Below are 144,179 nucleotides of genomic sequence, written 5' to 3'. Positions count from 1 at the left end.
GGATGTACTGTATGGTGACTAACATAATAAAAAATCATTTAGAAAAAAAGAAATCTGTCAAAGAAAAACACAACAGGAAGTATTTTTTATTATTATTATTATTTTTAAAGATTTTATTTATTTATTCGACAGAGNACAGAGATAGAGACAGCCAGCGAGAGAGGGAACACAAGCAGGGGGAGTGGGAGAGGAAGAAGCAGGCTCATAGCGGAGGAGCCTGATGTGGGGCTCGGATCCCATAACGCCGGGATCACGCCCTGAGCCGAAGGCAGACGCTTAACCGCTGTGCCACCCAGGCACCCCTATTATTATTATTATTATTATTCTCTTTACAGGTACTTTATTTTATCTAATCCTTGCTATAGTCCCAAGGAGTACTTATTATCACCCTCATTTGCAGATGAGGTGTTCAAAGTGGGTCCGTCACTTTCCCAAGTGATTGAAGCAGGATTAAGAACAAATCCTGTGCCTTTCCATCATGCCAACCCACCTCCCAAGGACCTGCAGGAGGGAGACACTGCTGAGTTGTTTTCCACTGTCAAGGAGCTGTTCTTCCGTATCCCCAGCCCTTCAGTGTGATTCATCTTTCAGATTTGCCCCCCTACCCCCACCCCCACCGCCAGTGCGATGCAGGACAGGAGAGCTTCACGGCCTTTTAAGGTGCCTGGTCAAGAAGACACTTCATACAGAATTAACACATTGTCACTGCAATTGCAATTTGTTTCTCTGTGAAAACCAATGAGTTGCTCACTTATTTGTGACTACTCCCTTCAGAAAGAGCCAACAACTATGGTGAAGTAGCAAGTTTACAATAAACAATCAAAGGTGAGCGCAGAGGCTTTTACAACAAGTCCAAACGTTTGGCAGGAGCCCAGAAGGCATTACTCTTTATCCATTAGGATTCTCTCCTACGCAGTTTTCCAGAGGAGGATGAAATTCCTTGGGTCATGTTATAAACATTCATCTTCTAAATCACGCCCCTAATAGAAAGAACAGAAGACGAAGCATGTGCTGTAAGTCATTTGCCCGCAGAATGTTCTCCACACACGGTAATATAACATGTGGGGTCAGCCCCTGCGTCAAAGACCAAATACACAAGTGTAAAGAGATGGGAGGAAAAAGACAGACTCCACATGGCCAGCCTGGGGGAGGGTGGGGCGTCTCTCTGGGGAGGGGAGGCTCAGAAAAGGCTTGCAGGGGTGGAGCAGAGGGAAACATGGAATCACTGGGCTTTGCAGCCATCTGGGACAGAGATGGGAATAAATGTGAGGGTGTGAGGGCAATGTGCATGGGAGCAGGGAGGAGGGCATGGTTGGGGGAAGTGGGGTGACTTCTTAGCCAATATACAATGAGGTATAGTCTAGAAGCAGTCCAGAGCTAAGGCACCTTGTCTTTTCCTCCAGCCTCCAATCCCTTCCAGACTCCCCAGATTTTCCTTTCTTACCATGCCCTCCTTTCACTCTGCACCCAAAGGGAAAAAGGTTTGCACCCTGTCAGAGCAGACAGCACAAAGGATAGTTTCTGCCCCAATCTCATCAATCCTTTCCTCTCTAGCTAAATAAATCCTTTAGATTTTTCAGTCCTGTCAAGGAGCCAAGTAATTATACATTTCCCTTGAGCGGTGCATTCCCCAGCACCCAGTACAGGAACCCTCCCTAGATGCCCTGTCCTGAGTAGCTGATAAACTGTCATTGCCTCATTTGTTAGTCTCCTAGACCCCTCTTCTGAGTTCACAGCCTCTCTCTTACCCCTGCCTAGTTCAAGCATCACAACCTAGGGAAGCAACCCTAATAGAGCACTGTGCAAAGAGTCTGAAGACTGGTTATGCTTCTAATTGCTGAAAGGCCAAGAGTAATTAGAAGAAGGAGGGGGATATCTACCATTGACTGAGCACCCAGAAGGTCAGGCCCTATGCTAAGCCCTTGGGGTAATTATCCTAGGAAAATGATTATCATTATTTTAAAATTTTCTAGTAACTGGAAGCTTTTGTACCTCATTAACTTGTCTTATTTTTCCCCTTGGTTATTAAATGTGAAAACCAAACAAAACTCCCCAAACTGAAAGGGTTTCCTGATTCTCAGAGTAAGGGGAGGAAGGGATTCTGTGTATGTCAAGGTTCTGTGGCCTTTTCTTCATTGGACTTCAAGTGGGAAAACAGGTGGTAGGAGTAGAAAAGGCAGGTGGGCAAATCTCTGAGACACTTAAGGGAAAGGAAAGAAGGAAATAGGGTGCTGCCCTGGGAGCGTTGTGTCCGTGCGATGGACAATGAATGACTGCTTACCTTAGCATTGCTCAAAATCAGAGGCCTGCTCTCAAGTCTTGACCCTGGTGCTCATTCCCTAGGTAATCTTGAGAAGTTACCATCTCTTGATGAGCTTCAGGTTCTAGTTTGTAAGATTAGTAATGGCCAGTTATCAAACTGAGAGGATAAAACTCTAGTTCTCGCGCATCTTCTCCCTGACAGACTCGCTGTTTGTGACCTTGGGTGAGTCATTGAACCTTCTCTGAATTCATTTTCTCATCTAAAATGGAAACACTACCCTCCAGATCAATGTGATAATGCCGGGCCAGTGCTGTTTAAGCTGGAGAACATATTTATGAGGCCAAAGGGTCGACAGGTGGTGATGCGGGTCCCTTTTAGCTAAGGCCTATTCAGAGGCAGTGACCTCATTTCCTGGACACTGGCCTTGCAAAGCCTCCAGCAGCCCTGCTGCTCCACGTGGCTGCTCTCCATTTCCCACAGCTATAGATGAGGTCGAAGACTCCTTGGGGGTGCTCACTCAACAGGCATTATTATCTTATTTCTCTGATAATCAGAGTCTGGCTGAAAAATCAAAGGATTTCTCTTTCAATCTGGCAGTCATTTTCTTCTTCACTTTAAAGTCACTAAGCAAGGTCAAGTTCAAGGAACTGAATTCCTTAGAAAAGTGTTCCCTGATTGTCTGGGGAAAATTCGTTCATAGTTAGAATGGGTGTGTCAAGATCCCTGTGGCTTTCTTTCTCATAGTTTTTGTAAATTAAACCAAAGGTGGATTGTGTTGACCCAGGCATTAACTATGACTGTTTTTTATGGGCTGTTTCAGGTGTCTTTTGTGAATTTCATGATCCTCTCTTCTGGGATGGGTGGGGTGGTGGTGGGCCTGTTTTTCAGTTATTGATTTAAATTAATCATAGCTCATCCTGTCCAAACACTGGACTGTGTACACAGGTGACAGGCTATTCATCTTTAGGCATTTAAATCCTGCCTACTCTTACATATTAGTAGAGATAGACTATCAAGCTGCAAAAATATAAGGATCTTCTCCCAAAGAGACCCCTCATACTGCTTCTTAAAGGTTATCAAAATAGAAAAGAAGCATTTGGCTTTGGAATCTATAGTCTGACTTTTTTAAGTGGCTAATATTGAGGCACAAACTGAATTCTATCTTTGAAATTAACAAACTTGTTGACCTCTTTGGAAAGCCCCAACCCTACTACTTTTTAACTGTGTATTCTTGAATAAATTACTTTACTTCTCCAAATTTCAGTTCAGTTTCTTCATCTAAAGGTGAGGGTAGGGGGGTGCTTGGGTGGCTCAGTCAGTTAAGTGCCCACCTCCTAGTTTTGACTCAGGTCATGATCTCAGGGTCACAGGATTGAGCCCCATGTTGGGCTCTGTGCTAAGTACCGAGTCTGCTTAAAGATTCTCTCTCTTTCTTCCATTGCCCCTTCTCTCACCCCCCATATCTGCTCTCTCTCTCTCTCAAATAAATAAATAAACCTTAAAAAAAAAAAAAAGACCAAGGTAGGGTACAAAACCCTGCTACATAATTTTTTAACAATATATTTACTTCAATTCTAATATGCAAGGTCTTTGGTTCCTTATGAGTTATGATATGAAGGAAAGGGGTACCTTTTTTTCTCCTTGTCATTAACGTAGTGCCTTGGCCATGGTAGATGTTTGACATATATTTATGAGACGGAATGGAACTGGGTTCATTGTAAGTGCTGCTTACTCAGAGCATCAGGTTGATTTTCCAATGGCAGCACTACTACACATCCTTATTTTACAGAGGAAGGAACTGGGAGGGAAGAGCTCAGTGGACCAGAGAGGTCAGCCAACAGACCTATAAGCACACAGTCTTGGGTGGTGGACCTGAGACCAGAATCCAGACCACCTAAATTTCCATCCAGTTGCCCTTCCACCACACAAAACAGCCCCTCACATCTTGTTTGCACTTATTTAGAGGAAAAATATAAAAAGAAGTGATGCAAATACATACAATTTTAACTCCACCTTAAATTATCAGAGTCCCAAATCAATGAAGCCTAAACAGTTTTAAAATTTTTAATTAATTGAGAGTAAGTGCTATCTTGAAATTCAAGAAAATTTTGTGTCCTCAAGACATTTCAGTATAGTAAGGTGATAGAGAGTGACAGGGAGTGGGTGCCATTTACATAGGATGGTCTACAAAGGCCTCCTGGATGGGTATGACATTTAAGTAGAGAGCTGAAGGAAGAGAGGGGGTATCTCTGCAAGAATCCGGGAAAGAGCATTGAGGCAGAGAGAACACTGAAGGTAAAGGCAAAGTTGGGGACATGTCAGGCCATCCTAGCTGCCATGGAGTGAGAGTAAGGAAGAGAAAGAGGAGATGGGGTCAGAGTCGTAACATCCTCTTACATACCAGGAGAAGAAGGACCTTGGTAAGGATTGAATATTTTACCTAGATGAGCTAAAAGTCATGTAGGGTTTCAAGCAAAGGAGGAAAATGGTCAGATTCATATTTTAGAAAAATCACTGATGGCTCTGTGGAGTGTAACCTGTATAGGAACAAGTGTACAGAAGGGACCACTTAGAAGTCAGGGGGTGAGGGTAATTCTGACTAAGGTAGTAGTACTGGAGGTGATAAGAAGTTATCAGATTTAGGATATATTTAGAAGGTAAAACCAATAGAATTTGCCACAAACTGGAAGTAGGTTGAGAGGTGGGAAAGAGTCAAAGATGACTTCAAGACTTTTGACAAAAGCAGCAAGTAGAAAGGAGCCACTGCTAAATGAAGTGGGGAGAACTGAGGGAGAAGGGGATTGGGAGTAGGAGTGGGAATAAAAAGTTGGTATTTGGAAATATAGTTTAACATTCATATTGGATATTTATGTGGAGATGTCAGGTGGGAAATGATGAAGTCTGGAGTTCAAGAGGAAGGTCAGGTTGAATTTATAAATTTGGAAATTATCAGTGGAGAGATGATATTTATAGCCATGGGACTATATAAGATAACCTTGGAGGAATCATACTTACAGAAGAGTTTCCAGGACAGAGTCCTGGACATTCCAGCAGCTAGAGATCAGGAATATGAAGAACCTTATAAAGCAAAGGACACTGATAAAGTGCATTCACTGAAATAGGAAGAAGAACCAAGAGAAGTGGTGAACCGGGAGCTAAGTGAAAAAATTGTTTCAAAAAGAAAAGAATGATCAACTATGTCAAATGATGAGGACTGAGATTTGACCATCAACTTGGCAGCATGAAAGTTGTCAGTGGATCTGGCAAGAGCTGTCTTGGTAGGGCTGTGAAGATGAAAGCCTGACTGAAAAGTTTTAAGGAAGAATGGGAGAAGAGGAAGTGGCAACTATACATACAGACAAGTCTTTGTAGAAGATTATTATTATTATTGTAAAAGAGCAGATAAAATGGAACTGAAAGTATGCACAAATCAAGGGAGATACTTGGCTATGTTGGAAACGGTCCCTGTACAGAAAATGTAGGAGAGAAAGGACAGTGGCTGGACCCATGTCCTTGAGTTGAAGAGGAGAAGGAATCCAGTGATCCAATGGAGGGTTTGGCTCCACACAGGTGCCCAGTTAATTCATTGTAACCAGAAAGTAGGCTGAGCACAGTTGTGTAGATGTAGTTGGCAGAAACAGTGAAAGTTCTCTTCTGCTAATTCCTGCTTTCTCAATGAGATGAGGAGAAAGGCCATTAGCTGCAAGAGAACAGGATAGATAAAGTATTGGAAGACAGAAGAGTGAGAAGAGTTGTGAAATGATAGCTAAGGAGAATGATGGCCCAGAGAAGTGAAGTAGAATTGCTGGACACCTTGCACGCTGCCTGGCTCAGAATCGGACTTAATAAATCTTTCCTGGATGAAAGATGACCCAAGAACCTAAGAAAAGAGCCAACTTGAGGATCCAAGCCCCAATATAGTGCACAACTCAGCCCATCAGATTTGAATCCATATTCAATCATGCATATTTGGCTATTTTCCTGAAGTTCCATTGAAGGAAACTATAAAAATCATGATTTAAGCATCTTTCCTGGCAATCCAAAAGAGGGCTCCAACCCTCGCCAAATGATAGAATTACAGACTCTCTCCTTGGAAAGCTCCTCTCCCGAATAGAGATTTTTATTGCTGCATTTCATCTCCCAGTATGGTACTGTTCTCTTTATTGGTACCTTTATATCCCTTACAGGTTTTTAAACATCAGTTTCCCAGCATCCATCATTTTTACAGACCCTCTTCCCATTTTCCACACACAAAAATGTTCTCTTACACTTTCCTTAGGAATGTCCCATGAATTTCATATGTTTACAAACTTTTACTGTCCCAGAAAGGCACTTCCCTCTACCCCCAGAGAAGTATCTAGTCAGAGAAATAAAATATGGGAACTAAAGGCTTAGCATTCTTTTTAACTCATTCATCTGCGTTAGCAAGGTCTCCTGAGCCTTCAGCTGCCTTCTAAATTAATGATTCACCTGCTTGTGGACAATTTCAGTAATTTTTTGGTAATAGTATCTGGTTTTCAGCCAGAGGTTGCCTCTGGAATCATATCTTTCAAAAGTTTTGAGACTCACAAACTTTGACCAGGGTAATTCTCAAGGGATTGATTCCTAGGTTCTGCTTTTCCTCTTTCTTTCTTTTTCTTAAAAAAAGAACATGTCTCAATGAAGTAAGAAAACTATCTTCAGAATTAACCAAAGTCTAGGACCTAATTTTTTGAAGCTCTATGAAGGTAGTAGCTAGAAGCTATATTGCTACAGATAAATAGATATATGTAAATAGATAAAGAATTTTTATTTCATTTTGGAAACATAACAGGAATATCCCAAAACTAATAAAACAGACACCATTGCTTCTTTTACACCTTACCTTCCTTCTGGAGCATATCCTGTAGTAGTTCTTTCAGCAATACTTACAAATAGTAAACTCTTCCAGTTTTTGTTGGAAAATGTCAAAATATTACCCTCCCTCTTTCATGACAATTTAGCTAGCTGTAGCATTCTATAAGATTTTTATTTCTGCTCAGTACATTGGTGTATTACTCCACTATCATCTGGTCTCTATTGTGGCTGGTAAGATGTCTCTTATAAGTCTAAATATTGCTTTTTTAAAAAAAATAAATTGTCTTTTACATTGAGTTTCTTTTTTTTATTTTTTTTATTTTTTTTTTATTTTTTTTTGAGTTTTGACATTTTTTTTTAAATTTTATTTTATTATATTGTGTTAATCACCATACAGTACATCCCCAGATTCCGATGTAAAGTTTGACTTCATTAGTTGCGTATAACACCCAGTGCACCATGCAATACGTGCCCTCCCTACTACCCATCACCAGTCTATCCCATTCCCCCACCCCCTCCCCTCTGAAGTCCTCAGTTTGCCTCTCACAGTCCATAGTCTCTCATGTTTCATTCCCCCCTCTGATTACCCCCCTTTTCTTTATCCCTTTCTTCCCCTACCGATCCTCCTAGTTCTTATGTTCCATAGATGAGAGAAATCATATGATAATTGTCTTTCTCTGCTTGACTTATTTCACTTAGCATTATCTCCTCCAGTGCCGTCCATGTTGCAGCAAATGTTGAGAATTCGTTCTTTCTGATAGCTGAGTAATATTCCATTGTATATATGGACCACAGCTTCTTAATCCAGTCATCTGTTGAAGGGCATCTCGGCTCCTTCCATGATTTGGCTATTGTGGACAATGCAGCTATGAACATTGGGGTGCATATGGCCCTTCTCTTTACTACGTCTGTATCTTTGGGGTAAACACCCAGTAGTGCAATGGCTGGGTCATAGGGTAGTTCAATTTTTAACTTTTTAAGGGACCTCCACACTGTTTTCCAGAGTGGCTGTACCAACTTGCATTCCCACCAACAATGTAGGAGGGATCCCCTTTCTCCACATCCTCTCCAACAATTGTTGTTTCTTGCCTTGTCTATCTTTGCCATTCTAACTGGCGTAAGGTGGTATCTCAGTGTGGTTTTGATTTGAATTTCCCTGATGGCTAATGATTTTGAACATTTTTTCATGTGTCTGTTAGCCATTTGTATGTCTTCATTGGAAAAGTGTCTGTTCATATCTTCTGCCCATTTTATGATTTGTTTATTTGTTTCTCGTGTATTGAGTTTGAGAAGTTCTTTGTAGATCTTGGATACCAGTCCTTTATCTGTGGTGTCCTTTGCAAATATATTCTCCCATTCCGTGGGCTGTCTCTTAGTTTTTTTGACTGTTTCCTTGGCTGTGCAGAAGCTCTTTATCCTGATAAAGTCCCATAAGTTCATTTTATCTTTTATTTCTCTTGCCTTTGGAGATGTGTCGTGAAAAAGGTTGCTCTGGCCGATGTCATAGAAGTTGTTGCCTATGTTCTCCTCTAGAATTTTGATGGATTCCTGTCTCACATTGAGGTCTTTCATCCATTTGGAGTTTATTTTTGTGTATGGTGTGAGAGAGTGGTCAAGTTTCATTCTTTTGCATGTAGCTGTCCAATTTTCCCAGCACCATTTATTGAAGAGACTGTCTTTTTTCCACCGGATGTTTTTTCCTGCTTTATCAAAGATTAGTTGCCCAAAGAGCCGAGGGTCCATTTCTGGGTTCTCTATTCTGTTCCATTGGTCGATGTGTCTGTTTTTGTGCCAGTACCATGCTGTCTTTGTGATCACAGCTTTGTAGTACAGCTCGAAATCCGGCATTGTGATGCCCCCAGCTTTGTTTTTCCTTTTCAACAGTTCCTTGGAGATTCGGGGCCTTTTCTGGTTCCATACAAATTTAAGGACTATTTGTTCCAGTTCTTTGAAAAATGTCCTCGGTATTTTGATCGGGATAGCATTGAAAGTGTAGATTGCTCTGGGTAGTATGGACATTTTAACTATGTTAATTCTTCCAATCCATGAGCATGGAATATTTTTCCATCTTTTTATGTCTTCCTCAATATCTTTCAAAAGTGATCTATAGTTTCTAGCATATAGGTCCTTTACGTCTCTGGTTAAGTTAATTCCAAGGTAACGCATGGTTTTTGGTGTTATTGTAAATGGGATGGATTCCCTAATTTCTCTTTCTTCAGTCTCGTTATTCGTGTATAGAAATGCAACTGATTTCTGGGCATTGATTTTGTATCCTGCCACCTTACTGAATTGTTCTATAACTTCTAATAGTTTGGGAGTGGATTCCTTTGGGTTTTCCATATAGAGTATCATGTCATCTGCAAAGAGAGACAGTTTGACTTCTTCTTTGCCGATTTGGATACCTTTGATCCCTTTTTGTCTTCTGATTGCTGTTGCAAGGACTTCTAGTACTATGTTGAATAATAGTGGCGAGAGTGGGCATCCTTGTCGTGTTCCTGATCTTAAGGGAAAGGCTTCCAGCTTTTCCCCATTGAGAATAATGCTTGCAGTAGGCTTTTCATAGATGGCTTTTATGAGATTGAGAAATGTACCCTCTATTCCTACACTCTGAAGGGTTTTAATCAGGAAAGGATGCTGTATTTTGTCAAATGCTTTTTCTGCATCAATTGAGAGGATCATATGGTTCTTGAGTCTTTTCTTGTTGATATGATGTATCACATTGATTGATTTGCGAGTGTTGAACCATGCTTGCATCCCAGGTATGAATCCCACTTGGTCATGATGGATAATCCTTTTAATGTACTGTTGGATTCTATTAGCAAGGATCTTGTTGAGGATTTTGGCATCCATATTCATTAGAGAAATCGGTCTGTAATTCTCCTTTTTGAGGGGGTCTTTGCCTGGTTTGGGGATCAAGGTAATATTAGCCTCATAGAATGAGTTTGGTAGCTTTCCTTCTGTTTCTATTTTTTGAAATAGCTTTAGGAGAATAGGTATTATTTCTTCTTTGAATGTTTGGTAGAATTCCCCAGGAAAACCGTCTGGGCCTGGAGTTTTATTATTTGGAAGGTTGTTTATCACTGACTCAATTTCTTCATAGTTAATTGGCCTATTTAAGAAATCTATTTCTTCCTGTTTCAGTCTTGGTAGTTTATAGGTTTCCAGGAAGGCCTCCATCTCTTCCAGATTGTTTAGTTTTTTGGCATATAGCTGTTGATAAAAGTTTCTAATAATCCTTGCAATTTCAATGGTGCTGGTCGTGACCTCTCCCTTTTCAGTCATAATTTTAATAATCTCAGTCCTTTCTCTTTGTTTTTGGACAAGTTTTGCCAGTGGTCTATCAATTTTATGGATTCTCTCAAAGAACCAGCTTCTAGTCCTGTTGATCTGCTCTACTGTGGTTCTGGTCTCTAATTCATTGATTTCTGCTCTAATCTTGGTCAACTCCTTCCTTGTCAGTGGGTTAGGCCTGTCCCTCTGTTGCTGTTCCAGTTTCTTGAGGTGAGAATATAGAAACTGCATTTTAGATTTTTCTATTCTTTTGAGTGAGGCTTGGATGGCTATGTATTTCCCCCTTAGGACTGCCTTTGCAGTATCCCATAGGTTTTGGACCGTTGTGTATTCATTCTCGTTGGTCTCCATAAATTGTTTAATTTGTTTTTTGATTTCCTGGTTTATCGAGTCATTCTTGAGCAGGATGGTTCTTAGCCTCCAAGTGTTTGAGTTTCTTCCAGGTTTTTCCTTGTGGTTGAGTTCCAATTTCAGAGCGTTGTGGTCTGAGAATATGCAGGGGATAATTTCAATCTTTTGGTATTGGCTGAGACCTGTTTTGTGTCCCAGAGCATGATCTATTCTTGAGAATGTTCCATGGGCATTTGAATAGAATGAGTATTCTTTGGTTCTGGGGTGTAGTGTTCTATATATATCTATGAGGTCCAACTCGTCGAGTATGGCATTCAAAGCCTTTGATTCTTTGCTTAGTTTTTGCCAGGGTGTTCTGTCTATTTCTGATAGTGGGGTGTTGAGGTCCCCTACTATTACTGTGTTCTTATCTATATGTCTCTTTATTTTGGTTAAGAGTTGGCTTGTGTATCTTGCTGCTCCCCTGTTGGGGGCATATATATTAATAATTGTCATATCCACTTGTTGAATACTTCCTTTAAGAATAATATAGTGCCCTTCTGTATCTCTCTCTATGGCCTCTAGTTTAAAATCCAGTCTATCTGATATGAGAATTGCTACTCCAGCTTTCTTTTGAGGTCCATTTGCGTGGAAGATGGTACTCCATCCCCTTACTCTAAGTCTGAATGCATCTTTGGGTTCAAAATGAGTCTCTTGTAGACAGCAAATGGATGGGTCATGTCTTTTTATCCAATCTGCAACCCTGTGGCGTTTTATGGGAGAGTTTAAGCCATTTAGATTGATAGAGATTATTGACAGATATGATTTTAATGATGCCATTTCTCTTTAAAGTCTTTGTATCGGTTGTGACTTGCTGCTCTGTATCACTCTTGGGGCCTTTTTACCTTTATAGAGCCCCCCTTAATATCTCCTGTAGGGCTGGTTTCGTGGTTACGAAATTGGTTAATGATTGGCGATTTTGGAACGTCTTTATTTCTCCATCAATTCTGAATGACAGCTTTGCTGGATAAAGGATCCTTGGCTGCATGTTTTTCTCTGAAAGAGCTTTAAAAATGCCCCCCCAAGCCTTTCTCTCATTCCAGGTCTCTGTAGACAGGTCTGACGTAATCCTGATACCTTTGCCTTGGTACGTGAGAAATTTCTTTGCCCTGGCCGCTTTCAATACTGTATCCTTGGATCTAATATTTGCGAATTGCACTATGACATGCCGTGGCGTAGGTTTGTCCTGGTTGAGCTTGGATGGGGTCCTCTCTGCCTCTTGGACACGAATGCTTGTTTCCCTTGCTAGATTAGGGAAGTTTTCAGCTACAATTTGTTCAAATATCTCTTCTAGACCTCTGTTTTTCTCCACCCCTTCAGGGATGCCGATGATTCTGACATTGGATCGTTTCATAGAGTCAGTAATCTCCCGTAATCTACATTCGTGGGCGTGGATTTTTTTAAGACCAGCTTCTATTTTCGTTTTTTCTTCTACTAACCCATCCTCCAATTCGCTAACGCGTTCCTCTGCCTCGGTGACCCTGGCCGTCAGAGCCTCTAGTTTTGACTGCATTTGGCTCATAGAATTTTTAATTTCTGTCAGATTCGCTCTCATTTCTGCCCTTAGGGATTCTATATTCTCAGCAACGCTTTCTCTGATGCTTTTTTCAAGTTTACTCATCATCTTGACCATTGTTGCTCTGAATTCCATTTCTGATAATTGGGATACATCCATATGTATTAATTCTGTGGCCGAGGCCAATTCTGTGGCAGAGGCCACAGACTCATTATCTTTTCTTTGCTGGGGGGGACTTCTCCTTCTCGTCATTCTGATGAAGAGAGATTGCAGGGTTGTCCAGAGCCCAAGTGTTGACTGGGACCCAGGCCGTGCGCCCTTGTTTTATAGAGATCTTAGGGATGTGGGCTTCTTCCTTAAAGAGTTTATTTATTTATTTGAGAGAGAGAGAGACAGTCAGCAAGAAAGGGAACCCAAGCAGAGGAGTGGGAGAGGAAGAAGCAGGTTCCCGGTGGAGAAGCCCGATGAAGGACTCCTTACGGAGCGTTGTGATCACACCCTAATCCGAAGACAGGTGCTTGGTGACTGCGCCACTCAGGCGCTCCGGGTTGTGGGCTTCTTGATTTTTCAGCCTGCCTTCTGGGGGAGGGGCCTGCCTGCAGGTACTCAGAAAACCCTGTTTGGGTAGAGTCTCTGTGTCCCTTGCGAGGGGGGATGGGGATGGGCACCCTGTGAGCCGGTATTTCCGGGCTTTTGTTCTCTGGCGGCTTTCCCTGGCGGTTTGCTATGCCTCTTCTGAGAGAGCAGCAGCGGCTGAAATTCAGCCTCTGTCTCAGAACAGAGGGATCGCGGATCGTTCTCCACTGATGTTCTGGCCACTTTAACTCTGTTTCTGTTGGTGCTGCTCAACCCTGCAGCATCCCGGGCTGTGCGCCCCACACCCGGCGTCCCAGCCCTCACTTCCAGGGCCGGCACGTCTCTGTCCTTTGTGTTTCCAACCCCGCCCGCCGCCAGCCGCCCCGCGCGGGCTCCCGGAGCTCCCCGTCTCAGTCTGGTGTCTCACGGGTGCTGTCCGCGAGTCCGCCTGCTCCCCCGTGCAGGTGGCCCGCCAACCGCCAGCCTTCCCGCGTGCGCTCCCGGAGCTCCCTTCTCAGCCTGCTGTCTCAAGCGTGCGGGTCCGCGGTCTGTCCACTCCCCCTTGCAGGTGGCTACCGCTTCCCGGCGCCCTGACACGGCGGCTCCCTCCCCCTTCTGTTTAGCTTCCGATATCTGTGCGCGGTTTCACGGCTCCCCGCTTCGTACCTCGATACTCAGCGCTGGAGATGTTCATTTGTAGAGATCCAGATGTATCTTCCTGCGTCTCAGGCTGATTCCGTGGATATTCCTGCTGGTCTGGTACCTATCCAGCTCAACTCAGGGGACCGGCTGAAAAAGGTGTCCCCTACTCCTCCGCCATCTTAACCTCCCTGCCCTACATTGAGTTTCTTTAAGAGCTTCTCCTTCTTATTGATGTTCCACATTTCCATCCCGAGGTATCTAGATGTGAATCTGACGTTATTTATCCTCTTTGGGATTCTCTGTACTTCTTATGCCATGTCATCAATTATGGAAATTCCCACTCATTATGGTATTTTTCATATTAACTAAAATGTCCTTTTCCTCTTCTTAAACTCCTACTAGGTACAGATTAGACATCTTATTTTCTCCCCCATGTTTTTCATGTCTATTTCATAGTTTGGATTTCTTTATTTTTCTATGTTAATTCTCCTAAAATAGATCTTTTCATTTGTTGATTCTCTCTCCCTCCATATCTAATCTGCTGTTCCATTTGTTCACTGGGTTTTTAATATTAATGATTTTCTTACTTTTGGAAATTCCATTTTCATTGCTTTGTTCTTTTCTCATGCTCCTTTGTTCTAAATTCATATGTCAAACTGCCCTCTCAACATCTCCAAAAGGTTGTCTAATAGACATTCCAAACATACCTTGTCCAAAATTGACCTCTTGATCTTTCCTACCAGTCATGATCTATCCTTAGTTTTCCCCATCTCAGTTAGTGGGAACTCTGTCCTTGTGATTGTTCAGGCAAGACCTGGGAGTCACTCTTGACTTCCTCCCTTCTCTGGATCTGAAGGTAAAGCTCTGGAATCAGGCCATTTGTTCCATTCAAATGTATAAATTTGTATGAGTTCATAAAAAAGGGAGTATATATTCTGTTAGGGAAAAGTAAGAAAAGCAATAAGTATAATACAAAACTGAACATGCTGAATGAGAAATGCAGAATGCTATAAGCACTGAAAGGAGGGAATGATCATACCTAGAGACAGAGAAGCTTTGGGGTATATAGAAGGACAGAGGCTTTTGAGATGCTCTTGAAGGATAGCAATGATTTGAGTGCTTAGGGAGAGTGGGGGGAATTTTAGGTGAAGGAAGCAGCTCAGCAAGACACCCAACTTCTTGGTTAGACCCCTTCCCCTTAAGTAGGATTCTTTTTGCCTACCTTGGCAATATATCCTCTGGGAGCCTTTGATAATCCCTTGACTTATGCTCACTCTATCCCAGCCCCAACATAGTTCAAATCAAAGTTGCTGTATCTTGCCAACATTAATTTCCAAAATGCCTCTCACAGGTTATAGGCTTCCCTTTCTCAATTCATGTTACCGCTATCCCAGTCCACCCTTCTTTGTCCATGTTGTGTCTTGTTGGTCTCTTTGCTTTTGGGCTCCTTCCTCCTCTGTCCATTCTATTCACTGTAGCCAGACTTGTTTTAATAGCATATTGACTCCCTCAGCCAACACATAAGAGCCTATTTTGCACCAAGCATTGCTCTCAAAGAGTGAGACTATAACTAAGCAAAGGGGCATACCTGGAGACACACAAAAACTACAGATACTTCTACAAACTGTATAGGGTACAATGGCACAAGGGAAGAAAATGCAAATTCTACCAGCTGGTTGGGGAACAATCATAGAAATCACTCAAAATCCATGGCTACTCATCACCTGTAGAAGGAAGATCTTCCACATCCCAGCTACCTTTTCTGCCTTGTTACCCCGACTCCCCTTCACATATGCTACATTCTAGCTGCACTGCTCTGTTTGTACTTGTGTCTTGAGCCTTCTCTTCTCCATGCCTTTATGCTGGTCCTTCTGCCTGGAATGCTGTTGCCCCACCAGACAAGTTTAAATCCTACTCAACATGTAAAACACTTAGCACAGTGTCCTGCACATAAACACTAAATAGTGTCAGTAGTCTTCATCATTATCATCATCGTCATTACCCTAGAAAGATTAGCTAAATTCTCACAACTCTTGATTTTTTAAGTTACTGTCATCTTGTGTTACAGATGTACAATCTTCTCTGCCTCATTGTCCTTCCCCTTGGCAATAGGAAATCACCTAGCTATACACTGTCATCACTACATAGTCATAAAGAGTGAGCAGGAAATGGATAGAAATAAAATATTTGGAAAGGACTCTTTTAACTAATTGAATGAAGTGGCCATAGATTAATGGCCCAATTAATTAGTGGCCCAATCTGATAAAAATAGGATGGGGTGGGCCTCCGCACTTCCTGGTAACATACAACCAGTTTGCCTTAATGTATGACCCCAGTGAGTCAACCTCAGCTCACACCCTGACCCAAGATATCTTTACTCGGATAACATAACTTACCCTCATCAGTTGACTGGCTTAGTCAGAGGAAACCACTCAGCCTCTAAGAAGAATTTGTAAAGAATCTGAGCCCATCAGTTAGATGTATCGGATAATGGGGAACCGGGTGTCCTGGATGGGGTAATATTTAATGACAAGGATGAGAAGAAAAATCCAATGGATGCCTGAATGGAAAGAGGATGGTGCTGTCACTTCTGTCAGCGGCAGCTCCTCTACCTTGTCACTGTCTCCTTGCCCCATCACTGACACCACTCTGCCCCATGCCTTCTCTCAGAATCAAAACCTCATCCTTGGTTCTCCTGTCTTACCAGTGTGGGAGTTTGAGATCTGTGCCTTGAACACTATCAGTTCAACGTAGCTTCAAGTTCTGAAAGCGACATTCCTTCTGCAGTCTTGCACAGATGTCTACCCTCTCCCTGCAATCCCACACTTCAAAAGCATGCTTGTTCGAGTAGAAAACACACACTGGAGCTATCTGTCATAAGTGGAAGTAGGATGGGGCTAGAGTTTTTATTCCACTTCCTTGTGGTCAGCACAAGGCTCCTGGGTAAAGCACCTAGTATTCGTATCAGCAGTTCAACTATCTTAACTATCTTAACTTCAGCTCCTTCAGCTCCTTCAACTTCACCCCTTTTGGTTTCTTCTACCTAGATTTTGTGCAAGGACTTAAAAAAATATGAACCCACCTCCACTCCTTATCTCAAAACACACATACTTGTATTCTTTTTCTTGGTTTGGGAATTTTTTTTCAAAGCATACTCCAACTCTAAAATATGGTACAGAGGGGAGGTAGCATCATGTAGAGAAAAGAATATGGGCTTTGGAGCCACATAAGCCTGGCTTTGAATGCTGGCTTTTCCATATAGATTGGGCCCCCTGTCCCCAACACAACCCGGTGCAAGGCTGGACAGATAGCTCACAGCTAAGAGCAGATGGGTCTACCTCCTGTTGTAGGGTTTCTAAGAGGAAGCAACCAACAAAACCTTTATGATAACTTTCCACTCATCTTCATTAAGAAGGCAAGAGAAAAGAAGAGAGTTCACTTTGGGGGGCTGCTTCTTCCCTTTCTATGCAATCAAGGGCTTATAACATGTCCCCTCTCATCTTCCCTCATCCTCCCACTGAACTGGCAGATGTACCTGGTGATGTCAGGGGGTTGGGAGAAGGTAGAATAGAAAGAGAATAACTTGGAAAGAGGGTTGGTTGGGGAGGCAAGGAAGGGGTGGAGAGAGACAGCCTGATTTTCTACCACTTCGTTCAGAAACGAAGATAGTAACTTCCCTAGGATGGGTCAGTCAGATGGTATAGAAAGTAGCTGGGACTTAGGCCATCCTGATATGGCACCTTCTAAGTCCACAAATCAAGGATAAAAGACCAGAGTGGCAAAAGGCTGAGGAGTGGACACACACTGTGCAGTGAGAAAAGGTAGTTCAGACTCATCCTTCCTCTACCACCATCAGCCGAAGATCCAATCCAGGAAACCAGAGGAAAACCCAACTCTGGAACCAGTAGGCAGCACATCTTCCATGGGTCAACCAGCAGAGGGCCGAGCGGAGTCATACTGGCTGCTGCCGGAAAACCACAAAGGTAACTCATTCCCCCAGGCTCCGCCCCCAGGCATCAGTATCAGTGCTGGTAAGTGAGGCCAGGAATAACAGAGGTTGGAGGGAGCCAACACAACTTTAATACCCAGATCAGACTGCAAATGGCTGAGTCAAATGCCTGCATTTGGATGCACTTAAATATCTCTACAACTGTTTTACATTTTTCCACAGCTACTGTGTGCAAGGTGGGCCCTGGTCAAAAACAAGTGGACATTAGTTATTGGGAAAAGTCAAAGTGGTCAATGCGTGTATTTTCTGACGTGGGACTCTTCAACCAAGGCTGTTACACTCTTCAAAGTTTCTTAACTCTGGCTGAGTTTCTTAACCTCTGAAATGATTTGCTGCTTGTGAAGGTGGGGACCCACCCCATCTCATAGGGCTTGGGGCTCAGAAAGCTCACGCACAGAGCCTTGCAGTGTCGTTCCCAAAAACTGATAAGTAGGGGAATTGGCCTGGCCAGGGAAGTGGCAAGTTATCTATTCCGTCCTTTTCATTAATTCAATTGCCAAAGAAAGAGAACACGCCCTTGTTTCTTCTCATTCCACAGATCTCAGCTTAAATGTTCGTTTTCAGGAAGGTCCGTCTTAGCCACCCCATCCAGAGTAGGTGGTGCCCTGTGTTATTCTTCAGTACATTTCCTGTTATTCCTTTACAGTCCTAATCAGGATGTGAAGTTATTTAATTAACTTATTTGTTGAATTGTTCCTTATCTGTGCCCTGGCCCCCACAATACTCCCTGAGGTCAGAGCCCACTCTGCTTTCTCTCTCTTATGTGTCTAGTGTCCTTGAACTTATGCTTCTTAAATTTGTTAAATCTTGTTTCTCAAGGTTCTGCGCCATGAATTTGAAAGCTCTTTTCCCTTATTTAAAGTTCCCGAAGTCAATTATCTTCTTAGTTTGGTCTTCTCACTGCTGTTTGCTTGCTTTGGCACAGGGAAAATGAAATGCACTTTTTTTTTTTTTTTTAGCTTACAGAACCCATTAATATAAAGCACAGAAATGGTGAGTTTCAGTACCTGAAACTCTGTGAATAATTACTGGGTGGAGCTATCTTCACAAGGCAATTTTCTACTTTCCTCAGGAAATAAAACCCCAAAAATGTGTTTCTATGGCAGCCTGTTTCCTGACTGAGACAAAAGCAGAAGCAACCTAGGCATTAACATCAACCACACCCCTGCATCATGAGTCCTCCCTGAGAGGAGCCTCATTGTGTTTGGAGAGACACCAACTGTTGGGCTAGTAACATGTTTGACATCCACACATGTGGGGGAAACGTGCACATACACAAGCTGTAACTTAGCAGCAGCTGCAACTGTGTATTGAAGAAAAAAAAGAAAAACAAAAAAAAATTGCATTTAAACATAGTGGAGGGTGGTCACATCAACAGCATTGGGAAAGAGCTGTACACTAATTTGGGAACATTTCTTCACTTTCCTACAGACCTTGGCCGAGCAAAATGAATGGGTTCCACTGGGATGCTCCCTGGTCCCAATCCTGCCATCTTAAGGCACATTCAGTGATCAGCTCGTGGTCCAGTCTCTGTCACTAGTCAAGTTCCACATGAACAAGTGTGGTTTTCCAGAACTAAATACTTTTCACAGACAGAGAGCCATTGCTACCTCTCCTGACAGTCAGAGTGAGGCAGCGGCACCCACCACCATTGCAGGGACCATAGAAAGGGCTCGGAAGCCCCCTACTCACTCCATATTGGGCACTCAAAGGGCGCTATCTGGTGCCAGAAAGTTACTCGGAAGTATTGATGACAGAAGGTCATTCATTAAATGCCATTTCTTAGGGCATTGGTCCCTCTTTCAGAAGCATCCACCAGACACCAGACGAGGAAACCAGGCAGCCTTTTGGGTCCTCTGCAAGAGCCAGGGGAAAGACTATCAAACTCCCTTTCTCTACTACCATGCCCTGTAATGATTCGGAACCCCTCCAGTGAATGCAAATCATTCTTCAGCTGTGGATCGGTTTAGGATCCACATCTTACAGGCAGCCAAAAAAGATTGGTATTTTATTATTTGTAAGAATTCACAGGGTGCTCACTCTGTGTGAGGAACTGTGGTAAACACCATACCTGCATTTACACATTGAATTTCCACAGCAATCCATAAGGTAGATACGAAATGGTAAGTAATGTTTTCATTCCCATCTCGGATAGAAAAACCTAAAGTTTAGCAAGCTTAAGGAAATTGCCCAAATTCTAAGTATGAGGCAACGCCAGGATTCGAGGCCAAGTCAGCTTGACACCCAAGCCAACACTTTTAGCCACGACGCTATACCATCAGTGGATGGAATCTTTCTGATATGCCGCAACCCAACTAACATTTCAGCCAAGAGGAGATTAACTGGGGAGGCTGACTTAAGGAGACCAAAGTAGAAATTGCTTCCGAAGAGTAGACCTTTGCTACTCACAGTGGCCTAGGACCAAGAGCGTCACATCCTGATGCAGAACTCAGGCCCACCCAGGACCTGCTGACTCAGAGTTGGCATGTTGACAAGATCCTGGGAGAGTCACAAGCATATCAAAGGGTAAGAAGCAGCCATTGATATCAGAGAAACTCTAAATAAACTTTGTAGGAAAAAAGTCTGTGACTGTAACAGACAGGGAAAAATGTGAGAGTGTGGAGGATAGGATGGGCCTTATTCATTTTTTAATCACCGATGGCTATAGAAAAGGAAGCATCTGATCTATTTATTGAATAAACGAGTGGATAAAACAAGGGATTAAGGCACTTCGTTGTAGACACATCACATGACATTCAATGGGAGTTCTAGGTTTGAGTTCTGGCCCAATCTCCTCCAATATTGGGAAGGTCACCATTGCTCTATACCTCAGGTTCTCCAATTAGATGACAAAAGCAAAATTAAACAATAGATCGGTGCAGGCCTAGGAAGACCTGGCCATGTTGGCACAACGTGGGATAATCCGAAGGCCGTTCTGGCTCCAGGGCCTGTGTGGCCTGTTGAGGTCATCATGGGCCCCCACTGCAACATGACTTCCCCCTCTGGCCACTCCTGCTTCCTTCCCCTCCCTTCAACAGGTGTTGGTTCCAAAAACAAACTCCCACATAAACACTGGCATGTTCAATTTCCTCGCAGAGTCTGCTTCACTGGGAGCCCGAGCCACGACACCCATTAAAGGGAAGCCAGTCATCATCCAAGCATCCAAGGCGGTTTTGCATGAATTTATGGAGCACCTGCTGGGCTGGGGAAGTTCAGAAGCTAATACTCCCCCGCATCTATGATATAGCTCGGAACTGTGTACCACAACTTGATTATGCTGTAGCACTGTACTGAGCTTATACGTTCTCCCGTATTATGATGGTGTTAGTACTTAGGAGCCTGCTGGGGTGGTGTTTTTTTATTTTTGCTATTTGGGATTTTTTGATTTTTCAGTTGGTGAAACCGAGGCACGAGACAGTGGTGACTTGTTAAAGATTGGAAGAGGTGGAGCCAGAACTTGAGTCCAGACCTCCTAATTATCCTGTGTCAAGTGACATAGTAGAGTCGGTCGGCAGTGGTAAGTGGGGTGACTGTGGCTTCCTTAGCCTTCCATGAGGAGAAGATGTCCAAACGCTTACTGTCAATCGTTTAGAAAAAGATTCACCCTGGGTCATCCAATTCTATCATAAGTCTCTGTTCTCCGGGCAAAGGGTCATTGGAACAATTTGGTGGGGGTAAACCTTGGTCATGAGATTGGTTGCCTGGGGGCAATGCACCAAGAGTAAAGGGTAGCAAGCATCAATGACCCTGAACCTCAAAGCCTTGAGCCTCAAGGGCCCTTGAAGGAAGGCCCCATGCCCTTCAGCTTTGTGTTTCCCCACATCTAGCCAGGGCAGAACATGGAGTGTGTGCCAGATAAATGTCTGCTCAGTGGCCAGGTAGATCAGTAGGGGATCAGCAGTGACTACTACCGGCCTTCCAGCCTACGAAATGATGATTCAAAAGAGGCAAAAGAATCGCATTTTGCTGTAGACTTAAAACTCTCCAAGCACAGACCCTGAGAGGCCCAGGGCTCCTGACCCCAAGAGGCCCATGACATTCCTGTCCTGTCACCTACCCCTTCCCGCACCTCTTCTGACTGAGGCAGCCTGTGTGTGTGGTTCGGGACTGGATTGCAGAGCACCATATCCTGCTTACATCAGCATGCAANCCGTGGGTTCCCCCCCCCCCCCCCGCCCAGGACTTCAGTTGGCTTGCTGTAGATTACAGAGCTCTTGCTGCCCAGGAGGTGGGAGCAGCCAGGGGCTGCCTTCCAGGATCTCAGCCAGCTTTCCTTGGCAGGAGCCATGCCTATTGTTGGAGCCACTGGGCAGCTCAGGGGCAGGAGCCAGGGAGGGAGCTCCCAAGGCTCACGTTCGACACCACGCATAAGGTCACGGGGCCTGTAGAGTCAACCCCCGACTTGGACCCCAACACCGCATTTTCACCTGAACCTTCATTATACAAATGAGGTACCTTCTAGTCAATCTTGTGGGCCAACGGACTGTAAAAGGAAGGGAAAGAAATACTGGCTTAAGCTAGTGCAGCAGAGCAGAGGGCCAGGAATGGTGTTTCAGCTCTGGCCTGCGTCATCCAAATCATGCCACTCTGGGGCCATCTCCGGGACACATGGCAGGGTAGGATGGCAGGCAGCCTATCTGAGGGTGGGAGGAACAGAGGAAAACAGTCACCTGGGACTAGGCAGGGCAGGTGGCAGAGCCAGGGGAGCAAACGTGTTTCTTCCTTCAGAGCTTGAAACACGAAAACAAACCTGTTACACAAAAAACCTCCATGTTTTCTAGACTCTGTTGTCAGGTGCTTCCAGCCAACAGAGCAAGGTTGGAAGGTGGGTCAGGTGCTGCCGCTGGAAGGCCAGGATGGCCAGTCAGCAAAGCCTTCCTTCACCTGAGCCGGTGCTGCCCGCACGGTCCCGCTTAGCCCTCTTCCTCTTGCTCCTCCCTCTCTGTTGGCCTACCCAGCCCTGAGACCACTGCTTTGCATGGACACTCTGGAGAGAATTTATAGACAAGTCTTTACTCTCCCTGGAGCAGGGAGAGGTCCTGATAAGTTCAGTGACTTGGCCAAACGCGGTGGTCAGGGAGTGCAGTCTGCCAGGAGACCCCAGTAGCCACCTCAGCCATCAGGAGGGTTTCAGACGAAGCAAAGGCTGCTCTGCCATCTTGGGCCCGGAGGGTCTAGGAAAGTTCAAACTCATTTCCTGAAATAAGAATGACATTTAGGAAGGCAGTCTGGAAATGGAAAATAAGTGGCAAGAGCCTCCTCCCCACTTGTTCACGGGGCGTCTGCCAAAGCCTGGTGACCTACAGAGAGCAGGGCAAGAACACAGCCCACAGGAAGACTGCTCTGCTCATCTCTCCACGTAGCCCTCCTCTTCTGCTCCTGTGCTCTAAGCCCCAGCCCAGCCAGGCTCAGAGAAGGTCACAGAACATATTTGACCATGATCCTGGCAGTGGGAGTGATGGCTGGTCCGGGCAGCACCTGGGAGGCCAGCTGCATGCAGGCAGGAGGGGGGGCGGGGTGAGCACCTTGGCAGCTGCCTGGAGGCCAGCTTCCCCCAGCCATACTGTCTTCTAGGATTGCTGCACGTTCCTCCTATCGGGTCTGCTGGATCCCATTCCCACCTCCTCCAACCCCATCTCCACGCCAGCCAGAAGGAGCACTTCCACGTGCAAACCCGACATTGCTACTCAGTTGAAACCTATGATGGTTTCCCAGAGTCCTCTGACGCAGCCCGAACTCCAACCTGACTTTGAAATCCTCATGCTCAATCCCCTAGCTCTCTCGGGTGTTCCTTCCCACTGCTGTACCTCACGCCTCAGGCTCCAGGCTCACCCAGCTCACTCCAGCTGCATTACACGGGGCAGAGGGCTGGTGGGTGGATTTGCGGCAGTTCAATCAAGGGACAAAGTATGTGCTGGAAAACAGCCTGACAGGTTATCCAGTGCGGTGGACTGGGGCCAGGGAAGGTTTCCCAAAATTCTTCCAGGAGGTTGTGCTTCTTACCTCAGGGAAACAGTTAACCGTTTCTCAGGGACCCAAGGAGACCGAGAAGAGAAACTGTGCCCCACACAAACACGCTCGCAGAGCTTGGGGGCCAAGGCAGGGACACATAGCAAGACAGGAAGATGGCAGAAGAGATGAGACATTTGCCTGGGGGCCTGTGATCCAACAAATGGCGTCTCTTCCCGTCTGGCTTCAGGACAGATGGCGCGTTGGCCTGCTTCCTGCTCCCCACTCCTCCTAACCTACTGGTCACCATGAAACAAACCAAGACACCAGCACCTGTTTGGCTGTGAGGCGCCATGTGAAAGTATGTATGTTGCCTGTTTTAAGACCAAACAGCCAATAATTGATTCACAAATCGAAATTCCACTTTAAATTCTACCACAAATGATAATCATTGGCCAGTATTGCCTGAGCCTGGATCCCTGACACCAGATGAAAGTCAAACCCATCTTAATTTGCTTATTGGCACTGATGCCTTAAAAGAGACTCATCTTCTATCATAGGCTATGAGATAGAATAAGAATTCATGAAGCTATGCATGTTCTTTCCCGATGCTTTTAATAAAGATAAATACCCTCATTGTCAGAAGTTAAACAAAATGAGTTTTAGGGAATACAAGTCTGCCCTGCCGTTGGGGAGGGGGTGATCAGAGTTCTGGGCAGAGAGAGAACCTACAGCCCTTCCTTTCCAGGCTGTGGGGCAGGATCAGCTCAGCCCCTCCTTGGGCCATGCCTACATTCCCGGGTTTCCAGGCCAGTGGGGCTTCCTAATTTGGAAATCGCCACAGAGCAAACCCTGACAGGACTCCGGCGTCCTGCTGTGAACTCCCTGAGAGGCAGTGGCCCTGGTTACATAACACGCACCTCAGTTAACCCCTGCAGAATGTTCGCAAGCTGAGTGGGAGATGAGGCTCCGGGCCCCCATTCACTGACACTGTGACATCTACACATTGCTGCACAGACAGTCCCTCCTGGCCTGCCCTCTGCCTGCGCTTTCCACCTTCCCCACGCTCTTACGCAGAGGTCGTGTCTGGAATCTCACTTCTGGCCAGCTGTGGAAGGCAGGGATTTCATTGCCTTTGCATTTACCCTGGTACCCAACACATGGCTGGGCTCATCAAAGGTAGATAAGCAGCCACTGGGTGAAGACAGAGTGAGCAAAGGAGAGACAGCGAGGTGAAGAGCTGAAGAAAGGAACTTTGTAACTCATCCTGTGTTCATTTGGAACCTTTCTGGTGGCTCATGCAGCCCAGTCCAGCAGATAAGGGTCCATGGAGAGGTGACGAGTAACGCTCCCAGCTCCTGCCTGGAGGTCTGACCTCATCCATCAGACGTCTCCACTAGAAATAGCGGGCGAATGGTGGGGTTGCAGACATGATCCAAAATTTATTTTTGCATTTACTTATAAATATTGTTTTAACATTAATATGAATTTTAAATAAGAATATAAATCATTCCTGATCCCCCAAACACAACAGGTTTTACTCTTGCCTAGTCCTTCTGATTGGCTTTAAGTGTTTTATTTTGGGATTGGACTGAGGGCAGCAAATTCCTATCTAAATCAACCGAAATTCTTGTGGCCAGGATGGGCTCATACATTATAATTTTCTACCCCTTCCAGCTGGAGAGCTCCTGGGGGGTGGGGACATAACTTTCACTTTGGTATCTCAGAATTTCACCCAGTGCCCTATACTTGCTTAGTAGGTGCTCACTAAACATTCGTTAAATGAATGGGCACATTGCCTCAACACCAGAACCTTACCAGAAGTGTACGTTTAAATCAGGAGGGGAACAACTTACTATTATTTTAATCTTGAATAAATTCAGTATTCTCTGAAAATAGAAAGCAAGGCCAGAGTAGAGCATCCAGAATGTCACCCAGAGATACCAAGGTCAAGTTAGAAGGGAACACAGTGTATTAAGTCTTATGGGAGGAAGGACAGAAATAGGAAAATGAGGGGCGCCTGGGTGGCACAGCGGTTAAGCGTCTGCCTTCGGCTCAGGGCGTGATCCCAGCGTTATGGGTTCGAGCCCCATCAGGCTCCTCTGCTATGAGCCTGCTGCTTCTTCTCCCACTCCCCCTGCTTGTGTTCCCTCTCTCGCTAGCTGTCTCTATCTCTGTCANAAAAAAAAAAAAAATTTAAAAAAAAAAAAAAAAAAAAAAGAAATAGGAAAATGAAACTGACAACCTGAACACTCGAAAGCAGGACAGGGAGAGGGGGGTTAATGGGCTGTGGCAGTTGGTTGACAACTGGGTCAGTGAACTGATGGTGTCTGCCAGGGGCATCACAGCGTTGGCTCCCTACATCCATTGTGGGGATAAGTGTGGAGGCTTCTAGGAAGCTCACCAGGCTGAGTAGTATGTGCTGCCCCCACATCTCAAGCTGTTTACGTAGAACTTCTGCTTTTGAGGGTATAGTCATAGTAAGTGGTGGGGAAATTACTCTCTAGGTATGAGCAGCAATGACCATGGGATCATAGCATTATTACTTACAGATTACACAGAAGAAAATCTTTCATCAAAGGTAATGGAATGTCTGTCCCTTTACACAAATTGGATAAGACTATGCCTCTTTCTCATTATCACTTATGTCGTCTATTTTCCGGGATGTCCTTACATTTATACACCCAGTGTGGTCTGTTTAATTCTCACTTGAAATCTAAATGCCTTGGCTGAAGCTTTGGAAAATTCTAAGAAGGGCGCTATTGACCACCAGATTAGGCACAGAATAACCATTTCTTTCGTGACAGGATTATGGTCTTCTTTTCTGGCAGACAGACCCTTGTCCATAATGCAGGGAGCACTTGCATGGCTCTGGAGAGATTCCTGGAGAAGGCGCCTGGGCTTTGAGCTGTCTGTCCCGTGGCTTGAGCTAGCCTGCAGAGCAGTGCTGTCTATCCTCCAGCTGGACAAACTGAGCTCAGGCTTACCTCCCAGTCCTCAGCTTCGCTAGTAATCCTTGACCAAGCCTGGATTTGGGAGTTCTGGGATTCTGTTAAGTCTTGTTAAAAATAAATAAATACATGTTATCATGATATAAAAACTTCTTTACAGGGTCAGGTAATCTATCTGTGAAGACGTATAGAGTAAGAGTCAATCCCACATGATGGATAAAGTGGATGCGAATTTCCAGATTGTAAATGAGTTAGGTAATGACACTCAAGAAGTCATAAATATCTCTGGATTCGTAACAAAGTGCGCATTTTAGAAATGCTTCCCACAAATCAACCTTGCTTGAATCGCATCCATCTCCTAGAACTCTCCTCTCCCATCAGCCTAATCCTATGGAATCCTTCTTCCTGCTATCTCTCACGCCCTTTGCTTTCTTGGCCCTCTGCCACGATTCTAGCTCAAGTCCTCATCACAACACCCCTGGAGTACTGCAGTGGCCTCTTCATTGCTCTACCTGTCCCCAGCTTGTCCCTGCCTCCGATCCATTCTCCACGCTGCCACCGGGCTCAGGGCTTGATTTCTCCTCACACAACCACTTTCGACATGCGGTCGCTCAGAGATTTCTGTTTCCTATGCCTTCTGAGTGAAGGCCAGATCCATAGTTTGGTAGTCAAGGTCCTACAGGTTCCAGCTGATAGTGTCTGAAGCTCTCTCCTTATTGCTGAAAGCACCAGCCAGGGGGAGGTGCTCATGGTCTCTTCCCAGCAAGCCATATGGGCCTCATGGCTGCTGGAGGATTCCTTAAACACCTTGGGTTGATTTCTTGCCTCTCTTATCTTGGCTTTCCCAAATCTTTCCCCAAACCCCCAACCAAACCTCTCTCCTTCAGGCTTGCTTCCCATTTTCCTGAGACAACTGAACCCATGAGGCAGGACCTTGCTCTATGTCTCTCTCCTCGACTTTCATTCATCCCCCTTTCCTCTTGTACCCACGCCTGTTTCTGAGGAAGGAGCACTTGTCTGTCCCTGCCTGTGCTCTTGACCCTGTTTCCTCCTATCTCCTCTGCACTTGGCTCCTGGCATCGTCCTTTCTATTTTTCCGCTTTAAAGCTCCCTTCTTCCTTGGCTTCCTTCTCTCTGCTTGTAGGTCAGCACAGGTGCTTCCTTATAAAACAGCAACAACCACAAAAAGTCCTTTGACCCCTTTCATCCCTTCAAGAGAGTTTTCTAACTTTCTCTTTACCTTCAGAGTTATTGAAATATCAAGGTTAACCCATGATCTCTTTTTCATGACTTCCCGATTGTCCATTCCCGTGGCGTTTATCCATCTTTCTCCTCTGACTGTCCCAGCAGCATTGGGCTCCACTGACAATCTCCCCTACCCACACCCTTTTCTAGATTCCCTTCCCCTGATTTCTCTGAAGCTGCCCAGACTTTGCTCTCCTCCTCTCTCTCTGACAAGTTTCTCTTGCTCCTCCTGTATAAACATGTGGGTGCTTCCCTGGTCTCTGCCCTCGGTTCCCATCATGCTCTCCCTATCCTCTGCCCTTGGGTCCCCCCAGCCTCATTGCTGTCTGCAGATGGTCTCCAAATCAGTCTCTTGGGTCCAAACCTCTGGAACATAAGCTTGTCCCAATTATTCAACCACCTCTGGAAATCTGAATATCTTCGGCTGCCGTAAACTATGTCCCAAACTACTCTTATTTCTTCCTATAATCCCTCAATTAGCTCCTACCATTAACTTTACACTTTTCTCAACATTCTACCTCAACGCTCCAATAAGGTCTCTGACTTTCCCCTCCCCACACCCAGTCAGTCACCAAGCCAAGGAAATCATATAACCCTTTCATGTCTCCATTGACCTCATCTTTGAAGAAGCCCTTATATCTAAAAATATATACATTTTGAAACATTTCTTACACAGGAGCATATATGATGATATATTGTGTGCTGAGGCATCAGGAAGACCACAGTGAAATCACAAGAGAACCACTGGGTATTTTGAATGTTTAAGAGACACCACATAATCCATTACTTTGAAGTTATTTGAACCTAACTACTTAAAAAAAAACTATTAAGTATTTGGTTTTGCCTTAGGACACTGAAAAATTCACTAAGACACTAAGAACACTCTGAGCTGAGAGAATTTGCGAGAACTCTAGTACATAGGGTTTCAGAGAAGAATGTATTGACCACCCACGCACCTGTCAAGCTGCCCAAGGCGTAGAGCATTTAACTACCATTTGAATGAGGCAGGGAGAGGAATCAAGATGGCAACACTGGAGGTGGCTGAGCAACCTCCTCCCCCAGATACACGAATGTACACGTACATTCGGAGCAATTCTCTCTGAGAGAAATCCAGAAACTTGCTGAATGACTCCCACACACCACGTGACAGAAAAGGCCCACATCAAAATGAGTAGGAGAGATGGGGACACACTCACCATAAACCCCAACCCTGGCACATTGCCATACAAGCAGGGGGATCTTCAACTCTTAGCTTCTCCCCGAGGGAGTGAAGGATTTGGATCCCACATCTAGTGCCACAACTTTCAAGGTTCCCACCAGCAAGATGGACCCTCAGACACCAATGAAAAGCCAATGGTGCTTGCATTCATGACATACACAGGATTCTAGAAAACAAAGAAGCAGTTCTTCACGGGCTCGCTGAGGTGGTCGGCTCAGAGCCCAGCACAGAGGGAGCAGGCAAAAAAGCCCATCTCCCAGTCTTTCCCTGCAAGGGGATTGGTTGCTGCTTTACGACTGGCGATCTGAGGGTCCAGTTTCTAATCTGTGCACATCTCTCATATCTCATCTCTCGGGGCTAGCTGCAACCCGCCCCGGAACCCAGGGAAGCCAGTGGGCACTTCCTCCACCTTCTCCCAACTGTAGCCACCAGATCGCCAACATCTGTCTGGGAAGAGCTTGTGCACATGCCTGGTGCCCCTGCTTCTGTGGCTGCCAATCAGGGCTACTGTACTGAATAATTATAATTTGCTAAGGGAGTTGAACTGAGGGTTCTCGCCAAAAAAGGAAAAACAAAAAGGGAATATGTGAGATGCCTGATGTGCTAACTTCTCTGGCGGTGGGAATCCTCTTGCAATGTGTGTGTATAGCAAATATCAGAGTGTATTTTTTTTAAAGATTACAGGTCTGTTTATTAATTATACCTCAATAAATTGGAAAAATAAAATAAAATAAATAATAATAAAAATAAATGCGGTTTAAGCCTCCTGAAACCTCAACTCTTACTACGTCCTCCTCCCTTTTTTCATCCTTCGCAAAAGTAGCTACTGGCCTGAATTTTTGCATTTGTAATTACGTGGCTTTTCTTTGTAGTTTTTATTGCAGATGATTGTATTCTTAAAACACATATGCATATATGCATGTTGTTTAGATTTTCAGGTCAACTTTTAGCACATTTTCTACCAAAACCTAACTGATCTCCTGCCTGATTTTCCCAACTCTTCATTTATCCTATTGCCATTCTACATACTTCTTCTTTTTTTTTTTTTAAGATTTATTTATTTATTTGAGAGAGAGGGAGAGAAAGAGAGTGTGTGCGCAAGGGGCAAAGGGAGAGTGAGAGAGAGAATCCTCAAACAAACCCCCCCCCCGTGGTGGGGCTCAATCCCAGGCCCCTGAGATTATGACCTGAGCTGAAATCAAGAGCTGGACGCTTAACCGACTGAGTTACCCAGGCGCCCCGATTCTATGTACTTCTTTTCTTTAGTCTCTGATCAGGTCACATCAGTGCTCCACAACCTTCTAGGACTCCCGCATTCAACACTGAATTAATTCCCTTCTCAACCTTGATATACTGAGCTTTGCCAAGTCAAGTAATTTCTCTGAGCCTCAGTTTCTTAATCTGTAAAACGGGAATGAAAATACTCACCTTGCAGCGTTGTTCCAAAGACCCAATGAGACAATTGTGTAAAGTGCAGCCCTGGGGCCTGACACATGGCCTGTAGGAGTGCAATACACTGGAACTAATCTTTTTATTTTTATTACACCTCCCTGAGCTATTCTTTTTTTTTTTAATGATTATTATTACTGCTCTCTGAATTTTTCCCCAAGCCATTGTACAGAGCCCTGCACATAGTGAATACTGAGGAAATGGTTGCTGAATGTGAAATAAACCAGTCTCAAGCAACTCACATCCAAGCTGATAATGCCCGGGTGGGGACTCCTCTATTTATTGGTCAACCTCCAATGGGAGGTTGGTATTGCCTATTCCGAAAGGAAGGAGAACAGTGACAGTTGCTCTTGCTAAGCAACATAAATAAGATGTTATGAATCTTTAAAACATTTTCAGTAGCAGCGTGTGGGTATGAGGCAGGGCTGGGCTGCTCCCCGAGCTGGCTTTTGTCAAGCGTTAGCTGGCTGCCGTCAGAGCAGAGCTGCCCTCTCGGGAAGACCTCAGGATTAGCCTCTGCCCCAGCCGAAGGGAGGGAACCCATTCCTCTGATGTGCACAATTGCCTCGGGGCCTGGAATCCATTCTTTGCCCAGTTGCCAAAGGACTATTTTAGATCCTGTCGAGTTGGCAGGAGTCCCTGGTACGCCCATGTCTCTGTGTTTCGTGAACTGCTCTCACTTGCCTCTAGAGAACTGCTGTCACTTGCCTCTTCCCCTCGGGATTTTCAAAGAGGATGGAAGAAATTAATGGCTACATATGATGGAGGCCCTCTAGTTATGATTTTATTTATGCATAATTTTGACAGGTTGTCTCCTTATTGAGAAATGGCATGTTTTCTATCCTTTGAGGAAAAATTGTTCTCATTAATCTGAGAAGTGGTACTATTCATGTTGCTGGAGTAGAGGACATGTAAGCAATCTTAGCAAAAACACACCCCAGGAGGCCTGTGGTCCCTACAGAACCACTTGTCTTTAATTTGGTTTGTTTCCCCAGTAAGTCCTCAGCCCGGCCTCTCCATTAACACTGTCTCATCTTCAGACTTGCAAGGGAAAGTCACTGTTTGTTCTCGAAGGAGGGCCATGTTTTAAAAACTATGCACATACTGGAAAACAGAAAAACTTGCATACATGTGCAATTTTTTGAACTTAACTGTCTACAAATATATTTCTATACATTCTAGAAACAAAAAATTGTGTTCTGTGAGAAAAAAAAAGAATAGTGTTCTGTGATGAGAAATGTATATTAACTACTCAAAAAATGATTGAAGTTTATCTGTCTTCTATCTTGGGTAGCACAGAATAACTTACCAAATGTCAATGGTTATGCTAACATTTACTTTAGCAAAGGGGTAATTACAAAGGTTGAAAGCCTATTGAACCCATCAGATTGTCCACACATCAGCCGGTTTTCATCCAAACCAGTTTATAATCTAAACCAGGGAAGTCTTTACTTTAGATGTAACCAAGGTCATGACCTTTTGTTTTTTGTTCTTAGGAAGGTTCTGTGGCCTGAGTGACCCCAACCAAGTTTCACTTGTCTCTGAACTTTGAATGCAGTTCTGCTGCTAATGTCAGCAGGGCGAAGGTAAGAGCGGACCAATGGTTCTAGTCGCAATTTCCACTGATAGAAAATGTCTTTATGGAGGCAGACAGGGCCTCTTGTGGGTTAGAGCCCAGAGGAGTTGTCAATTACATTTGTATTTGTACAACTACATTCACAGGGTCCTGAAGGGATCGTCTCCATTTTTGTATATTTTGTTTGAAAAAACAAGTAACTCACAAAATAACCCTTTCCTCAGAGATCTTGGTTGCAATTTGTGATTTGACATTGAAAATATAGATACATCGGATGGTTGGAAACTTCTTGCTGACTTCCGTGAAAAAGCAACCACCTATCTCTCAGATGCACTCCAGCATACACGAGCATACAAAGAGTTGCCCGTCCGGCGGTATCTTTTTCCCACTGGCGCTCAGCTCTGAGGTGCTTTGTCTTAATTTCAGATAGAACCTCACTAGGGAGTAGTCTCTACCACTGAGGCTTTGCCCTGGCCACGCTTGGAATTATTAAGTAAATAATCGCCTATAGCAACTGGACAACTTCCTCTCTAAAGAAAATGCAGTTTTAAAACAACTCTTTTATGCACCTAAAAATCCTGTGAAAAATAATAACTCATACTCACCCATTATGTAATCTTCAGCCTCCTTGAAGCCTACCTAGAACACCTACGTAGGTTTGCTATACAATCAATGAAGTTTGAACCCTCATGCTTTCGGCCAAATCTTACTTTCCAGAAAGGGCAGGTGGCCGTTCCAACCTTCTCCTTTTCATCATTGCTTCGTTCATCCATCCACCTGACATTTATCAAGAGACTCCTGTTTGCTGGACACGACACTGGGCTTTATCAACCTCAAAATGAAGAAGACACTCAATGGAGAAAGTGACTTTGTAAGCAAGTCATTGCCACAGAATCACATCAGGTGCTCGTAGGGACTGACCACCTTGCTTGAAGGATCAAAGAAGTTTCCACAAGGAGGTAATATTTGACCCCTATCCTACAACAGTTTGCCAGGCAAAAGAGAAGAAGGCTTAGGAAGGCTTGAAAATGGTCTAGGTAAGGACTGGTGGAAACTTGAAAGAAGGCAGAAGTGATAGAGTGGCAAAGGTGGGGTGAGAGATAATTCAGAAAAAGAAGAGAAAGGACACACGTAGAGTGCTGGGTGGCCAGGGTTACCAGATTCCTTGTTGCAAGCCACGGAACGTATGTATTCAATCTGGTTTAAGAGGAAGGAAATGAATTCGCTAAATGATAGGAGAGAGCTTGTGGAGTCTTTGGAAGGGCCAGAGAATCAGATTTGCAAGTTTTGCAGTAAGAGAAGCATCTGAATTGCTTCTAACTGCTCTCACAGAGACCCTGCTCTACCGTGATCACTGGGCTTAAGGACTTAGGCATCTAGGCATTGGTTTCCTATTGCTGCCATAACAAATCGCCGTTACACGTGGTAGTCGAAGACAAAGCAGATTGAGTCTCTTACAGTTCTGGAAGTCAGAAGTCCAAAGTGGATCTCACTGGGCTTAAATCAAGGCACCCGTGTTCCTTGGCTTATGGCATCTTCCTCTATCTTCAAAGCCAGCAGAACCACACCGTCAAATCTGTCTTTCTCTCTGATTTCTGCTTCTATCACTGCGTCTCCTTCCCTCACTCAGCTTTTGTCATTCCAGGGCCTTCTCTGACTCTGACCCTCCTGCCTGCCCCTTATGAGGACTCTACAGAGTCCATCTGGTCCACCCAGACAATCCAGGATAACTCCCCACCTCGAGGTCCTGAGCTCAATCGCATCCACCACTCGAGTCCTATATTCGTATTCAGGCTCTGAAGATTTGGACGTGGACATCCTTGGAAGGCCATTATCCTCCCTATCATAGTAGTTCCTCTTTCCATTTCTGGGCTCTACCAAAGAACCTCATAAGCCCTGTCTGTGAAATGCTGAATGTCACCGCATCTATCCTTTCCAGAAGGCATCGTGCAGTCCTTCTTCCCATCTGTAGCTCGCAAATCATGGTCTCATGTGGTTGTATGTGATCAGAGGGGTCTGGATCATGTGCCCAAACCTTAGCTGGAGGGGAGGCTTACAAAGCAAGCTCTGACTTCCTCCTTAGGGATAACCAGGCTCCTAGGAGGGGGTGTTCCGAAGATGCTGGGTAGTCAAAATATGGCAGATGTCAACTCAGCCCAGTCAGACCTCGGGCTGTGGCATGGGTTTGGTTGCCAATATCACACAGAAGAGGAGCATTTGCAGACTGGAACCAGGACAGCAGGGTTGGTGAGAGGACCTGACACCATGACTCAGGAGTATTTGTAGACTTGGGGTCATACGGAGAGTCTTGAAAGGCATGTGTGACTGGAGTTTACTAATGGTGAAGAAAGGGCTTGCACAGGGAAGAGAGGTTGGACTTGTGTGTTTTCAAAAGGCAACGCCAGGACTTCGGGGTGATACAGCAACAGCATGTTCTGCCTCTCAGCCAGCACGCTCCAGAGACAGATGGGTCACCCCAACAGGCAGTGGGCTTGCTGCCACTTAAAGTTTTGAAGCAGAAGCAAGATGATGAGATATTGGGGCACAAAGAAGGGATTCAGATATCAGATGAGAATTGCACTAGATGACTTCTAAGTTATCCTCATTTTGTTCTTACCCAATAACCCAGTTATTGGGGGGTAACCAAGGGTCAAATCACAATTTTACATGGAAATAGTATTTTTAAGAAGAACATGCTTGATATTTAAACTCTTGCCCTTATATTTAATTTTCTGATCCCCGATTCCTTACTTTTTTTTTTTTTAACAGTAAGTAACATTTTAAAACAGTATAGCTTGTTCCCACTCTGCCTCCAAAGTCTGGTTTTTATCTCAGGCCTGCTGCCGTGTTAGAGGACTTGACGTGCCTTTTGTGTTCTGTAATGTCTTCATCTGAACAACAGGCCTGGAAAGGTCGATCCCCCAGCACTGATGCCAAACGTTGACTGGATAGAAGTTGATGAATGTACATAGGAACTAAGTGGTTCCAACCTGCTTTCTTTTTCTATGTATGCAATTCCCTGTCTGCATTCCACGTTTGGTAGAGAAGCTCTGGTCAGCTGCCCCAGTCTCTCACCTCCATGAAGAGATGGTGGTGGCAGGCATTGGGCTGAGAGCGAAGGCCATGCATCTTTCCAAATGGCTCACAGGCCTGCACATGGACACCCACCCACAAAACATGTTTTGGAAAGTTACTTTGCAAAACTGAATCTAAAGGAAGGAACTGCACACATTTCTAAGCTACAAGTCAAGATGTTTTTGCTTGGATTTAACTTAGCCTTCTTTTGTCCTAATCCAAACCCCACAGGGTTTAATATGTCACAGATTTCCTGAGTGACCCAGGCACCATTAGTAGAAGGCCCCCCTTTTTGTAAATGGTAAAAGCAACTTCTGTCCATCTGTAAAACACCATAATGGATAGGTTTGCAGATTACATGCTTCAGTTTCTGAATCTGTCATGGATCTAGTGTGCAGAGTGGTGTGTGTGTGTGCGTGTGTGTGCGTGTGTGTGTGATGGTGATGAGAATAGAGAATGGGGATATAGGAAGCAGCAAAAATTTTAAAAATATTCTCAGTGCTTTGTTGATCTTCTTCTACGAACCATCACCCCAAATCACAAAAATTATGTGGTATATTTATAGGCATTTTTTTCTTTTATTCTTCAAAAGCATTCCTTCTGGGTTGCTGGGTTTCAGTCCTGAGCAGGCAGCTATGCTGCACCAGAACAGAGGGAATCTTCATGAGCAGGTGTGGCAATCAAATAAAATTTACAACGAAAGACACTCTGGCAGATATTCACGATAGAGATAATACTTGTCTGCACAGTGATTAGCTGGAAATGCTAAGCAGCGATTCTCATAGATGACTGTAATTAGTAATCTTTTAACACAGCTAAGCCAGCTCGCACTGTCTCTTCTTAGCAGGTCTCTAGAATCTATAAATAGAATATAGGAAGCCTTCCTTCGACATTATAGGCAGCTTGATTCTCCCTCAGAGAGCCCCCTTCCTTTCCTCTTTCTCCCCTCCTCATTCCCTTTCTCTCTCCTTCCCCCACCCTTCCCTCTCCTGCAGACAGTCCAGCCCAGATACGACTTTCTCTCTTTCTCTTTAAAAGAGAAAAATTTTGCCTCTCACCCTCCCCCCACCACCAAACGCTGGAGTTCCATATGTCAGTGTCCTTGTCAGGGAAAAAGCTATTTTCCTCTTTCTGTGTAGGGAAAAGCCCAGTTGTTCCCTACTAGTGTTTCTTCCCTGTGTGTTGCCTTGACTTTAACAGAGAACACTTCATTTCTGGTCACCAAACGTGTGAAGATTTTTTCCCCAGACCAAACAATTTGCAACATCAGCTGGGTGTCCTACATCGTAACTCAGTTCTGATACTCTCTACCTAGAAATGTGGTTTCCAGCCACGTCAGGTGAGACTGACTTGCTTTTGCTTTAGGACCTAAGAGAGGAGGAACAGGCCAGAAGAGGGAGCCAGGAGCATCCACCACCGAAAGGAAGAAGGGTAGCAGCTAGACTGTTTAATCTTTATGATTGCCAACACTTTCAACATAGTATCTGACATTCAGTCGACACATATTAATGGAAGGCCACCTCTGTGCCGTCACCGTTCTGGACTCTGGAGATATGGAGAGGAAAGGACAAAGTCCCTGACCTAGCGAAGCCTCTATTAGCAGAGGAGATGGGCAATAGACAAACATAGAGCAGAAAACCAGCTATGCAAGAGATATTTGCAGTCTTTTCGGCCACCCTGAATCTGAAACTCCATCTTATATCTGGATGTTTTGTACCTTATGGAATCTTGGGAAGCAGAGCCCCTGGGCCACGACATAGAAAGAGAAATCTCCAGATAGTAGTTTGACCAGCCTCCCTTGTAGCATGAGCCAAGACCCATGTTCAAGGCCAGGCCAGTCAGACACTCCAGCCCATACTTGGGGTCAGGAGCCGGGGACTCAAGGACACAGGGTAGCTGGTGGTGCAGCGTCTGCAGGAGGATGGGGATTGCAGTGGGTACAGCAGAGCTAGTGTCTGGGACAGTGGCCCTGGTGAGCTTCCCTTTGGCAGCAGGGCCACAGAGTTCTCACCAACTGGTGTGATTTACGCATTGCTCTTGGCTATGAACCACTGAGCCTCCCTAACTGGTCCTTGAGCTTCTATTAACAAATCCCTCTTCTCCTTAGACTGGCTTTCACCTAAGGACAGGTAACTCCTAACACAGGGAGTCGTAAATGCAGTGACAAAAACAAAGGCAGATGAGGGACTGGAGAGTAATGGGAAGCTATTTTAAGAGCAAAGTCATGTGAAGAACTGGGGAAAGAGAACCCCAGAGAGAGAACAGCAGTGCAAACGTGAGGCAGTAACAAGGCTGTGAGTCTGAGGAATGCCAAGAAGATCAGCGTGGCTGGAGCAGAGATTCGAGCTGAAGTCAGAAAGCCATGCAGGGGCCAGAGCCGGTGAAGCTGGCTAGACCATTGCACGAAGTTTGGACGTTATTCCACGTGTAAGGGAAGCCCTTGATAGTTTGGAGCAGGGGGTGACATGTTCTGGTAGCTAAAAAGATCAGTCTGCCTGCCGTATAGAGAATTGCCTATAGCAGAGCAAGAGTGAAGCAGAAAGAGACTGTTGGGGTGGTCCAGGAGCAAGGTGGTGTGGCTCGGTCTCCATCAAGCCTAGGAGGTTTGAGGGTGGTGGGATGAGGTCAGATAAGGGAGGCATTTTGAAGGTGGAGCTGACAGGCATGTGGATTAGATGCAGACTCTGAAGGAAAGAGAGGAGTCAAGGATGACTGCAAGGTTTTGGGACCGAGCCACTTACTGAGGTGGGGAAGATTACGAGAAAGGCCAGCCGCAGCACCGGGAGGGTGGGAACAAGAGTTCAGCTTTAAGTTCGGTTATGTCATGTGTAATGCTGCGTGGTCTCTTTAATTTTGGATGAACTATAGGTTCTTTCACCAGTCCCCTGTCGTTCATCATTTGGGTTGTTTCCAGAATTTTCCCCATATCAAAATTCTGTTCTAGCAAAGCTTTTTATAATGAACAAGATTATATTTCTAGAAGTGAAATTTCTGGGTCAAAGGATGGCTTAAAGCTTTTGATACATATTGTCAAGTTGTCCTCTGGAAAACCACAGCTAGTTACATTCTACCAGCAACAGAGAAGTATGTCCGTTTTTTCACTTCTTATCAATGTTGACAATATTTTAGAAAAAGGTTATAATTTGACAAGGCATAAATCACATTTTACTACTGAAATTTGTACTTCTTTGATGGCTAATGGGTCCAAACACTTTTAATAGACTTATTGACTACTTTTTCTTTTGTGAATCATTTGCCCTTTGGAATTTTTAATTGGAATTCTACTTTTCTGTTCTGTATTTGTAAGAGCTATTTATATATTAGAGATAGGAAAATTTGATTTGTCATTTACTTGGAAATTGTTTTCCTGATTTGTCATTTGCTTTTAAATGTAGTTTATGTTTAATTTTCAAAATGTACATGTCACCCCCCCCCTTTAAGAAGTTGATTCTGAGGTATTTTATATTTAAAACAAATTATGCCATATATGGCACTTTTCATTATATTTTGAAGTTTTTTAGAACTAGTGCAAGGTATTAATATATGCATATTTATTTTCCAACTGACTCTTACCTGATATCTCTTTCATACTATTTTCTTTTAGATTCTCTTTGGTCTGCGGTATTGACAATCATGTCACCTACAAATAATAATTTTCATCCTCTTTTCTTCTACCCTCTCCCCTCATTTTATTTAATTGGCTAGAACCTCCTCATCAATGTCAAAATAGCTTCAAGATGGCCACTGCCTTCCATTCTTTCTGACCTTTAACATGAAGGCCCCTATTTTGTCACTATTGCACAGGGTGTCAACTACTGGGTCTACATTAATGCTCTATTACTCATTAAAAGTAGTCTTCTAAAAACAAGAGCGAATTCAGCTTTAGATCCAGTTGGTGTGAAACACCCGGTAGGCCTCCCAGTGGGATGTAGAGTCAGCAGTTAGCTATAAGACTCTGGAGGCCAGGGACAAAGCAAGAGCTGGAACTGAAGGGTTCCTCAGGACATGGAGGGAATTGATGGCCGTGTGTGCGCATCCCAGAGTGAGTGTGGCTGGAGAGGAGAGTCCTCGGGACAGGTCTGGGGGACCCACAGGGAAGAGAGGACAAAAAGGAAGTGGATCCAGCAAGGGATCTGCGAGGAAACAGGAAGAAAACCCAGACGGCCAGACGGCCGTATCCTGGAAGCCGAGAAAAGAAAAAGATTCACAAGGACTCTGGGGGACTCGGGGGGGATGCTCATAACCAGTAGGTAAAGGGACCAGGGACCGAGGCTCAGGGACCCTGGGCCACTCCGTTCCGGGACTCATTTCAGAGGCCCTGTCTCCAGAACGTGCTTCCGTCTGCACAGGGCAGGCGGCACTGTGACCACACACAATGCCCGCCCCCTTTCTCTCTGAAAAGAGCCCTTTGTAACTTCTTTCCGAAGGAAACACCTCCATCAGGGGAGGAACATTATTTGTTTCCTGTTAGAACAGAGTCTCACTTAGGATCAAGTTCCATGCCAGCCCCATGCCCACAGGGAGCAATGAAGGGAAGAGGAGGAAGGGGCCCTCTGGGGGGTGGGCAGTTTAGCAGGAAAGGTTCTGGAGAGCTCAGAGCATGGGGGGCTGGAGGCTGGCAAACCCAGCCTCTCTCAACCAGAAATTCTCCCCTTTCCTCCACCCGTCTGTCCTCTTGAGAAGCCTGAGAAGAGTCATAAAGTCTCCCGTCTGAGCGCTTAGTGGGTGGGTTCCTTTGACCCTTAGATGCCTGCCAGCACTTTCCAGGGAAGGTTAAAGCCGACCCCTCTTTCATTCATTCAGCAGCTCTTCACTGAGCACCTACTTTGTGCTGGGCCCTGTGCCAGGCATGTGGACACAGCACAAAAGACAGCCTTGCATCATTTCCCCCAGGAACTTCAGGTTAGTGGGAGGAAACAAACCACCACAGAAACAGCTCTCTAATCACCAATACAGCAAGGCTACAAGGGAATATTCCCCGGGGTGGGGAGTAAGATGGAGGGAGGGCGGGGAGTCCTGTCTGAGGAAGTGATGGAATCTGCAAAAAACGAGAAGAATCTGCTCCCTGTGCTTTTAGAGGCCAGCCAGACACTGGCGTGCCTTGGCCAGGATGCTTTATGTCCCCAAAGCCCAGATCCAAGAGTGGAGGGGTGCTTACTCCTGGCAGGAATTGAGAAGCTGGCACTCGCTGCCCAGAGTCCCTGGCGTGGAGCATGTGTCTTTCTAGGGAAAGCAGCCCGAGGCCCAGGAACCAGGGCCAGGAGACACCCGGGGCTGCTGATGCAGAAATGATAATGCCTACCGTCCTCCACAAATATTTCTGAACCTTTGGTTAAAAGAAGAACAGAGAGGGGCACCTGGGTGGCTCAGTCAGTTAAGCGTCTGACTTGATTTCTGCTCAGCATCCTGAGCTGGAGGCCCCCATCACGCTCTCTTGCACGCTCTCAAATAAATTATATAAATCTTAAAAAACAAACAAACAAAACCAGAGGGTACTATGGTAATTTTATTGTTAGTGTTTTGAGGAACCTCCATACTATTTTCCATAATGGCTGCACTAATTTACATCCCTCCCCGCTGTGCGCAGGGGGTCCCTTTTCTCCACATCCTTGACAACACTTGCTATCTTTTCTCTTTTTGATAATAGCTACCCTGACAGGTGTGAGGTGATATTTCCTTGTGGTTTTTATTTGCATTTCTCTGATGATTAAAGATGCCAATACCTGTTAGCAATTTGAATTTCTTCTTTTGAGAAGTGTCTATTTTTTTAATATGTCAGAGATATCTCAGTAAGCTATTTAAAAAAAGAAGAAGAGCAGAGGGACTGTCTACGCTGTTGGGAAAGTCAAGGGAGAAATCCCACATAGGCTTCTGTACGGTTATGATCTTCTCTGCAGCTGACGTACACCCCCGCTTAGCCCGTACCCCACAAACGTGCCTCCCACAGACTCACACACCGGCCCCCTCCACACATGGGCACACACACCCCTGCAGAGGGAAAGACGGTAAAAACGGGGAGGAAAGTAGAGGCTACCTCGATGAACTGATATCCTTTGGAGTCAAGGTTCTTTTATTTAATTTTCTGGAGAGCGGAATATTAACCTAACCATTCCATTTATGGTTGAAAATACCTTAGTCCCCAGTCTTCCATGAATCTAATACACCAAAGGTTACTAAATGGTTCATGGACCGGTGAGGAAATTGAACGCTCAAGTCTTTTATTCTGAATTCCAGTGTCACTGTGAGAAGATTGTGTCTGTAGGAGGTTGGGTTGAGTGCATGGAAAAGATCAATGAAGGCTTATTTGGATATTGGGCCTGATCATTCTCAAGGCAATTACTGGCTTCCAGCCAGGCAACTGCCCTGTGAATTAGGTAAGAAATATTTCAGTTTTTAAGATGAGGAAACTTATGTCCCAAGATGTTAACTTGCCCGAGGGTCATATAATTAAATTGTCTTGTTTCGCTTTTCATCTTGACCACCGTATTCCTCTGTACTGTCTTCAGTGCTCTGGAAGTCATATATATATATATATTTTTTTAACTGCATTCATAGTTGTCTTAATATTCATATCTTCCTAAAATTATGGTGCAGAAAACAAAATCTGACAAGTAACTCTAAGTTTATTGTTTGTCTGGATAATTAAATTTTACTATATTTTGTTTTAATCCTGTTAATGAAATTTTGCAAGTAGCCACAGAGATTTCCCCTGGAGTCCCAAATGAAACACACATGGGTCACATATACACCCAGCTCAGTTGCAGGGCAGGTCCAAATTCTTCATTTCAACCTTTCATTGGGATGAAAATTTTACTTTTTAAAAGTATGTCTTTCTTTCAGGTTTTTTTGGGTCTGTTTGTTGTTTGTTTTGTTTTAATGGCTAAGGAAGGGAGTGGGGGGTGGGATGTAGGGCCACATCTTGGTCTCGTTTGACAATCGTCAGCGCCATCTACTGTCAAGAAATAAAATCACAAACCATTGCAACATCTTGTCCACCAAAAGGAGGGATTCTGTAGTATGGAAAGACAATTTTGTACTCCTGGGGACTTAACTAATATAAATTCGAGTACACACATTTTTATTTTAGATCATGAATTCCTTAATCAACTTACAGAAAGAACCAGGTGAAATTAAAATATAATTATTTATGTAATGCTTAAGAGGACTAACTTTGGAAGAGGAAAAAATGGGCTCTTGGCCAAACCACTTAGTAGATATATGGCTACCTTTACCCTCAGATTTTCATCTATAAAATATGAATAATTATAAGGTCCTTTTGTGGATTAAATGACGTACGTAAAATTTACCCCAGAGCTAGCAGAAGAAGGTAGCTGTGTTCTATGACATTTACTGAGCACGTGCTAAGTATCAGATTGTGCTAGGAATTCTTCACGGCAATTCCGTGAAAGGGAGAGCTTCTGAGATAGCAGACACCATGTCCAGGATTATACAGCTAAGTGAGAGCCAGGTTTAAGCCCAATTTTTCATCTAGTTCCGAAGCTGTTCTCATTCCTGTCAACTCACAAAATATGGCTCTGAATTCCCTTCTGATTTATTTCTGGGGATGTTCACTTTGGGGGCCATCATGTATCAATATGGGCCCCATACTTTGGGGTCTGATGCATGTATCTCATTGCATACATGTGCTAAGTTTTCCTGACCATGCTATACATACGTATATATATTTTTTAAGATTTTATTTATTTATTTATTTGACAGAGATAGAGACAGCCAGTGAGAGAGGGAACACAAGCAGGGGGAGTGGGAGAGGAAGAAGCAGGCTCAGAGCAGAGGAGCCTGATGTGGGGTTCGATCCCATAATGCCGGGATCACGCCCTGAGCCAAAGGCAGACGCTTAACCTCTGTGCCACCCAGGCGCCCCTATACATACGTATATTTAAGAAAGTAATTTCAAAAGGCACCTGGGTGGCTCAGAGGGTTAAGCATCTGCCTTTGGCTCAGGTCATGATCCCAGGTCCTGGGGTTGAGCCCCACATCCGGCTCCCTGCTCAGCGGGGAGTCTGCTTCTCTCTCTCCCTCTGCCTCTCTCCCTGCTTGTGCTCTCTTGGCCACTCTCTCTCTCTCTCAAATGAATAAATGAAATCTTGAAAGAAAGATAGAAAGAAAGAAAGAAAGAGAAAGAAAGAAAGGAAAGGAAAGAAAGAGAGAAGTTAATTTCAGGGAGACTCTTAGAGAGTTTGACATGTAACCTTGACCGTAACCAAGGATGAAAAGGATGACAAGCGTTCAGGCCCACGTGTCCTTGTAGCATTTTACTCAGACCTCTCTGTTACTATTATCTCACTGTGTTATCAGAGTTTTTTTACAAAGCTTTTTTCTTCCTGGGATAGAATTCCTCAAGGGCAGAACTCACACTTGTTAAATGAATGAATGGACGGATGAAAAATGGTGACATATTATTTCTCCCAGGACAAAGAGATGATGGCTCCACAAGGTCTTTGAGGACAGAGCCCTTACGCTTTACCCCCTCCAGCAGCAGTGATCATTCATTTAGTTTATTGGCTTGAACTGAATTGTCCCTACTGACAAACCACAGTAAAGTGCCATCCTTCCCCCTTTTTGATCACGACGTCCAGAGAGAGTTTCTTTAAATTCAAATGTCTTCTGTGGGAAAACTGAGAGGATTTTACTGAGATTCAAACATACCAACAATTAGAAACTGATAAAATGCATATATGAATCACAAGATTGTGTTGCTAAAGTTGCTTTTACACCTCAGGGTGTCCTGCCACTCAGCGTTAAAAAAGAAGAAAGCTACCACCCAGAAAGGCTTTGAGCACTGAGGGAGATTACACGCACAGATCATCAGGGACAGTGCTTACTCATTTCATCCTTTCTCCTTCAAGGACATTTCCTGAGCTCCTACTATGTGCCTGATAGACAGTGTTTTGGGCACTGATGGTAGACAGTAAACAAAACAGATAAAATCCTCCCCTCAGGAAGCTGACACGTGAGTTGGGGAAAAGGGGGCAGGGGGTGGGGAGGATGGCAAGCAGGGATTCTGACAAATGAGCAAATGAATTGTGCTATGGAGCAAAGCAAAGGGGACAGGAAACCGGCATGCTGGGAAGGGCTGATTCAGCTAGAAGAGCCATCGAGGTCCTCTCGGAGCTGTGACACTTGAGCAAAGAGCTGCTGAAGTGAGAGAGTACACCACGACAATGTCTGGGGAAAAGCATTTCAGAGAGGACAGGGAAGATAAGAGGACAGGAAGATAAAGGCTCCCCTAGGGTGGAAAGATGCCTGGCTCAGTAAATGCCTCAAGGCGTTCTTCACACCTTTGATTCCACACCTGAGCCCTTTGGTTTTCCCGATGTGGCTCCCATGATCCCATTGATTTAAGCTATGTAAATATTGGCCATGTCTGTATAGAGACACCATCAACAAAGACCTGGCCCCTGCCATATGCCTCCAAGGCTACAAAGAAAAGTAGCCAAGGTGAAGTTCTCTGTGGCAAGACCGTTCCCACTTCATGACTACGTGATGTTGTAAAGGACGACTGGGTTTCCAGGCTAGACCACAGGACCCTACTTAACGTCTAAAGGGGATGGAATGTGGGACATTTGTAATAGAATACAGTGGAAAACAACTCTGTTAGCAGCATATAACAGAATGTCCTAAATTCCATTTCAGCTCTGACAGTCTGTAATTCTGTGATATATATAAGGAGCAAAGGGAAAATTCATTACCTGTACTAGGGGTTGAATGAGCCTTTGTGGGTTGACCTGGAGACCCACAAACACTTAGAACACTCTCTCTACAGAAAAATGAGTTCTGGGTTTCAAACGCTAGGCTCATAGACATTCCACACACAGACCATTCATGAATCAGAGCCTCCCCCCCAGCGTGGGTGAGAGCGTCCCTGGTGGCACTGGGCAGGAAGAATTCAAGAACAAAGCCCAGAACCACGGTAGCTGCAGCCTTATGGGGAAACACTCATGACAGAGAACCCAGATATAGAGTCCTCGGGGAGCTGCCAGCCACAGCATCACGTGGCTACTGGTGTCACCATGGAAGGCCAGCAAAATGGGCTCTGTAGGGTACACGGCAAAAACTCTGTGGCCAATGGATGGGGCTCTGGACAGAAGTCTAAAAATGTTAATGCGGTTTTCTCCCTACACTTTGGGGGTACGTGCATTTTTCCCTAGAACAGCCTGAAGTGTCATCTGTCTCTAGGATTAAGATGGTTACAGCAAAAACACCAAGTGGCAAAGAATCTGATATTTTGAATAATAGCTTTAGTTATTCAAAATAGGATTTTGTAGCAACACACTAAGCCTAAAACCCAGGCTTAATTCAGAGAGGGAGAAAGTTGTTTCACATTCTTTTATTTCCTTCTTTGACATATGAAAACCCATAAGGACCATAAAAGTCCACACAGGAAATAAAATAGAGGTGAGAGGAAAGTCTTTGTCTCTAGACCCAGGCGCTGGTAGGAAAGGGAAAGAAATTGATGGATCAGGTGAGACAAGCTTCTTCATACTCACTTGGTACCAAGATGCTTGCACCAGTGACGGTGAATCAGCTCCCTGCTTCATTCATTGAGAAATCTTCAAAAGCCTTAAAAATTTGGCTGAACTACGCCCTGTGCTTACTGATAACAGCAAAAATGGAATGACATCGAGGCCAGTATGTTCAGTCCAAATCATCCTCTTTATTATGTGTTACTATGGATGCTGATGCGTAACAGAAACAATTGTTTCTTGAGGAGGCACGATGGTGGTCGAGGGGGGAAGCCCAATGGACTCCGGAATGCTTGAATTGTGACGGGAGCTCGTAGCATTTCTGCAAGGTGAGAAACCATCTTAGTCCCAGCTCTCGTAGGTGTGAACGGGACAGCCCACTTGCTTCTTTGTTTGACGTCATCAATATTTTTAACAATCATAACACTTCCATGCACAGAAGGAAGGCAGCAAGTTCTTCAACGTTAGAGCGGATCAAAGGGCACACACGCAAGTTAGGAGCTTGGGATCACGGTTTCTACAAACGTGGTGACAATAATTGTAAGTGAGGCGGGTGGTGATGCTGATGCGGCCCACTGAAGAAAGGTTAACACGCCTTAAGTTTTCGGTAGAATGTTTTGAATTTTTCCACTGAAAAGATGTTCACACATAGGAAATCGATGGATATGGAATCCATTTCTGTCATCAAAGAGCCTTTAAATATTCCATAGTTATGAAGAAAGAAAATACTAGAATTTTTTTCATTTTTAATTAAATGTATTCATATTTAATATTTAAAGTATCAGTAAATGGTACATATAATTCATAAATAGATATACATACACTGGGGGTAGGGGCTCTAACAGTTTTTGCTAATTGGGATGCACACTCCATGACGTTTGGAGTCCACCGGATTACAAGATAAAAATATCCGGATATTTTAGCCTGATGCAATTAAAGATTTGATTTCTTTAGTTCCCACTTGTACTGATTCCTTGTGGTTATTTCCCACCACAGGTGTGTATCTGTATGGAAAGAGAATGCTGAAGATACAGACCGAATATCTCTAGACAAGTGACCTTGATTTCTTACGCTGAAGTACTAAAGTGCGTTCTGATTATGATTTAGTTCGCCACATAGCTTAACAACAGGAAAAATATGTAAAGAGTCCAGTCCATTGAAAACCCAGTTGCTGACATTTTGCTCTTTACTCCAGTCTCCTGAAGGGAGTCTCCAATGTGTGTTAATCTCTCAGAGCTGGAGGAATCTGAGCCCTTCCTTGTGGGGATCCTGGAATGAGGTGACCCGTCCATGAGTGATCCTGCAAGATCTGCCAGCCACCAAAGGCCTTCTTTTAAACCAGTGGTTTCCAAACTGTGCTCCCGGAGCCCTGTCCTTCCCCGATGTTCTCCATTCTACCCCACCCCCAACTCAACGGTTCTGCCTTCATCTAGTGTGTATTTTCAGCTTTGGCATAAGATTTGCTTCTAAGAAATGTTGGAAAACGACTGCCCTACCCACCTGCCACCATTTGTATCTGCTCTCAGTGCTGAGTTCCCTGGTCTCACCTAATTCCACCTGGAAATCTACAGACGTGTCTATTCTTCAGTGAGTGTGTCTTTACCAGGCTCCATGTATCTGTCCCCATTTCAGGCTGGGACTCCCTGCTCTGGGTGCTCCTGGCTGAACACTCCTCCCCTCTCCCGCCTTGGATCCTTAGGAATTCCTGGATTCCCTCAGACAACACCTCTGTCCACTCCCGCCTGCAGAGGCTCTCTGGTCGTTTGAAGCACCTATAGAATCTAGCCCACTCTACACAGTAGCTGCTTCGTCAGGTTGTGTTGATGTGAATTACTGATGAAGGAACAGGAGGAAGTGTTAGGAAACCCAGTCAAAGGTGCCAGTAATAAGACTTTAATTGACTAAAGGGTTGTCCCAGCTTAACATCTGTTTTCTGGTTGCTATGGAAACCAGGCACTCTGTAGTCCTCCATGTTTTGAAGCCCAGAAGATTGAGGACAATTGGCTAGAGAGAATGCAGCAAAGAGACCATTGCTGGAAAAGTGACCTAGCCTCGTTACTCAATTTGCTCATGGGTAAAGCCAAGGGGACAGACTAGATGACGTCTCAATCCCTGGGCTATTATTCAGCCTGTGTGTCCCCACGAGAGTATTCCAGGTCTTAATATGTTGAAACACTTTCCTACTGGTGGGTAGATTGCTGCTGGCACATTTCCCCAAAGGGCTCCCCTGCAACCTCCCTACCCTCCCTGTCCAGACCCTTCTGCACATTCTCATTCCTTCCAGATCTCCCAGGCAACAAAGGGCTAAAGCCTGACTCAGCAGGGGACTGCCAGACCCAAGCCAGCCCTGTACACTTGGTAAGTCCCTGCCACGCCCACCCTGGTCAGGCCCCCACCATATTCGGCAATCCAGCCTCCTTGAGTCCACAATGGAATATGGGGGTGACCCTCCTTGGAAGGTTTGGCTGGGTGGGAAGAGGAAGACTTGCTCAGGTCCGAAGCCCAGACTGTGTCTCCATCTCTGTATTGGTGCACTGCTCAGGCAAGGCCTGGGAAAGCAGGAAAAGGCACGATCCACAGGGACAGGCTTGGAGTCTGCAGCTGAGGAGAGGCGAACACATCCGAGCTGGACAATTCATGGTTCGGTGGGACATTCCTCTGTGAGGGCTGACTTTAAGCTGCTTGTGCAGCTGTATTTAGTTGACCCAGGCCATGGCCAATGCATTGCAAACTCAAGGCTACTGTTGGAGATAAAGGAAAGGTTTGTATCAAAATTCAAGCCGCAGGAAGGGATTTGAAGCTCAAGTCCACAGAAATGTACCTGAAGACTCAGAGAATTAACTGGGTTCACTTTTCCTTCCTTTTACGTCCTCTTCGGTACTTGTATTGATGGTTAAACCCTGGCATGATATCTCAGTGTCATACAATGCTTTGCAGTCTGCACAGGACTCTCACGGGCACAATTGTATTCGCTTCTCACAACCACCGCATGCTGGGCGGTAATGATTATTACTCATTTTACAAATGAGGAAACCAAGGAATCTCAGAGAGTTGCAATAACCTGCCTGCAGTCCTTTTGAAGTCAGGCCCTCAGACTTTAAATCCAATGTTTCCTATTATATTGTGTTGTTTCTTAAAGTCCTTTGAACAAAGACAGGGGCCTCTTTTGTTTGACTTAGCAGGAGGCAGCCCCGTGAAGCTTTGTGATGTCTGCTCATTCCCTTTTTTCCCCCCAAGATTTTTATTTATATATTTGACAGAGAGAGAGAGCACGCGCGAGCACAAGCAGGGGGAGCGGCAGACGCAGGGGGAAAAGCAAACTCCCTGCTGAGCAGGGAGCCTAATGTGGGACTCGATCCCAGGAGCCTAATGTGGGACTCGATCCCAGGACCCTGGGATCATGACCTGAGCCGAAGGCACACATTTAACCCACTAGGCCACCCAGGCATCCCTGTCTGTTCATTTCTGAGACAGCTAGATGAGGTAGATTTTGCAAGGAAATGTAAGACAGAGTCTCAGGCACTTGCTGCTTTATCAGTAAAATGGTACATGAAAGCATGAAACTCCTAATAAGTACAGGAACCCATCCTTCTTTTGTTGTAAGAACTTACTGATTTCTCTATGGATAAGTACAGTTCATTGCAATGTTGCCTTTTTAACAGCAAGTGGGATAAACACGAAACCTAGCAGTAGAAAATACACTTGTTGGATGTGTACCTATTAGCAAGGAGAAAGAATAGGATGACAGATTTAGTTCATGGGGAAAAGGTTTCCCAGGATTTGGAAAGAATGCAGAAGAAAGAACGGCGTAGTACTCTGATGGAAGCGTTGGGAGAGGCGACAAATTCAGGTGACACAAGTTTGGTAAGCCTGCTAAGGGAAGGAATTAGGAGGAGCCTTCAGATGTTCTCATCCTCGCCTGTCTGGGGTTTCTATGTGGATTGTCTTCTGTGGAGGAAGAGACCGAATAACTTTTCATGTAATTTCCTGGTTTTATGACCGCTTTGCCTGCCATATGTGTCAGGAGGGGAAGACATTTCTGTGCTTTCAGTGGCTGGTAGGTGAATTCCTCTTCACGGGAGGCTCATCCTTGTTGGGGAAATACTCAACTGGACCACTCAGAGCAGATTAGTCTGGGACAGGTTTGGGGAGACTGGCCAAGGCCATGATGTCACAGGGAAAGGGCAGGCGATGCAAGGAGATGGGATTGTCAGCTCCCCATGGACGGAGGGAGGTAGGGTTAGGAAGTGGGGTTGGAGGAAGAGGAGAAGGGAAGATATAGGAGATGTTAGGCTGTGGGGTGTGGCATCCGATGACCCCTTGGACTCCTCTCTGACACTATTAACTTTTAGAGATGACTGAGTAGAAGGTCTAGTTACAGAAGCCTCCAAGGATCTGAGTTTCCAGGTTGAGGGGGAGATAAAACAAAGCAACATTTGTGAATGTAGGAGCTCAGCCTAAATGCCCAAAGCACAGCTGGTCCTAGCTGACAACTGGGTTCCATAGTTCATCCCTTTAAAACATTTTTTTTTTAAATATCTGAACCAGTACACATTGTGTGCTTTGATAGTGTTCAAATTTGGGGTGAGCTGGTACCAGGTATCTTTTTGGTTCTCCTCAACTCAAGGCACCATGATTCTTTTATGCTCTAAATTGTAGTTTCTGAAACTCTGGTCTTTGAAGGCCCTCCAGGTGGTCTGTGGTTGCCCAAATGCAATGAGTAGGTTTTGTTCGAAGAGTATTTTCTGCTGGAGATTTGAACTCTCCATAAAAAGCATACAGAAATAGATATTTGATGATTATAACCACAAAGATGGTCACATGCTAAGCAGACACTTCAAATGGTGTGGTTGTGGTGGTAGTGGTGGGGTGTGTGTGTGTGTGTGTGTGTGTGTGTGTTCCACGGTTGTAAGCAGAGGTTTTGAGGTGGGTGGTCCAAGGGATTCTTTCACTGTGGTTCATAGTCTAAAATCTCACTTGGGATGAAGCGAAGCCAAACACTTATAAGGCACCAAGAAATCAAACCATTTTTTTCGAGAATCTTTAAAATTGGTATTTGAAACTGATACTTCAATTGAGAAAATATCTTGACCCTAAACCTTTGTAATTTCATTTCTGACCATAATGGAGGGATATCTTGGCCACATAACCCTCATATCCAATTTTATTTCTAGTAGTATAAGTAGCCACTCAGCTTTGAAGTTTAGTGCTGAGCCATATTTTAGGGGAAGGTTTGGGAAGAGATTGGCTAGGAAATCCATCCTCAGAAAAGGTCTTTTGAAAACCTTCATTAATCTTTATCACCATACCTATCTTCTTCTTTTTTTTTTAAAGATTTTATTTATTTATTTGACAGAGATAGAGACAGCCAGCGAGAGAGGGAACACAAGCAGGGGGAGTGGGAGAGGAAGAAGCAGGCTCACAGCAGAGGAGCCTGATGTTGGGGCTCGATCCCATAACGCCGAGATCACGCCCTGAGCTGAAGGCAGACGCTTAACCGCTGTGCCACCCAGGCGCCCCACCATACCTATCTTCTAACTTCGTTGAAAAAAAAAAGTAGTATTCTACCCATGGGTTCAAAACCATGGCAAGAATGTAGACCATTCAGATAGCAAGAACTCGTGGCAGTAGAGTTTTATTTTATCCCCAGATCATAAAAAACAGACATAGATACAAGGATGATGAAAGAAAAAATGCCAAAGACACCTTCAACAAACTGAGGTGAAAAGGAATTCCCAGGATTCCATACCTTCAGGATATGGCTGTGTGTGCCAAAACCTGAGATAGCAGCAAGACTTGAGAGAGGAGGGAAAGACTGGAAAGGTCTATGAGCCTGAGGATCTATAAATGACCAGCCTAACTCATCCCTGAAAGAAGAGAGCCATGTTAGGAGAAGAACCTAGGTGAGGAAATTGAAAATCATCCAGTAAACAAGGCTCCAGTCGGTAAGATGGCGGCTGGGCTGTGCTGCCGTGGTGGTCTGGATCACAACCCCTCAAATACGCCCGTGTTCTAGTCCCTGGAACCTGTGAATGTTTCCTTACATGGCACGAGGGACTTAGTAAAAGTAATTAAGTTAAGGATCTTGAGATGGGGAGGTTATCCCAAGCTATCCAGGTGGGCACAATATAACCACAAGGGTCCTTATAGGAGGAAAGCAGGAGGATCACAGTCAGAAAGGAGATATCATGACCAAAACAGAGGTTGGAGCGACATATTTTGAAGATGGGGGAAGGGACCACAAGCCAAGAATGCAGGTGCCTCTGGAGGCTGGTAAAGGTAAGGAAGTGAACTCTCCCTCAGAGTCAACAGAGGGAGTGGGGCACCGCCAATACCTTGATTTTAACCAAGTGGAACATATTTGGGATTTCTGACCTCAAGAATTGTAAGCTACTAAGTTTGCATTTTTAGCCACTGAATTTCTGGTGATCTGTTATAGCAGTAGTAAGAAATGAATACAGTGGAAACCACATCTCCCAGAATCCCCTTTCCTGTATGTCCTGGTTAGAGTTGGCCAAAAGACAAACTTGGACAAGATTCGGGAAGTGAAAGTAAGTGAAGTAAGAGCCATTTCTCTCTGACAGTCTTTGTGATATGGTGCCCTGGAGGGTCCATCCCGGTTGGCCTCTCTCTCCTGTGCTACATGTCTAGCTCTTCCAGACGACGGGCCCTGCTGAGCCATGGCAGCCCTGGGCCTCCCATCAGGTGCTTAGCTGTGAACCCACGAGGCCATAGCAACTCTGAGGCAAGAGCTTCCTAGAGATTCCCTCTACGAGTTCCCCTTCATGGCCCCACTTCAGCACTGGACAGGCTTTTTGGATTCCGTTGCATTCTCCTACCTGCCCTGTAAGACCAGAGCCTTTAGAGGGCTTGTTCAATAATGTTGGTGTTTCTCCAAGTGATTCTACCATTTACTCTGCAATGAGTGGATTTTTCTATTGCCCCACAACCTCAACAACACTCACTATGGACTGATTCATTTTGAACAATTCATAAGCTATGTGCTGATCTCTCCTTGCGGCTTTGCATTTCTCTAATAACTGATGAGGTTGGGCATCTTTCAGTATTTTCAGCGGCCTTCTGGATCTCCTTGTTTCTGGAGCGCATGTGACTTTTGCCCGTCTTTGTACCAGGTTGTCTCCCCTTTTCTTACTGATTCATGATTCTTTATATACTCTGCATATTAGCCCTTTATCAGTATTCTGTATTGCAAACATCTTCTCCCAGGATGTGGCTTGCCTTTTCACTATCTCTAAAGATTTATCAGTCTTTTTTTTTTTATGGTTAGTGCTTATTATGCATGCTAAAACCCAGCAATTCTTCTTCTGAATATGTGCCCTAGAAAAACTCTTGCACAATTCTCCAGGTACAGGAATACTCACAGAAATGTAGAGAGAGAAACCTAGAAGCTCTGTAAGTGGCCATGAGAGAGGAGATGGGGACACCTGGCTGGCTCAGTCCATAGAGCATGTGACTCTTGATCTGGGGGTTGTGAGTTTGAGCCCCATGCTATGGGTAGAGTTTACTTGAACAAAGACAAGAGAGAAAGAGGAGATGAATCCAGGTGGGCGTGTCCCTACACAGTAATGAACTACAAACCCATGTGTCCCTATGGATTTGTCTCAAAAGCCTACCGTTAACTGAAAAAAAATTCCTTTTATTAAAAATTCAAAATCAGGGGCGCCTGGGTGGCACAGCGGTTAAGCGTCTGCCTTCGGCTCAGGGCGTGATCCCAGCGTTATGGGATCGAGCCCCACATCAGGCTCCTCCGCTATGAGCCTGCTTCTTCCTCTCCCACTCCCCCTGCTTGTGTTCCCTCTCTCACTGGCTGTCTCTATCTCTGTCAAATAAATAAAAAAAATCTTAAAAAAAAAAATTCAAAATCAGCCCAAGTTAAATATATTATTTAGGGAATAAAAAAAAAAAATACCAGAAACCCAGAGGTGTTAAGCTCTAAAGAGAAGGAAGGGGGTGTTTCCTACAAACCTCAGGATCATGGTCCCTTCTGGAGGGAGGGAGGGGCTGGGAGGCGAGACCAGCACACAAGGCTTCTAAGGGGCTGGCGACATTCTACTTTTCAACCTAACAGGTGTTGGCACAGCTCTTCCCCTTATTCTTTTTTGAAATGAGCGTATGTTTTAGATAGTCATTTTTGCGTGATCTGTTTTCCCAATAAAACATTTTAACAGGTATTATTCTCCAAACAATCGTATTTGTCGTCCTGGGTTAAGGTCGCTGAAGATAATCGAAGATTCACAATACTTCAGTAGGCCAGCTGTGCAGTTGTCTCATCAGAGTCAGGCGGACCGTGGGTTAAAACTACGGTCGGCCAGCCGCCCCCCGCCCCGCCCCCGCCGCTTCTGAATCAGAATGTCCAAGGTGAAGCGGAGGGATCTGTGTCACTTTCCCAGGTTTCGGAGCGCCCAGTCCCCCACCATCCTCAGCCTCAGGAGCGTCTCTCTACTGCCCTCTCGTGGCCAGTCTTCCCGTCCAAACTGAGCAGAGTCAACCAGCTAAGAAGGTTTAAATGGTGCAGACTCTGTCTCCCCATCAGTGGTCTGTCCAGGCTTGGTGGCAGCTCTGAGGACTTGTACAACTGAACTAGATGCCAGCACCCACTAGCTTGTCTAGTATTTCTCTCTGAAGTCCTAAGTGCTCTAGGCTGGCTTACTTGCCTATAACTTAATCCATGCTCCTCCTGACAGACATGATCTCCTGGACCCAAAGACCCCTCCTACCTGCTCCAGACAGTCTTGCAGCTTGGTCCTCCTGCCCACGGGCATGCCGGGACTCTGTATGCTGCCTCCCCACCTGGAATCACCATCTGCACACACCTGCCCAAATTAGCGTCCTCCTTTTCCTCCTGAACAAACATCTGGTATAAGTAGATCCTCCCTAATCCCAGGCTCTCCTGCACAATTCCATCCTGCCCTTTGGCTTCTGCAAGGCCAGCGCTATTAATGGGGTAAGTCTCACAGGCCACAGAGAGGGGCGCCTGGGTGGCACAGCAGTTAAGTGTCTGCCTTCGGCTCAGGGCGTGATCCTGGCGTTGTGGGATCCAGTCCCACATCAGGCTCCTCTGCTGTGAGCCTGCTTCTTCCTCTCCCACTCCCCCTGCTTGTGTTCCCCCTCTCGCTGGCTGTCTCTGTCTCTGTCAAATAAATAAATAAAATCTTTAAAAAAAAAAAAGCCACAGAGAAATGCAGCCCTGAGGCAGAATGTTCTGTGTCCACTGCTTCTCCATCCCCATCTTCCATCATCCTTTTCCTCTTTCTCTTCCTCAATCAGTCAGAATTTCTGATTCCTGACACAAAGCTTAGAATGGGCAGGTTCATTCGGAAAAAATCCTAGAATTAATGTCACTCATAATCCCAGGGCAGCAGCTCCTTCTGCCCATGGGTCCTGTTTCTGTGCTTTAATAAACCACCATTTTGCACTAAAAAAATAAATAAATAAACAAATAAAAATTGGTGTCACTCAAAGGAACAGTCTGGATCAGACCCCGGGGGCATAATCCAAGTGTGTAGAGTCCCTGCTCACTTCGCCCATCTCTGTCCCCAGATGAGACCCCGTTAGAACCCTGAGGTTGCTGTCCATGGTCATTGACCCCTCTTGAGCAAGTAAGTTCTCACTTCGCCCCCATATATTGGCTCCCACAGGAGTCAATAACCTGCCTAATAGAAGGTGGTATAATGTAATAATTAAAAATGAATTTAGAATAGGAATTGGATTGGAATCTCTGCCTGCTTATATGCTTGGTAGTCTTGGGACATTGTTTTAACATCTTTATTTTTTTTCTAATAATATTTTTTTTATTATATTATGTTAGTCACCATACAGTACATCCCTAGTTTTTTATGTAAAGTTCGATGATTCATTAGTTGCGTATAACACCCAGTGCACCATGCAATACATGCCCTCCTTACTACCCATCACCGGTCTATCCCATTCCCCCACCCCCCTCCCCTCTGAGGCCCCCAGTTTGTTTCTCATAGTCCATAGTCTCTCATGTTTCATTCCCCCTTCTGATTACCCCCCCTTTCTTTATCCCTTTCTTCCCCTACCGATCATCCTAGTTCTTATGTTCCATAGATGAGAGAAATCATATGATAATTGTCTTTCTCTGCTTGACTTATTTCACTTAGCATTATCTCCTCCAGTGCCATCCATGTTGCAGCAAATGCTGAGAATTCGTTCTTTCTGATAGCTGAGTAATATTCCATTGTATATATGGACCACAACTTCTTAATCCAGTCATCTGTTGAAGGGCATCTCGGCTCCTTCCACGACTTAGCTATTGTGGACAATGCTGCTATGAACATTGGGGTGCATATGGCCCTTCTCTTCACTACATCTGTATCTTTGGGGTAGATACCCAGTAGTGCAATGGCTGGATCGTAGGGTAGCTCAATTTTTAACTTTTTAAGGGAACTCCACGCTGTTTTCCAGAGTGGCTGTACCAACTTGCATTCTTTAAATCTCAATTTCCTCCCCTGTATAATGAAGATAATAATATTTAACTCAATATTTGTTGTGATTATCGAATGAGAGCATGAAAAAATGTTTATCACATTTTATACTCATGGAAATACTAAAGAAATACACTTGTTATTATTTATTACGAAGTCCAGGCCTATTAGGACTCAAAGGGCTGTATCTTAGGGGCAGAGTCGTTTGGAGCCCTTGGAAGCCTCGTTGCCTAAAGGCTCCGCTTGGAACAGCCTGGAAAAGGGTCCAGTGTGACTCCATCCTGCTTATTTCCTCCGAACCCCAGCAGGGCCCTGACCCAGCAGCTGGATTCACACCCTCAGCCCAGAGATCACCCGCCCCTCCTGTCTGTCAGGTAGGCCCCAACCCTGCTCCATCAGGAGAGGCAGCCCCCTTTCTGTCTGCTCTCCTGCTGGCTTGCTCCCTCCCCTTCCCGCCTTCTTCTCACCAACACTTTCACCGGATACAGTTTTCCCCACATCCAGCTGTTGTCCCTCAGAGTCTGGGGACGTAGGCTCCTGGGTCCAGAGAACACTGTGCTTCCTAACCAGTGTCACATCGTTACACGCTTCTAACTGTTGACTCCCTCAAAGCAACTCTTCAGAGCACCCCTGGGGGACAAAACAAAACAAACAAAGAAGCAAAGCATTTGTGATGTGCTTGAGAACACTCAGCTGTGAAGCCCTCTGTGCCCAGGTCAGCACGGCCAGCCCACCTCTGCTCCCGCCCTCCACCTTGCCTTGCTTGCTCAGTGTTTTCTTCCTCCTGCCCTCACGGCCGGTCAAGTCTCTGGGGGAAGAGCATGGAGCACTCCTTGGCCTGCCCCTCCTTGAAGGTGGCAGCCCCATGCCTGCGAGATGGCCCATTGCTAGAGATGACAGAATTGACCAGAACGCACACCCGAAGCAGCCCCCGCCTGGCTCACTGGCGACGTTTCCTTAAGCCATCCCCCTGTTCTCTAGGACACAGAGCCTGTCGTGTTGTTGAGAACACCGTGAGCACACTTGCCTTGCTTCTAACCACAAAATAAGCTCTTTATTCATCATGAGACACGGAGGTCACCAGAACCCTCATGGCCACGGTGAGGTCTGAGTCACGGGTCCAGCTCCGCACTTACCGGCTATGTGACCTTGCTAAGTTATTTTCCCCTCTCTGGGCTCCCCATCCGTCAGATGAGGGGGGTGGGCTGGATGCTCTCAGAGAGCCTCTTCCAGCTCTCATGGGTAACCATCAGGCCCACCAAGGCACAAGGTAGTCACCCCTGCTCTTTCTGTAGCACCGCCCTGCGGAGAAGCTCCAGGCACTCGGACGGACGGGTCTGTCCTCTTTGGTCCTCCACACAACTTCAGGGCTAGGTCCTTGACTCATCGATGACGGAGATCCTTTAAGGGGACTTGCTTCAAGCCACAAAGTAAATCGATGTCAGAGGCAGAACAGCCACTCGGCTCTCCCTCCCACCTTTATTTATTCCATCAAGCCAGCCCAAGACTATAAATGACCCTTGCCCCTGCCACCCCCAGAAAAAGTCCTCCTAGCTCTACATCGTGCGAAACTTCTAACTTGAATTTTAACCTTCAGCATGCTGTGTCTTTAACATAGACGGTCACTGTTCAACCCTCTTCCTTTAACCTGCATGAAACAACACTTAGAAATTGTGAAACTATATCCATCAGCTTTTTCTTCTCATGCTTTGGTTTTTAAAACACAAGAACTTCAGTCGCAGTACACGGCCCCACGCCACTGAGGCCCCGGCGGCGCTGATTGGACGTGGGGTACTCGGGATTCGCGTCAGTAGCTGACTGCTTTATAGGCACAAGCTGGCTGGCACAAAACCCGCACTGACTCAGCGGAGTACAGAATCCCCGCAGACCAGTCGGGCTCCCAGGAGGAAAACCACTGAAAGCAAACATTTTTTTCCCCAAAGGCAACATTATCTTATCTCTGACTTTGTTCCCTTATCCAAGAAGAGAGGATCGAATTCTTCCTGCTTTCCCAGAGCAGTGCTCGTGCTGTTGGAAGCAAGGCTGGTTTCTTATTTTCCCTCTATGATAATCACAACTGGCACGCAACTGTGTTAGGGGAAAGTCGGGATTTGGAAAATCTCGTGGTCAGGAAGTCTCTCTTTAGATAACTCTGCTTTATTGGGTCACCATTATTTTTATGAATAGGCTGGTTTGTCTCAGAAAGTTCTGCTACCCCACCCAGGTAGGAGAGTGGGCAAGAGTTTCTAAAAGCCCTAGGGATAGAGTGGAGAGCTGGGGAGCAGAGTGCTGGGAGGGCCAGAGAGCAGAAAAAGCTTATGGTTGGGACCCAAAACAAACAAAATGCCAGACCTTGAAACCAAAGACCAGGGACACGAGCAGCTGAAGGCAGAGCCTGAACCCAAGGATGGGGTGGAGATAGGGCTTGGGGGGGTGGGGTGGGGCAGAAACAAGCTCCCTGGCACGAGAAGCGAATGGGAATGGAGCATGGTCACACTCGCGAGGTGCCAGGATGACACAGGAACCTCCCCAAGAGCTTAGCTCACCCTCAGGGAGAATGAGAGAAGGTGCATCAGAGTGGAAGATTCCCGGATTTAAAACCTAGAGGTAGCTGAATTACCTTGAATGGGTGATTTTGATCTCTGCCAGTGCATCGCTAGCCAGGATGAAAAGAGCCTCCACCAAGTTCAAGCACAGATTAAGAGAGCAAGTGACATTTCTGCATTTTTGAATCTTACCACTGAAAGTCTTATCTGCTCTATTAGCAATATTTTGTTTTACTAAAGAATGTCATAGTAGATTTGCATAAGGCTGCACTAACTCCCTAACTCCCACACTGTTTGTGAAGGTAAAAGCCAGCATCTTTGTTTCTTTTTTTAAGGTGCCATTAGACATGGAGCACCTCCTCAAATGTTTCATGTCCAACTTGAAATTTGTTTATATGTGTACAAAGGAAAAACAGTAAACGCTGGTTTTGTATGAATACAAATATGATTTATACAAAACAAAGCTCCTTCTTGACCTCCTATATTTTTAGACCTCTGTTAATTATGTTGCTGGCAACATAGTATGTTGGAACACATTCTCCTTTTTCATACAGACTTTGCTCCTTCAAGTGTGAAATCACAATAGCAGGAGAGCTAGCTCATGATCAGATGCCCTGTTCCCTAAAGTCAGTTAATTGGCTAGCATTACTCTTAGGGGATAGGAAATATCTGGGCCTGAGCTGTTCTAATACAATGCCAGGTTTAGAAATCTGACTCACTTGTATTGAAATATGTAAAGGGAGACACCAGATCTGTTCATGAAGCAATTTTGTTTGCTTACCCAGAAGTTTCTTTGCACAATACCCTTCCTATTCCGGCTGTTTGACAGAGTCCACCTCCTACAGCAGAGGTGCAAATGACAGTTACTTGTTTTTCTAAAACAGCTCCCTTTCGGCAATGGCATGGGTATGAGCAGTTATGGCCATGGAGACATAAGGAATATCCAGGGAAATTTTCCTTAATCATAAAAAGAAAGATGCAGGAGGATAGCCTCCTTCTTCTTTCCTGCCTTTAGAAGCAGTTGTGAGAGGGCATGATTCCTGGAGCTGTGGCAGCCATCTTGCAACCATGAGGATAGGATGAAAGTCAATCTGCTGTGGGTTGCAACCTGGAAATATAGAAAGTGTCTGGCTCCTAATGATACTGTTGAGATGCTGAATCAATCAGACCTCCAGACTTTTTGAGATGTGAGATAAGAAAAACCTTAAGTGTTTAAGACACGTCAAGTTGGCTATTACTTGCAGCCAAGTAATACGTTGAAAGTCATAGGAAAGAGAACTAATTTCCACCAGCTGTGAAAATAAAGTAAATATATTTTAGTCTGTGTTCTGATTTTCCTGCTGTGATTCTCTGGTTTTAGTGTTAGAGTCCTCTTCCCTTTCCCCTCCATCCCATTCTCCAGAGGTAAATGCTTCATTCTCTCTGAGGGTCCACAAGCCCAGCTCCCAGCTCAGTACCACCCCCTCAGTGCTTTGCCTCGCATTCTGGATTTGTTCCTGATAGAGGTTTCTCTGGCACTCTGTTTGCAGTGCTTTTAGACAGCTCTTGCATGGTACCATGACAGACCAAATAAGTGACTTCCTTATTATCTTGAATATGTGGCTATTGTAAACATACATGAGCACAGAGTGGAGAGCTTCTGTACTATTTTTTGTGACCCCGTCTCCACCTAGATTTTCATTCTTTGTTTTCTTCTTCCTTCTACAACTCTCAAAGTCCCTTTAATGATCTAATCGATGATCTCAAAAAGCGAGTCTAATAAGTGCCTTAAGCCATAGGGTACAGGATAAACAAAAAGTACCAAGAGGCATATTCCCTTTGAGTTGGAATCTTGAGAGCGGGAACAAGTGTGGGCCTTTCTTACCCTTTCTCATCTTTGTGCTCGCTCTCTCTTTCTCTCTCTCTCACTCACAGGAGAAATTGCTAGAAAAACCTCTAATGAAATACTCGATTTCCCAAATCTGAATTTCATTTGCTTTCTTTCAACATGGTCTTCGAGCTTCTTTTTGCATAAAACACCAAAAATTACTAAAGACCAGATTTAACAGTGGTTCCTCCAGTATAAGGCTGCCTGTCCTCATTTTTACTTTAGAAATTCAGCAGATCACCATCCCTCCTGCAACAAGCAATGGTTCTCAAAGTGTGGTCCGTGCGACATCAAGTCAGAGTAATATTTTGAAATGCAAATTCCTGGGCCCCATCTCAGAGCTAAGAATCTGAAGACTTGGTAGTCAGAGAACCCATAAAATAAGCAAGCAGTCCAGTTGATATATATGCACATAAAAATCTTCAGTTTACCATTTTCATTACAAATGCTACCTAGATTTAGTGGGCTTTGCAAAGCAGAAACCAGTGACAGTAAACCTTGTTGAAGTATATATATATTTAGAAAGAATTACAAACACTGGATAGTATAATTCTGATGAGAAAAGTAGTTTGATAAACAGAGTTAGCTTGAGGGAAAATTTAGGTCTCTGAGGTGAGGTCAAAAAAGTCCATTTAATTTTGGAAACTTGAGTTCTCTTTTCTCAGCTTCCCTCCAATTCCATATCCCATGACCAAATAGGCCTTTCTCTTCTGTAACCTACCTTACCTGGCATTAATCAATTAAAAAAAAATTTTTTTTAAACAATCACGTAGGCTGGTTACATATGTGCAAACTTGTCAAAACTTCAGGTTGAAAAGTAAAGAATTCAGATGCCAAGGCATTTTAATTTACCCGTGCATCTATTTATTCATTCAATACATATTAGTGAATGTCAAGTATCAAGGATAGAAAGTCAGTAAGATATGGCCCACGCTTTTAAGAAAAATTATCTAAACTTAGAAATGAGGAACTCACCTCACATTCTTTTGATATTTGGGCATTGCTTAACAAGCCTGCCCACGGAGTATTTAATTCTTTAGGAAAATGTATGTGTGTTTGACTGGGCTACTCACTGTTAATTAAGGGCTGAGGTTCCATGATGGGACCTGTTGACTTACAGATCTAACAGCATTCTACAAATAATTGTCTAGTGCCCAAAGTCAGCAGGACTGAAGTTGGAAAACCCTGTTCCAAAGAGCTTCAAAGGTAATAATTTGGGAAATCAGGAGACCTTTGTCCCCTTCATGAGAGCAGTTTTAGTGGTTTCTGCCCTGGGCTGATAAATGGTTGGGGAAGCAGGAAGCGAAGTCTGTGAATGGGAAGTTTTCTCTTAGTTTCTGGTCATGCCCGGTGTGAGATAAGGGAGAAACCCTCCCAGAGGGGAGGCAGGGTTAAGAAGCTTTTGTAGGGGGGCGCCTGGGTGGCGTCTGCCTTCGCATGATCCTGGCGTTCTGGGATCGAGCCCCACCTCAGGCTCCTCCGCTGGAAGCCTGCTTCTTCCTCTCCCACTCCCCCTGCTTGTGTTCCCTCTCTCGCTGGCTGTCTCTATCTCTGTCAAATAAATAAATAAAATCTTAAAAAAAAAAAAAAAGAAAGAAGTTTTTGTAGGAAGGATAATTGATGGTAGTAAAGTATTTAAAAATATTTGGATCAACTGAAATTTCCTTTTTTCCTTTAGCTATTTGATGCCTTTGAAGCCCTAAGCTAAGCCACAATGACAATAGAACATGTTGTTGAAAGATCTTTGCAGTTTTTACACCTTAAAAAGGGGAGAAAATAATACACCTTACTTTTGGTCGTGTCTTCAAAATCGCAAATACTTAGCAAAAGAAAAGAATAGAAGTGCCTTTATGGCGAAAGTTGGATTCTCACAATTAATTTTTTTTTTTTGGAATTATTGTCACTCTGTAAAGTTGTATTGCATTTTTCTATGTGAATATCTACATGATTAAAATTAGTTTAACAGTCCTTCATTTATTCATTACAGACACCCCTTGAGTTATATTTCTTATACCATGAGTGACTAGCCAGTCATACGTCTAGAAGAAAAGTTCCTTCTGTTTGAGAAATGCGAGGTTTCCATTACAGAGGGAGAGAGAATATTACTGTTGGAATTGTCTTTTTATTTTATTTTTTTAAGGAGCATAGAACAGTTGTTTTGCCTCAGTTGAGAAATCAAAGAGCCCTGTGGCTGAAGGGATAGTTCTTTCCTTGCTAGAATACTCAGCAGAGGCTGTGGTTGGAGGTAGGAAGATGTTTGTTTGTTTGTTTGTTTGTTTGTTTGTTTTAGTTGGTAGGCAGATGCCATAGCTAGAAGATGGGGTCTCTCTTTTCATTGGACAGCTATTAGCTGTTGCAACTGGCAGGGACAAGTCCACTTTTTTTTTCTCCCTTAGTGGAAACAGCTAAGGCCATAGCTACAGATGGGTGATATCCTAATATCAGCAGTTCTGAGTGAGAATTCGGCTGAAACCATATAGTTTGTTTTCATATAGATTATGAAGGATTTTATGGGGTTACTTAGAAAACAAACCACAGTTTATAGTGTGATTTTCGTAAGATCTGTCCCAAGTTCCAAACAAACTATAATTATTTTGGACCCTAATACCTATGGGTTAGTCACTTGCTTGAGGAGGCAAGCTTTCCTCTAAAATCATTACAGTGGTGAATTTCAATTTTCTTCTTTTTCTAGGTTCACTTTTCTGTGTGTCTTAATTGTAATGGTGAGAGTATAATCTTTATAAAATGGAAAAAGTTCTAACAATGGTTGGTGAATTAATGTGTCTCTATTGGGGCACAAGAGTGGATTCTTCCTATAGATTTATTTGCATACAAGAGGCTGTCTCTACTGAACAATTTTGTGAAAGAAATCTGTTCCTAAGGCAAAAATAACTTGTCTTTATATAGTCAGAGGACAGTGGGTCTGGGAAACTGCTAACCTACATTTTCCCCAGCTGAACCTTGTCCAAAATTGACTTACCACCCAAGATCAGAATGAAATCTTTTGTTCTGCTTATGTGTAAGTGTAACTATCCAGTTATTTTAACTACTTTGTACAAACACTATTTTGCCTAACTGATGAACATTTGACTTTGTTTTGAACCTGCCACAAGGAAACTGACCTTGGCTTGTGAAGCTGACACACAAATCGTCAAGAATGTCCCTGAACATTTTCTCTCAAGATGAAGAAAAAATGCAGAAGGGAGGGGCAAGATTCCTCTTTACTCTGAATCTCTTGGGTTCCATTTTTGAGTGAATCCAAGGCTGTGCTTGGAACAGGCTGACTACAGGAAACCAGTGTAAGAATGTGACTTAGAAAGCCCTTTGCAATTTCTGAGGAAATTTCATTCCTATCCTCAAGTGTCCTGGAACAACTGCTGATCATCATTGAGCAAGGTTGGTATCAATCGGACACAGTATATGCATTTCTGAAAATGACTGTTTCTTCATTGAACGAAAACTTAATTTTTCTAGCCAAACAGGAAGTTTCTAACAAGAATTCCATATTTCAGTGCGGTCATTGTATTTTTAATAAATGGTTTCAACATTGGATTGCTAAGTAGTATTACATAAATATTGTTACTAATTTTTCTTTCCTACGTGTTTTTCTAAAATTCCATTTAAATTTTATTCAGCGCAGGAATATTGGATCAACTATTTTATTGGATTTAAGTGATTAATAGTTTATTACACTAACTACTTAGTCTTGTGAAAACAGTTAAGAAACTTACTCATGCCTTCTTCACAGAAGTTCAGGTTGTACATTAGAACCTTCGGAGAGCAAAAATACAATGTATTGGAATGTAAATGGCAATATCTGACCATCACCAATTCCTGAGTCTTAAAGTAAAATCCAGGTCAAATTTCTAGAACAAAAAAAGAGTTTATCCTCTCAAGGAAATGGAGGCAAAACTCTTGATTGCCTTCTAACTAAACAGTTTCGTCGCCCTTAATGGTCTGCTTTCTGAGTAAGTTGATAGGTGATAAAAAGATTTGGAAATAATTACACAAGGAAATATAAGAATAGTTAACTATAGAGTAGATTGATAACTGTTACAGGGCTAAAACCAACTTGGTCATTCCATTGCTTTCTAGAAATAAAGCCTCTTAGAAAAAACCCAAGAAACAAAAAAGAAAGAAAGAAAGAAAGAAAGAAAGAAAGAAAGAAAGAAAGAAAGAAAGAAAAGAAAAGAAAAAAATAAAAAAAAAAACCCTGATAAACCCATAACATGCACTTTACTACAGGAACGACTACAAATTTCTTAATGCTTTTCTCTTGACTATCCATATTACCTTCAAAACTGTTTTTTCAAAATATTTGTTTAACGTTGGCTATGTGCACTGTGCCAGGCACTGGGGATACCTAGACAGATACACTCTTGCCTTGAAAAGGGTCCCAGTCTCAAGGACCCCACAGGCACTGACCAGGCCGTAATAATACAGTGCACAAGAGAGAGGTGTGTGCGAGGCAGCAGGGACGCGTTTGGGGTTTGTTTAAATCCTTATCCTTCCACAAGAGTTTTGATGGGGCCATGGATGGATACATCGTTTGGGGAGGAGAAAAATGTACAGAGTAGCTTCTCAAGGGAAGCCGATTAAACTGGAAGAATTGGTTTTTGACAAGCAGTGAACAGTAGTAGTGTATTCTAGGCACAGAGAGCAGCCTGAAAAGGACACAGAGACTGGAAAATCTGTGGCTGATGGAAAGATAATAAGGCAGTTTGGCTATAGCTGAAGTATGGCATGATGCCTGGTAAGGAAAAGCTGGAAAAGCAGGTGAGGAAAAACTGTGAAGGGCCAGATAATGGTAGCACTGTGCTAGTTGTGATGGAGGAAAGTGTCTTCATCAGCTCCAGCTGCTTTAGCAAATTACCACAGGCCGGGTGGCTTCAAGGACACTTATTTCTCACAGCCCCGGAGGCTAGAAATCCAAGGTCATGGTACCAGTGTGGTTGGGTTCTGGTAAGTGTCCTTTTCCAGGGCGCTGACAGCTGGCTTCTCACTGTACCCTCACGTGGCAGAGAAAGAGAGCTGTGGCCTCTTATTCTTCTTGTAAGGGCAGTAATCCTATTCACAGGGCTCCGACCTTGTAACCAAATTAGCTGCCAAAGGCCCCGCCTCCAAATCGAATCACTTAGGGGATTAGGGTTTGATAATATGAACTTTGAGGGAACATAGACCTTTGTCCATGGCAAACAGAAACTCTGAAACTCCTAATGGTTGTTTCCCACACCCCCCTTTAGTAGTTCCTTTGACGCTACACTCGGGTAAGGGTGGGGGAGTCATTTCTTCTTTTTTAGGTTATCCCTACAACTGTGCCCGGCAAGGATATTTCCTCTCTGTGCTGTTTAGTTTGAACTTTACCAAAGATCAATGGCTACCGCTATCTCAGTTTCTACCTCTCAGATAATTTTCCCTGAGCAATGAACGGAATCAAAGATACTGGCGGTAGGCCAGGGAGCAGGCACTACGTAGGCATACAGGAGTCCAGCTATTTCACCCTCCTTCCTAAACTTGAATAACAAGTCAGTGCCAGCTGCCGTCTTCCTCTTGGAGCAGAGAGTTGGTAAGGCCTTGTTCTCAGTTCACACTCCATATTTTTCTTGAGGACCTCTTCTGTGCTGTGCACTGAGGACACAGCAGTGGGCTGCTTTGGGAAAAGCTAAAATTGCAAGATGCTTTAAGCCTCTTTTAAGTATTACGGTAGAGACAGTATAGTTTCTTTTGTATCTAAATTCTATTTAAAAAAAAAAAAAACCCTATTATCACCCTGAATAACAGGTTTACGTAACACAGTATTCTGGTTAAACAAAGCAAATATTAGCATTATATTGTAATATCCTTGCAAACCATAAAATGAGAATGAAAGTGGTTTTTGGAACGGAGTGCTATTCTAGCTAGTTTCAACTCTTAGAAGTATTAGCTTGCTGTCTTCCAAAATATAACTTTGTTTTAATAAAATGACTGTGGCTATGGGTAGGCTTACTTAATTATTTAATGCAGCTTGCTTAAAACTCAGAAAACACCTTATAGCCTCAAGGATCCTATAGAATTCCCATCAGTAAATAGCATTGTATAGATTATAAAATAAGCCTTTTAATTTTTCACAGAGCAGGATTTTTTTTTATATAAATAGGAGTGATTCGTTTTTAATTCCATTCAGTACATTGGTGAGGAATTTAGTAATCAACACTAAGGTCTCTGCAAGCCTAAATTTAAAGCCCGAAGTGTTGCCAATACAGAAAAGGAGTGTGCTGTTTTTGTTTGGCAGAGTTTGTTTTCATCGTACAAACCGCAGAAAGTAAAGCGGGGTAAAATCTCTTATGTCAGGTATCTGAGAAGCCTGTGGTTTTCAGCTAAAGGCAACTCAGAATGCTGGAAAGGTTGAAGAGGTTGGGGTATGAAGAGGTTGGGGATTTTAGTTATTAAAATGGAACGTGAGTTAAAGTTAAGAAAACGTGGTTTCGGACACGGTTACTAATTAGTGCAAGACGTCTGCGCTACCCTGTAATGCGGATCAAACTGCAAGGTTGTGCCCTGGTGGTGGGGGGGGGGGGCAACAATGAAGGGTATGCTGGGGGAGGGGTGAGTTTGGGCGCGGGAAAGAGCCAGGGACAGGCGGGTTTGGGAGCTGCAGTGTTGGGACGAACGCGATGGGCCCGCCGCGAGTGGCCCGGAGCCAGGGCCGGGGGCCCCGGGGAGATGGGCTTGGAGGGGGAGGCGGCATCCCGGCAACAATGTGCGGTGGGGGCCGAGGCGCCGGCGGAGCGCATTCTCCTTCTGGAAAAGGTGCGCTGGGCGCCCGCCCGGGTAAGTCGAACCCCCCGCGGGAAGAGGCGGGAGCCATAGGGCGAGCGGCCGTGGGCTCCTCCCCCGGCGCCTCCGCTATCTGGGTCAGGACGCGGCGGGCCGCGGGGTCGGACGTGGGGACCCGCGGGCTTCGGGAGGCTGTCCGCCCGCCGCTCCGCTCCCGTCCGCCCGGCCGCAGGTCCCCGGTCCCCAGTCTCGAACGGCAGAGAGGCCCGCACGACGAACTCAGGTGCGTGCGGAGGTGGCCAGTGGGCGGCTCGGCGGGCGGAGGCCCGACGCGCCCGGGGTGCGGAGGGCTGAGGCGGCACTTCCGGCGGCCGCCGCGGCACTTCCGGGTTTCGCGGGGGTCCCCGCTCCCCGCTCCCCGCCGGGCATCCTTCAGCCGGCCGACGCGGCGCTGTCCTCCCGGTGGCGGAGCCGGCTGGCGGTGGCTTCCCCCCACCCCCGAAGCAGCCCTGTCGAGCCGGCGTCTGGAAGCGTCGGTCCTGGAGCTCGCCGGTGTTTCCACGCGGGCCGCCCGTCGTGGGTGCGTGGGGAGCTGGCGGGGTGCTGCCTCGGCCCGGCCGGTCCCCGAAAACCGGAGGAGTTGCCGCCGGAGACACGGTCGCCTCAGTGGCCTCCGCTCCCGGGTCTTATCTTTCAGCCTCCCTCAGACATTTTTGTCATGTTTTGCCCTGATTCTCTTCCTATTTTATACGAAAGGAAGGCCAAATTTTCAGTGCCACAAACATTTGCAAATAAGCCAAATATCAGAGAGCCCTGACTTTAAAAGAAATTATTAAGTAGGAAAAATAGTGAGAACCTGATGAAATCGGAGTATCAGAATTCATTAGAAGGTATTAGGTTATCCAGGTCGCTGTGAGGAATCTGATTGCCAATTCAAGGTCTCAGAGATAATCCTTTGGGAAACAAACCTCAGGCCTGAGTGTAACCCATGGTGTTCCTTTACCCTTCTTGCAAAATTTTTCATACATCTTCCAAGTACCATAGTTACATATTTTATGTACTTCCCCTAAGATTCTGCTGATGAATTAAATAAATATATAGGCCAGATACTGCTGAAAGCATTGTAAGCACAATTTCCATTTCTAAAAATTAATTTTAATGTAGAAATTTCTTCAGCCAATAATAGTTTGGTGATTATTACTTCAGTAGGATTCTTGGTTCTCATCTGCAAATAATTGAATTATGTATTACCCATTAATTTTAGATGCCAATATTTTTTATTAAAACAATGTCTCGTTTTCTATCATTACTAGCACCTTACAAATCAAAACTTGTAACGGGAATAATACTTAGCATTTGATTTTCTAGTCAATACATTTTTTAATTACTGTGTGTTTATACTAAAGGGTAGTGTATACTAATTTGATAACTAAACATATAAAAGTTACATAAATAATGTAATATAACCTTTGAAATTATACTGCTGGTAGGCAAGTGTTCTGATTTATTACTTTGCTAGTTACTTTTTTTTTTTTAAGATTATTTTTATAGAGAGAGAGTGTGAATGCAGGGGGCAGGGGCAGAGGGAAAGGGAGAGGGAGAGAGTCTTAAGCAGACTCCAAGGTGAGTCGGAGGAGGGGCTCGACCTCACCAGTCTGAGCTCCTGACCTGAGCAGAAACCAGGAGTCGAACTTAACCAACTGCCCCACCCAGGTGCCCTTGCTAATTACTATTTTTAATGAGTGGCATTTTTCACATTGGTGGCTCAGAAGCAGGTTTATTTTATACTGATAATACAACTCAAACATAGCTTGTGCTATCAGTCTCTAACTGTGGTTATTTAAAAGCAATACCTACTTTACTGATTGATTCTAGTTTTTTCCCCAGTTGATTTTTACAGTTCTGAAATCCTATTTCAGTTGCGAACGTCTCTGCCCAGTCAGCATCCTCCTTTATATCCTTATGGATGCTTTCTGAATCTTCATCATGCCGCAGTACATCCAGGAGTTATCAGGGTAATGGTTTTCCTGGCCTACTTGGATGGCCCCTGGGTAAATGACTTGACAGTTGTATGCCTCAGTTTGCTTATCTGGACCTGCCTCCAAGAGATAATGTGGAATTGGTATAATTCCTAAAGAAAAGGCCAAACAAAAATTCATGCTCCTGGCCATGTATTTAAACCTGGGACAGTCTCAGGGATCAGATTGCCTTCCTAGGTAGATTTTGAATTCTATTTATTTACTTGATTAAACAAAAATAATTTCCAACAAGGCTACATTTTTTTCATGTAACGTTCAAGGAAGGCCCATCAGGAATGAGCCAAGAAAGCAATCAGAATAGAAAGATTTCTTTTAATAGACCTCTGGATCAGCATGTGAACATTCTGCATTAATCTTTTTATTGACAAAAAGCCAAGAAGATCAAGTTTGATGCATGGTTATTAGATGTAAGGCAAATGGAAGTCATGGGCACGTAGTGACTTTTCTTATTCTCTGTTGCCTTTTTGCAATAATATTTCAAAATAATTTAGTTTGGTGATATATTTTTGTGTGTGTGGAAATAAGTGTACAGCTAATAATAATCACCCACAACTTCAGCTGAATTGATCCCAGTCTACTGCTGGCATGTCTCCTGGATGGGATAGGAGAGGACAAGTTGTTAGATTTACAGTTCCATTCTACCAATTAGGTAAAAATGCTTTGTGCTTAAAAAAATTAATTCCAGGTAAACTTCCCTGAGGTCAGGCAGGCCAGATTAAGCACACGACCATTCTACTAGAATCTTTGGTTTTAGAAGAAGGGATTCTTAATTCTCTTGGGTATAATATTCACCAACATCTGAGGTAATTTCTGGAAAGTTATTATTTTAAAATCATTAGTCTTTCTCTTTCACACTGAGACCTGTAATGAAATGGAGCATCCGAATAGGATACTCTCTGTGTTCAATGCATATCATCTATTACTAAAGGAATCTGAAAAGATGTTCTCTTAGGCAGACTTCTTGGAAATAATCTTACTCTCCCGTGGGGCATCATTTGAAGCACCACATTTAGTTCCTCATTTAGAGTATAAGAAACAATGCCTTGCTTAGGTATGTGGGATCATAGCATATAGACCATAGGAAGGCACATTTTAGGTATACAACTGAATTCAGAATTCGCATCTTTCCAGTGTGCCTTCCCCCATTCTCACCCTCAGCTCTGTATTTTGTTTCCTAGTTCACTTAGAACAATGAAGCAACCACAGAGAACTTTCCTAAGCTCCCACTGTCACATCTACCCACCTTCCTGAATCTGTTCACATAATCTGCCTTTTCTTTCATTGCTATGAATGAACGGTTTGTGTTTCCATCAAAGGTCAACGTCTGTGCCTGTGTACTGCAGACCAACCATCCCTCTGCCTTCTCAAGTTTACTGCTGCAGTGATTCTCTGATCTTTTACTTCATCATTGTACTTTCCTTTTTTTAAAAAAATTGGATCTTGTCCATGCCCAAATAGAAATGCTATTATTTCTCCATCTTTCTGGCACCATTTTCCAATATAGTCATGACATCATTTCTTCTCTCCTTACCTGCTTTCTGTTTGCCCTTTTGTTCTTTTTTCTCCCTTTCTGACTTCTTTTGGATTAATTGAATATCTTTAGTATTATATTTTTATCTCCACTCTTGGCTTATTATTTATACCTTTATTGAGTTTTTTACAAGTGTTATGGTTGTTTGTTTAGTGTTTGCCCTTGGATTTACACCTTTGTACATCTTTGGCTTCTAGTACTGCATTATAATCCAAGACCCTTACAACACTATACCCTATTTTGTCCCCTCCATACTTTGGTCTATTGTTGCCCTCATTTTTTTACCTCTACGTATGTTATAAACCCATAATTGGTTAATACCATTTTTGCTATAATAAGCAAATATTTTATAAAGAAATCTTTTTTTTTTTAAAGATTTTATTCATTTATGTGACAGAGAGAGACAGCCAGAGAGAGAGGGAACACAAGCAGGGGAGTGGGAGAGGAGGAAGCAGGCTCCCAGCAGAGGAGCCTGATGTGGGACTCGATCCTGGAACGCCGAGATCACGCCCTGAGCTGAAGGCAGACACTTAACGACTGCGCTACCCAGGCGCCCCTATAAAGAAATCTTAAAGTGAGAAAAATGACTTTCATATTTACCCTCATATTTGCCACTACTGACGTAATTCGTCTTCCGTGTAGATTCAGGTTTCTGTTATCATTTTCCTTCTGCCTGAAAAACCTCTGTTAGCGTTTCTTGTAGTCCATGTCTGGTGGCAATGAATTCTCTCAACTTTTCTTTGTCTAAAAGAGTCTTTGTTTGGAACACCAGGGTGGCTCAGTTGGTTAAGCGTCTGCCTTCAGCTCAGGTCATGATCCCAGAGTCCTAGGATCGAGTCCTGTGTTGGGCTCCTTGCTCAGCAGGGAGTCTGCTTCTCCTTCTGCCTGCTTCTCCCCCTGCATGTGCCCCCCCCCCGGAAAATAAATAAATAAAATCTAAAAAAAAAAAAACCACTTTAAAAAGTCTTTGTTTTACCTTCATTTTTGGAAAATATTTCACTGGGTATAGAAATGTAAGTTGACAGTTTCTTCCAGTACTTTAAAGATGTCACTCCTGTTTCTTTGCCTGAATAGTTTCTAAGATGATGTCTCTGAGACAATGTCTACTGTAGTCTTATCCTTTTTTCTCTGTACACAATATGTCATTTTTTCCCACTGACTACTTTTAAGATTTCTTCTTTATCACTGGTTTGCAGTGTGTTTGTCTAATTTGGAAATTTTTTGGCTCTTTTCCCTTCAAATATTTCTTGTACCCCTTTTTCTTACCTGTAACTTGAACTGTATATGTTTTAGACTGCTTGATATTGCCATAGGCTGTGCTTGATTTTTTTTGTTTCTTAGTCTTAATATGTTTGTGTATACAAATATTTTTTAATTTTTTAAATTTTTTTTTAAATTTTAAATTAAAAAAAAAATTTTAATTTCTGTGTTTCATTTTGTATATACCATAGACCGGGTGGCAACAGAACATTTATTACAAAACAACAGAAATTTATTTCTCACAGTTCTAAAGCTGGGAAATCCAAGAACAGGGCACTGGCAGATTCATTGTCTTATGATGGCCCACTGGTTCATAGACAGCACCTTCTCCTTATAACTTTACAGGGTGGAAAGGGACAGGGATATCTATGGGTTCTCTTTTATGAGTGCCCTAATCTCATTTATGAAGGCTCTGCCTCCTGAAGGCCCCACCTTCTAAGACTATTATCTTGGGAATTAAGATTTCAACATACAAATTTATTTTTTTTTAATTTTTATTTTTCTTTAAAGATTTTATTTATTTATTTATTTGACAGAGATAGAAACAGCCAGCGAGAGAGGGAACACAAGCAGGGGGAGTGGGAGAGGAAGAAGCAGGGTCATAGCAGAGGAGCCTGATGTGGGGCTCGATCCCATAACTCCGGGATCACGCCCTGAGCCGAAGGCAGACGCTTAGCCGCTGTGCCACCCAGGCGCCCCTCAACATATGAATTTAGAGAGGACACATTTAGTCTGTAGTAGATGGTTTCTGTTGCTTTTTCTTCAGGTTTGCTGATTTTTTTTCTCCACAATGTTTTTTCTTCTGTTAATCTCATTCAATATTTTATTTCAGATATTTTATTTTTCATCTCCAGAAGTTCTCTTTGGTTCTGCTTAATACCTTCTATTTCTCTCCTCATCATGTTTATGTGTTTCTTTAACACATTTTTAATATTTATATTAAATAGCAAACATATTTGTAATAGTTGTTTTAGCATCCTGTCTGCTAATTACATCATCTCTGTCATTTTCCTGCTTCTTTGGGTATCTAGTAATTTTCGATTGGATGATCACATTGTGATTTTATGTCGTTGCATTCTGAACTTTTCAAAGAGTTTTGGACTTTCTCTTGAAGGCACTTAAATTATTTGGGTGAATTAGTTTGATTCTTTGGAAGCGCGTTTTTAATCTGTTTCAGAGCAAGTCTAAATAGATCTTAATTCTAGGGTTAATTAGGCCTCATTTCCAAGGCATCACCTTTCTGAGATCTCTATTGAAACCCTCAGATATTTGGTAAACACTGTCCACTCTCGCTGGTGGGAATTTGTGTAATCTTTAGGAAGTTAAGTTTATAGCTTCCTGGAAAATGTTCGTTTGCCTGGCCTGGTGGGGTTTGACTCTCTGCATGTTCAGCCTGGTATTCAGTTAAAGATTTAAGGAGACTCCTATGTATATGTATATTTCTAGAGCTCTTTCTGTACATACTTTCCTCATCTTTAGTACTGTGCCACACAAATTCTAGGTCCTTCAGTTTCTCTGAACTCTGTTCTTTGTTCAACTCAGTAGACTACCAGGCTTTGTTTGGTTTTCCCCTTCCTGTGCCACAGTCCAAAAATGCCTCCAATTAAAAACCCAGGGAGATCATAGGACTTACCTCATGTGTTTCCTTTTTCTTGGGGATCATAGGTGGCAGTGCTGTAATAGTCTGCTCCTTGAGAAAGTGTCAAGAAAAACAAATGAAAATTTTGTGAATTCAGATTCCTGTAATGGACAGTTTATCATTATTTGTAACATTTCTCTCAAATGGCTAACAAAATTTAATAAAGTTGTTTACAAAGTAGCACATATTGATGGGAAAATAATTTTGGGAGCTTCAAAGTCTGTCTACAGACTACAGTCTACATTTTATTCTAAACAGAAGTTTATCATAGCATTAATATACTTATTGCCATTTTAAAGTCTGGGAAGGAAAGGGTCTTTATATTATTATAAATATTATATTTATATTATATCATATTTTATATATTTATTTTTATTTTTATGTATTTAATATTATATATTTATTTGGTTATATATTATTATTATATTACATCATATCATATTATATTATTGTTTTCCATTAATGGTCTTCTGATTTTCAGAACAGAGATAAGCAATAAAACTAGTGAAGATGGGAAAAGAACAATTATGGTGCATTTAGTCAAAGTAGCTGAGTTTATGTGGAACTAGGCAGGTTAATGCTTGAGCCTTGAATGTAAAACAGTGAAAGTTCAGATGAAGAAAAGAGTCAAGAAAAGAGATTTTTGCTACTTTAAAAAAGAGGAAAATTGGAAAGAAAATAAAAACGTTAAGACTTCAGACAGAAATAGAAATGTAAGTAGCAGAGGCATTCTGGGTCAAAAGGAGAAAGGAGATGAAGCCTGCATGTGTTAGCATTTTTGCTCTGCATGCTGAATAAAACAGAGATGAGGTGGGTTCCAAACTTGCCAGAGCTCTCTGATATATATTATTTTCCAAATCCTTGGGCTTTTAAAATGTTTATTATTCTAAGTATACATGTGAACTGGGTGCTAAGAAAAAGCTCCTTGGACTTCCTTAAAGATAGGATAAGACTCAGAAATCATCATACGAATTTTATACAGATAAAAGTTTCAAACACAGTTAAGCACAATTTGAATTCTTTTTTTTTTAAGATTTTATTTATTTATTTGACAGAGACAGACAGCCAGCAAGAAAGAACACAAGCAGGGGGAGTGGGAGAGAAAGAAGCAGGCTTCCAGCAGAGGAGCCTGATGTGGGGCTCGAACCCGGAATGCCAGGTTCACATCCTGAGCCAAAGGCAGACGCTTAACAACCGTGCCAACCAGGAGTCCCACAATTTGAATTCTTTTTTTTTTTTTAAAGATTTATTTATTTATTTATTCGACAGAGATAGAGACAGCCAATGAGAGAGGGAACACAAGCAGGGGGAGTGGAAGAGGAAGAAGCAGGCTCGTAGCAGAGGAGCCTGATATGGGGCTCAATCCTATAATGCTGGTATCACGCCCTGAGCCGAAGGCAGATGCTTAACCGCTGTGCCACCCAGGCGCCCCCACAATTTGAATTCTTAAATAGCTTTTTTTCCCCCAGAAATATATAATGATGCTTTTACCACTATTTATCATACTCTTTAAAAATATGATAAAGAGTAAATTTCAGATCAGCCGTGTAGAATACAAATTCTGAATTAAAATTGAAACTTTACACTGGACTTCAGTGATATCCTTAAAGTAAATATTTCTATTGGGCCACATACATTTTAGAGGTAAATATAGTATACTTATATTTTAGTTTATGATTTATTGTGTGTGTGTTTGTGTGTGCGTGTGTGTCTACGATGTAGACTTTTGTTGATTGAGAAAGCTTTAATATTTTTGCCTTGGGCAAAGACAGAAACAACATTCATTTACATTTATGCTTTCAGTTTTAGAAATAAAACCCAAGAAATGCCTCATTCCACAAACAAAGAACTGATACTTGGCATCATGGTGGGAACTACTGGAATCAGCCTGCTTCTTTTGTGGTACCACAAGATTTGTAAATCAAGGACAACATTGAATTTACCTAAATTTCTTTCTCTGGGTAACAAGCTTGATTCCGTGACTTTTCAAGATGAAATGTATAATGGCCAAGGAACAGCAGCAATCTTTCAAGGAAGGCAGCTTCAGATATTGGAGAAGTTAAATGAATTACTGACAAATATGGAAGAACTCAAAGAGGAAATCAGAGTTCTTAAAGAAACCATTCCGAAGCTGGAGGAATATATACAAGGTGAACTTGGAGGGAAGATAACACTTCATAAGATAAGTCCTCAGCACAGAGCTAGAAAAAGAAGGCTTGCCACAGTTCAAAGTTCTGGAACAAGTAATAGTTCAGAGGAAGCAGAAAGTGAAGGGGGGTAAGTTTCTTGATGATGTTTCCCATGTTGAATTGATTATTTCATTATTGCTATTATTTAGGGACTTTCATTGTGCATTTCCAGTTATATATTCTGCCACTAGTAAGATTTAAAAAAGAAATGATTACTTGGCTGACATCGTAATTAAAACCATATTCAGTAGTGGTCTGTATTTAAGATAGTTTAGACTGCATTGACAAAAAGAATGTAAGTGGCTTGCTAGCACCAGGTGCCATATGTGAGTAAGGAAAAAGTCAGTAATTGTTTGCCAGAATTGTAACCTATTTATATATGTGGCCACGGTGTGACCCTTTCTATAAGAACTGTCCAAGAAGTGCTCACAACTAGAACTTTCCGTGATGATGGAAATGGTCTAAATCTAGGCTGCCAATACGGTAGCCATTAGCCACATTAGCCATTAAGCACCTGAAATGTAGCTAGTACAGCCATGGGACTAGTGGCTTACTGAATTGGGCAGTGCAGAGCTGAAAAGCTTTGAGAAAGTACAAGTGATTCAGTTTCATCCTCACCATCCTCAATGGCAGTCCCTTGAATTCTAAAACCAAGAACATAAGTAATATTCTTTTAGAAGAAAGACAAATGATTTATGAATTTTTAAAAAACCTGTGCTCTGCGAGTGTTTTTGAGGAGTAAAATAGGCAAGTAAGTAGAGAGTCGCCAGAAGCTCTTTAGGGCAGGGACACTGTGTTTTCTTTGTTATATTCTTAACACCTTATTCTTGTACCTAGCACAGAGTAGATGCCAAGAAATATTTCACAAATGAATGAGTGTTTTGCTAAATCACCATGGAATTGGGAGAAGGGAGGAGAAGGGAGAAGGGAGGAGGAAGAAGAAGAGAGAAAACAAAGGGTAGGGATAAAAGTGTGTTCCATAGAAAGTGTGTTCCATAGATAAAGAAATGTAAATGGTTGACCAGATCTTTGACATCATGCTAGAATTGGAATTACTTAGCATTTTTATGTATGAACTGGAGATATAACTATATGAAGAATCTTTCAGATAGGGAAGAGCCACAAATGATAGATTAAATAACGGGAAGGTTTTAAACATTTGTGTTCCTGAACAACAAGTTGTAGACTGATTTTAAAATTGGCAGTGGCGTGTTTAAAAGGAACTGAAAAGTGTTCTAAATATTCCAGAACTGTAACTCTGCAAAGACACTGTTAATTATTAAGGGTATAGAGAACGCAGCTTAGTACTCTAATGAGGACAAAGATCCTAACAACATTGGACATCAATGAAAGTTATTGAAGACCAGCGATGATTATCATACCTTTATGTAAATCTAGGGCATTTCCTCATGAGGAATCCTGTGTGCAGCTTTGGCAAGCACATCTTCAAAAGGACATAAGGGAACTAAGGACTAGCCAGAGAAGATCCCCTAGACTGGACGGAGAGATGGCAGTCCTGGTGTAGGAGTGGAGGCCAAAAGACTGAGTAGCCCTTCATCTAAAATGACACAGGTTAGATAGAGCACAGGCTTGTTCAAGAAATTCTAAAATTCTAGGAAGAGAGGCAACCTTTCAGAAGTTTAAGGTAAGTTTGGGACCATCAGAGAAAGACAATTATACGGTTTCACTCATATGTGGAATATAAGAAACAGCCCAGAGGACAATAGGGGAAGGGAGGGAAAACTGAAGGGGAAGTCTTCAGAGAGGGAGACAAACCATGAGAGACTCTTAACTACAGGAAACAAACTGAGGGTTGCGGAAAGGGGAGGCGATGGGGTAACTGAGTGATGGGCATTAAGGAGGCCACATGATGTGATAAGCACTGGGTGTTATACACAACTGATGAATTATTGAACACTACATCTGAAACTAATGACATATTATATGTTGGCCAATTGAATTTAAATAAAAAAAAGATAAGTTTGGACAAAGAAAAACAAGATAATTGTGGGGCTTAATTAACTTCAAGTAATAGCATAGACATAAGTTGTTTATGTGAGTTCAAGAAGGATTTGTCTAATTTATGAAAAACAGTCACAGACGGCTAATAAAAACTTTAAGATTTAATATCAGGTAAGACATTCCTTCTTCTTGCTCAATCCTGAGTACCTTTGTTAGCAATAGAACACCAGAATAGAGGCAAGGGAGACCTAGTGACTTGGACTAGATTACAGTGAATGGCCCTTAAAAAAGTAGAAGGAAACTTTTCCCTATTTACTATACTTCAATAGAATAAACAAAACAAGCAAACAGACACTTAATGTGGATTTTTTTGAGAGAGGAATAAGATACAGAAAGATTTAATACCTCTTTCTAAATAAAAACCTAGAGACAAACTTTTTAAATAAATAATATACTTTTTAAAAACAAGGTTTCTATAAAGTGTATTTGTGTAAATTTTAGATTGCCTGTCCTGATAAACCTCCCACGGGACAGAAATGACTGGTCATGGTAAGATACAGTCTTTGCCCCATTAACATATTTAAGATGAGATATATCTTTGATACAGCAGTGTCCTTGACAGCAAAATTAAAACATCAAATGATAATTGCATATTTCCTATGTACTCTTTTGCCAAAGGTTCCTGGAGCTTTTGATTTCTTTTAGTAAAAAAGATTCCAGTCACAATTTGCTGACACTGTTCTACACAAGAAAAGGAAAAAAAAAATGAATTATAGCCTTAGGTGGTATCAAAAGCTCGAGTGGGTAGATCAGTAGAACGCATTTTCTGCAAACACTATCTTCTGCATGCCTTCTTTAGCACACGGTATCATTATGGATGTATGGATTTATGCCTTTTTTGGACTTAGCTAATTTCATCTCCTTTGTTGTGGAGGTGGTGGTCCCTGAGGCTCAGATTCTCATAATGCGGCCATCAGAGGGTCTGTCAAGTTTTTTCCTTTCCCTTCTTAGCAGTAGTGTGAACATCTTGGAAAGTATCTGTGCTTCTTGGTAATATTATGTTTTGACTGATTTTGTTTTTGTCCCTGCTCCAAGACTTGGAGTCAGCCACTGCCTTGGCGACGTTGGTTCCTTTCAGTGACAACTGGTACTAGACAGCAGCGGCTGGGTGTGCAGACATGGACTGTTTGTAGGCACAATGATACCAGAGCATGTGTGGGCCCATTTAGGGTCAGGGTAAAGAAAGATGGTTGTAAATATTTTCAAGGTCACAAGTTCACATTGGTGTTTTCAGCTTAAACAGGAGTCCTTCCTTATTTCTGGAAACTCTTTAGCTCATTTTCTTTTTCAAGCTGCTCACTGCTCTTTTTTCTGTCAACCTTTATCTGTATTGTTCTATGGAACCATGGGTTTAAAAGTTATTTAAATCACAATGTTATGTAAAGCTTTAGAAACCTCTCTTGCAAAAGTTCCATCTTGTTCCAGTTTAAAGTAATATCCCATAATAAAGTCATAGTTCTTCGTTTTAAGTGAGCTTTACAAAGAATAGATGTGTTTCGGGGCACCTGGGTGGCTCAATTGGTTGGGCATCTGCCTTCGGCTCAGGTCATGATCTTGGGGTCCTGAATCGAGCCCCACATCAGGCTCCCTGCCCCTCAGGGAGCCTGCTTCTCCCTCTCTCTCTGCCCCTTTCCCTGGCTTGTGCTTGCTCTATCTCTCTCTCAAATAAATAAATAAAATCTTAAAAAAAAAAAAAAAAGGAATAGATGTGTTTCAAAATGAAACATTCCTTTTAGGTAAATCAGGGTTGTATAGTAATCCTGCAGGCCTTCTTTCTTTTTTTACTGATACAGGTATTTTCCTTTTAGTGTTAAGTTCATATGATAGCTTCGGATAGTATCAACAGACACACGATTATTTGAAAAAAAAAAAACCCACAAATCTACCCCCAAAAGAACACCAAGCCATAACACAAGCCATAATACCTAGTACCTTAGATATTACTCTACAAATAATAGAGGACGGTGATGTCAGCAAGACCACAGACAGAAACAGGCTTTTGAGGTTTTATTTAAAACTGTTTAAGCAGAGAGGACATTAGGAGAAGGAAGGGAAAAATGAAGGGGGGGGAACAGAGGGGGAGACGAACCATGAGAGACTATGGACTCCGGGAAACAAACTGAGAGTTTTAGAAGGGAAGGGGGTGAGGGGATGGGCTAGCCCGGTGATGGGTATTAAGGAGGGCACGTATTGCATGGAGCACTGGGTGTTATATGCAAACAATGAATCATGGAACACTACATCGAAAACTAATGATGTACTGTATGGTGACTAACATAATAATTTTAAAAATGAGGAAAAAATAAAATAAAACTATTTAAATTTTCAGGGCGCCTGGATGGCTCAGTCAGTTAAGCATCCAACTTTTTTTAATTTCAGCTCAGCTCATGATCTCGGGGTTGTGAGACTGAGCCCTGCCTCGGTCTTTATGCTCAGCGGGGAGTCTGCTTGGGATTCTCTCTCTCCCTCTCCTTATGCCCCTCCCCCTGCTCGCTCACTTATGCTCTCTCCCAAATAAATAAATAATCTTTTAAAAAATCTTTACATTTTCATTTCACAAGCCAAAATATAGTCTTTGCTTTTTGTTCATTTACATTTTTTATTCTTGCTATTATTTACTTCTGCCAAGTCAGTTTTACTGTTGGACTTCAGTTTCTCAAGGCCTTGAGAGAAAGACAAATTCAGATATTCATGATGTGGTGCTTCTGTAATCTTCCATGTTGTAGAAGAGCACGTTTGCACACAAAAAAATCGTTTTTTGTTTAGGATTTTTAAAAAATAAAACATTACCGCATAAATGAAATCCTTTTTGTAGTCCTTTCTCTTGGAGGTAACCATTACTTTAAAGTTGGTGCAGATTCTTGCCTTGGAAGTTTGAATGTTTCTCTTACATGTGCATGTTTACATCAACAATGAACAAATGGTGCTTGGTTCTTAAAATTTACATAAATGGCATTATATGGTATATAACATTTTGTAACTTGCTTTTGCGTCAAATGTTTAAGATTCTTCCAGATTGTTGTATGTGAATTTATTTCATTCTTTTCAGTTGCCGTGTTGTATTCCATTGTATGAAATGCCTTAAGTTATTTCCTTATGGATGGATGTTTATTTAGGTCACCATTTTTGGTTCTTCTAAACAAGGCTTTATTGAACCCCTTCATATTTCCTTATGCACATGTGGAATAATTTCAAAGTATATACTTAGAAGTGGATGCTGAGTTATAGACCAATACAGTGTTATGCTGTATTACTAAACTATTCCTCAGAGTGTGCCAGTATATGAGAATTCTTGTTTTCCCATACAAATTTTTACATTTAGACTTTAATTTTAGGCATCCTGACGAAGCTGAAGTAGTAACTGATCGTTATTTCAGTTTGCATTTCCCCGAACACTAAGAAGATTGGGCATCTCATCATCATTTGTATTTTGTTCTTCTTATCTATGAATTTCTTTTAAAAATGAAATCATAAAGGAAGGTGACACCAACAGTTGGTGTCCTCTTTATTGATTCACCGAGAATGTCTGCTCTGTGCCGGGCACCCTGTAGGCTCTGGAGGTACTTAGGAAACAAAACAAAGTCCTCCAAGTCAAATACAGGTTTTTGAAAACAATGTAACAGAATATGAAAGAGAGATACTGTGTTCTAATTTTAACCAGAGCCAAAGGCCAAGAACAGAGCAATACAGGCCAAGTCCTCTTGCATTCTAAACCTCCTGGGCAGGACTTGCTAAAACATGGAAGCCGTTGCCAGCATGAGCATCCCCCTGCCAGGAGCCTGTGAAAGGAAGCAGCTGAAGGGCTGAGAGAAGCATTTCTTCAGGGAAAGTCGTTCCTGTGCCAGGCAGCCCACCAGTATGTGTATGATGCTGAATGCTGTAGGGAGGGACGGCATTGCTCGGGCAGAATGTATCGCATGGGAAGAGTGAAGAGGTAGAGTGCAGAGCCTTTTGGAACCAGTACGAGGGAGTGGGCGGAAGTGGGGGAACATGCCTTTGGTGTTCTATCTAAAAAGTCATTGCCAGACCCAGATTTATCTGGGTTTTCTCCTGTGTTATCTTCTCAGAGTTTTATAGTTTTGCATTTTATATTTAGGTCTATGTTCCATTTTGAGTTAATATTTGTGAAGGGTATGAGGTCTGCATGACTGACCACTCTTTGGCTAGGCCATATGTCAGGACTGTGGGGAGAAACCCTGAGGAATGAGGTGATATTCCCCTCCAGGACCAACAGCACATTTAGCAGATTTGCTTACTGCTTGGGGTAAATATAGTGGGTTCCCTGAGCTCAGCATTCCTTTCTTTGTAACATGAATCTGTACAAACGATGAATCTCCAGGCTCTCTCCATTGCCCTTGTGGGACCTGGGGTCTGGGAGGACCAGCGCAAATATGTCAGTGATCCTACCGCGGGATTCGCTGTGCGTAATAAAGTCCTCTTCTTCTAACCCCTAAGAACCATGTGTGAGACATTAACCAATGAATATATTAGCTTCTATGTAGGGTAAAATCAGATCACCAAACTGACAATTATATGATGAAAATGAGAGAGCATTAGGCCTTTGAAAAGTAATTTGTTCAAAGGTTTCCCAAAGAAGATTGTTAGGAAGGGAACAAAATCAGAAGGTTACGGTAGCAGGGTATTCAGGATATCAAGAACTAAAAAAGTTTATATTCAAGGCAGTGTTTTATGTCATCGCTGGCTTGACACACATACCTATTATATGGATAGGGCTCCAAGTTGGTTTGGAAAAGGAGAGGACGGTATTTGTTTTCTGATAACTCTGTTACCCTTGTCTTTAAATGGGTATGAGTTGTTTCAAGGAGTTAGAAACAGTGACCCAGCAGATCTCTGTAAGGCGGGCATTTGGCCCACACAATCAGATGGCATGCTTTACTGCCAACATAGATAAAGCCAATTTCATTCTGGGGGGGCAGTGATGTTGGCTATTTAGGTTTGGGTTGTTTTGTTTTGTTTTTTTCCCTTCTCCATATGTCTTTGGACCAATGTCTGTATGGTGGCTTTTCCATATCACTGGAGGGTGAAGAGTGTTCATGTGAAAGTAGAATGAAAGTAAGCCAGGGGTGTGTAGGGCGGCCAGTAAGATAGTCAGTCCCAAGCAAAAGATTGTGCAGATATTATATACGTTACTGCCTTCATCCTGTTTTCTCCTGCCTTGATTTATTGGCTGACTCCTTGAATATGGTGAAGTTAGAATACGCATTCCCCCTGGCACGTGAATTGCAGCTTTTCAGAAAGGCGAGCCGCAGAACAGTTTTATTCAAACCTGATGTCATGAGATTCTAGAATTTGCCGTCATCACATTCTGTGTTATTGCCATGTTAATTCCACACGCAGCTTAAGTGTTCAGTCTTCTGACCTGTTCCACCTACACAGGGCATTTTATGGCTTAAGGATGATGGCTTAGGAAGGAAGGGAGAGATTTACTTTGGATTAAATTCAGTATGGGAAAATGCTTAAGGTAAGCCTTTAAAAAGAAAAGAAAAACCCCCACCGTTCCATATGTTTCATGAGCTGAAGAACATCGACGTGTTCATGAACCCAGCTTTAATGCTTCCTTTAATTTCCCACAATAACTGAGTATGAGGCCTATCTGGATGTTTTTCTGAAGTATTCTTTCCAGAGAGGTCCTGCTTCATCCATGGTTAATATTTTAAAATGTATTAGTCAACAGGGCATACATTTATTCTACCTAACTCCCTTAAATATAGTAGTTCAAGAATCTCAGATACTATGATTTACTATTTTTAAAAGAGGAAGCCCTCTCCTTGCCTTCAGGGGATATTTTCGTGCTCGTGCCTTGTTGTATGTTTCCCCTCGTCTGTCTTTCTGCCTGTTTCCCTGAATCTTTCAACTGATCTTCCCAAGGTTTAATAGATTGGGCAGGTACTGTGTAGGTAGAGAGAATCTTTTAGACTAGGGCATTTTGGGGGGGGGGGTACATCTGTGTGACCATCCATTCAGCTACCATAATTTTCTCATTCCCTATTGTTTCCATATTGATAAAGTGCATATGACTCTTCAGGAGGCTTGGCAGGTTTCCACCTCTGCTCCCTATTTTTTTTTTTTCCTCATTTGACACTTTTCTCACTCTAGCCGCAGCAAACAGGACCAGAGCTTGCATCCAGATTATCCTGCAGATCAAGTTACTTCAGACCCCCGGAAGCATGAAGCCTCTTCTTTTATCCATCGAACTCTATCTCTTGATCCTAAAAGAGCTCGTCTGTCTGCAATATGCAACATCAGTTCATATAGAGAAAGTAAAAATGTATCTTCAAATTTATTTACTCACTCATCTTTCTCTGGAAGAAGACATTCCTTACTTGCTAGATTTCAGAAAAGCAATATTTTCCCCAGCCATCAACACAGTAGAGCTAACTTTGATTCTCAAGACAAAAGAATCTTCAGTGATTCAAAATCTTCCTCAGACCATCTTGGCCTTAGATCCCAAGGTTTTTTCACTTCCCCTAAACTAAGTGTAATTTCCTGTTGCGAGAATGCTAGTTTTTTTGATCTTCAATCAAGTGGTCGTAGAATCTTTAATGCAGAAGAAATGGGAATAGTTTCTAAAAACTCAAGTATTACTGGCCCTGGAAAATATCTAAACTCTTGTTCTCCTGAATATAACATTATACATTTTATGAGTTTTGGGACAAAAACTAATTCTTCAACTTATACACACTCTGAGGGTGGAAACTCCTGTCAACACAGCACAACAACATTAGCTTCTCGTCTAGGTGTTATTTCCTATACCTGTCAACTAAATGAAACCGGCACCGATATTGAAGAAAGAGGCCAATCAAGGAAAGTTTCCTTTCATCCCGTTCCCAAAGTCACCACACAGATCATTCTCCACCTGTGGTTCAACAGCATCCCTCTCAGAGTAACTGCCCTTGTTTTCCGTAATGTTGGATTTTCTTCATTTTATTAAAAAAAAACGCTACTTGCTTTATCCCACCTCAGAAGGATGTTGCTTCAGAGTCCTTTGAAGATGAAAACATTGCTATTTCATCTCATGGTGAAGACAGATCTTCATCAATGCAATTCCCAAAATAAGGTCACCTCAGACTTTCCCCTCTCTTAGAAGGGTGGCTCAAATCAGAAATGTTTCCACCAAGTATGCTCTGTAGAAATCACGGCTCAGCTCTCCTAGAAGAGTCTCCAATCTCACTAAGCTTCACTGCCTCTTCAGAAAAAAATACCTCCACGTTGCAGTCTAAATTTAACTTTAATTGGTTTATTTTTTTTTTTTTGGAATGATAGCTTATTGACATTCTTGGAATTTGGAAGTCAGAGATTATTAATCTGTTTCAGGCTTTTAACAGATTGTTGACAGGTTGACCAGTCTCAGATTTCTGGATGATTATTGTAAGATTTCTGTGGTCTGAAAATAACATCAAGCATTGATTGTATATCTTCTAGATGTATGACATTCTCTGAGGGTTTTAACATCTTCTTTTATCCTACCGTAGTCATTAAAGACAGTATTCCTACCTATTGTCATCTAGAGAGCTATATTCAGAAATTCACAAATTTTCATTTGTATCAGCCTTGTTAGCTACATTTCTCATGCCAGATAGCCCAGTGACAGATGATATTTTTACTAATACAAGGATCAAATTATGAGTAAAAAATATTACAATGGAAATATATAGAATATATTGAAACCAGGTATTTTAACTAAATAATTTTAATACACATTTGTGTGTGCATGTCTGAGACTTCAGAGAACTCTGAGATCAGAGGTAATAAATGCATATAGTCTTTATTTTTCAAAGTGAATATTTTTCAGATTTTTTCCAAAATTTTTACTTTAAAAAATTTTTAAATAAAAATTTTATTTTAAAGTGTCTCCCAAAATTTTATTTTTGAGTATCTTTCAATTTTTTTCCCATTATATTAAAGTCTATAGATATATTTATCAGAATAACTAATGACTGAAAAAATGCATATAGACAATTAAAAATACTTGTTAGAATATAGTTAGTCTTTGTAGAGGAAAGAAATTGGCCCTATGTTCAATTATATATCATGATAAAATGCCCCCTAAACCTAATCGTTGGGCTAAGATGTTACTTTTACGTTTTTCTCCAAGTTTTAGCATGTATCTTAAAAAAAATTTTTTTCTACTTCATTTTTTAAAATTGTGGTGAAATGCACATCACATAAAATTTGCTGTCTTAACCATTTTTAAGTTTAGTGGCATTAAGTACATTCATATTGTTTTGCAACCATTATCACCATTTTTCTCCAGAGCTTTTTTCATCTTCTGAACAGGTCTCTGGACCCGTTAAAATCACTCCATACTCTCCCATCCCCCCAGCCTCTGGCAGCCACTTTTCTACTTTCTATGTGAATTTGATTCCTCTAGGCACCTTAAAGAAGTGGAATTATGTGATATTTGTCTTTTTGTAACAGATGTTTCACTCAGCATAATGTCCTCAAGGTTCATCTATGTTATAATGTGTCAGTTTCCTTTTTTAAGGTTGAACAGTATTACTTTGTATGTATAGACCACATTTTACTTATTTATTCATCTGTTGATAGGCCTTTTGTTGCTTCTACCTTTTAGCTATTGTGAATAATGCTGCTATGAACATGGGTGTACAAATATATCTTCAAGACCCTGCTTTCAGTTCTTTTGATTGTATATCCAGAAATGGAATTACTGAATCATATGGCAATTCTGTTTTTAATTTTTTTTTTGAGGTACTGCCATATTTTTTTCCATAGTAGCTACATCACTTTATGTTCCTCCAAGAGTTCATAAGGATTCCAGTTTCTCCACATCGATGCCAGCATTTGTTCTTTTCTGGTTTTTGACAGTAACCATCGTAATTGGTATAAGGTGGTATCCCATTGTGGTTTGCATCTCCCTAATGTTTAGTGGCATTGAGCATTTTTTCATGTGCTTATTGGCCCTTTGTATATCTTCTTTGGGAAAATGTCTATTCAAGTCCTTTGCCCATTTTTTAATTGGCTTGTTTGCTTTTTGTTGTTGTTGAGTCGTAGGAGTTCTTTATATGTCCTGGATATTAACCCTTTATCAGATATATGATTTACAAATCTTTTCTCCCATTGTATGGGTGCCTTTCACTCTGTTGAGTGTGTCCTTTGATGCACAAAATTTCATTTTAATTTTGATGTCTAATTTATCTATTTTAATTTTGGTGTCTAGTTTATCTATTTTGCTTCTCTTGCCTGTGCTTTTGTTGTCACATCCAAGAAATTCTTACCAAACACAATGTCATGAAGCTTTTCCCCTATGTTTTCTTCTAAGAGTTTTATAGTTTTAACTTTTACATTTAGTAAATGATCCATTTTGAGTTAATTTTTAATTTTTGCATAGAGAGAGTCCAATGTCATTCTTTTGCATGTGAATATCCAGTTTTACCAGCACCGTTTGTTGAAGAGACTACTCTTTCTCCATTGATTGATCTTGGCACCCCTGTCAAAAATCATTTGACCACATATGTGAGAGTTTACTTCTGGGCTTTCTGTTCTATTCCATTGATGTATATATGTGACTTAAAGTCAGTCCACATTATTCTGATTACTGTAACTTGGTAATAAATTTTAAAATCAGGAAGTGTGAGACCTCCACTTTATTCTTTTTCTAGGTGGTTTTGGCTATTCAGGGTCCCTTGAGATTCCACATGAATTTTAGGATGGATTTTTCTCTTTACAAAAAACATTGTTGGGATTTTGAGAGGGATTGCACTGAGTCTATCAATTGCTTTGGGAAATATTGACATCCTAACAATATTAGTCTCCAAATCCATGGCGTGGGATTTCCATGTCTTCTTTAATTTTTTTCAACAATGTTTTATAGTTTAAGTATATCAATCTTTCATCTCCTTTGTTAAGTTTATTCCTAAGTATTTTATTCTTTTTGATGCTATTATAGTCATTTTTTATTTGCTTTTTAGATTGCTTCTTGTTAATGTATAGAAACACAACTGATCTTTACAAATTGATTTATATTCTGAAACTTTGCTGAATTTGTTTATTAATTCTTACTCTCTCTCTCTGTGTGTGTGTGTGTGTGTGTGTGTGTGTGTGTGTGTGTGTGAGAAATCTTTAGGATTTTCTACATTTAAGATTATGTCATCTGCTAAGAGATCATTTTATTTCTTCCTTTCTGATTTAGGTGTCTGTTATTTCTTTTTCTTGTCTAATTGCTCTGGCTAGGACTCCTAGTACTGTACTGAATAGTAGTGGCAAAAGCAGGCACTTTTTTCTTGTCCCTGATGTGAGAGGAAAAGCTTTCAGTCTTTCACCACTGAGTATGATGTTAGCTATGGGCTTCTCATATATGTCCTATATTATGTTGAGGTAGTTTCCTTCTATTGCTAGTTTGTTACACATTTTTTTAAGTAGGCTCCACACCCAGGGTGGAGCCCAACATGGGGCTTGAACTCACAACCCTGAGATCAAGACCCAAACCTAGACCAAGTGTCAGATGCTCAACCTACTGAGCCAGGAAGGTGCCCCAGTTTGTTACACATTTTCATCATGAAAAGGTGTTAAATATTGTCAAGTGCTTTTTTTCTGCATCAATGGTTATATGGGTTTTTCCCCCCTTAATTCTGTTAATATGGTGTATCACATTGATTTTCATATGTTGAACCATCCTTGCATTCCCACTTGGTCATAGTGTATAATTGCTTTCAAATCCTGTTTGCTAGTATTTCTTTCAGGATTTTTGCATCAATAGTCACTAAAAATGTTGGTCTGGTTTTCTTTTCTTATAGTGTGTTTGTATGGCTTTGGGATCAGGGGAATAATGGCCCAATAGAATGAGTTAGGAAATGTTCCTTTCTCTTCAGGTTTTTGGGGAGTTTGAGAAATACTGGTTAATTCCTTAAATGTCTGGTGGAATTCACCAGTGAAGCCATGTGGTCCTGGGCATTTTGTTAGGAGGTTTTTGATTACTAATTCAGTCTCCTTACTATTTATAGATCTGTTCAGATTTTCTGTTTCTTCCTAATTCAGACTTGGTAGGTTGTATATTTCTAGGAATTTGTTCATTTCATCTAGGTTATCCAATTTGTTGGCATATTATCCTTCATTGTACTCTCTTATAACCCTTTTATTAATGTTAAATTGATGGTGATATTCCTCTTTCATTTCTGAATTTAGTTATTTGATTTTCTATCCTTTTTTCTTAGTCTAGCTAAAGGTTTGTCAATTTTGTTGATCTTTTCGAAGAACCAACCCTTGGTTTCATTGATTTTCTTTCCTTTTTTTAAATTCTCAGTTATGTTCATTTCTGCTTTAATATTTTTCCTTTCTTTTGCTAGCTTTGGGTTTCGTTTGCTCTTCTTTTTCTAGTTTCTTAAGCTATAAATTTAGGTTGTTGACTTGATACCTTTTTAATGAAAGCATTTATAACTATAAATTTGCCCCTTGTCACTGCTTTCACGGCATCCTGTACATTTTGGTATACTGTGTTTTGCTTCCTTTTCATTCAAGATATTTTGTAATATTTCCCTTGTGATTTATTCTTTGACCCATTTGTTGTTTTAGTGTGTTGTTTAATTTCCATATATTTGTGATTTTCTAGTTTTCCTTCTGCCATTGATTTATACTTTCATTTCATTGCAATCAGAAAAGATGCTTTGTATGATTTTAATCTTTTAGAACTAATGAAGACTTGTTTTGCAGTATAATATTTGATGTATGCTGGGGAGTGTTCATGTTCACTTGAGAAGAATTGTATTCTTCTGTTGTTGAGTGGAATAGTCTATTTGTCTGTTGGGTCAAATTGGTCTATACTGGTATTCAAGTCCTCTGTTTGCTTATTGATCTTCTATCTGGTTGTTCTATCCATTATTAAAAGTGAGATATTGAAGTCTCCTACTATTATGTTACTGTCTGTTTCTCCCTTCAATTCTGTCAATGTTTGCTTCAAATATTTAGAACCTCTAATGTTTGGTGCTCATATGTTTATTATTGTTGCATACTCTTGGCAAATTGAGTCTTTCATAATTATATAATGTCCTTTGTCTCTTGTAACTTTTTGACTTAAAGTCATTTTGTTTGATATTAGTATAGCCAACCCTGTTTTCTTTTGGTTATTATTTACATGAAGCATCTTTTTTATCTTTTTACTTTCAACTTGTATGTGTTTTCAGCTAAAGTGAGTCTCTTATAGATAGTATGGAGTTGATCCTGATTTTTTAAATCTATTATACCAACCTGTGCTTTTTGATTGGAGAATTTAATCCATTTACATTTAAATTAATTACTAATTAATTAATTAGTAATTTAAATGAGTTACCAAATAAGTACTAATTTATTTTGCTTTTTTTAAAGATTTATTTGTTTTTTTGAGAGAGAGCGAGCGAGTATGAGTGGGGGAGGGACAGAGGAAAAGAATCTCAAGCAGACCAACCCCGCCCACCCCCAACCGAAGAGCCCAACTTGGGGCTGGATCTTATGACCCTGAGATGATGACCTGAGTGAAATCAAGAGTCGGATGCTTAACTGACTGAACCACACAGGTGCCCCCAAATAATTACTAATTTAAAGTGATTAATAGAGAATAACACACTATTGCCATTTTACTATTTGTTTTCTGTATGTCTTATAGGTTTTTGGCCTTCATTTCCTCTTACAGCCTTTCTTTGTATTTATTTTTTGTAATGACACATTTTTATTCCTTCTCATTTCCTTGGTGTGTATTCTGTAGATATTTTCTTTGTGTTTACCATGGACACTGCATATAACATCTAAAGTTATAACAATCTATTTTAAATTGATACCAGCATAACTTCAATTGCATACAATAACTTCTTTAACAGCTCCACCCACCATTTAGTTATTGATGTCACAAATTATATCTTTATATATTATGTAGCCATAAACAGATTTATCATTATTTTATGCATTTCTCTTTTAAATACTGTAAAAGAATAAAAAGTGGAGTATGAACCAAAATTACAATAATACTGGTATTTATACTTATCCATGTATTTAGCTACATCAGAAAACTTTATATTTTCATATGCCTTCAAGTTGCTGCTAATGTCCTCTCATTTCTACTTGAAGGACTCCCTTTATCGTTTCTTATAGAACAGGTCTAGAGGTAAAGAACTCCCTCAGCTTTTGTTTATCTGGGAATGTCTTAATTTCTCTCTTATTTTTAAAGGACAGTTTTGCTGGATATAGAATTCTTGGTTGACAGGGTTTTTTTTTTTTCCTTTCAGCGCTTTAAATATATTATCCCACTGCCCACAGGCCAGAAGATTTCTGCTGAGAAATCCATTGAGAATCCTACTGGAGATCCCTTATATATAATGAGTAGTTTTTCTTTTACTGTCTTCAAGATTTTTAAGATTTGTCTTTAACTTCCTGCAGTTTGAGGGAGTGTGTGGATTTTTAAAAATTTATCCTACTTGGAATTCTCCAACTTTCCTGCATTTGTATATCCATATGTTTCCTCAAATTGGGGAGTTTTTGGTCATTATTCCCCGAAATAAGCTCTTTATCCTTTTTTCTCTTCTTCTTCTGGTATTCTAATAATATATATATAGGTCTGGTTTATGTTATTCCACAGAGTTTCTTAGATTTTGTTCACTTTTCTTCATTTTTGACCTTTCAGGTTCAAGAATTTAAACTAAGCTGTCTTTAAGTTTGCTGATTCTTTATTCTGCTTGTTTGAATATGTTGTTGATTCCCTCTAGTGAATTTTTCAAGCTACTTATTTTTTCAGCTCCAGAATTTGTCTTATTTTAAAAAATAATTTCTAGCTCTTTGTTGATATTCTCATTTTGTTCATATACTCTTTTCCTAATTTTATTTTGTTCTCTCTCCATATTTTCCTTTAGCTCTTTGAGTACACTTACAACTGTTGTTTTAAAATTGTTTAAGTCTAAAGCCTGTATTTCTTTAGAGTCAAGTTCTGGAAATTTATTTTGTTCATTTAAATAGTCCATCTTATCCTGTTTCTTTGTATGGTTTCTGATCTTTTGTTGAAAATTGCACATTTTGGAGCACCTGAGTGGCTCAGACAGTTAAGCCTCTGACTCTTGATCTCAGCTCAGGTCTTGATTTTGGGTTGTGAAGTCAAGCCCCACATTGGGGTCCAAGGTGGGCATGGAGCCTACTTAAAAAAAGAAAGAAAAGAAAAGAAAACTGCACATTTGAAAAAGCAGCCACATATCCTAGCCTTTGTAGGTTGGCTCCATGCAGCAGAAGACCCTTACTAATTAGCTCAGTGTGAGGGCTTAAGGACTTCTCAGGTCTTTTCTAGGCACTAGTTTTCCCTGGGCCCGTGTGTGTGTTTTTCCCCCAATTATCCCACGTACGTGACTGTTTTTAAATATCTTAATTTCAGTGAGTCTTACCCCTGTTCTTAGATGTCTCATTGTATTCCTCTCCCCATAATCTCTTGCACAAAGGCACCCAAGAGTTTGCAGTCCCCCTGTAATTCTCACATACCAGTGCCTGCCACTGCTTTCGGTGACCTCCAATCTGATATCCAAATGATGTCTTTATTTCCGTCTGATCTCTGAAGCAAGCAAAACAGAAAACAGTCTCCCAGGAAGCCGTTAGACAGAATGTTGCAAACAAGATCCACTCTTTTCCTTCTGCCCCAAGGGAGGAGCTGGGAATTGGAAACTTCCCATCAGTGCTATATGATGCCAGGGAGGGGTGAGGCAAGGGTGAACAGAAACACCATGAAGTTTCCTACCATTTTGAGTGTGGCTTTTTCTTGATTTGGCATTCACTTCGTTGCTGCAAATCCTTGACTAGCTTCTAAATCTCCCACAAAACTGTTTCGTCCTATCTATTGTCCATCTAGTGTTTCCATGTAGGAATGAGGACCTAGAGCTTCCTCTTCACTATCTTGCTGACATCAGTCTCTTTTTGCATGTATATTTTTTTGGGGAAAAAAAAGGGGGGGGAAGTGAGGTAGTGGATAAGGCTGAGCAAAAGGAACTGAATCAGGACGCCTGATATGGTGAGATGATGCAGTACTGTAACCAGACTTGTTTTTGCCTATTCTGATACAACTCACTACTAATTGACTTTTGTAAATATGCTACTTTTCTTTCATAGAAAATAATATCATTTTCTCTTTAAATAGTTCAGTGATACCTTCAGAGATGCTATTGTTGCTATTGAAGCAAGTAATTGATTATGCAGGGGAAATGAAGGGATAGGGGAAATGGCATAGTTCTTATTCAAATTGGGAGCAGAAAATAGGGCCAGAAAAGTACATGAAGTTGCAAATGTTTGTAAGTAAATTTGACATTTTATGGTAGAATCGCTCCAGACCTGCTAAAAGAGTGTTGGAAAATTCTGTTTGATATCAGATAACCTATGAATTGCCTTTTTTTTTTTGCCCCCATACAAATCTCAGCTGTAGCCCAAAATTAATACGTATGTTTGCATTTTGCCATGCCTATTTAGATATACCCTATTTTTAAAATTTGCTTTCAAAACTTTCTTATAATTTTTGATAAATGCCCAGTTGTAAGTAGAAGATTCCTATCCAAAGTAGGAAAACAGTTTCCCCACACTTGAGTGTTTCTAAATGTGAGGAAGAGACTAGCTCAGTGTTCTCTTTTGTTTTATTGGCCAGTTTGTCTATTGTTAATGTCAATAACACACTGACTTCTTATACCTTTATCCTTTATGCTGTAGTCCTTATTATTATTTAAAAGTGTCTTTGCTCTTCTTGCATTTGCCTTTCCATATTAATTTTAGAGTCAGGTAAGTTCTTAAAAGGAAAAACCATTGTGGCTTTGGTTGGAATTGCATTAAAGTGTAGTTAAATTTAGGGCCATGTGAAATTGGTATAATGTTAAGTTTTTCTATCCATGGATCTTTGTCCATTTATTTAGATATTCTTTAATGTCCTCAAATAATATTTTTTAAAATTTTCTGTAGAAAAGTAAAAAAAAAAATGTGGAATTTTTTCCCCCAGATACTGTGTATTTTTCCTGTAAATGTTACATTTTATGAAATAACATTCTCTAGGGATCCCCGGGTGGCTCAGTCAGTTAAGAATCTGCCTTTGGCTCAGGTCATGATCCCAGGGTCCTGGGACTGAGCCACATGTCAGGCTCCCTGCCAACCTCCTCCCTCTGCCTGCTGCTCCCCCCGCTTGTGTGCTCTCTCTGACAATAAATTAATAAAACCTTAAAAAATTACATTTCCTAACTTGTTTTATAGATATAAGGACATGATTGATTTTCAAAAATTGATCATAAATGTTAATTAGCTTTATTTACTTACCTGTAAATTCTGATAGGATTTTTATTCTATTGCATAAACTTTAAATAATAATAGTTCTGTTTCTTCTTTCCCAGTTATTTAATTTTTATTTGTTTTCTTTTAATATTGTGCTAACAGGACCTGCAGTACATTGTTGAATAGAAGCAACAATATTGAATATCCTTTTCTATTTCTCGTTTTAAGGAGAATGCTTCTAATGTTTCATCATTAAGTGTGAAATGTATTACAGTTTTGGCATATAACCTTGTGTTCAGAAGTCCCCTTCTACTCCTTGTTCACAGGTTTGCTATTTCTTTGTCCTGAAATGGAACTGAGTTTATTGAGAAAAAAATTTGGTAATCACTGAAATGATCATGCAGTTTTTCTCATTCTATGTGTTGTGCTAAAGAAATGTTCTAATGTTAAATAAACTGTGCTTGTAATTCCTGGGAGAAATCCAGTTTGGTTATGAGGCATGCTTTCATGTTTGTTACAGTTTTTTGATATTTTTGAATGTCTTTGATATCTTTGGTTGATATTTTTACATCTATATTATGTGTGAAATTGGTCTATAGACATTATAATGTTCATTTCTTATATTGTCCTTCTTTGATTTTGGTGTCAGTTTTACCAGCTTCAAAAAATGAGCTGAGGGGTGTTCCCTCTGAATTTCTTAGAAGAATTTGAATAAATCTAATTCTTTGGATATTTGATAGAATTCCCCATGAGAGAAGCTGACTCTCTCTCTGTCTGTCTCTCTGTTTCTGTCTCTCTTTCTGTGTGTGTGTGTGTGTGTGTGTGTGTGTGTGTGTGTGTGTGTGTTGAAATAGATACACAGATTCTGGTTTAATTTATTTAATGGCTATAGGAATAGTCACATTTTTGTTCTTTTTTCTTATAAAATATTTATTGAGATAGTCTTCATATGCTGTAAAATTCACCCCTTTAAAGTGTACAATTTGGTGGGGTTTAGTTTATTCACATAGTTGTATCGCCATCACCACTACCTAATTTCCAAATACTTTCATCACTCAAAAAAAAAGGCCATATACCCTGTACCCACTCATTCTTTAGCTTCCCACATCCCCAGGCCCTGTCAACTGTTATTCTTACTTTCTGTTTCCATGGCTTTGCTTATCCTGTACATTTCATGTACAGGCCTTTCACTAAGCATAATGTGTTCAAGGTCCATTCATGTTGTATCATGCAATAGTACTTCATTCCTTTGTATTACCAAATAATATTCCATTGTTTACTCATTTTGTTTACCCATTCATCAGATGAAGGGCATTTGGGTTGTTTTCATTTTTTGGCCATGACAAATAAAGTTTCTATGTACATTCCTATGCAGGTTTTTGTGTGGACATAGTTTTTCAGTTCTCTTGGATGTGTACTTAGAAGTGTAATTGCTGAGTCATATGGTAAGTCTACGTTAAACATTTTGAGGAACTACTGAATTGTTTTCTAAACTTGATGCACCATTTTACAATCCCATCAGCAATGTAGGAGGGTTTCAGTTTTTCCACATCTCTGTCAATAGTTGTTATTGTCTCTTTTATTGTAGCCATCCTCGAAGGTGTGAAGTGATAATTCATTGTGGTTTTGATTTGCATTTCACTAATGACTAATGATATTGAGCATCTCTTCATGTGTTCTTTGGCCATTTGTTATCATCTTTTGATGAAATATCTATTAAGTCCTTTCTCCATTTTTAAATTGAATTTTTTGTCTTTGTTATTGAGTTGTAAATCCATCTGTGTACTTGTTGGATATACTTGTTAGATATGCATCAGATATATGACTTGAAAGTATTTTATCCCATTTTTTAATTATCTTTCATTTTCTTGATGAAGAAAATTTCCTTTAAGCACCAAAGTTTAAAATTTTGTAAAATCTTTTTTATCTATTTTTTCTTTTGTCACTTGTGCTAGACCATTGCCTAGTCCAAGGTCACAAATATTTACTCCTATGTTTTCTCCTAAGAGTTTTATAATATTAGCTCTTACATTTAGGTTTTTGATCCATTTTGAGTTAATATTTATATATGGTGTGAGGTAAAGGTCCAACTTCATTCTTCTGCATGTGGTTATCTATTTGTCCCAGTACTTTTGTTGAAAATAAAATTGTATCCTCCACCAAGTTGTCTTGGTACTCTTGTCAAAACAAATTGACCATAAACATAAGGGTTTATTTCTAGACTCTGAATTTTTAATAGGCCTTTAATCCCTGTTCCATATGTCTGTCATCCTTATGCCAGTACTGTCTTGACTACTGTGGCTTTATAGTAAATTTTGAAGTCTGGAAGTGTAATCCCCTAACTTTGTTGTTCTTTTACAACATTATTTTGGCTCTATTGGGTTCCTTGCATTTCCACATGAAATTTAGGATCAGCTTGTCAATTTCTGGGGGAAAATGTTGTCAGCTGAGATTTGATAGAAATTACTTTGAACCTGTAGATAAATTGGGGGAAAGCTGCCATGATAATAACTAAATCTTCTGATTCATAAGCACAAGACTTCTTTTCATATACTTAGATGCTATTCTTTAAGTTCAGCAATGTTTGATAGTTTACAGTATATAAGTCTTGCACATATTTTGTTAAATTCAATCCTAAGAATTTTATTCTTTTTAGAAAAGATTATTTATTTCTTTGTTTATTTGAGAGAGAGAGAAAAGAGAGGGAGAGAGGGAGTGAGCATGAGTAGGGGGAGGGGCAGAGGGAGAGGATCTCAAGTAGACTCCCTGTTGAGCCCAGAGCCCTACTCGGGGCTTGATCTCACCACCGTGAGATCATGACCTGAGCCAAAATCATGAGTCTGACACCCAACTGACTGAGCCACCCAGGTGCCCCAGAATTTTTTTTTTTTAATAACATTGTAAGTGAAATTGTTTTCTTCATTTCATTTTTGGATTGTTTGTTGTTAGATGTATAGAAATACAACTGACTTTTATAAGTTGGTCTGGTATTTTGCAATCTTATTGAACTCGTTTATTCTTATAATAGCTTTTTATGGATTCATTAGGATTTTTATATGAACAAGATAATGTCACATGTGATTAGAGATAACTTTACTTCTTTCTTTCCAATATGGGCACCTTTTATTTCATTTTCTAGACTGATTTATTGGTTTTTTTCTTGAGCAGTTTTAGCCAATTATATTTTTCTAGGTGGTTGTCTTTCACTTTAAAGTTTAAATTTATTAGCATAAAATTGTTCATGGTAGTCTGTTATTTAAATCTATGCTCCATCTATAGTAACAATGGCGCTTTGTTTCATTCCTGATGCTGTTTATAACAACTTCTGCTTTTCTTTCTTTTCTTACATTCTCTTATGCATGAGATGTATCTTTTTAAAATTCTTTTTAAACTTTATGAAATGCAGAGTACATGTGGAAAAGCATACACATAACAAGTACACAGATGGATTTTCAAACTGAACACAGTGGTAAAGTCAGCACCCAGATTTAGAGACAGATTATTACAATACCTCAGATATTCCCAGTGTACTCTCATCCAGTCACTCCCTGGCACCTATAGGAAAACCCGTCTTGATTTCCAAATGCATATGTTAGTTAAAATTATGTTTGTATTTAATCTAAATGAAATAATGCCCACGTAATCGTTTGTGTCTAGCTTCTCCCAGTTGACATGATCTTATGATATTCATCCATTTTGTTGTGTGTGGTTGTAGGCCATTCTCACTACTAAATACTCTTCCACTGTGTTAATATACCACAGTATATAAGCTTCCTATTCTTAATAGGCATTTGGTACTTTCCAGCTGCAGACTATTATGATTGGATAAACATATGTACACATTTCCATTGGGTTTATACCTAGGAGTGAAATGACTGGATTCATAGAGTATGCATATGCCAGCTTTGGGATGTATTGCCAAACATATTTCCAAAGTGATTTTTCTAATTTATACTCTCATCATCTATGTATAAGAGCTCCATTGGCTCCACATCTTCACCAACTCTTGGTATTTTTTGTCTTTTCATTTTAGCCATTCTAGTGGGCATGTAGATGGAAATGTTTCCATTATTTTTAAATTTGGGGGTTTTCTCACCTACTTTTTAGTGGTGATTTCTAACTTAGTTGCATTGTGAACAGAAAATATGGTCTACACAACAGATTGTTTGTTACCATTTGTGGCTTGCTTTGTGGCCTTGTGCATGTGGCTGATTCATAGATATTCCATATGACATTGTTTTCCAGGGACGCAGTGTCTAGTTCTATATGTGTTGGTTGGATTTGAGTTTGCTAATTTTGGTGTTAATTGTGCCCTCACTTTTTCTTACACTTTATCAATTACTTAGAATGTTATGTTAAAAATTTACCGTTCTGATAGTGGATTCAATTTCTCTTTATATGTGTTAATTTGTGTTTTCTGTATATCTGAGACTTGTGTTTTTAGATGCATAGAAGTCTAGAACTGCCCTTTATTTATCATAAATTGTACCATTTAGCTTTGGTGTACCTCTTTAAATTTAATGGTTTTTGCTCTAAAGAATATTATGTCTGATATTAAACTAGTTACTTCCTTTTGGCTATCATTTTCTTATTATATCTCAGGTACATAGAATTGGATTAAAACTACTTTTAGCTCTTACAAACTCTGAGGACTGGTCCATGCATGTGCTACTTTTACTCAGTTGGTTAGTTATTATAAATAATGTAAAAGCTTCCATGAAATTACCTCCTAAAACAAAAGATAGAACGTAAACAATAATCCTTATCAAACCATTTGCCTCCCCTGCCTTCCCTCCCCTGAAGGTAATAATTACCCTGAATGTATAATTTATATTGTTCATTCCTTCCTTTTTTAATATATCATTTTATTGCAGGTGTGTGTATATTCCTTAAGATGCATATTTAATTTTGATTGTTTTTATGGAAAGGGGATTGTGTTGTATATAGTTTTAAGAGCTTTTTTTCCCACTTAGTAAGTTTGTTAAGATTCCTTCATATTTTGCACATCACTGTATTTCTTTCATTCTGACTGTTGTATAATATTCATTCACTCTTTGATGGGCATTTAGGTTGTTTCCTGGTGTTTGTTACTTGAAAGTACTGCTGTCTCTATTATGCATATCTTTTTTTGCATATATGCAAGAGACCAGGTTACTGGGTCTTAGGGCATGTGAAAATTCACTATTAAAAATAACTCCAAAGTGCTTTCCCAGCTGGGTTCACCAGTTTGCATTCCTATCAGATCCTGTGGATTGACTTCATCCCCGGCATTTGGTACTGTCAGACATTTTACATAATATTTCTCTGTGGTCTTTATCTGTATTTCTCTAATTGCTAGTGAATGTTAAACATCTTTTTTTTTTAAAGATTTTATTTATTTATTAGAGATAGAGACAGCCAGCGAGAGAGGGAACACAAGCAGGGGGAGTGGGAGAGGAAGAAGCAGGCTCATAGCAGAGGAGCCTGATGTGGGGCTCGATCCCATATCACCGGGATCACGCCCTGAGCCGAAGGCAGATGCTTAACCGCTGTGCCACCCAGGCGCCCCTGCACATCTTTTCTTATGTTTATTGACACTATGTATTTTCTCATTTGGGAAAGCCTATTTATATCTCTCAAGCATATTTCTATTGAGTTCACTGCGTCTTTTATTATCTAATTTTAGGAAAGCATTTATGTGTTCTTGATATCAATGTTCTCCACGTGTGTGTGTTGCAAAACATCTATTCCTGGTTTTTAATTTGTGTTCTTATATTTTTGAAATTGTCTTTTGATTAGCAGCAGTTTTTCATTTTAATATAGCTAAACTGATTAGTCATTCATAATTAATCATTTATAGTTAGTGCTTTCATATCTTGGTTAAGAAAATTTTTTGCTCCAAAAACTAGAAGATATTCACCTATAGTTTTCTACTTAGGGTTTAGAAAATTATTTTTAACACTCAATTCCTTTTATCATCCAGAGTTACTTTTATAATAGTGTCTGGAAGAGATTCAATTTCATTGTTTTCCATAGGAATAGCCATTTTCTTTCCTGGCCCTTCCCTTGCTTTCCCAGTGATCTGACAAGCCAGCTCCATCATGCACCACAGCTCCATATATGGGCGGATCAACTTCTGACCTCTTTTATTTCATCAGTCGCTCATCTGTTCTTGTATTCACAGCATACTGGCTTGTATTTTAAAAGAATCACTCAGGCTATTATTATATAGCTTTCAAGAGATTTGATCATTATTTACTATTTCTGAATTTTAGGTATATTACAGCTAATACTGACACAGAAGAACAGAATTTTCCAGTCCCTAAGGCATTTAACACACACATAGAGGAATTAAATTTAGATGTCCTTCTTCAGAAGGCTGATAATTTACGTATGAATGAATGTAGCAAGATGGAAAGTTTTGAACTACTTTGTGATCACAAAGAAAAGGTAAGAGATATGAGACAATGACGTTTGTATAGTTTTAATTTTTAATTTAATCTGCTATCCTGTTCATGTTATGACTGTAACAATTGTGTTACAGTTTACACAAGCCAAGTGGTTGATGCAAAATTTTTCCATAATCTAACTGAAACTTTTAAAAAGTAAATTATAAGAGTTTATTAGGCTCTAAGATCATGAAAATGAGAACCAGAGATATAATTATACACATCTATTTTTCTTTGATTCTTATTAATTTGCTATATTTAAGATGTACTTTATAAAATAAAGAATAAGACCTACTGCTTCTGTTGGGGCAGGAAAAGCTACATTTTAAGCTTTCTGTCTTATAGTTATTAGTGTAACAGCCATCAGTTTCGGTGTGTTTCTGCTAATGGTCATTTTTCAACATTTAATGTTGGGCTGAATTGAGAAAGCCCATCCCTCCCTCTACTACCACCAAAGAGAAAGAAAGAAAGAAGGAAAGAAAGAAGAAAGGAAAGAAATGGAAGAAAGAAAGGAAAGAAGGGGAAGAAAGGTGAAGTAAGTCAAGCAGAAAAAGACAATTATCATATGGTTTCACTTGTATGTGGAACATGAGGAATAACGCGGAGAACGACAGGGGAAGGGAGGGAAGACTGAATGGGAAGAAAACAGAGAGGGAGACAAACCACGAGACTCTGGACTCCGGGAACCAAACTGAGGGATACAGAAGGGAGGGGGTGGGGGGATGGGGTAACCAGGTGATGGATATTAAGGAGGGCACGTGTTGTGATGAGCACTGGGTGTTATACGCAACTAATGAATCGTTGAACGCTATATCAAAAACTAATGATGTACTATATGCTGGCTAATTGAACGTAATAATAAATAATAAATAAAATGAAATGAAAGAAAGGGAAGAAGAGGGAGGGAAGAAGGAAGGAAGGAAGAAAAGGAAGAGAAAATAAAAGAAAAAAGAAAAGTCCTCAGTATCCCAATGAGCAATAAATCTTCCTTTCCTATGAGTAATTTAAGTCTTAAATCCTTTGAGGATTTAGCAACTCTAAACACAATGATTATGATTATATTTGTAGGTAACTTAGGTTAAAAACGGACTGCTCTTTTGAGTATATGTGATCTGTAATGCTCACTGAGGCATTATATTGAAGGTAGGTAACTTAGAAAGGAAAATAAAAAGAGGATACGACAATCCAGGGAAAACTTACAGATTCCGGCACCTATCAGTTCTCTCTTCCTTGTTGGTGTAGAGCCCGATAACAGTCGTTAGTTTTAAGATCCAAATGTCACGCTGTATTAAATCACATTTTGTAGCCACGAATATTTGAATTTAAAACGTTGTATGCACATGAATAGATTCAGTCATCTATAAATATCAGTACACCTGCCTAATTTTTTAAAAGTTGCGGTGGAAAACATTTATAGTCTGGTTAAGTTTCTGAGCTAATCTAATGTACCATTCTTTTCAGTTTAGGGATGAAATAGAGTTTATTTGGCGGTTAGCTCGTGCTTACGGAGATATGTATGAGCTATCTACTAACGCTCAAGAAAAGAAACATTATGCTAATATTGGTAAGTATTTGTAAAGATCGATTGCTCAAGTGACAATCATTATCTATAATAACCCATTAATGAATTTTAATTGAAGTTAAATTATCTTAGCTAAAACCAATATGTTTAATCTATTTTAATATATCCTAGTACTGAAAAATATACAGTCTAAGGACAGAAAGGATTTCTTAGGACTAAAGTCTATATTCTTTTAAAAAAATTTTTGAGCATATTAGAATAGGCAACTGAAAAAACTCAAACTTCAGATAGGAAAGTTTATAAAAATCACAGAAAGACGAAACATTCTATTGTTTGAGGAGCAAAAGAGGCAGAGGACAGTTGTGTCAGCACAATCACGAGCACCCTCCCTGCCTCCCTTAACGTAGAGCTTCAGGCGCCAGAGAAGGAGCTGCTCGGGCTTCCATGCTTTTCTCCAAAATTCGTCTTGATAAAGCAAAATTAGCCTTGAGTTGATCATCGTTTACACTAAGGCATATAGTACATGGTGGTTTACTAGACTTTTTTTTGCGTATTTCTGATATTTTCCATAGTAACAACAGAAGGAAAACAGCTGGAATGTCAGGTCTTTCCTATTTATATATCTATCTCACCTTGGCTCTCACTAACTATCAAAACCCTTTCTTGCAAAAAGCCCCTTAGCTGCCATTCTCTGAGCTTCAGCATAGTAACCTCAAATCAAAACTTCTTTAATTCTCCTTTTATTCCGAACCTCCTCTTTTCCAAGCTTTCTTTCTCTAAGATAGCATTAAGAAACAGCAAAGCGTAATGGTACCACAGACCTCGTTTCAGTCTCGTTCACTGTCATCTTTATTTCCAGGAAGGTCATATCTCCACACTCGTAATTACACTCCTTCCACTTGTAGATTTCCTCGCCCAATGACTTTCGCACAAAGAGAAAAACTGATTTATGTTTGTATCTACTGAGAAAATCACAGGATATCTATGTAAACTGTTTCAACATTCATCAATATGAAATACTTTTTATTTCCAGTAAGTCCCTGCCCTACCCTGAGTCTCAGGGCTCCGCCTGAGTGGATAGGAGATTAGAAATGATAGCAAAATCACATGTTCTCACACTCTAGACCAGCCCATGGCTTTGTGGGGGAAGCAGCATTATTGAAATAATCATACATATAAAGAAACAGACGGAAACCCATTGTGAGGAAAGGAGAATGCAGCACGTTAAGAGTAATAACAGCAAGGATATGATGGCAGGGGCTGGGGGTCGATGCAGGGAAGGCTCTCCCAGGGAGGTAAGAGTCAAGGTGAAATTACTTGGGATCTCTATTTTTAAATGGAGTAGAAGTTTAGTTGAGTTAATGTATGAGGTGGTAAAAATGGAAAAGGAGGCTGGAGGAAACTGGGGGACAAAAATGGAGTGGAGGTTGGAATAGGCTCTATTTGAAAAAGAGAGAAACGTTTATGATGTCAAAAGAAGGAGGCGAAAGCCTCAAATGCATTCATTCAGATATTGAAATATAGTAAAAAGAATTCTTTTTCCTATCCATTTAAGAAATATTTATTTGAAATTACCGTGTCCAGGAGCAATGTTAAAATGGGGGGTGGAGGGAGGCGTGACGGCAGAGAGGAGGGAGGTGAATGTGATTCAGATGTTGCTATACTAAGGAACTTGTTAGAAAGATCAACATCAAGACGGCCCAATCATACTTCAGGGTTCAGGTAGTGAGTGCTTGGGAAAGGTGGCGACACAGTATACTCGAGCCCAGACCGGCACTGGGGGACGCTGGAACTCGGCGTGAGGGAGGAGGAAGTGCGGAATGTTATTCCCCATAAACAAGCCAAGAGAAGGTGTGATCGCGGGGGCAGGGTGCAGAATTCTTTCGGTGTACTCACGCTGCCGTGGAGTATTATTCAGCACATCCTTTGAAGTACTCTGGTCATAATTTGTATTCCAAATACAATATGAATCTCCTATCTAAAGGAACATTATTCTAATTTCCAGAATTAAATGATCACTACAGGTGCCTCAAGTAGATCACAAAGTACAGTGTTGTAAGGGCAACAGCTTTCCCTTGAGGCTCCACCGCATCAGCGAGCCTGCAACACCAGTCTGCATACTACCCAGCTCCCTTTTATAGTCCCAGGGTAATGGACTTTCTATTTTAGGCGTGTGGTACCGCGCTCAAAGCTCCTTTTGTTCGTTTGGCCAAGGAGTTAAAATATTGATCTTGTTTCTAATATTTAAATGTATATTTAAAACTGTGTTTCAGCTGTTTATTTAAAAATCATTCTTTTACTATGTCTACGGTGTAACGTCAGTTAGTGTTCAAACACTTCACTTTTTAATTTTCTCCGGTTTAGGAAGATTTCTACACAGGATGGTTCTAATGGATAGAGCTATAAATAACAGAGTACACCCCCTTAACAAATGAACAAATAGGATGGTTTTAGAATAAAAGAGCCTTATTTATAAAGGTGATCTCAACCACTTATTTAGAAGAGCATTTTGCAGATCCCTGGGTATTCTCTTCAAGGCCACAACAGCAAAAACAAGGAGATTGTGTAAGACAAAGCAGCCGCTTTTTGAGAAGGATTCTCAGACGGTTCAGTTTTGTTAGGAGCATTTTGACTTTTCAGGCCAATAGACGAACCTCTATTCAAAGTAATTATGACACTATGAAAAGTTACCCTAAAACCAAGGGAAATGATTTGGGACGATTATTTACGGACCAAGCCTGTTCGTTATAGTGCGTGACTAGGTAGCACTTCCCTGGGAAGCCTTCCCTTGATATGGAGTTAGTCACTCTGTTCCCTGCCATGCTCTCTCTCCTTCATCTTGCTTTTGGTTTTTGCATGCATTTTGTTTGCTTTCAAATGATGATTGAGTGACTTTTCTTGCACCTGGTTACATCACTTCGGCCAGTGGGCTCAAAACTTGAGCATAAGGCGAATCTCTAGAGGGTAGTAGTTGAGACAGATTGCTGAGCCCAGACCTTGTTAGTGAGTGAGTCTCCCTTGTGGTCCCAAATTCGCTTTTCTAACAAGTTCCCAGGTGATACATCCGGTCTTGGGACTGTATTTTGGGAACCACTGACCTAATGCAATAATCCACTCCTCCACCAGCTCGCATGAAGGTACTAAATGTGAGTACATTTGTCTTTTAGGAAAGACATTAGGGGAAAGAGCAATTACTAGAGCACCCACGAACGGACATTGCCATCTGTGGTAAGTACTCAGAACTTACGTGGTCTTTTTAAATCCTCATATGCCTTTATATATGTTACAACTGATTTTTAAGATCTTATTGACCCATTTCACCTGTCTGTCACATTCACTGAAAAACATATTTAGTAGATAGCACAGTAACTATTCTGATTTATGTATTTTGTATATTTTACATATATTCAAAGTAAGCTTTCACTGACGATTTCATAAGTGAATCTACCAAGTGCAGTGCCTCTGAACATGATAAATTCTAATTCAATATAATTTAACGTTTTGTTTGAAAACAAATACCACGAAGGGATACCATGTTTCTAAATGAGATGTAGGAAGAATGCTTCAAAGAATAAAAGACTGTCACTCATTTCTTATACCTTAATGAGTCCATGTGTACAAATTCTACAGGTCAAAGCAACGCCATTTTTAATATAAGAAATATAATATAAGAAAGCTCAAACAAAGGGAATTTAATTTGCTGGGTTGGTGAATATCCTTGGGGAAACAAACTTATTCTTGAATATGTTTCGTTTTGGATCCTTTGTATGTTTGGAATTACAAAACACAAATAAGAAGAAATATATTGTTTTAAATTAACACTGTGGTTGCATTTTTTAAAAAGATTTTATTTATTTATTTGAGAGAGAGAGCGTGAGCAGGGTAAGGGGAGAGACTCCCTGGTGAGCAGGGGGCCCAGTGCAGGGATCGATCCTGGACTCCAGGATCGCAACCTGAGCCAAAGGCAGACACTTAACCAGCCGAGCCACCCAGGCGCCCCTGTGGTTGCATTTTTACAATATCTTTAGTTTCTTACCGCAATACAGGTTCTTCAGGGGCTAGGAAGATAACAATAAGAAGTTAATTTATGACCCTTCTCTCAGACCTAGGTTTCCAGAAATCTATCTCTCTTCGGGATTATTTTTATTCTTCTGGAGCACTTTGAGGCAAAATCTCTCTCAGAATGGCTCCGTTTCTGCAGGTCCTCACTTGCCCCCCAGAAAATTCATTTTCATTCCACCAGCTAACTCTGAAACAGCAGTTTTCCCAAAGCTGACCTGTTTCTTTACACTCTGCCACCAGCAGGGGGAGCTCCACGCACACGCTCATTTTAAAGCTTCTCTGGTCAGGAGTCAAGCAACATTTTTTATGTCGCTAAGTGACACAGGCCAAAAAAAAAAAAGGTCTTTTTTTTTTTAATTTTATGTATGTATGCATGTATTTATTTATTTATTTATTTATTTAGACAGCCAGCGACAGAGGGAACACAAGCAGGGGGAGTGGGAGAGGAAGAAGCAGGCTCCCAACGGAGGAGCCTGATGTGGGGCTCAATCTCAGAACGCTGGGATCATGCCCTGAGCCGAAGGCAGACGCTTAACCAAGACTGCGCCACCCAGGCGCCCCTAAAAACAGGTCTTTTGGCGTGCCCTCACTTGGCTTAAGAGGAGGCACAAGCCTCCCTCCTGCCCTCTCCCATGAGAAGGTGGGAGGCCGCGCCCACTGTCTGCCTATCCACAGGAATCCTTCTTTACCTTCTCTTCTGTAGCCTGGAGAAGGGTGAAGGGCCGAGCCTGGCAGAACCTATGAATCGTTTCCTCAGTGTGTCACGCACGGGCAGTGGAGCACCTTGCTTTAGGAATTGGAGCACCTGATAAAGTATCATTCTGTGCCCCTGGTGCCTCTGCCACAACTCTAAGAGAAAGTTTTGCAGTTAACACCCCAGTACCTAGCTTTAAGACCATTTTCCCGGTAGGTAAGGGTCTTGGCTATTATTTCTATAGCCAAATATACCTTCTCACCTAATTTGCAAATTCGTATTAATAAATTAACGTATGTATGCATCTAATTTGCAAATTAGTGTCAATAAATTACCATGTGTATACATTAAGTATTAATCAATTAACATATGTATGCATTCAGGTACTTCTGTTCTTCCACTTTTAGTCGTAACTGTAATGAATTTGTACCGATCAGCCATAAGCTCTTCCTCTCCTCTGATACTGGAGGTGTTTGGGAGCTGGTTGGCCAGGTTTAAATGCAGAAGGAACCCCCAAGCCCTACTCTTCACTCTGAACTGCTGCTCCTCTTTCTCTCATTCCCGCTGCATTGCTCTTCCTCTGTTATCCTCTTCCTTCTCCCACACAGTACATCTGTGTCCGTGAAGAGTCACATTGAAACTGTACAATGGATTTCAGTCTTCAGTTTGAGGGCATTTATCTCTGTAAGCTTCAAATTTTCATAGAGGACCAATGTTGCGTCTTCTCTGGGGGCTTCATAAGTACCTTGAAATCCATCTTGTAAGAAGAAATTATACGTAACTCTGCCCTAGGAGGAGACCCAGTCTGTCATATACTATCCTGGCTGCTTTTCTTTTGTTCATCTTCTTACACTTTTTGTTGTGAACGGATTGCCTTGTTTCTAACTATGGTATTTGACTCCAAGTTCAAATCTCACACACACACACACACACACACAGAGTAATGATCCCATTGTGTTGCACATGATCTCTTATTCAGTCTCAGTTTTTAATTTAAAAAAAATGTTAAAATCTCTTCAGTTGATAAAATTTAATAAATTCAAATGTCAATTTTAAGGCAGTTCTTAGAACGTATTATAATGTATGTAGTGAATACAAGAGTTCTCATTCAAATAGTAGAGGTTTAGGGTGATGAAAAAAGAGAAATTAAAACTTTGACTTGAGAAGCAGTGGTTAAAATTTAGGCTAACTGATTCCATATTTAATTGTAATAAAATAGCATAAAAAAGATCTTTTTCAGGATGTTAAGACATTTTCTCATTCATTCAGCACAAATGACAAACTATGGCCCAGGGCCGATGCCTGTTTTTGTAAATAGTCTTATGGGCGCCCAGCCACACCTGTGTGCATAGCAGCGCAGTTGAGTAGTTGCAACCTTGACTATCTGACCCCAAAGCCTGAAGTGTTTGCTACAAATTCTGTCGCTTTTATTGTGCCCAGCCTAAAATACTTCTAGAACCCAGAGAGTAAAGTCACCGTGGATTTGCAGTTTGTTAGCCCAATAGGCCTGACCTTAATTGCAAATAATGTCTTACATATTTGTTGTGCTCTACTGTTGACAAATTATATCCACATGGCGTCCAGCACATGAAACACAGAACAACCTGCTTCCATTTTATAGAGAAGGATGAGCAAAGTAGTGTGTCTAGAAGGTGTGGGGGGCGAAATATGCTGATTAGTAAGCAAGGGTCACACAATAAATAGAAAGACAAAACCCAGATCTTTTATTCTTAGATACTCATTATTTTTTCTATTACATTATTTTTCCACTGCCTTCTCACAGGATAAGTAGCATTCATGCTGACTCAGAAGTATGCAAGGAAACTAATGGGGTTATTTTAGTAGTTGCTGAAACAGGAATGTTGGTCATGTATTAAAGATATATTCAGTATCAATGCAAAGAAACAGAATTTTTGTCAAAGCATGTATGGTGAGCATGGCCTCTAGATGGAGGTAATAGACCATATTGTGAATTAACTAACGTTCTTCGGCGCTCAACTTGAGATGGTTCATGAAATAAAGTTTTAAATTACATGTTTAAAGATGAACAGCATAAAAGCACAAAAACACACAGACACACAGAGATATAAGTGGAACTGATTGCCAGAAAAGTAGTGATGATCCTTTGCGAAAAAGTGGTCTGGTGAACTTTGAACTTACGAGGTGTAGAAAGATAAACAATATTTTAGACTTTAAAGAATCAGACTTCAAGGGGCATCTGGGTGGCTCAGTCAGTTAAGCATCTGATTCTTGATCTCAGCTCAGGAAAAAAAAGAAAGAAAGGTTAAACAGACTTCAAGAAAAGATTATGAAAAGCATTAAGACTGATTATTCATAAGGAAATGTGCATATTTCATATAATAGTATTCATAAGTCATAGGGGGTTTTTTCCCCCTTTTTTCCTCACTCAGAGTAGCGTGGAGAGAGTGTGCTGAGAGAGCAGTTCGTGCCTAACGCTGTGCACAAAGTCATTCTGATGCTGACGTTTGGCATCAATAGATGATTGGTCCCACCACTCAAGATCAGTGAACATAGATTGTTTTCTTTTGATTCCAGCACAAATATTTGGGTTGTTCTGTAAATCTCTGGATGACAAAGTTCAAATAGATCTGACAGATTTTTCTAAAAATGTGACATGATTTGTGTTTTATTTCTTTGCCAGCATATAGCGTAGGGAAATTGAGCTAGTCTATCTGGATTTAAGCAAGGCATTAAGCTAAGTTTACTTATAACAATCTTGTGGACAAGATGTAGAAATGTGGGCAAGCCTCTGGGTTACCCACATCAAGAGAAGGGGTCAAGGCTCAGCTATCCAACAGAGTAACTTGTGTGACAAGACTTTTTCAGAGAGCCTCTTTGTGACTTCGATGTTGAGGATGGTGATAGCAACAGCTCATATGTCTTGGAACTCACTACGTGCCAGGTGGTATTCTAAGCAATTATGTGTTTTAGGCGTCTTGCCCTTGCAGCGTACGTATGAGATGGTGCTAGTCTCTGCAGTTAGAGGTGAGGAAACTGGACTCATGTTCATGTCAGGTATTTTTTATTTTTAGGGCCCTTGAGCCCATATGAATACTTCTGTCAAATATTAATGAATGCTTTAGAGATTTTTTTAAATGTTATATTTGATGGTATTTAATAGTATCCACTGCTTTTATCCTTTTCAGGTATGCGGTTTTGTGTGGCTACGTATCTGAGTTTGAGGGCTTACAAAACAAAATCAACTATGGGCATCGCTTCAAGGTATGTCTTGATATTAACAATATTTTAATGTAGCTGTATGTTCCCTTAAAAGATAGAAATCAAATTATTCAGCGAATGAATCTCAAGGAATTTATCTTTTTTATTCAAATGAAGTGACAGTCTTGACTAGTACTGCACAAAAAAGAATGAAACTGTTTGGGAGATTGAAGACTATTATTACTCTGGATCTTGAAAGAAGTCACACAGTAGATGAGTATGGCTTTTTCAAAGACTGAGGATTAGTCTTTTGGTTATGAGCTCAACAACATCATCAACATGACTGGGACTAATTAGTTAACACTTCTTGCATATTGATTTGGTGGGAGGAGTAGAATCCAATCTAAGGCTTAAACTTAACATGATAAGTGAGTAAAGTAAATAATGTATGTGTACGTCATTTATAATGTGCCTCTAGCTTTGATAGCTCCATATAAATGGTCAGAGTTTGTTTTCCAGCTCCCTATAACCATTAAAATGATGTCAGGGATGTAGATTTCTCTACCACCTAGTTCTGCTATTCTTCCCCACGTTATATCCTCATCATTTGATATTTGCAAGCATGCTTCCTAAGAGTAAGTATCAGCGAGGCAAGGCACGGGCAGACAAAAATTCACTCAGATGTTTTCTATTTTTAGAGTGACATTTGGCTTTAAGTTATCCATTGCTTAATTAAATCATAGCCACAGTCTGGTTCTAGTTGTGAGCAGTCATTCCTGATAATTGAATTATTGGTAAGACTTACTTGTATTAGTGATAGGGATTGAGTAGGAGGACCAAACGACACTGTAAAGCCTCCTTGACCTTACTAGGCACACTCCTGTTCAACACTGCCTGAAATCTGAGGGATGGTATTTGTTTTGGATTTTCTTCCAGGAACATCTAGATAAAGCAATCCAATTTTTACCTGAAGAACCCTTTTTGTATTACCTCAAAGGAAGATACTGTTATACTGTGAGTTGAATGTTTTTATCCATAAATCTTGTTTAAGTATACTATGATTACAGGGTATATTTTCAGTGACTTATTCTTTAAGTGTTTTACCTTGTGCCTACTGTAGGGAAAATGATAAGATCAGTACATATTTTATGAGTTTATTATTGATTTGTTTAAATACTGTGTTACATACAGTATATGACTTTATATATATATATGCGTATATATATATGTGTATGTATCTGTATTTTTCTGTAATGTATCTGTATTTTCTCTATATGACTATATATATATATAGATAGATATAGATATCTATATCTATCTATATATATATGCGTATGTATCTGTATTTTTCCCCTGACCACCTGTCTGTTTCTCCTGGCAGCAATCACATGTCCCCTTTGTGCTCTCAGTTGGTGGTCAGCCACCTACATGCATGTGCTCTGTGTTGGTGTACTACTCTGTGTTTTGTGAGAGGACTTTTCATTTATCAGAGTGTGTTGAGCATAAATTATGTGCCCACTCTTCTTGTCTTCAAAGAACTGAATTTATAAAGGCACATGAAGCATATAGAAATAAATCAAGGCAGCTGGCAAGTCTAAGATCCAGTGTCTTAAATGACGTTAGTTTATAGAAAATTAACAGAATGTGAAAATCTGTCTTAAGAGATGCATGAAAAATTATGCTGAAGAGAAATGCTATTTCTGAATGAGAAAATTAGCATAAGCAAAAGAGGAAGCTTTTTAATTGAGGTTTGAGGATTAGGAATGGAGAAGGAAGCTCTTTTATTGAACACCTGCTATGTATCAAATGTACAGTTTATACTTGGTATTTCTTATCTCCTTTAATCCTTAAAACAGCCCTGTAAGCAGTTTTTATCATGCCAGTTTTAAATATTAAGAATCTGAGTCTTCATTAAGGTAAAAGACCCCTCAGGCTTAAAAACCATTGACCCTATTTCACATGAGTCTGGGACTTGAATGTACATTATTTGTTGAGGCTTAAAAAAAAAAATCTGGAAAGACCACATCTACACAAAGGTTAAATAACATGCAGTACTAAATAGTGAATAGATCAACCAAGAAATCAAAGACGAAATTTAAAAAAAAAAAGGCATGGAGACAAATGAAAATGAAAACACAGGGGCGACTGGGTAGCGCAGTCGTTAAGCATCTGCCTTTGGCTCAGGGCATGATCCCAGCGTTCTGGGATTGAGCCGCACATCAGGCGCCTCTGCTAGGAGCCTGCTTCTTCCTCTCCCACTCCCCCTGCTTGTGTTCCCTCTTTTGCTGGCTGTCTTTCTCTGTCAAATAAATAAATAAAATCTTTAAAAAAAAAAAAAAGAAAGAAAGAAAATGAAAACACAGTGATCCAAAATTTCTGAGACGCAGCAAAAGTGATTCTAAGAGGAAAATGTATAGCAACAGAGGCCTGCCTCAAGAAGCAAGAAAAATCTCAAATAACCTAACCTTACACCTAAAAGAGCCAGAAAAAGAACAACAAAACCCAAATGCAGCAGAAGGAAGGAAATAATAACAATTAGAGCAGTAATAAATGATAATTGAAACTAAAAAAATAAAAGAAAAAAAAAAAGAACAGATGAAACCAGGATTGGTTCTTTGAACAAATAAACAAAATTGATAAACCTCTAGTCAGACTCATCCAAAAAAAAAAAGAGGACTCAAATAAACAAAATCAGAAAATAAAGAGGAGAAATAACAACTGACACCACAGAAATACAAACGATTGTAAGAGAATATTATGAAAAATTATATGCCAACAAACTGGACAACCTAGAAGAGATGGATAAATTCCTAGAAACACATAACCTACCGAAACTGAAACAGGAAGAAATAGAAAATTTGAACAGACTAACTACCAGTGATGAAATTGAATCAGTAATCAAAAAACTCCCAACCAAAAAAAGGTCCGGATGTCTTCACAGGTGAATTCTATCATATATTTAAAGAAGAGCTAATATCTATTCTTCTCAAACTTTTCCAAAAAATAGAGTAGGAAAAAAAACTTCCAAATTCCTGATTCCAAAATCGGATAAAGACACAACAACAAAAAAGAACTATAGGCCAATATCTCTGATGAACATAGATGCAAAATCCTCAACAAAAGGAACATAGATGCGAAATCCTCAACAGCAAAACAAATCCAACAATACATTTTTAAAAATCATTCACCGTGATCAATGGGATTTATTCCTGGAATGCAGGGGTGGTCAGTATTTGCAAATCAATCAGTGTGATATATCACATTATTAAGAGAAAGGATAAAAACCATGTGATCATTTCAATAGATACAGAAAAAGCATTTGACAGAGTGTACAACATGCATTCATGATAAAACCCTCAACAAAGTCGATTTAAAGGGAATATACCTCAACATAATAATGGCATTATAAGAAAAAAACACAGATAACATTATACTCAATGGTGAAAAACTGAGTGTTTTTCCCCTAAGATCAGGAACAAGACAAGGATGTCCATTCTCGCTACTTTTATTCAACATAGTACTGGAAGTCCTAGCCACACCACTCAGATAAGAGGAAGAAATAAAAGGCTTCCAAATTGGTAAGGAAGAAGTAAAACTCACTATTCATGGGTGAGATGATACTATATATAGAAAACCCTAAGGACTCCACCAAAAAACTACTGGAACTGATAAATGAATTCAGTAAGGTCATAGGATAGAAAATCCCCATGTACAGAAATCCATTGCATTTCTAAAAAGCAGAAAGAGAAATTAAGAAAACAATCCCATTTATAATTACAAAAATAATAAAATACCTAGGAATAAACTTAACTAAAGAGGTAAAAGACCTGTACTCTGAAAACTGTAAAAAATTGATGAAAGAAATTAAAGATGACCTAAAGAAATGGGAAGACATTCCATGCTTATGGATTAAAAGAACAAATACAGACAGTTGCAACTGTCTATACTACCCAAAGCAATCTATAGACTTAATGCTATCCCTAGCAAATTACCAACAGCATTTTTCACAGAACTAGAACGAACAATCCTGAAATTTGTATGGAACCACCCAAATAGCCAAAGTAATCTGGAGAAAGAAAAACAAGATTGTGGATATCACAATTCCAGGTTTCAAGTTATATAACAAAGCTGTAGTAATCAAAATAGTATGTTACTCACACAAAAATAGACACGTAAATCAATAGAACAGAATAAAAAGCCCAGAAGTAAACCCACAATTATATGGTTAATTAATCTTTGACAAAGGAGACAAGAATATGTGGTGGGAAAAAGATAGTTTCTTCAACAAGTGGTGTTGGGAAAACTGGACAGCTACATGCAAAAGAATGAAACTGGACCACGTTCTTACATCATACACCAAAAAAACTCAAAATGGACTAAAGACCCAAAAATGTTTCTGCACAGCAAAGGAAACAACCAACAAAACTAAAAGACAACCTACTGAATGGGGAAGATATTTGCAAATGACATATCCAATAAAGGGTTAGTGTCCAAAATACATGAAGAACTGATGCAACTCAACACTCAAAAACAAATAATCCAATTTAAAAATTGGCAGAAGGATGAACAGACCTGTCTCCAAAGAAGAAATACAGATGGCCAACAGACACATTTGGAAAGATGCTCAACATCACTCATCATCAGGGAAATGCTAATCAAAACCGCAATGAGATATCACCTCACATCTATCAGAATGGCTAAAATAAAAACACAAGAAATATCAAGTGTTGACGAGGAGTAGAGAAATAGGTATCCTCATGACTTGGTGGGAATGCAAACTGGTGCAGTCACTGTGAAGATAGTACGGAGGTTCCTCAAAAATTAAAAATAGAACTACCTTATGATCCAGTAATCGCACTACCGAGTACCCGAAGAATACAAAAACTTTAATTCAAAGGGATACATGCAGCCCAATGTTTATTGTAGCATATTTTCAATAGCCAAATTATGGAAGCAACCTAAAGTGTCCATCAATAGATGAATAGATAAAGAAGAAGTGGTATATTATACCATATAATGGAATATTATTCAGCCCTAAAAAAGAATGAAATCATGCCATTAGCAGCAACATGGATGGACCTAGACTATAATGCTAAGTGAAATAAGTCAGTCAGAGAAAGATAAATACCATATGCTTTCACTCTTATATGGAATTTAAGAAACAAAACAAATGAACAAGAGAACTAAAAAGACACAAACCAAAAAAAAAAACAGACTCTTAACTACAGAGAACAAAGAGATGGTTATCAGAGGTGAAGTGGGTGAAATAGATGAAAGGGATTCAGAGTACATTTCTCTTGTAGAGCACTGAGTAATCTGTGGAATTGTTGAATCACTATATTGTACACCTGAAAAGAATATAACCCTGTATGTGAACTGCCCTGGAATTAAAATGGGGGGGGGGGAAGGAAGCAAAAAATAAATGATAATATGAATTTTAATTTTGGTGGTTACTGGTTAAAAAAATTTTCTCCTGGATTGTGAATATGTGTACTGGGCCCTCACTCTATACTCCCTCTGGGGTAAGGATCCTTCTATTTACATTTCTGGGATGCTGTGTTCTTGGTGAGGTTGGCAGCAGGGAGTAGGCAGGAAGGAAGCAAAGGTGGGGGCTCGTAGGTCCTACACTGTGTGCAAAGAAATACTATGTGGTCATCTCAGAATCTTGACTCACATAGACAAACAGGGTCAGCATGATTCACCATCCCCATCCCTTTCTCTGATTGAACACAAATCTGCTCATGAGTATTTCAAATCGATTTGGTAACCAGTGCTTTTAGAACTCATAGTTCATTAGAACTATAAAAAGGGGAAGGTAAAATATCAATAAAGATGATCTCTGTCATATATGTCATTTATGGATATGTTTATATTTATATATTCTATGCATATACATACACCTGCACACACACACATCTAACTGAGGAGAGAGTATTCATTCAAAAGGTGAACAACTTTCTAAGAATGATGTCGCCTCCCTGTTCGCAGGTCTCGAAACTGAGCTGGATTGAGAAAAAAATGGCTGCTACTCTGTTTGGAAAAATACCGACCTCAACTGTAGAAGAAGCGTTGCAGAATTTCCTTAAGGTCTATTTTGATCCGTTATTTTAGTATCAAACTGGCTACAACCTGCACCAATCCCTCCTACCCTTCTCTGTGTGTAGCTCTCTAATGGAAGCTCCAGGTTGAATCCTAGTTTGGGCGTGTTCCAACTGCTTCCCAGAGCAGTGAGTTATGCTCTTGGTCCTAGGTGCACAGCCCTTGCTACCAAATCCAAGAGCAGCTCTCCAGATCGTGTGAGTAAATGCAAAAGCATTCATGTCCTGATTAGTAGACTTGTTCCCAAATACTCTCAAGTAACCTAATATAGAAGCAGTTTAATCTTGAAGAACTAAAAGATGCCAAAAGGGAGAATTATTATTTTAAAAGCCATTCCATAAGTTGCAGACAGTTCTGTGGAACATGGGGCATCAGACCAAACCAGTATTTTCATTCCTGTCTTAAAATGTATAATTGCTAGACTAGTAAAACTCTAAACAGTAATAACGTGCATGTGCATATAATCAACCTCCTGGTGGGCTAATCCCTTTACCTTTCCCTGGAAGCAATTATAGAATCTTATAGACAATGAGATGACTTTTCTTTCCCTATCTACCTATTTCAGATTTGTAACAATATAGACAAAATCAAGCTCTAAACTGTATTATCCAACATATTATATATGCTCATATTTTTTTGTTGTATCTTAGGGGTTGATCTTGTAGAACTAAGAGGGAATTTACAGAACATATATTCTAAGATCGCAAATAGGTTTCATTGCACTTTCCATTTCTTTATGAGTGGTTAGTGGCTGCTTACAATGCCCTATGGAAAAAATAAGTGTTCCGAGATCAAGCATGAGCCCAGTGGAAAAGAGTGCAGGGTATAAAAGCACAGGGGACAGACATATCTTTTTTTATTTATTTATTTAACATGATGTTTTTTTATTTTATAAAAAGGAAATCAAGGCCTCAGGAACTTTGTTTTTTCTAGGGTCACACAATGGCAGACCAAAGATATGCATGTAGTCTGAGACTGTGTCATCCCCGTTTCTTCAGCTTTTAATCTACCACTGAGAATTAGTTCTTTCATTTTACATTTTATAAGAATTTACATTTACATTTTATAAGATCATGTTATATTTAAGATAGTTCATAGAAGGTGCTAAGCTAATTAGGGAAAATATCATCTGGACTTGAAACTCATTTTTTCACTGTATCGAAGTTATAAATGGGGGCTCAGGTTTTCAGGACATTGCACAGAAGTTCTTAAGGTGCTGATGTACCTGAAATATTGCCCAGATAAAATAAAAAATGATCAGAGACCCAATAATGTAGGGGTAAGGATTGCAACCTCTAGAACCAGACCACCCGGTTAAATCTCAGTCCTGCCACTTACCGACTGATTAACGTTGGTTACGTTTCTAAACCTCTCTTTCAATTTAATCAATGACATGGAGATAGTAGTACCTGACTCATAGTGTTGTGAAGATTCGATAAGTTAATACAAGGAAATTGCTTAGAGAGGGCCCCACACCTAGTAAGCTCAATAAAAGCTCACGGAATTTTAACTCCATTAAATTGTAAACACCTTGGCAAACCATCTTGGGGGCCTCATCGTTCAGTCATGACTTAGATTCTGTCTGAAAATGCATTTTACGGTATTTGTTAAGGGAGTGAGAAGGCATCAGGAAAGCTTCCGCCTGTACTGACTGCCACAGCTAAGGGTCCTGAGGAGCCCAGAGTGCTAAGGGCAAAGGCTGGGGAGGAAGTAAGAAAACTGGGAAGTGGAGGGGAAGAAACTGGGATCCCACACCCAAGGGGAGTCTGCAACCGTTGGTCCCAGCAGGCAGTTGTGGTTTTGGATCCCAGACTGTAAGACTCCTGTCCCCAACTCTGTCCCTCCAAAGAGGGTTCACAGGGACCAGGAATGTGTCCCCAGACCATCCAGTTCAGTTCTGTAGAGATCTGGATCTCTGGCTTTTTTTTTTTTTATTAAAGATTTTATTTATTTATTTGACAGAGACAGCCAGTGAGAGAGGGATCACAAGTAGGGGGAGTGGGAGAGGAAGAAGCAGGCTCCTAGCGGAGGAGCCTGATGTGGGGCTCGATCCCAGAACATTGGGATCACACCCTGAGCCGAAGGCAAACGCTTAATGACTGTGCCACCCAGGCACCCTGGAGCTCTGGCTTTAGAATCAGTTTTGGACCAGTATGTAGAAATGGTCTTATATTAATTTTTTTTCAAAAACAGATATTTTTATTTATGTATACTTGTGAAAGGTCTGATGGGATGCATGTCAAACTGTTGATAGTGGTTACCCCTGGGGAACGAGATTGAAATTGAAAATAAAATTAGAACAGAGAAACTTTCACTTTTTAATTTTAGAAATGTTCTTATTATTTGTATCTTGTAAAACAAGCATATCTTTGTAAATTTTTTAAAGTAATCTTCTTCTCTTGGGTTCTGCGTCTCTCTGGGTTGGGTTCCGGGGTCAGATTGGGAGCTTATTTGCATATGCCCTTACAACAGCAGAAGCTGACCCTGACCAAAGATTGATTTAGGTTCTAAGAAGTGCTTTCTAGTAGCAATGCCAGATGCCTGAAAAAATTCTTCTTCACCAGAGATATAGAAAGGGAACTGGTGCATAAGAGTTTAGTAGATGAGGAGTAAAGTGCCTGCATAATACCCACTTATTAAAATCTGCAAGTAGGTCTGCTACTTGGACTAGTGTCATGGGTCTGCATTTGCTTTAAAAATACTTGATGTGAAAAAAAAATACTTGATGCGATGGATTTCAGGTATGATTCAATTCATGGGATGTGTTGAAATCCTAAGAAATCAAATATTAATGCAGTGGAGGATGCTTGCCATGGGATACCAGTCATCCTGTCCTCATTTCCTAAACAGATTGTAAATTGTGTAGGACTTGTCCTGGGAGAGTGTATCACCAATTGTTTTTGTTCTTGAGCAGACAAAGGAGAAAGGATAGGTTATACAAAGGAATCCCAAAATCTTAAAGTATCTTGTTGTTTTGTAAGGTTTATGAACATAATAATAACTTCATTTTAATGGATAATCTCAAAAGCTCTATTTTCTACCCAGGGGATACTTGAACTGATAAAATTATTCTGATGTAACACAATCAACCTAAATTTTTAGGACAATTTGGTTAGTATTTCATTTATTGAAATATATCCTCTTTACTGGTTGTTGTTGTTTTAATATTGTCCCATTATTCTCTTTTCTGTTTTCTCTTAAAATCAGGTTGAAGAACTACACCCTGGTTTTTCTAAGTCCAATTACTTGTTCTTGGCTAAGGTAAGGAAGACCACTGTCTTTAGGGTTTTTTTGTTGTTTTTTTTTTTTAAGATTTTATTTATTGGGGAGCCTGGGTGGCTCAGATGGTTGAGAGCCAGCCTTCAGCTCAGGTCATGATCTCCAGGTCCTGGAATCGAGCCCCACGTCAGGCTCCCAGCTCAGGGGAGAGCCTGCTTCTCCCACTTCCTCTCCCTCTCCCCCTGCTTGTGCTCGCTGTGTCTATCTCTCTCTCAAATGAATAAATAAAATCTTTAAAAAAAAAAAGATTTTGTTTATTTAGTGAAAGAGAGACAGAGAGAGATAGAGTACAAGTGGGGTGAAGGGCAGAGGAGAGAGAATCTTAAGCAGACTCTGCAATGAGCGCAGAGCCCTACTTGGGGCTTGATCCCATGACCCTGAGACCATGACTTGAGCCAAAATCAGTAGTAAGATGCTTAACCAACTGAGCTACCCAGGTGCCCCAGGAAGACCACTGTTTTAAGATCACTTTGAGTCCATTACATAAAAATGTGCTTGCCTTTCATACTGACTATTTCTCATTTCTAGTGTTACATCGATCTTGAACAAACAGACAACGCTGTGAAGTTTTGTAACCTGGCAGTGTTGCTTCCTTGTGTTACCAAAGAGGTAAGTCCCAACAGTGCCAATGAGGGCTGTTATTTTATTAGTCCTTTTCTGGCTTAAATATGGATGAGATACATCTGGATTTTTCTTCCATACTAAAACTTTCCATACTAAAACTTTAACGTGTAGTATGAAGTTTTTAAAAATTGCTGTAGGTGACCCTTCACCAGCAGACTCCCTATATCTTTAAGGGACACACAAGTCATGGGCCAGCAGTTAAAACATCCTAATGCCTGTTAAGTGTTAGATAGCAGGGAATAGGCTAAGCCCCGCTGGGGGAAGGAAGAGGGCAGCCTAATTCTGGGGAGCTGATGATGACACTGTGATAGGCAGCAGACAAGAAGGCAGGCTGCCCACCTTGGAGCAAGAGCAAGAGACTGCTGTCTTCAGTCCTTAGCTCACAGCAGGGGATGGCTGTCCTCTAGCAGGAAGAAGATTTAAAATCATGTGTTCACATTTTTTTGGTCTTTGAACACCTACCAATAATGAAGAAGAAACTATCGTATGGCTTATTATCCTTTTGTTCACTAATTCAGTGTTCAGGATGTGCTATGTTTCAGGAATTTCAGAGTTAACAGTCCAGTCTGTGTTTCTGTGAGCCATATATGGGTATTATGGGAACAAAAGAAAATCGATAAATGTTCTCCTGCTCCCTTTTCATACCACCAAATATTATCATCCTCTGAATCACAGCTAAAAGAAATGCCTCAAGGGGCACCTGGGTGGCTCAGTCAGTTAAGTGTCTGACTCTTGATCTCAGCTCAGGTCTTGATCTCAGGGTCGTGAGTTCAAGCCCCACATTGGGCTCTACACTGGGTATGGAGCCTACGGAATTAATTAATACATACGTACATACATACATACATACATACATACCTCAGAAATAAGTATCCCTCTTCTTCTCTGTTGGAGCAACACTGGCTCCGATGTTTGTTGTGCTCTCAAATATGAGCATGGAAGGCATGCCCACAGCCCTCTAGAATAGCCCACACTCCTCTACAGCCTAGAATAGAAGTTATATATCTAAATAACTGTATCTCAGGGTGGAAAGCCTGAAGTGCTAAGAGAGGCACAAATAATTGGTTATGGAAAGAGTGAAGATGGAAATTATTTTCACCTAGAAGAGATCAAGTATCATCAGAGGTGGGCTTTGAAGGTGTGGAGGTGTGAGTGAAGCACATCGCAGGTCATGAACAGAGGCGCGGCAGTGGAAGAGCGGAGATTTGTGTGCTTGGAGGGAACGGGGTGTCCAGGACAATCGTGGGAAATATGGATGATGGGGGAAGTGGAATGAGGCCTGCCGGGAGCTTCAGGGCTCGGAGATGCCCACGTCTGTAGATAGGGCTGGTCAGCCTTCCTGGGGCCTTCCCCACAATGACCTGCGCCAGGTCTAGCTGGCTTCTGGGTTCGGGCTTTCCTGCAGGGTTGGTTGTCCTTTGCCTCAGATCCCTCAGTGGGTTCCGTTGGTCAGTTCTGAGCTCAACAGCACAGGCTCAGTAGTGGCACTTCCCCAGAAGACACATTGTGTAATTCTGGGGGCAGATTTTTCCCTCTGGTTGCCTGCTCCATTTCGGAGATGGGGACCCTACCATCTTTCCCATCTCTCCCGAATGATGTCCCTTAGCTTACATGCAGCCATTTTTAACTGCGTCAGTGCACTCTTATTAGAATTTGAGATTAGACTACAGAATGATAACGAGGCATAATACGTGGTGTGACATGCAAATATCCGTGCACGAAATTTAGAGCTCTCACACAAGGGCTAAATATCGATGACCCCCTAAGTCTCTCTTCTCCTCTTACCTTTCCTCCTCCCTACCCCACAAGCCTCTTGTCCGTGACTTCAAATACTATCTCCCTGCCAGGAGTCCTCAAATCAGTATCTCTAGACCTCCCTTCTGAGCTGTAGACCTAATTATCCAACTTCCCGTGTGACATCTCTACCTGGATGTTTCGCAGACATCTCAAACTTAACTCGTCATCAGACCTTTGGATCTGCCCTTCTCCATCTTCCCATCTACTAAATGGCACATTCATTCATCAGTCGGAAATGCTGAGAATCATCCTTGACCCCTCCTTCTCCCTCGGCCCCCAACACAGACATCCACCCAGTCCCGACGTTCTCAGAATTCCTCTCCTAAAACATGCCATGAGCCACCCAACGGCTCTCTCGCTCTGCTCTCACCACTCCAAGCACAAAAGCCCCCAAGTTCACCCGAACTGCGATGTGGGAGCCTCCCACTGGCCCCACAGCTTTCTTCCTCCCTCCAGTGCATTCTTGGCTCTTCATAGCAGCCAAGGCAACAGATTAAACAAACCTCAGTCTGTCCCTTCCCTGCTTGAAAAGTCCTAAATGTGTAGCATGTCCTTCCCGGCTCTGATGGATGTGCCCCGCTCTCCTCACCTCTGCACCATGCTCATCCCTGCCTCACACCCCCGGACCCTGTTGTTACCTCTTCCTGCAACGCTCCCATCCAAGCCCTCCACTCCCTTCACCACCTTTATTCCTACTCACCCTTCAAGCCACACCACGAATGTCATTTCTGTAGGAATGACTTCCTTGACGCTCCCAGGCAAGAAAGTACCTCGTGCTTTTCCTTCATATCAATTAGCGGGGCTGTGGCAGCCTCATTATGTGCGTGATTGTTCCACGAAGAGTCTCAGCTAGGTGTGTTTCGCTCACCCCTCTATGCCTAGTGCCAGGTGCCAGGCCTGGCATATAATAAGCCCTCATAAGTCCTGGTAGGAAGAATCAGAAGACTAATACCATGCTAATAAAAATACTAGTGCTAATAAGTAGGACTGATTACGAATGTAACTAAGAGAGCTGGGCACTGTGGAAATACTTACGTAATAAGCGAAACAGCATTAGTAAATATTTCCCATGTTATTTTTTTTTCCCCCAGTGATGTTTCCATTTGTGTTTTCTGGGATGTTTGGGTTTTTTGTTTTTTTCATGTAGTAAATGTACTGTCGGGAATATCTCAGTTTCTTTTTCAGTTAGCAGATAGACTGAGGAGAGTTATCTGTGGTACCCCTCATCTCGGTAAGGTTTTCCTGACTGAAATATACCCCATTAGTGATTCTGTTGACCAGTCTAGTCATTTCCAAAAAGTCCAGCGGAGCCACTAATGACATTGAAGGCCACCAGGCCATTGGCGTGACCTGTTCGCTTCTTCCTAAGGGCGCGTATAACCTGTTCCTAGCGAGGTAGTCGCTTGTGAGCTGTCTTCCGTCCCTTTTGGGGAGCTCTCATCACGCTGCACTCGGTACTGGCCATGTCAGCCCCTGGGCTCTAGGGCCCAGATTCACACGTGTGAGCAGCTCCATATTCCCAGAACTTGAAACTGCAGTATGTTATTATTCATGTGGACTTTTCTTGACCCCAGGAAGGTAATCTCAGGTCCTGAGAAACATTGTTTTTAAAATAAGAGGGATTCTTGTGTCTAAGGCAATGTGAGAATGCTTGATGAACGAATTCGGGACCACACCAGCGGCCCGGGAGCTATTTGCCAGCAGGCAGGGTCCAAGTTACTGACCTGGACTGCGCTGCCAGCGCTCCGCGGGCCAAGCAGTGCATAGGGTTGTGTTACAACGAGCGGTGCGCTGATCGGTAAAGAAACAGACTGTTCCTAAACGGCTGTGATATTTTGAAGTGGCATTAATTGCTCTTCTAAGACAAAGCTTAGAGGACAGTAAATAAAGTATACGTGAAACTACTCCAGGAAGAAGAGGACGCCGGGAGCGCTCAAAGTAAAGACTGCTGCGTCCCGGCCAACAAGTTCTTGGAAGTTACCTGCGGTTTAAAATCCTGGGCGGTACCTCCATGCTGTTACATAGATGAAGAATCAGCCCACGTATTAGTAACCACTCTTAACGATAAAATCCTAATCCTGCTTTTAATTTTCTGACTTAGTTAAGACCTCATATTTGATTTTTTAAATTAGGAGATTGGTGCTTCAGAGAAGTTTATAAAATAGAATCAGTCTACAGATGTTCACCCTGCCTTCCTGTTAAGGGAACAGGACAGCTCAGTGATGAGTGGGTCACTTACTGGAACCCAGCAGTGTTGTCCAGGGTTCCATTTGTTAGAAATTCTGATTTGCCGATTTATCTCTGGTATGGATTTATTTCTTATAGATTAAGTCATCTGTGGCATCCACTCCTAGAGAATTCATTCTTCCTGGTACATTTTAGAAGAAATTCATAAGCTGCTAAAGGACGGACAGACTTGTCCCACTCTCTGAACAGACGTTTTCATGAGGTGCAGGCGGGGGTGCTGCTCTGCTCACAACCCCCTAATTCTACTCTTTTGGCTCTTCTCTTATATTGATCGGCATTCTGAAATCTATTCTTCATTAAGCTTTCTTGATATATAATGGTCTTGGTTGTAGTTTTTAAGTTGATCTTAAAAACACCTGGAAGAAGTTTCTTAGACCTTCTTTTAATAATTTTCTTAAAATAACTGATGACACAGCATCGGTTTGGAATCGTCGTTCTTAAGCAGTACCCGGTCTAGTCAAGTCACCCAAATGCCAGAAGTATAACAATGTTATATAAGTACTTGTGCAAAGTCTTGTGCAAAGTCTCGTACTTGTGCAAAGTCTTTGGCAGAGAGTGGTGATATATTTTCCCATATGTGCTTCTTTCTTGTGGCACTCGTAATCTCTTCCTGGCATGGTAGTTACTTGTGACAAGTCTTCTGTCCCTTGCAGGGAGCTCTAAGCTCATCACACTGCACTTGATACTGAGAAGGTCAGCCCTTGGGCTCTAGGGCCTAGATGCATGCATGGGAACAACTTTCTATTCCCGGAATTTGAAACTGCAGTGTTTTGTGGAGAGCAAGTGTGCTGTCTCGGCAGAAAGATTTGGATAGTTTGAATCTGGGGAAGAAAGGTATAACCTGAACTCAGAACCATAACCTGAGTCCTCAGAAGATGACATTTGCAAAATATGGCCAATATAGCGAATGCTTGACACATAACGAAGACCTCAGAATTAATCAGCTAGCTGTGCAGTTGACATGCTGTGAAGGAAAAAACTTACATGCAGGCAGGCGAGTATCACATCATGTGAGTGTAACCAATGTGGCAAAGACTTCAATTGGAGAGTGTTGCTGAAGGATCAGCATAGAATTCATATGTAGAAAAATGAATTGGTGAATGGATGTAGTCAGACGTGTAGCAGCCTCTCCTCTCCCCCTTAGTAGCAGAGATTCCACACTGGAGAGGAGCTCTTTGAATACGATGAACATGGGGAACTAGCCACGGCTCAACTGACTCAGTCTGTGGTACTGGAAAGAATCCCTACACATGTAATGAGTGTGGCAGACTCTTCAGCCGGAGGGCTGACTTTTGTTTATATGAGAGAATTCACACAGGAGAAGAACCCTTTGCCCGTAATCAGTGTGGAAATGGCTCCGGTAATGACTTATCCTTTAAACAGCATGAGTGAATTCACACTGCAGAGAAACTATACGAATGTCATCTGTGTGGAAAGCCCTTAGCTGATGCTCTAACCTTACCCATCATGAGAACACACACTGGAGAGAAACCCTATGTAATGAATATAGAAGAACCTTCAGCCTCAGCTTTAGCCTTTACGCTAGAGTTGCCGCAGGGGAGGCACCCTGCAGCCTTCAGCCAAAGCTCAGGCCTTGGAATGCACAAACACTGAGCAAAACAAGATGGAAAACAGCAAGTGTTTCCCAGGAGGAAGAAGCCGTTTGAGAAATACCAGATAATTCATGTTAGAGACGCAATTCAAGGGAATCAACAGGAAAAACCCTTTCCTCACAGAGTACCATTCCAGGACATGTGAGGGTTCTCACTGTATGAAACACCGTCAGCATCACAAATGAAGGAAAGGCTACAGTCATCGTGCATACCTTAGTCAGCCTTCAGGTTCTCACACTGGGGAGTCCCTCAGGCTTCAAGTCCAAGTAGAAATGCCTTTATCTGCAGTTTATATAAGAAAACTCATACAAAACTCTTAAGAACCCTTTAGAACACAATTCAACATAAAACTTAGACTTTTGGCAAATGACAAGGCACTGAAAATAATGTAGTGTAAAAACGTAGAACTGTAATGCATTCTTGGAAATGTTGAAAGCAGAATTTGGTAAAATGTAATAGGCAGTAAGATAATCCCTCAGTAGATTAATAAAAGTTGTTGATAAAAAAATCTAATACATTGGTATTTGGCTTCAAAAAGTCATGAAATGTTATGTTGAATAATCAGGCCATTTTCCCTTTGGTAGATCACTGTTGAAAGCTGATCAGTTTCTATTATTAATGCAGCTCTAAACATATTTACAAAGACTTTGTTCAATCAGAAAACAACTTGCAATGTAACTGAAAAATGTAGAACACAAAATATTGTGTTCTAATGATTATATTGGTGTTGAAATATGTATCTACATGACAAAGGTGAATGGAAACATGGACAAATAAACACACAGTATGTGATTCAGATAACTCAGGTGATACTGATGTGGGTCATATACATGCCCTACTTTATAAGACACTAAAAACAAACTAAGGCTTGGAATTCACAAATATGCCTACAAGCATTGAATCAGATGTACAATATGGCTGAAATATTGAGTAGTAGAGGGAGAAAAGAGATGAGAGCCTTGTGTACCTTTTTCTTAAAGGCAAGGAGAAACCATTACAGGGCCTTAAGCAACAAGTCTACACAATGAGGTTTGGGGGAGGGCACACTAGTTACCATGTGGAGACTGGCGGCTTGGAGGGGAGCAGAATTGGAAGAAGGAGTACCATTTAGATAACTACTGCAATAACGCAGACATGAGCCAGTGACCTGGACCAAGATGATGGCAGTAAGGAATGAAAGGAGGGCACAGATTTAACAGATATGTGGGTGGTACTCTCTACAAGACATAGAAGTTGAATTTCCAGGAGACAAAGGACTCAAGAATGAGATCTCAGTCTCTGGCTTTAGAAACTGACCAGGGTAGATGGAGGTACCTTTTAAGAATCTAGGGAACATGAGAGAATCAGATTTGGTAGAGAAGGTGAGTTCAGTTACGGACCTTTTGAGTTTGTGTCTGTGAGGTTTTCCAGTCCATAAAGTGATCGTGTATTTATCTTATAACTGAGGCCTGGAGCCACAAGATGGCAGAGATCACCCAGTAAAGTGATGGAGTATTTGAAAGACAGCTGGCCAAGGATCAACTCTGAGAAACATCAGCATAATGGAAGGGGAGGAGGAAAAGGAAGCTGCAAGTGAGGTGGAAAGAAGTGGCCACAGGAGTTGGGGCCTCAGAAGCCAAAGGATGGGGGAAGTGGTCACCTCTGTCAGACACTCTGAAGAAGTCAGGACTGGAATGAGCTGTATTTAATGGTGTCTCTGTTACTGGGGCTCTTCACCCAGATTGTTTCCGTGGAACGATAGAAGCAGAGACAGTGCAGAGCACCAGAGGTAAGAAAATGCCGTCAGTGCGTGTAGGCGCCTTCCAGTAACTTGATGGTGAGGAGAAGAGAGAGGTCAGGTGGCAGTTAAGGTGGTGCCGGAGTTGAGAAATCATATTTTTTTAGATGGGAAATAGGGGAGCACATTTAAATGATGAGAAAGGGCCAGCAAAGAAGGCAGGGTTCTGGAAAGACTGGGGAGAGTGGAGGTAATTGATAGAGTAAGGTCCTGAGGAGGTCAGAAAGGGATCTAGAGCACATCACGGTCCTCTTTTTTTGTCGTGGGCTCAATAGAAGACTCAGTGGGTTTGTAGACATGTGGGTTTGTAGAGAACTAGGGCAGGCACCACAGACAGAGGAACAGTTTTGATCTTTTGCTAAGAGAGTCATTGGATGTAGGACCTAAAGTGGGTAGAAAATAAGTCAAAGCAGGAGAAAGCTGATAGAGAACAGTAAGGAAAAAATCACTTAATAAACCTGCAGAAGTTGAAAAATTGGTGTTATTGAGAGTGATTGGATAAATGACCCGAAAAGATAGGCAGTTGTGTTCAGAGAGCAGGATGCGTATTTCAGACATAGAGCAGTTCTAGGTCGTGATGCGGCCCAGGGTATGCTCACGGGGGTGGTGGGGAAGGACATCGAAGATGAGGAGACCAACTCCTGGGAGGCTGGGATCCATAGGCCATGGGGACAAGGATGTCTCCAACAGTGATGGCAGACGGTGTGCAGAATGACCCAGGTGCTGAAGTCGTAAAAAAATAAACCTAAGGAGGAGAGTGACCAGGAGTTTAACAGCTATAAGAAGTGGTAGAGGACAATTATCTTCTCCCGTTGGCTCCAGCCCCTCTGTCAGTAATATCCCTCATCCTCTCCCCTTGCCCCCAAAATATATTCTCCCAGCACATGCATTACCAGTAATGGAAAAGTGACTTCAAAACAAGTCCCCATCAGGGAGTTCTGTAGAAATGCCTGAGAAAAAAGGAGAAGGTGAGAGGTTGAGTCAAAGAGGAGAATTCATGGGAGGGCAGTATTGGGGGGAATACCCACGAGGATTGATGGTGTAAAGGACATATATTTTGGGCTCTAACAGAGGAGAGCATGGTTGGAGGTGGTGGTTTTAGCTGGCTTTTTGGACTAAAAAGCCCTGCCAGTACCCTCTGTACGTAAAAACATAAGTAAATAGAGTACTTGGATGGAGGCCCTGGGAAAGAGGTGAAATGGGGGGTGGGGGTGTTGTGGGTGTGTGAGTGTGTGGGTGTGCGCACTCGCTGCCAGCTGAATGGGGGTGGAGGTTGGAGGAATTCTTTGTGGTGCGTGAGTGCAAACATTGCTATACTCTGATATTAATTTTAAGTCTTTCATTATGGTTTATGCATTTTCATTTCTTTAGGCATCTGATTGAAATAATTCTCTCATTAATGTCATTATTCTGTAAGAAATTGAGTCCTGGAAATTAACTGATGGAAAATGTTGCTGTATGTTCTAGCATCAAACCGCTAATAGTAGGCATCCATTTTGAGACTTTTAGGTGCCAGGCACTCAGCTAGCCATAAGGTTACAAAGATAAACATGGGTTACAGCTTATTTTTTATAAGTTCTTTTAAATAATACATTAATACCCTAAATTCATTCATCATATTTTCTCACAACCTTCAAAAAATATTGATTTGATAGAAGTAGGCATCCTATTGATCAGACACTACATTATGAGTAAAACTATTGAAGAACTTCCAGGTTTGTTGTTTTTTTTTTAAATCTAACAGCTACTTCCAAATATTACTTGTTCATTTTTCCTCATCTGTTTATTTTAATTTGTTACATCCCTTAAATTCTTTCTGATTAGGTGCTCAATAAATGTTTGGGTTTTTTTTTTTTTTAAGATTTTATTTATTTGAGAGACAGACAGCGTAAGCAGGAGGGAGAGGCAGAGGGAGAAACAGATTGCCCAGTGTGGAGTCCGACTCAGGGCTCGGTCCCAGCACCCGAGATCATGACCTGAGCTTAACCAACTGAGCCACCCAGGCACCCCTCAATAAATGTTAAATGCAAAAGTATAGAGGAGTACCCTGCAGTCTGAATTTACCGCCACTGTTTCTAACCTCCACACTTGTTTTAAAGAAATGACAATACATGTGCAATACTAAAAAACATATTACATGGTTTTTCATCCTAAATGTAAACTGCTTGATAAAGTCAGTAATGAAAGTTCTATTTGCTAGTCTGGATCTTGCAGTGGAATCTCAGATTTCTTCAAATCCTGCTGCTAGGGCTGGGACTTCTTCCACGTGGTACAAGTTGAAGAAGAAAACAGAGTTAACCATTACCACGCTAGTGAGACTGAGTGTGTCCGCTACACAGAAGGCTCTCTTCTCCCTGTATTCCCACCACTCCAGACTTGGTGGGGGAAAAGCCTGGAAATAGCTCTCCACATGACATGTATTCTCAGAGATCTGAATCATGCCTGGATCTAAGAAATCTGTAATTTCTTTGTAGTGGTCCTTCAGAAAGTATCGCCTCACTCCACCAAAGATTGCTTCAAAGTACCCAGAATAGCAGGGTCAATGTGTGAAATTTCACTGTGTACTTGTATTTTCTTTATAGGATAAAGATGCACAGAAAGAAGTGAACAAAATAAGCACGTCCTTGAAGAGGTAAATAAAAGAGCTTACTCTTCAACAAATCAGATGTGGTCTACTAAAAATTTAAACTAATCCAAGTTGTGTTTTTTATTATCCTTTTTTCTTTTTTGATGTAAGGGTAATGTGCTCAGATTTGAAGGTAAAACTGCGTTTCTGCAGAATGCATTCCAATAGTAACACTTCAAAACTAATCATGTTATTTGGAGAAATCAAGTTCCCATAATGTCAGTACAAAATGATCTTTAAACATGTATGATTTATATTTTTCCTATCAATAAACTATAGTCTTCAGAATATTTCTTAATAAAATATTTAAATCAATTCAATTAAATGAACACTAGTGAGTGTTTTATTGCTGCTTCAATGGGAGACTTTACAAAACAAAATTTCATTAATGTGGATGAAAAATGGGAAAAATGGGCAAAGGTCATGAACAAATTGTTGATAGAAGAGGAAAAACAAAAGAGTAAATACTTTGTAACTAGTAATCAGAAATGTGAGTAAAATTACAGTAAGATACTGTTTTGTCATCAAATTAGCAAGGAATTTTTCTTCCAAGAGATGTTCAGTGCTGGTAATGATGCCACAAGTTTGGAACATTCTCAACCACAGCTGGCCCAAGGGTATTTTAAACACAAACATTTGGTACAATGTATCCTGAGCCTTAAAAATGTGTTAACTCTTTAACCTTGTAATGTCATTTCGGGGAAATAGTCCTAAAGAGAAAAAGTACAATTACTTATGCACAAATGTTTATAACAACATTATTTATTATAGCAGAACACTATGTCCTACGATAACATAGCACCATATGAGAATATAACCATATTAGGATAAAACTGCAACAGGATATTATTTTGACATCGAAAACGTTACAAAAATTGTTCAATGCTCGAATCATCTTAAGTGCAAGTACAAGGCAAAGTAGTGTGTACATGTCATCTCAGCTATATGAAAACGTGTGCGGAAAAGCATCAACAGGAAAGATACTAATCTGGTAGCAGTTCGTATTTCTGTGGAGTTGCATTTTATTTCTTGTATTTCCCAATTTTTAATAAACTAAAAGAATTTTTTTTTCGTTGAACTTAGCTAGCCGTGGTCTATAAAGATTCTTCACTGCACTTCAACCAGCCTCATCCTGGAAATCGGGTCAAAACTTGAATTTCCTGCTTGCGATCCCAAACACACACACACATTTATACACTCAAGATTTCAAGCCCTGGCCTAGAGACGCCACTTAATCACACTGAGCTGGTTCCTCCCTCTTTTCCAGTGACCCATCGAGATACCTGAATGGGTTCGACTGATTCTTGCCCAAACTCGGACAGCTGGTCTAATGTTGACACTGCTGGCTGTAAGGGACAGGAGTCTTGCAGGTCCCTGCTCAGATACGCAGTGTCCACAGGCTCGGATGCCTCTGGCTCTCTCTAAAGAGCTCAAGGAATGTGCCAGTTGAGACAGATGATTGTCACTGGCAGCAAATGACAGAATCAACCACGTGGGAGCAGCTCATCCCAGCAGAGAGCAGTGCAGAGGCTTCTGCTAGGAAATATGAGGGACATCGAACCGATCTCCATTTGTTTTAACAAAATTCCTGTTTGGTCCCTGGAGTCAGTATGTCTTCTGTGGACAGGCTGATGTCCCTTGGTGGAGTGATCCAGTTTCTGGATAAGGACTTGACCCCAACGGGAGTGTAACACTCCTAAAAGTTATTGGAACCTTTAAAGCATCAGGAATTGCTGACACATTGGACAATTTCTTCAGCAGGATGTTAGCAGAGGAAGTCTCCCTCCTCGTCATGCTTATCCTGGATCCCCTTCCAATGAACGTTAAAGCCCTGCGGTCTAGGTCACAATGGAACACAGTCTCCACATTAAATACGCCCCCTTTGAAAATCTGCGTATTTTTCTCAAATGGCAGCTCTATTGTAGATGGTAATACTTATCCGGTGAATTTCCCACGAAGCGAGCCATGTGAACTGACGGTAGCTTTCTTTCTGTGGTTGCTTCACTCGGCGCTCATGCTGCTGGCCTGCGGGAAGACAGCATCGCTCCAGATTGCTTCCGAAATGATTTCTCCGGGGGTCCCTGAGGCCAAGCTAGCGGTGCGCCGTCCACCACAAGCAAGATACATCAACTCCTAAACTTCCAAGAGACTTCACGCACAGCTTTGAAAAGGGGAGGTTCTGATCCAGAAGATCATAAACTGCATGTTTAAATTTCTCATAAAACATTAGGTCGGCGTTCTGCTAAAATTTTAGCAATCGTCCTAACAATTGTCAAAAAGCTTTTCATTTGATAATATTTGTATAATTCTGAATTCTAAAAAGCAGCGCTAACAGCTGGATGGGACCGTGGAGACTGTCTTCTAGACCAGCCTTCTCCTTCTCCCCAGTAAACAGTCTAAGCTCTGGTGCGTAGATCACATGGAAGGGGTCAGGGCGCTAGGCACTGGCCGAGCCAGGACTGGGTTCCAGCTCTCGGAATCTCGTGCCCTCTGCCCTCTTCTCTGAGCCCAGGGCTTTTTACGTTTAACTGATGGGAGCCCAGCATGTCTGTCGTAGATTAGGGGGTCCCGGAATGGTAGCACTGCATTGTGTTAACCCATGGTTCTGCCTGTTTTAAGTGCTTTACCTGCAGCAACTCATTTAATCCTCACAGCGGCGTGACGAGAAGGAACCTTTGCTGTTACCCTATTTACAGACAGGGCAGCTAAGGCAGGCGCTATTAAATACCGCACGGAGCTCAGCATAAGATTTGAACTTGGGCCGTCTGCTTCAGTCCACACTGTAGTCTGAACCACTATGCAATCCTGCCAGCAAATGGGGGTCCAAAGGGATGTGGGGGTAAAAGAAAAAACTTGTATTTATTTTTTGGATATTGATATCCATTTTCTGGGTCACATACATTTCTAATAACCTGTTGCGTATCTTGCCTTATATTAAATCTGTTTTCATATTCCCCTCCTTCTCCTTTCCCAAGGTAGGAAGGAGGAAAAGAGGTGGTGAAACCTGTTTTAAAGGACGTGTTCCCCCCGATCTGTGTGGTGGGAAAGCCTCCATAGAGACTTTATGGCCTATTTTTGGACAGTTAACAAGAATATTTTATTACACAGTTAGAGACAAGGTCACATTTTAGAACCAAGTATCATTAATATCTTGCTGTTCCATGACTTCTGCTGCTTCCAAGCCAGGATTTTGCTCTAGGTACCCAAAATCATGTCATTAGTTTCAAAAATAGCTTTATTGAGGCGTGATTGGCATATGTACACCAAAATGTACATATTTAAGGTGGATAACTTGATGTGCGTGTATATATATATATACCTGAAACCATCACCACAAGATAACAGACATTTCCATCACCCCACAAGTTCCTTCACACCCTTTTGCAACCCCTCCCTCCTGACTCTCCCTGCACCTGCCATCCCCAAACAACCACTGAGCTGCCCTCTGTCACCTAGATTGCATTTTCTAGACTTTTATATAATTGGGATTGTACATTATGTTTTCTCTTTTTTTGTCTGATTTCTTTCACTCAAAATTATTTTGAGATTCGTTCATCTCGTCGTGTGTTCTATTGCTGAGGTATTTTATTGTATGGCTATATCGCAGCTGTTTCTCTCCATTCACCTGTTGATGAACATTTGGGAAGTTTCCAGTATTTGATTATTACAAACAAATCTATGAATATTCATATAAATTCTTCAAATAGACATATGCTTTCATTTCTCTTGGATAAATACGTAGGAGTAGAGTGGCTGAATCATGTGATCTATGTTCAGCATTTTAAAAAATGGTCAAACTGCTTTCCAAAGTGGTTATCCCATTTTATCTTCCCACCAGCAATGACTGAGAGTTTCACTTCCTCTACCTTCTTAACAACACTTGGTATGGCATTCTCCATAATTTAGCTATTGCTCTGTGTGTAGTGATATCTAATTGGGGGTTAATTTGCATTTCCCTAGTGGCAAACTACATTGAGTATTTTTTCATGTGCTTATTTGCCATTTGTATATCTTTGGTGAAGTATCTATTCAAATTTTTTTGTCCATTATTTTAATTAAGATTCTAGTTTTCTTTTTTATTGAATTTTGAGAGTTCTTTATATATTCTATATGATAGAAGTCCTTTATTAGACAGGTAGTTTGCCAATGTTTTTTCTCTGTCTGTGGCTTATCTTTTAATTTCCTTAACAGTATCTTTGACAGGACAAAAATTTTTCATTTTGATGAATCAATTTATACTTTCATGTATGATGCTTTTGCTGGTGTTTCTAAATATCCTAGCTTAATCCGAGGTCATGAAAATTTTGTCCTGTGTTTTCTTCTAGAAACTTTGTATTTGGAGTTTTACCTTTAAATCTGTGACCCATTCTGGGTTCATTTTTGTATATGACATGAGGTATGGATTGAAGTTCATTCATTGTGTATATGGATATACAATTGTTCTAGCACCATCTGTTGAAAAGACTATTGTTCTCCCACCGAGTTGCCTTTGCACCTTTGTCAGAAATCAGTTTTCCATAAACGGACGTACTTTCTATTTTGTTCCATTGATCTGTTTATCAGTATTCATGCCAGTACCACACTGCTGATTACTATGGTTTTATATTCTCTTGAAATCAGGGACTGTTATTCCTCCATCTTTGTTTCTTCTCAAACTTGTTTTGGCTATGCTAGCTTCTTTGCATTTCCATATGAATCTTAGAATCAATTTTTTAATTTCTAAGAAAAAAATCTACCTAGGATTTTGAGGTATTTTGTTGTTCAGTCTGTCTCTTCCACTCAGGGAGGTTGTGGGACTCCTCTCTGGCTCCCCCTCTGTGCGCTGTTGCCTGGAAACTGTCTCAAGGCAGTAACCCCAGCCAATTGTAGGGCTTACCTTGTTTGTTACAGTCTCCCAGCGATGACTGTCCTTTCTTTCTCGCTGTCTAGTATCTTGATAACCATTGATTCATACATTTTCATACATGTTTTGGCTTTTGAAGAACAGACATTGTAACTTCAGGGAGTTGTCATTCTGGAGCACTTCCCAGTCCTCTAAACCGTTATTTTGTATACAGCAAGCTCAAACATATTAAATTGCTTTTTAAAACAAGTTTCTATAATGTTCAGATGTATCCATTCTATAATACAAAACAAGTTGAACAATTGTACTATGAAATTATTTAATTAGACTTTGGTTACAACTCAGATAATTTGTTTTTAAACAGCATTCTTAAGCATTGGCAAATAAAGTCTGCATACGAAGTATTAAATTATACCTTTCTTCCTTCTTGAATACTTTAGATTTACATAACCCAACTAATTTAAATTTGGGAAACTTGACTGGAAAAAGAATCTGCTGAAAATCAGAAGTAGAAACAGCATTAGGAATTATTAATGTCACTCAACTGTGCTGTTCCCGGAGCCCTAAGTGGGCAACCACTTCCTGTCAGGTAGACCAGTCACACCGTGGTGTGTATGAAATCATTGAAACCCAACATTGGCTGCCCTAATTTGTAAAAGGTCCCAGTCAGGGGAGCCTGGGTGCTTCAGTCGGCTAAGTGTCCCAACTCAATTTCAACTCAGGTCATGATCTCAGGGTCCTGCGATTGAGCCCCAAGTTGTGGACATCTCTAACCCACTCAAGCCCTGGCTCAAGTGACAGAAGCTCCACCATAACCCTTCCTGATCCACGTAACCAGATGTGCGCTCTCCTTCCCCAAATAGCAAGGCACTTTTTGTGTCCTTTGTTAGCCTGACCAGCCATCAGATCTTCAGCAAGACAAGGACAAGGACCACGGATTAGTCACTTTTGTATTGCCTGTCTAGCAGTATGCACTCAATTAACATGTGTTCACTAAGAAACACAAAAGCACTTCACAGCTCCTAGGTTTCCTAAAAAAGAAAATTAAGGGTCATTTCTAAGCTCGGAGATGATGTGACAGGGAGCAAGCAGACGGAGGGAAGGGAGAGCAGGGCAGGAAATGGAGCAGCCCTGCAGCTCAGGGACTAGGCCAGAGGCAGTAAGCTCGAGGCAATGCCAAGACCAGCCCTTGACTTCAAATTCCTAGTACTCTCTTACTCCCCTAAAACAACACAGACACGTGGACATTCCATTTTATTTTTTTACTATGCACTGAATGGAATATGGACCATATACTAGGCTTAATCATTGTGGCATTTCTAGGACCCAATTGCTTTTTTTTTTCCTTTTTGAAATTTTAATTCATATTCCATTTCTAGGCTGCGGTTTGCAGTCTCTTGGTTTAGTAATAAAGTAACTCCTGCCTCCCCCAGTGTGGAGCTTGAGACGATTTAGAGCGATGACAGAGGACTGTTCCTAACAGCCACCCGGTGCGAGTGAACGCTGTTCTTGGAGGACACTTAGCCCTTGTGCTTGCTGCTAACAGATTGGAAGATTTTAAAATGAGATGATTTTTATTGCTTTAGGGACCAGTCCTACAGCATGTACATCTAGTGGAAGCCATACATTATGTTTGCAACATTGTCAAAGTCATCTTTTAAATGCAAAAAAACCCACTGCTTTATATTTATATCAAACTTTCAGTTTTTCAGTGTTAGCACCAGATGTAACATTTCAGTGCAAGCTTTTTCCTTGCTGAGATTGGGAAAGACATGGTGCCATCTTAACTTGACCGTGAGGAAACTGGAAGGAGGTTCGATTTGCTGGAGGTCACATACTTAGCTAATGAGAGAGTGGAGACCGCCCCAGGTGCTGACTCCCAGCCCTCACCTGTGCAGGGAGAGAGGAAATCCTATTCAGAACCATACACTCAGCTTTAAGCCATTTTAGATTTAAGGTACTTAGGAACTCTTTCTTTTTCCTTTGTTTTTTATTTACCTAAAAAGTGCCTATGGCAGTCTATCTTTTGTTTCTAAAAACAAAGACTTCTTGAAATTTGTGTAATTGTTAACTTAGCCAACGACACACAAGTGTCTCCCACAGTGGGGAAAATGGTTCGTTGGAAAGGAAAATAGTAATTAAGATGGGCTTTGGATAGGGAGTTCAGTGTCCATAGAATCTAAATTCATGGGAAAGTCCTGGAAAGGAGCCTTACTCAGGGAACAATTTGCATACATCTGGTTGTGGTCATTTCTCTACAAGATGCTGCTCACAGTCGTACTTTGTTTCCGTTTTAATTTCAGTGTAATTATGTGAATCCTCACTGTTCCATAACTATAATTTGCATTTCAGAACCTACTTAATGGAGATTATGATCTATCTCACAGTTGCAAATCTCCCCTCCCCACATCTAGACTGTTCCAATGTGGCTCACTGAGTTGGCTGAGAAGTTTGGGGGTGAAGGGGAAGTTTATTTGGATTTTCCCCAAACTCAGCAACGTGCTATGAACACATGCTTTCTTTACAAAGAGGCAGAAGTGAAAGCTGCCCGTCTCCTTCTGACCTCCCACCTTGTCTCAGACTGGAAATGCTGTCAGAACAGGGACCCTCTTCAGGATGCCCAGCGCCCATGAGGAATGCTCTTTCAAGCACATTTAGCAAGGCCCCCCAACTTAAGTTTCTTGTTCAAGAGAGGAGCCAGTGAATTGAGTTGGGTCTCGAAGAAACAGCCCTGCAGACCCTGTACCGTGGCTGCCAGGCTCTGACTGAGCCTTCATCCTCGTGCCTCACTGTACCTCTGACTGAGCCTTCATCCTCGTGCCTCACTGTACCTCTGACTGAACCTTCATCCTCGTGCCTCACTGTAGAAGATGTGGGGCTGAGCTGCTCACTGTCCCTCACCCCCCCGGGGCACTGCTCAGAGGTGCATGCTCTCTCTTGCTGGTTCACACGCGCTGAAAACCCGTTCATCCGAGGAAGCCCGCCGCCTCCTCTTCTTACATCAGCCTCACTGAGATACATTACATACAACCAAATGCATTCATTTTAAGCGTACAGTGTGACGAGTTGGGACGAATTTATACACCAGTTTAAGCCCTACCACAGTCGAGATATAAAATACATGCATCACTCCAGAAAGTTCCCTTATGGCCCTTCCCACTCCATCTCCGGCCCGCACCCCAGGCTCGGGCAACCATAAATCTGCTTTCTGGCACTATAGGTTGTTTTTGAGAATAGCACAGAAAGGGAATCATTCCTTCTCCGAGCACATTTTTGAGGTTTATCCGTGGTATCAGGTGTATCAGTCGTTCATTCCGTTGTGTTACTGTGTAATACGTGTAATACTGCATAACTCGAATATCATAAATGGTTTATCGATTCACCTGTTTGGGGTTGTGTGCAGTTTGGGGTTATTATGAATGAAGCTCATGTGAACATTCATACACTAGTCTTTCAAGGACATGTTTTTATTTGGAAGGTGGAGACAAAGACCTTGGCATGGAATTGTCACAGGGTAAGCATATGTTCATTTTACAAGAAACCGCCATACTGCTTTTCCGATGGCAGCACCATTTTGCATTCCCATCAGAAATGGATGAGAGTTCCAGTTGTTCCACATCCTCACCACTTGGCACGGCCAGACTGTCTTTAATCTTAGCCATTCTAACGGACATGTGTTGCCATTGCGTTGTGGTTTTAATTTGCACTTCGCTAATAACTGAGCATCTTTTCATGATTTCATCGGGTGTCTACTTCCTTGGCTGAATTGCTCTGACTAGCAAATGGCACTGAACTCAATAATCCTACAGCCAAAAGCATTCTTCTCACTTGCTGGTAGGCTGTTACTTTTTCTTTCTTGCCTTGACACTGGCAGCACATAAGAAAGCTGACAGGAGCTCTGATTTGCCTCCCATCTCAGGATGAGGTCATCAAAACAGACCTTCAGAAACCCCATGTATAGAAGGTTGAGCAGGTAGATTGAGCCTGTGACATTGGAACAGTGCTGGGAGAAGGAAGATAAATCATATGTCTCTCTAACCCCCTTTGCTCCACTGTACTTACAGGAACCCCCACTGGTACAATCCCAACAACCAGTCATGAGTTTTCTAACCTCTTGCAATACAGTCCATGCTTCTCATTTTGTTATTCAATTCTCTATTTTTTTTTTAAGTTTTTATTTATTTATTTGAGAGAGGGCAAAAGCAAGAGCGATCACAGAGGGAGAAGGAGAAGCAGACTCACTGCTGAGCAGAGAGCCTGATGTGGGGCTCGATCCCAGGACCCCAGCTCAGGTCATGAGCTGAAAGCAGATACTTAACCGACTGAGCCACCCAGGTACCCCACAATTCTGTGTTTCTTTGAATCATTATCAACTCCATATGCACATGTATTCACTCCTTAAATAGGTTAAAAGTCACTCCATTTTATCTTGCTTCTGTGTTCCCATGGTGCTCAGTGAGTACTTTTAAAGTTGAATTAAATTTGCAATTTTCAACATATATGTTTATTTTATATATATATATATATAAATATATGTATATGTATATATTTAGAGAGAGAGAGGAAAAGGGAAGGAGAGAGAGAAAGGAAGGGAGGGAGGGATATGGAGGGAAGGAAGGAGGCTGAGACAGAACTTACTCTTGATTATAGAGTAGTCATTCCATGTGGACCCAAACTTTTCATTTCCAGACTTTACAAGATTCCTCCCCCAACTCCCTACTCCTATTGACAATGTAAAACAAACCACAGCTAGCTTGGGAATTATCTTTATGGAAGAAATCAGCATATTGTTTTGAGTTTTTGCACTCCATGTATTAATTTGAAGAGAGCACATGTCTCGGTTCAGTAAAAATTTGCAGAAAGCCAGACATCGCATAAAAAGAATTTGTTGGTTGAGATGTTTATCCCTCTAGCCATCTTCTCCTCTTTCATGAGTACAGAGAATACTTGTGTTTCTTTACTTGTCATCATCTGCTCGAGAAGACTTCTGGCAGTGGCCCCGACAGGAGGTCCCACTGCGCTGAAGCAATGAGTCTTTCTGAGGTCTGGTTCCTTCGCATCCTTTGAGCAGTCTGCCCATTGGTGTGTCACCACCTCGCCTCTGCCAGAAAGAGCATCTTTCAACCGGGACACTCTGTTTGTCCAAGGCATGCTTCAGAGAGGCAGGGCTCAGGCTACACAGGCCCACCCTCTACCCCTCCTCTGTCACATTATGGTGCCTTCACGATTGGGGGTGTGGCTGGGGAAACCCAGCATATTGCTGCTTCCCTGAAACCGTTCGATGTAAAGGAAGACTTTCAGAAGGCCACAGAAATCAGACTTCTTCAGAGGTGGACTAAGGCTTTCCAGTGACTGACGCTTAGTTAGCCAATCTCCCATCAACTGAGAAGATAACCTATATCCATAATGATGAACCTAAAACATTCAGATCCTCAAGTGACTTCTGCATTTAAAAAAATTATATATAGTAGGGGCGCCTGGGTGGCACAGCGGTTAAGCGTCTGCCTTCAGCTCAGGGCGTGGTCCCAGCGTTCTGGGATCGAGCCCCACATCAGGCTCTTCTGCTATGAGCCTGCTTCTTCCTCTCCCACTCCCCCTGCTTGTGTTCCCTCTCTCGTTGGCTGTCTCTATCTCTGTCGAATAAATAAAATCTTTAAAAAAAATTATATATAGTAAATGCAAATATTTTAATATAAGTAATTTTATTACAATCTTGTAAGCCCATTGGTCTCCAAACTTTTTTGATTGCATGCTTGGTGCAATCAGTTTTTAAAAGTTGACATCCCCCAACATATTTACATTCATTTATTTATAAATTACAAACATTAAAACTCTATTAAAATACTTATAAAACATACACACAAATAGAACTTTTCAAAGTATAGGATTGCCTCCTTTCTTGATTAAAAAAGAAATTCTTAAAAAAATAGAAATAAGGGTGCCTAGGTGGCTCAGTCGGTTAAGTGTCTGCCTTCAGCTCAGGTCATGATCCCAGTGCCCTGGGAGCAAGCCCCACATTGGGCTTCCTGCTTGGCAGGGGGCCTGCTTCTCCCTCTGCCCCTTCCCACCTCAACTTGTGCTCTCTCTCTCTCACTTGCTCTCTCTCAAATAAATAGATAAAATCTTTTTTAAAAATGTATCTATTTATTTAGAGAGAACATGAGCAAGGGGAGGGGCAGAGGGAGAGAGAGAACCTCAAGCAGACTCCAGGCTGAGTGCAGAGCCCCATGTGGGGCTCAGTCTCCCCATCCCAAGATCATGACCTGAGCAGAAATCAAGAGTCAGACGCTCAACCAACTGAGCCACCCAGGCACCCTGGTACTAGCTCTAATTTAAAAAGACAAGTAAATTACAGAGTCCACTTGGAAGTAATATATTAACAGAGTATAATAAATATTGTTATTTATGTAGGTAAATCAACCTGTATACACAAAAAACCTGAGAGAAGTAGCTGAAAAACTATTTCCAAACATGAGAGAGTTTACTAAGAGTGCAGTGTGTAGAGACCAACAGCCGTCCCAAATACAAACAGCCGGTTCGAAGAGGTAATGGAAGGTAAGGCCTTATGTACCATAACCACAAGACAGAATCCAGTCTCTAGGAATAAACATAACAAACACGCCTGATAAACAGCAGAAATCTAAGGGCCTCGAGGGTTTGAACAAGTAGAAAGACCTACTATAATTTTGACAAAGAGGACAGCATCCTGAAGTTACCAAAGCTTCCTCAGTTAATCTACAAATTTAGCCTAATTCCCATTAAAATGCCAACAAGATTCTTTTCACGTTCCAAGATTCAAACGGAAAAGCGACAGCAAGAGTGATTGTAGAGACTCTGAAAAAGTCAAGGAAGGAAGGGCAAGCATACCTACCAGATAGGAAAAAAATGTAATATTAATCTCCAAGAATTAAAGCTGTATTGTGAGAGAATAAATGGACCTATCAGGGGAGCAGAACAGAGAGGCTGTAAGTACACCTAGATACATGTGCCATTTAATATGGGATCCAGGGGGCCCGTGCAATGGATTATGCAGTAAAAGAGCCCTTAACAGAAGAGGGTGGCAAGATGGACAATACTGCCGGCTTGTTTCCCAGCAGGAGGCAGCAGCATCCTGAGACCCGTCCTTCCGAGGCACGGTTGTTCACAGCCGGGCATCACCCCTGTCACAGGCACCCTCCTGCACGCAGTAACTGCTCGGGGAGGTCCGGACGCTCGTCAGCCCTGAATACCACAGCAGGATAAAGTACGCCAGCCAGGAAGGAACGCAAGGTTCAGGGACAACGAGGACAAGTGGAAAAGAGCTTCGCTGGGCACACATCCAGGGAACCCTTGGTGATGGGCCCGACTTGAGGATAAAGAAAGAGGTGCCGACAATGGAGAATCATGGAGATCTCATCAGAGAGAGACCTGAGGTGTCACCTAGGGCCAACACCCCCTGCAGGACAGTCTTACCAGGAGCCCAGAGGCACGGCTCAGGGTGTGAGCAAGGCAAGTACGTGTTGGGGAGACTCCTCCCTGCTGTGCCCAGCGCATAGGCTTCCCGCAAGAAGGCCACGAAATGACAAATGTGAGCGCACTTTGCAAACTCTGGTCAGTGTTCACTCCGAGTTGCGCCTTGCTTGTAACATGCACGCCCCTTGCCGTTGTCACCTTTCATTTCCAAAGGAGCCATGGGCTTTGGAGCCCCAGCAAGAATCCAGACACCCTACCCCGAAGGAAGTGAAGGTTGGGAGCCACGGAATAATCAGCACCCTGTCCAAAGGCAGGTCCCGGGAAGCGCGTTCCCCCTGGGAGCGTCGAGCTTCGTTTGCCCTCGTCTTGGCAGGCAGCGCGGTGTCCGGAGGAGCCCGATGAGAGCCAGGGCAGGGGAGCAGCGAGGCTCTCCTGGACGCGGAGCCGCCCTCAAAGCCCCCTCTTCCGAGCGGACATGTGTAACTCCTTAGCTGGTCTGAACACACATCCAGAGACAGCCGCTTGGGTTCCCGCGGGGAGAAACCAGAGCCGGAGACGAGCTGTGTGGAGCTGGCAGAGATGCAGTCTATGGGAAGCACCCGGGCCAGAACCCCGTGGTGGGGACGGGCACGCCGCCTCGGGGTCCTGGGGGCTTCGTGCTCTATTTCCAGAGAAAGCAAAAGACCGTGGGGAACATGTGCCGCTTTATCCCTGGAGTTAATTTTCCATAAACGGAGGCTTCCAGGGGAAGGGGGCACGATGTGAGAGAGAAACAGTACTGCGTTCAGAAGCGGATTCCGATCCAGGCCCACTCTCGCTCCGCGCACACAGCTGCACCAGGGACTTCAGCTCTGTGAGCCTTCGTTTCCCCGTTCATCAAGCAGTGCTGGAAAGTCCTACGATGCAACATTTTGTGAGAAAGATTAAATGCACACAAGTAAAATAATTGGCATAGGGACCCGGAGAGGATTTCTCAGCTTCCCTCCTGCGGGGACAGAGCCTCTGCCTGCGAGCCACATCTTCTCGAGATGTTGCCACGTTGCTTCTTATCCCCGTAACGCTGGGAGAAGTTGCCCACACATAAGAATGAGGTTAAGTGCTTGTTGACTCTGCGTCTAGATTCTGGTTGTTGAGTGACTATCTGCAGGGACAAATGACAGGCCCAGAAGCCCAGAGGAAGGGTCGGGCGGCATCCACGGACTCGGGGTGGGGGTGGGGGGCGACGACACACACTCGTTCGGGAGTCTGAGTCAGTTTCCTTGACTTAATTGGGTCTTGAAATGAGTTCAGAATCCTGATGAGTCTTTCCTGAACTCACATATTTTGTTTGATCATGTTTTCAGGTTTCCGTTGGCTGCTGAGAGCTTGAAAGAAACTCAGGCAGGCAACTCACAAACCACTCATGGAACACACTGCGTGAAATGCTTGTGCATGACACACTCCGGCTCTTGTCCTTCTCTCCCCCACAAGGTCATTATGCCCATTTTACAGGTGATAAAACAGAGGCTCCCCGTGGCTAAATGACTCCTGCAGTGTGACTGACCTCAGGGCTGGAAGTCGCACCCAGAGCTGCCTGGAAGAGAGGGGAGGGAACGAGAATTTCAAGAAAAGGTTAAACGCGATGTTTGGAGTGGTTTGTCGGCATGTAGAGCTCTGGAGCCTGGTAGTTGTGACTTCACCTTCAAGTCTGACGTCCAGGACGCTGGCTGCCTTCCTTCTGTCCCCTCGTGTCTCTTCTCCCTTGTTCCCTTCTTTGTTTCCACTTCCTCCCGCAGTTAGACCAGAGAAGGCACTTAGTGGCTCCGATGAGCCAGCCGACATCTCTCGATCCCCGAGGGAGGCCTTCAGGGACTTTCCACTGGAGGGCTTTATTCTGGCCTTGGGGGTGGGGGGAGCCCTGCGCGGAGGCGGCCTGGTCCCCCC

General features: G+C 41.7%; 1 protein-coding gene across 2 annotated transcripts; it reads left to right on the top strand.

Annotated features, from left to right (window-relative positions):
* Window positions 1–67,175: 67,175 nt before the first annotated feature.
* RMDN2 (regulator of microtubule dynamics 2) lies at window positions 67,176–135,197 on the top strand. Of its 2 annotated transcripts, XM_034659652.1 has the most exons (12): window positions 67,207–67,392; window positions 75,388–75,855; window positions 100,268–100,442; window positions 101,903–102,005; window positions 105,131–105,191; window positions 109,887–109,962; window positions 110,836–110,913; window positions 115,888–115,986; window positions 119,206–119,259; window positions 119,806–119,886; window positions 129,918–129,967; window positions 131,045–135,197. In XM_034659652.1, the coding sequence occupies exons 2-12, from the start codon at window positions 75,404–75,406 to the stop codon at window positions 131,046–131,048; spliced, it is 1,233 nt and encodes a 410-aa protein (XP_034515543.1). In that variant the 5' UTR covers window positions 67,207–67,392; window positions 75,388–75,403; the 3' UTR covers window positions 131,049–135,197. The 2 variants fall into 2 exon arrangements, with proteins under 2 accessions (XP_034515542.1, XP_034515543.1); XM_034659651.1 differs by lacking the exons at window positions 100,268–100,442; window positions 101,903–102,005; window positions 105,131–105,191; ... (5 more) ...; window positions 129,918–129,967; window positions 131,045–135,197 and adding an exon at window positions 83,907–85,574 and having other exon boundaries at window positions 67,176–67,392.
* Window positions 135,198–144,179: the final 8,982 nt, after the last annotated feature.

The sequence above is a fragment of the Ailuropoda melanoleuca genome, chromosome 4 (assembly GCF_002007445.2).
Source record: "Ailuropoda melanoleuca isolate Jingjing chromosome 4, ASM200744v2, whole genome shotgun sequence".
NCBI classification, from domain to species: domain Eukaryota; kingdom Metazoa; phylum Chordata; class Mammalia; order Carnivora; family Ursidae; genus Ailuropoda; species Ailuropoda melanoleuca.
This window is presented reverse-complemented; position numbering and strand designations above follow the sequence as displayed.

What these genes read in the sequence shown, in the direction of transcription:
- RMDN2 (XM_034659651.1), top strand. Translation starts at nt 75,404, where the DNA reads ATGCCTCATTCCACAAACAAAGAACTGATACTTGGCATCATGGTGGGA. An exon ending in GAAGCAGAAAGTGAAGGGGG is followed by an intron (nt 75,856 to 83,906) that starts GTAAGTTTCTTG and finishes TTCTCACTCTAG; the next exon opens with CCGCAGCAAACAGGACCAGA.